The sequence below is a fragment of the Lipophrys pholis genome (genome assembly GCF_963383615.2).
Source record: "Lipophrys pholis genome assembly, chromosome: 15".
Classification (NCBI taxonomy): Eukaryota; Metazoa; Chordata; class Actinopteri; order Blenniiformes; family Blenniidae; genus Lipophrys; species Lipophrys pholis.
In genome coordinates this window covers 16,096,601-16,228,418 of record NC_137642.1, presented here as the reverse complement: position 1 = coordinate 16,228,418, position 131,818 = coordinate 16,096,601, and the positions used below count along the sequence as shown (strand labels likewise).

The 131,818-nt window shown below is 41.7% G+C and overlaps 5 protein-coding genes across 5 annotated transcripts; 3 read left to right on the top strand and 2 right to left on the bottom strand.

Annotated features, from left to right (window-relative positions):
• Nucleotides 1–22,170: 22,170 nt before the first annotated feature.
• unc5b (unc-5 netrin receptor B) lies at nucleotides 22,171–71,974 on the top strand (the record flags this gene model as incomplete). Its single annotated transcript, XM_080482007.1, has 17 exons — nucleotides 22,171–22,261; nucleotides 56,738–56,968; nucleotides 57,339–57,482; nucleotides 57,869–57,972; nucleotides 59,102–59,282; nucleotides 59,862–60,029; nucleotides 60,586–60,750; nucleotides 62,646–62,678; nucleotides 65,545–65,739; nucleotides 66,142–66,510; nucleotides 66,588–66,675; nucleotides 67,279–67,453; nucleotides 67,539–67,778; nucleotides 68,657–68,806; nucleotides 69,554–69,718; nucleotides 71,171–71,349; nucleotides 71,809–71,974. 17 exons carry the CDS (start codon nucleotides 22,171–22,173, stop codon nucleotides 71,972–71,974), a joined length of 2,844 nt encoding a protein of 947 aa, XP_080338133.1.
• A 5,586-nt stretch (nucleotides 71,975–77,560) lies between these two features.
• On the top strand, nucleotides 77,561–89,331 carry fbln7 (fibulin 7). Its single transcript, XM_080482042.1, has 8 exons — nucleotides 77,561–78,078; nucleotides 79,858–80,020; nucleotides 81,535–81,711; nucleotides 84,569–84,694; nucleotides 84,794–84,931; nucleotides 85,409–85,546; nucleotides 85,970–86,108; nucleotides 88,016–89,331. The coding sequence occupies exons 1-8, from the start codon at nucleotides 78,001–78,003 to the stop codon at nucleotides 88,386–88,388; spliced, it is 1,332 nt and encodes a 443-aa protein (XP_080338168.1). The 5' UTR covers nucleotides 77,561–78,000; the 3' UTR covers nucleotides 88,389–89,331.
• A 2,148-nt stretch (nucleotides 89,332–91,479) lies between these two features.
• On the bottom strand, nucleotides 91,480–100,674 carry tmem87b (transmembrane protein 87B). The gene is made up of 19 exons (XM_080480979.1): nucleotides 100,507–100,674; nucleotides 99,568–99,628; nucleotides 99,394–99,485; nucleotides 99,161–99,295; nucleotides 99,014–99,067; nucleotides 98,660–98,798; nucleotides 98,325–98,386; nucleotides 96,942–97,125; nucleotides 96,749–96,848; nucleotides 96,572–96,665; nucleotides 96,208–96,279; nucleotides 95,182–95,290; nucleotides 95,030–95,088; nucleotides 94,713–94,816; nucleotides 94,554–94,627; nucleotides 94,405–94,475; nucleotides 94,059–94,111; nucleotides 93,931–93,961; nucleotides 91,480–93,144 (listed from the first exon to the last, which is right to left on the bottom strand). Exons 1-19 carry the CDS (start codon nucleotides 100,660–100,662, stop codon nucleotides 93,103–93,105), a joined length of 1,692 nt encoding a protein of 563 aa, XP_080337105.1. The 5' UTR covers nucleotides 100,663–100,674; the 3' UTR covers nucleotides 91,480–93,102.
• Nucleotides 100,675–101,114: 440 nt separating this feature from the next.
• mertka (c-mer proto-oncogene tyrosine kinase a) lies at nucleotides 101,115–116,523 on the bottom strand. Its single transcript, XM_080482078.1, has 19 exons — nucleotides 116,240–116,523; nucleotides 114,672–114,987; nucleotides 114,484–114,584; nucleotides 114,228–114,398; nucleotides 110,533–110,619; nucleotides 110,290–110,405; nucleotides 110,023–110,212; nucleotides 109,158–109,303; nucleotides 106,228–106,363; nucleotides 105,479–105,629; nucleotides 104,838–104,926; nucleotides 104,639–104,734; nucleotides 104,463–104,543; nucleotides 104,283–104,375; nucleotides 104,055–104,173; nucleotides 103,855–103,964; nucleotides 103,550–103,709; nucleotides 103,123–103,259; nucleotides 101,115–102,267 (listed from the first exon to the last, which is right to left on the bottom strand). The coding sequence occupies exons 1-19, from the start codon at nucleotides 116,313–116,315 to the stop codon at nucleotides 101,835–101,837; spliced, it is 2,808 nt and encodes a 935-aa protein (XP_080338204.1). The 5' UTR covers nucleotides 116,316–116,523; the 3' UTR covers nucleotides 101,115–101,834.
• A 2,594-nt stretch (nucleotides 116,524–119,117) lies between these two features.
• sft2d1 (SFT2 domain containing 1) lies at nucleotides 119,118–130,679 on the top strand. The gene is made up of 8 exons (XM_080482323.1): nucleotides 119,118–119,467; nucleotides 120,114–120,200; nucleotides 121,724–121,806; nucleotides 124,330–124,411; nucleotides 124,699–124,734; nucleotides 124,826–124,884; nucleotides 127,653–127,682; nucleotides 129,881–130,679. Exons 1-8 carry the CDS (start codon nucleotides 119,402–119,404, stop codon nucleotides 129,918–129,920), a joined length of 483 nt encoding a protein of 160 aa, XP_080338449.1. The 5' UTR covers nucleotides 119,118–119,401; the 3' UTR covers nucleotides 129,921–130,679.
• The last annotated feature ends 1,139 nt before the right edge of the window (nucleotides 130,680–131,818 follow it).

Sequence of the window (131,818 nt, the reverse complement as noted above, 5' to 3'; positions counted from 1 at the left end):
ACAATGGTAACCAACCCAAAAAGCTATTTTCTGTTTTGTTTTGTTTTTTCATTTGAATGAGGAGGATTTGATTTGGTCTAAATACAGTGTGTGATTTGTCACATATACATAACAGATATGTGCACAAAGATTTGACACTGGGTGGCAATCATTTGGAGCACCTCTTCCTTTCAATCTAATCAGAGAGAAGATTTACATCATGCAAATTTAATCAGATTTAGTGTTTAATTACATGTCTTATGTTTCATTAGAAAGCAACTAGTAGTATCTTGTATTTGTATTTGTTTGGCTGTGTATGGACGATGCTACATGATATTCTGCAGTGGTTCCACATCCTCCCACTGATCCAGAGGTGGCAGCAACATTGTTTTGTACAAATAAAGAAAAAAACAGTTTTTAAACAGCTAAACCACCATATGTGGTGTGAATTATCTTAACAAGTTGTAAGGTCAAACATGTCATCATTTTAACATCACATAGAAACATACATGAACATTGCACAGCTTATAGTGACGTCAGAAAAATTGTAACATTTCAAATGAGTACTTATTGCAGGATTAATGAACTACCTAAACATAATTGATTAAGGTTCTTTTTTTATTTTTTAATGTGCTTTAATTATTGTTTAATGATAGTTTTCTCTAAGTTTTTTTTTTTTATCTTCCAGATAATATTTGCATTCATTATTATATCAGTGTGCTAATGAAAGTTTGTTAAATTACAATTTTAGTTAGATAAATTGCTTAAAAATCAAAATAAATGCTATTCAAAGGGAGAGAGTAAGGAATGAAGGAAATTATTGTCCCTTAAAGCACACCTCACACGGGCTGATTAATCCTTGTTGTAAAATCTCTGCCTCACCACCACCAAGTGTCTCGTTCATCTTCTTGCTTCCTTTCATGCATTTCATGCTCTCCCCTGCTCTCTATGTCCTCCTTTCTGCTCATTTACTTTCTCTTCCTCCCCCTCCCTTCTTCTCCTCCCCGTCTGTGCACTCTCTGCTTCTTGGAGTCTCAACAATCCCTCGTGTTGTTTCACACCAGACTGTGTAGAAAATACTAAAAATATATGTGTTTGGTCCTGGCAATCCCAAAAGGCAACTTTATAGAGAACAAAGGAGATAGCGGGGCAGCTCAAATAACTCATGAAGAGAGAGCGGATGCTGCTCCTGGGGCTCTGTTGCCCCACTGAAGAACATTATTACTGGATTATTGATTTATAGCACAAAATGGATGGAACATAAGTAGGGTTAAGCTCATTAATCCCTCTCCCGCCTCTTTTATGAAAATGGACTTGTTATCAGTGATTATTCTAATGGATTGTTGTGACTGAACACTTACCATACTGTACGGCGACTGCCTGAGCAAAAACACAGAGCACAGGGACAGCACAGGGACAGCACAGGTGAGGTTTGGGGATGTGCAGACAAGATGAAAAAGCCATAGAAGGAATGGAGGCATCTGTGAAAATGAATGCACCAAAATAAAAGCTCAAAACACAGACGGTGGAATTGCTGACATTCTGGTGACATTTGGTGTGTCAGTGGCATTTCACAAGACATACGAGCAGGTAGCTCGGTTCACATCACTCCTAGCATGAGATGAGACCACACAGTCCCTTTAGATTTTTCAGCTCCTGCAATTTTTAAAATTGATGGGTTTTGTGAAGTAATTATTCTTCTTTTTCTTGATTTTCTTTTTTTTTTTTGTCTTCTGGAGCTCCATTAATAGATTCATTTACACTAATGAAATTTGTTTGACACCTCAACCTCAATCTATGTATTCCTGACCATTCCTCCCTCCCGATCTTCACCGTTGTCTTTCTTTCCTCTTTCGGTTCCATGGACATCCATCAGGGAGTGCTCCAATGGAGCGCGGCGGGTCCGACGATTGTCCTCATAAATTGTGTGTGTGTCGGGGTGCAGAGGGGCTAAGTGAGCAGTAAATAACAAAGGGTCCTGCCGCCATCCGTTCACCATCCCCACGTTTCCGGCCATGCAAGATTACCCAGGATGCCCCTGGAGGGGTGTCTTCTTCCCCTGTGTGATGAATGGATAGGAGGAGAGAGGAACACGCCTTCGCCACCCAGCATCTGACAGAGAAAAGGTGAGGTCCAGGAGCCCTGCTGATTTAAATTGATGAGTGTCTTTATTTCGCTGTAAGAGAGGGAAAAAGAGGAGAAAGGAGCTGTTTGTCTCCCTCTTTCTGTAATAACAGATCGCTTGGCAGATATCTTTAACTGCCTCCATTCTTCAATGTCATTCTCTTTTCTCTCTGTCCCACTCACTTTCTCTTGCTCCCGTGTGCCCTTTTTCGATTTTTCCTCTTCTGCCTATTCTGTCTTTCCATTGACTGTGCATTCATAACTGCCTCTGGTCACTTATTTCTACAGCGTGTACCTGCGCTTTTCTGCATCTCTGCACTATTTTACAACCAAGGTCCCTCCAGTGATGTTCCTCTGAACTTCTGCTGCGATAATGGTCCACCTAGCTATCAACCACACCATCACATGTGTGCTGCTGATGGCTTTTCTTATTCACCTTATGCTTCTATAGATGTCACTCCTCTTTCTCTCCTTTGGTTGATGCAATCATTCAGGTAAAAGATCAGTTTCTCTATGTTTTCATTCTCACCCATTGAAATGAAGCTTTGTTATATCACAGGTAAACCCTTTTCTTTTCAGCCTTATAGAACTTAACTTTCTCTACCACCTGTTTCTTGGCTCTTTGCTTCACCTAATCATTTTTCTCAGTGCGTACTGCACTGCTCACCTTGATACCATCCTAGCGTTCATCTGTCTTGGTCATCGCACCTATCGTTTCCCCTTATCCCCCATTTTGCAGATTTACACCTGGCAAGCTTGAATTTCCATCCTCAGCGACACATGCTTTTGTTTTTTAATTTCCCCTTTTCCCGGCGAATACAGGTTGTGACAGGTTTATTGTACATTCTGTGATTTTGGTGCAGCTGCTCCATTTAGATGAAAGACATTCAGCTGCTATGTGAAAAAAAGAAGTTAATGCTAGGTTTTGAGATAGTTGAGTTTGATGACAGAGATGCTCTCTCAGCGAGAAGAGTTTTCTCTCTGAACGTTGACAACCGTAAGATAGAAGATGAATGTTTTAAAATGGGATGTTCAGCCTGTTTTCTGAGATATTCTTAACATCACTTATGTAAGAGACGAGTTAAAGGTAGCTCCATTAAATGTTTCCTTCCCTCTTTTTGTTTGTGTGAGAGAACATCATGTCAAACTGCGTGCCAGAAACAAACTGTCAAATTTGGGCGTTCGGCTAGACGGTAGGTTCTCAAAAGAATGAGCAGCAGTCATCAAGGCATTTGGCCAACTGAAAGGAAATAACATTTCTTTTTCTTTTTTTCCCTACACCTGTTTTGCTATGTGAATCAAAATAACGACTGATATTTCTTACTTCTGTGCCACAGGACAGAGCTTACATATCTATAGATTTGCGCATAAGCATTGCATATGGATCAATAAAGTATTTAATAGTTTGACGCGTAACCTTTTTAAGAAAATCGATTTGTGCAGTGTTCTGCATGAAGGCTCAATTTGGAGCATATTGACTGTGGTGTTGTTGTGATATGGTGAGAGAGGGCCTCGGGCTCCGGGCAGACGCTCTCAACGCCACAGTTATTGACCCTCTTGACCTTCTTTTTACAAGGACAATATCGGCTTGTCAAAGCGGCGCAAGAGTATTGTATCCACACCGCAAAGATTTGAACAGAACCAGTTGGTCTACACTTATTAGAACCAAGAACTCCTACATTTCTCTCGCTTAAGATACCCATTAAAGCTGTGTATTGAAGCTATATATGTTTTGAATACTAATACACTTTCCCTGCAGCTCCAGGTACCTAATACTGTCACGTACAATTGCAGAGAACACTTTATCAGTTTCTTCTTTCTTATTGTTTACATATACTTTGATCAAATACAGTCTGGTTTATGCAAATCATGGCCTCGTTTTCTTTGCTGTCTTTCATTTAGATGAAGTACTTTTTGTGCTGTACAGACACAAATCCATAATCCAAATGCAAACTTAAGGATCACTTCAACATAGAAAATGCCATCTTTGCAAAACTTTTCCAGTCTACCAAAGTGAAATTCACTTTTGTAACCTCGTCACAGTGTAATTCAATAGGTCAAGCTTATGTTGTTCCGGTAAATAAATATTTCTTGAGAAAAAACAGAAACAGTACTGAAAATAGTTTTGATGTAAGCAGTCTCTTGTGGTAAGACTTACTGAAAATGTTGCAGCTCTCCCCAGGTCAACCTCCTCCGCCTGTCCTTCAAGAAGTTTTGATTGGATTTATAAAACAGACATCCTGTCATCCTATGAAGCGATTCTGTACTGTGTGTAAATACTCTTTGTTAAAGCTGTATTAGCCTACCAAGACACTGAGAGAAACATTTAGACAATAAATGGCGGTTTTGTACCTCATCTACACTGATATTGTGATATTGAGTGTAAACCTGTCCCACAGTTGGTCTTGGGATTGATACATCACACAACCTTCTAGTGTTCTTTGGCAAGATTTTTATTTCACCACATTTGACCCTTTAAGAAACGAGCGGTATATTTTTTTGAGTATTTTAAAAGCAGGTTAAGAGCCTAAAGACCATTATCAGCTGAAATGGGCTCTATTGGACTGGATGGATGGATGGATGGATGGATGGATGGATGGATGGATGGATGGATGGATGGATGGATGGATGGATGGATGGATATGTGGTCGAAGGGGTACATTTATTCCTCTACCTGCTCAGCATTCCCTGTTTAAACTATTACAGCAGTGAAATCACACAGCAATTACTTCTCAGAGATGACCAGCTGGACGAGGTGGGATGGGTGTGTAAAATCATATCCCTCTAACTCTCCTGTCCCCATTCTGTTCCATCTTTCTCGCTCTGTCCGTCAGCCTCCATCGTCTCATCCACCCTCCCATTACTGACTTGGACATCAGTGCAGAGGTAAGCAGCCTCCCTTGGCTAGAAGTCACCCCCAGACCCTATTAACATCACACTCGTTCTGAGTGGCCAAAACACACTCCCTAAATGAACTCTCGTCTCCCCCTCAGCCACAATCATTGCCAAAGCCCACCGCTGGGTGAATTAGATTGCAAGCTTTTTAATATGGCTTTTAATGGTTTATAAATTGCAGGTAATGATTCCTTCTTTCCTCTCTCTCTTGCAGGGCTTTTTATGGCCCCTTGACTTTCCAAGGGAGTGGGTGGGATTTAATATATGGTGGAGGAGGCAGAATGAGGAGGTGAAACTAGACCTGCATGGCTTTTCTCTTGCCCTTAACGCTTCCCCGGGCAACAGAGCGGGAGACTAGGAAATAATGCTGGACACCAATGCTATCTGGCTGTAGCATGTAACCGCTGGGACATGACAGTAATGCATGATGAAATAGACACCTGAGATGTGCAAATAATCAGGAGTTGTGTCTGGTGGCAGACTGGAAGACAGGGAGCATGATGAAAGGTGTGATTAGAGGGACAGTTCACACCTCAGGGAAAAACAAAAAAGTGCACATCTCAACCAGGTGCAGGACCAAAAAGTGAAAAAGGAACGATTATAATCAGAATGTTACCCTAGCGTGAATGTTAATGTATATTTACACCTGGCCAGCTCAGCCAGCGAATACACCGGGAAGAAAATCCTCAACTTTTACAAAGTAACTTTTGCATGTTCCTTCTTCGTGTCAAATGATGTGTTCCAGCTCCATTTTTATTTGCCATCATTTTCAAATTGTTTTATTTGATTTATTTTTCATGCAATGCATTGGAAAGGTGACTGTGCACTACTGGTATTCCTGTACAATGACATACACCTTACACTCACTGACACTCCTGCACCATCAAGAGATCAGCCATAATTTTAAAAAAAAACCTGCTTTACAAAATATTGGAATCAGAGTACATGCATAAATTCCCTGAAATATATTTAAGTAACTGAAATAATTATCCTGTACACTAAATCAGAAGGCTCGTACTAATTGTTATGTTCATCTCAACACTTCTTTCTTCTGCTGGCCGACATGTGCTTCCCGAACTGTCTGGAGACTGGTAATTAGAACAGAGTGGGTGGTTTCCACTTCCTAATGCAACAATATATGAACAGTGGCCAGCTCAAACCCAGTGCCTCACTTGATGGTTCGTTGGCACCGAGTGAAATTCCAATTAACTGACCCAAATGTCTGTGGGGAGTGTTTGTCTGAGAGTGGTGAGAATGCAATTATTTTCCTTCTTGTGCTTGGATGTCATCTGTTTAGTGAGCTGCAGCAACAGAGTCTTGTAGCCGGTCCGTATTTTGTCGAGTCGGTTTTGTAAAGCTCTACCTTTCACTTCTCCACTCTGCCGCCGTGGAAATGTAAAATGCGGTTCATTATTTGTTTCCAAGGGTCCACTGGACAGCACGACTGAAGGAGCATGAGAGAGAAATCATTTACATTGTGTGCAGCGAAGCCCTTGAGGTAGCAAAGCTCAGTGAGACTTCCTGTTACGCAGCCATTGTCATTGTGAGGTGCAGTGTTTGTAGCAACGGCTTTTTCCCCAGCGAAGTCTCTTAGAAAGCAAAGCACCACTGGTAATGATGACAAAAAATATCAGCGAGCAAACTCCTCCATCCAACTGAGAACAGGTGGAGAAGCAAAGCTCTGTAACTGCCCCATGCTGTGCTTTAAAGAACAGTTCAAACAATTTAGTTTGTCAGAGAGGGACTCCTGCCCTACTTTCTTCAGCTTTCTGTGAATCTGTAGCAAATCCCTGTACAGCATCCAGACCTTTGCTGAGAGAACAGCTCCAGGGATTAAAAAAAAAAAAAAAAAAAAAGGTCTCTATATAAATAAATAGCATGGTGATTAAACACCCTGGATGAGCGTTTAGGTTAAAAAAACAAACAAACACCATACTTGATTACATTAAGTACATTACTGTTGCTGCTACATGGCAAGGAGAATAACAGGAAGCGAAGAAGCACAAGGCAGTGTCAGAGGGCGATATGGTTTGATCACGATAGACAGAGCGGGGAAAGGTTGACAGGAAAACAGAATGACTAAACACTGAGGTACACGCACACACACACACAAACAAACCTACACAGAATCACAAAGGGATAAGGTGTGGTGAAAAGAAAATGCTGATCCATAGTCCCTGTCTGGAAAGGCAAAAACCGAACATTGATTCTGCACGATCCACAAATGAAAAATCCATGGGGTTAGGAGCTCCACGGCCCTGCGGCAGAGACAGGGCACCAGTGGTCAGGCTCTCGTATCGCTAGTGACACCGAGCCTGGGCCTCTCGCTGGGTGGCAGTGGTCAGTGTTGGATGAGCTGGACCTGAGCCAAAACTAACCAAAGCAGCAGGAAGCTCCAGAGAAGACAGAAAGGAAAGAGTTTGGTCTGGAATTTAACAAAAATATGAAAAGTGGAGTGTTTACATGGATTACATAGAAGGAATGTGACTATGAGAAGAAATACTATGTTCAAATTGAAAATGACAAAATAAGGTATTTAGTAAACATTAATAGTCAAATCTGTTATTTTCAGTTTACTTTATTGTCAGTTTTTTTTTATCCTATTATTCCCTGACTTTTCATCTGACTTTTATGCCTCACACTGAAGTAAACATGGTCACTTCCTCTCCCTGTAAAGAGGAGATAAAGATGTCCTGTATCTCTATCTGTGGTTCCATTTGAACTCCCTCTGTTAAGCCAGGGGTTGGGGGAGGGAGGCCCTTTTTTTCTCATTACCACCCTCTGTCAGTACATGTACACACCACAGAAGCACTAATCTGTACCCGATATGTTAATCTCTCAAACCACCACCACCCCCGACTCCTTTTAGATGGCAGTCACTCCAAAAAAAGCACAGCGTGGGGAATGGGAGAGGAAGTCATTAAAGCATGCCCTGCAGGAGGTTGCCTGGGCCTGGCCCGAATGAGATGGGATGGCAGCAGTTCTTTCTGGGGGAAAAGAAAGGAGGACCCCAGGGAGGACCAAACCGGTTTAGTTACTGGCTGTTTTCTGGTTCCCTCTGGGATATTCCTGGTCTCCAACAGACAGGATAGCAATCAGACATGCAGGGAGTAAGAGTATAAAAAAATTGAAGCACAGTGGTGGTGTGGGAGTGTTTGTGTGTGTGCACGTGTACGCATGTGGGGTTTTCTTTTTTTGGGGGGGGGGGGATTAAAGGTGACAGTCATCGCTTTGCTTAGACCTGCTCACCTGCCACAATCTGTCAGTAAGCAAAGCTGCTCGGTGAAGCGTACTGCACCTGTCATTTGTGACTGTGTCATGTGCACACACCCATGTCTCACACTTTGTGCCATTTCACCTTCATTTGTAGTTATGCATACATTTTCACAGAAGAGGGGTCGATGGCGTTCTCGTGCCGCTTTTGGACGCATGATCCTGCATCAGATATGATGATCTTCAGTTTGGCACAAGACATTGCATGCATGCATTAACACATTATGAGTTCAACTGATTCAGTGTTTGGTGCACTTCAAATCTGTAGATTGGCATACCTTTGAAAAACATGTTCTGATTGATAACGTGCACACACGTACGTTTGTATTCTCGTTTAGGCGAGAAAGAAAACAATGGCTTGCATTGTTTGCAGTTTTCTTTTTCTCTCCCAGCTTCAAAACGTGCACACCAACAGAGTCAAAATATATAAATATGTCTATATTTTGTTTTCAGTTAGAGATCAAGAGAATAAAAGAAAGGGAAATAGACTGATAAATAGACAGACAGACAGACAGACAGGCGGACAGCATTTTTCTGCCTGAAGCACCTTAACTGATCATATATGTCTCCTATCAAAAGCTATGAGGTGTTTAATAGGTTGAATATAACCTCTTCATTTGTCACAGGCAATAATCACATTGTAACTTCGCTTTAATGGCAATGTGCAAAGCCATAATGTGAAATCATACTGATTACTGTGTGTGCATGTGAGCGTGCATGCGAGAGTGCCGGCATTTCTGTGAGACAAGGAATTCAGCACATCGCTTATTAAAACTGGATATTATGACAACTCTGTTATTTGACAGATATTAAAGACTGCATCTCATTTTATAACCTCTTTTTTGCTTTTGGCATTCTTTTTCCTGAGAACAAAGTTATCGCTTTTGACAATGCAAGTCTAAGAGAGAATCACGGTGGGTTCAAAACTGCAGTCATGAAAAGAGAAGGAAAATATGTTCTGATGAAAGCTTCGCAGTACATTTTAATGAGCTAACAGGAGATGAGGATTCCATTTATATGCCCTCTGCATTCACATCCCTACCTCGTAACTGGATTTGTTGTAAATAAATATGAGCAATCAGCTAAGAACTGCAATAAAGCCCCCATAAAGAGCAGCAAATAGTGATATGGGAAGAAATCACAATTCAACAGACACAAAGAGAGAGAAGTGGGTAGTGGAAAATACAGAGGAGCAGAACTACGATCCTTCTCTTTGACCTCCATATCTGAGGACTGGAAGGAAGGTCAGGAGAAAACCAAAAGGTCATGGTATTTAGACCATTCAACAGAACCCCAGTAACAAAGAGCTAACAACAGGAAGCAGTGGCAGTCCTGAACGGAGTGGAAAAGAGAGTCAGAGAGGTTAAAAAGAAGTGCTGTACCCTCGGCTCCCTCAGCCCTGCGGCATGGGGTCACCTCACAGACTGGAGACTGAATTACCCAACAGCCCCGGCCGCTCGCACGATCAGGCGGACAAGGAGAGAGGACGAGAAAGTTAATGAAGGGAAGAGACAGTTCAGGTCCCCTGAGGGCCTCGAGGCACCTGGCTGGCAAGCTCCCACTGCCCAGCCTGCTCTGATTGGCTAATTATCTACATGGATTTAGCCCAGAGTCAAATCACTGATTGATTGGAGTGTTTTTAATCTGTAGCTGGTCTCTTGCCATCTCTCCTTCCTGTGTCGCTCGCTTCCTGGGGAAGCTCTTGTTCGCTGTAGTCCCGCTGTGGGCACTCATGCAGCACAGTGGCCACATGAAAACAGCTGGTGACCAAGACTTCTGCACAGTGTTGGTACACGGCCTCAACTGTGGCGATTTCATCTCTCAGCGGACATATAATTAATTTGTTAAGAAAATGATTTGACTTTGCAGACAATTACTAATTACAGCCCAATATGTGGCTGAACATTTTTCAAATGAGAACAAGGCAAAAAGGGCCATGGTCTCACTCATATCGGGTCAACATAATTTCAGTAATAGATGCTATTTGCCATCAGCACGGAGGCTGCGGAGGTGTGATTAAATAAGTGTTGCTATGTTTGCTTATATTCATTCATCAGCAATTAAGTAGCCCCTGGTCAGTAGGAGTCTGGCGTCTAGTTCATTAGACTTTACATTAAAAATCCAAAGGGAATTAAAGCTGTGGGGCTTATGAGTATATTCATCAGTCACAACTTAATGTGACTTTTGTTTTTCCATAACATCCTATTTTCCTTTTTCACAGATCTCACAGAGACAAAGCAGAAAAGGCTAACTTAAGTGTAGTTTTTCTTGATATTGGGTCCATATATAAATTAGTAACTATTCAAGTGTACAGAAGAAATCCTTATCTTTTGTATCCGTCTCTGTCCTCAGTTTAATCTGTGTGCATGAAAGAACAAGAGATGAAAAAGCAGCAAAAACAGGCGGAGCACATGTTGCTTGTGAAAGCATGCAAGAGGGTATGTCTCTATTTTTCCAAACATCAGATCAGTCAGAAGCCGTTCTCCCTGCTCAGAGGGAAGACAAGGCACTGAAGGGGCTGGATGATTCTCACAGTGGGATGGAAAGACTTTGCAAGCTCAAAACTCCAGTGGAGACATTGCAAGGAAGTTACAATCCCGAATCCCAACCAATATGAACAAAAAGAAGAACAAAGAGAAATCTTCTCAGAGAACAGATTTAGCTCTATGGCTACAGTCCGTGCCACTGTTGTGGATGCCTCCTCTCTATGTTGCGGCACTGCATCCTGGGACAGGACATCTATAGCAGTCCCAGGAAGCCCCAGGGGAAGCTGGAGGATTAGCACCGTCCTATCTCTTTAGAGCTGGGAATTAATTAAGTAATTATGAAAGGCAAGCAAGGGGGATGAATTATGTATGAGCCCTGATTGGGACGTTTGTGATTGTGTAATCTAATTTCAACCAGCCAACCGCCCTTGTCAGCCAGGTAGCACTCACAAAACACACACACACACACACACACACACACACACACACACACACACACACACACACACACACACACACACACACACACACACACACACACACACACACACACACACACACACTCGCACGCTAATAATATTGGTATCAGGGTAAACAAAACACAACAAAAGATCATATTCACCATTGACAGAATGGTTATTTTTGAGTATCTTATTATGTTAATTAAAACAAGGTAATCAGTGTGGATTAATCGCTACAGTAATGAGGATTGAACAGCAGATTATGTCTTCCAACCCAATCCATATAATTGTATTTGTAGAAGCATGAGATTAATATGGTAGCATCTAATTAATGATAAAATAATTGATTAAGCATTTTCACTAGGCAGTTGTTTTGCAGTGTGAAAACTGGATTTTTAGTTTTTATATTGTTGCTGTATTTATCTGTTAGAGTCTACTTGGCTTCTACTCCAGTTTTACTGCTGTGTCTCTACTGCACAGATCATGGTCTCTGTGTCTCTTTATTGATGGACTTTAAGGTCTCGTTGCAGCAAGAAGCTTTTCCTGTTGTCCGGAAAAAAATGCTTCCTGTTGAAAACTCAGAGTCGATAGAGAACGAGAACAACAGACACACTGCAAGAAAAACTGTCACAATCTCAATATCTATGTGCAGCAGAAGTGTGTAGTACAGCTTTTAACAATATCCACTAGTGCACACATTAACAGACGCACACACACACAAAGCACAACAGAGCTCCCATTTCCTCTCAGTCACCTGAAAGTCTATCGACCAAGGTGCATCCTCCTTCCTTTCATTTATTTAGCTTTTTTCTTGTATTGATTGGTGCATTGGTGTATTTGGAAAGCTGTGTCCCATAGTGCTGGAATATCATATTCTAGGTTGCACAAGTTTTCTCCTCTTGCAACCGTCTAGCGACTTTCCCAGTCTTGAACAGCCTCATTTTAAACAAGAGAAGATTTGATTATGCATGTAAATGGGTAGCACCTTTAAAAAAGGACAAGGGTGGGGAGGTACCACTTGAGCTCAGCGAAAGCTGGAGCTTTTTATGTTTCAATATGCTCTACTTCACTGAAGCACTGCAGTGGGAACCTCCAGTATTTAAACTGGTCCCCAGTGTTTGAACTCTGCTCAGAAAGCAGAACATAAAGCAGAGAGATGAGACGATGGATACAGAGAGGGGAGCAGAGATGAAAGGCTGCAGCGTGCCCTCCAAAGGGAATGTGAGAGCCCGGGAGCACACTCACTCACGTTGTTAGTTAGTTGTATGATTGTTCTTTTGTCTCTTTTAGTAACCGAAGGAGCCACTTTACCGCCTCAACACAGGAAATGTGACAGCAGAAGGACTGTTTGTTTCATATTTCAACTTCACACCCTTGTTGCTTCCCTCATCATTAGATTACCGCCTATAGCCATTGCAGGCGTTTGGTGAGATTGCATTGTGAGGCAGATCAGAATTTATAGGGAAGGCGTTTATTTTTTATTTTTTTGGTACAGCGAACACCACTGTTTTGCTCAAATGGCAATCATGTTGACGTCGAGAGGAGCAGGTGCGTCTCCAGCATCAAATACTCACCTTTTCAACCTTCGTCTGTCCGCTTTAAGCAGGTGTGATACTTGTTCATTAATCCCCTCTCAGGTTATGACCCGCTTCAGTCTAGCGCCACCCTATTTGTCCGTCTGTCTTCTCCACCAGCATTTTGAGTCTCAAAATGGCACAAAACTACAGTTTGAGCTTCGGTTTTCTGTTAATCAGTGATACGACACAATATGACTGGTATCTGATCATAGATAGCTTCAGTTTGTCCTTCCAATCTGGCATAAAATAACATGGCAAATCACACATTTATCTAAATTTATCTTTTATAATTGTTTGCTGTTAGCATGGTGTGATCAGAGCTTCTTAATTAAGGGTATATGTCAGTCAAACCATAGTTTAAAATGCCGTCATTCTTGCATCCATGCTTTCTTGTTTTGCTATTTGTAAAACACAACCTACTAACACATGACTATGACCTTCTTACTCCTTGCTGCATAAGCTCCACTTCCTGATTTGAGGCTTCTGGGGATTTGACCTCAACTCGCTGCTTTGCATGGATTTGACTGGTAACCACAGAAGGATTTGCATCCCGGGAAAAGGCAAAAAGCATCTCAGCTGCTCAAGCACAAAGGTCAGAATGAAAAACACACTCAGAGACAAGATACACTCTTGATTGTCTTTCTACCCTCTTGTTACTCAGAGATTGTCAATACATTGATTATCCACATTTTCAGATGTCTAATGTTATTTGGCACCGTGCTCAGAGTGCACAACCCTGATGGAGAACCTCTATTAAAAGCCGGGGAATCTATATTTAATTTCACTTAATAACAAGCCTGACATGTATTATCATTGTCAAGTGCAGTCATAATCTGTACATTAGAGATGTTGTAGAGTTTCATGCGAGAAAAGTGCAACTATTTCCCCATCTGCTCATTTTCCCTTTTACTCCCCCTCACCCCCCGCCCCCCGTCGATGTCTGCTCCCACCCCCAGAAAAGAGGTGATATTGGTATGATGGGAGACCATGTGCAGGCAAACAAAGTGCGCCCACACCTGAGCTTTTTATAGGCTAATATGATGACCGTAGGACGGCTGTACTGTGGGGTCAGCTCCTCTGTTATCCATCCTGTCTGCAGAAATCCAACCCGTTATTATCAACTTGATTGGCCGTCTAGTCAGACACCTAATAATAGAGTCCATTCAGCTTGCATGAGAAATGTAGAAAAAAATGGCCCACAGACTTTTTTAATTTTTTTATTTATTATTTTGTCGATGTAAACCGCAGTTTTAAATTCTTTTGACAGGCTGGTGCTGCGTTGTAGCCACGAGGCAACCAACTGTATTGTGCTACATATTGGGATGCCACTGTACCCTGTCTAGGTCTGGCCTGTGGTAACAAAGGGGTTTATTGTGCATTTGTGCATATTTGTGCATATTGTGCACAATTGAATACTGTGAAACAAAAGTTTAGATCTTGTTTTTATTTTCCAAAAGCTTGAAGAGAACATTTTCTTTTGTTTAGCAGGAAAGCTCAGACCCACCAAAATGTTTCAGGAAACAAGTGTTTATTGTCAAAATCGCAATGATCTCTTTAAAAAGCAAAATGCTTTTTGAATTGAAGTTATTACATGCTAAAAATCAAATTGAAAATATGAGAAGTGAATCTTGTCTTTACAGCCAAATACAATCAATGGGTATTATTGTCGCTGCAATACTGAGAATGTCCTGGGATGGAGTAAGGGTTGGGCCAGGGGTACATTTCTGTGCAGAGTTTGACATCCTTCCTGTGCATGCATGGGTTTTCTCTGGATACTCAGGTTTCTAAAGGATGATTGGTGACTTTAAACGCTTTAAAATTTGAATGTGAGTGCGAGCAATTCAGTTTTCTGTGTTTGCCCTGTGGTGAAACTTGTAACCCGTTCAACCTTAAGTTGGATAATGCAGTATAGAGATTTATGTTTTGACAACAAAAAAACAACCGTCTTTTTTAGAAATGTGACACCTGAAAATATAAAATGTCTCTTATGGAACATCACAGCTACTTTTGTACCGTTTCAGTAACAATAGCCAGCTAGTACAACGGTATATATCACAATTAAAGAAAACACAAACAAAAGCCAGTTGTTTTTGCTTCAGTCACCACCCACTCGCAGTGACTGGCGGAGGCGCAGTATAACAGCAACTCTTGAGTATTATTTCCAAGCAGAGCTGTCAGTGTTTCCCACAAGATCAAGGCTCTGATTAATAAAACGGTTCTCTTGGTGCCCTCCAGCCTATTCTCACCTTTTCCTTTTATACTGCTATTGCAGCACATGCTTGTCTTCTAGTGTCTGCACCTCTGTCATCTCCTCTCCTTATTCTCATTTTCTCCTTCTGGATAATGCTATTGCTCCTGTTCAGCCTTCCTACCTGCATGAATAGAGAATTTCTCCCTCTGTCTCCCCTTTCCTCTTTTCTGCTCTCTGCTGCTGCCTCTCCAGAGCCCCTGGTAAATGATGCATGGTACACTCACAGTCGCTGAGCAATCATTAGTGAGGTGGCACAGGTGAACAGGAGCAATGGATGATGAAGAGAGAGAGGGACGGAGGGAGTAACAGAGGACAGCAAAAGTCATGTTTCCACCCCGAGGCTTTTCCCAATATCGTTACAAAACTAGAAGTTGTTTGTGTAAAACACTAGTCGGTAGTGTTTTTTTCTACAGTGGACATTAATCTACACGCACGCGCACGCACGCGCACGCACGCACGCACACACGCACACACGCACGCACACACACACACACACACACACGCATCTATACTGAAATGAAGCCATAATGTTGCTCTCACAGATGAAACCCTGACTTACAGTGTCCTAAAGCCCACTGCTACCATAAAAACAAGTCTGGACTGGACTAGCATAGTGAATGTGCTGAGCAGCCAATATTATGAAGAGTACAAAATGCTTCCCTCATGAAATATCTTCACTGAACAATACCCCGACGCCCCTCATCATAAACAAATTTTAGGTTTATAGTCCATATTAGGACTAATAAACTGAGACATTACCTGACAAAGGCCCACAGTGAGTAAGAAACTCCTACCTATCAAGCTTACTGGGGGCAGAATTCAGCATGCAGGCTGAGTATTTCCCCCTCAGATCAATCAACAAAATGTATTTTGGTTGATATAATATGACAGTAATATTGTGGTTTCTTAGAGCTGATGATTTGATTGTCACCCTGATGGCTGCTGGTGCCTCCACTTCCAACAGATGTTAAGTTTAATTAGTGTTCACACCTTCTCCTCACTGCAGCTGCCAGTCTCACCTCCTCACAACAATACATTTACAACATTTGCACACATCTCTCCACATCTCAATTTCTCAAAATGCGGGGATTATCACCGAAGGGAAGCCACAAGTGTAATTGATTGCATCAAAAACAACCATTTTTTTGTTCAGCCGAGTTCATTTCAAGGTTCTCTATTGCTCAGAGGAAGATTTGTGGTGTAGTATGACCCGACTGAAGGCAGTAGATGAATGAATTTGCTTTACCTACACGTTTCCCCTGCTTGCATGCATGAAGAAGGCCTATGGAGCAGTTAAAATGTGAAAAATAACACATAAAAATTCAAAGAACTAACATGCATCACTCACTTTCTAATGATCTGTCAGCTTTGCCCCTGAAGCTGCACCTCTTATCTTGATCAATTAAACTGCTTCTTCTTGTGTTGTCCATATATTCAGCACAAGTCTGCTGTTTACTAGTGATGCTTGTTTTGAGGTGAGGTAAGCTCTGTTAAAGAATGAGATGAGATATATGCTTACTACATTTCTTTCATATCAACATTTGGACATGAAAGTAAAGCCAGCCTATTAGAATTATTTCTACTAATTCAGCTTAAGTGTAGATAAACAATGGTAAAATGTTTGGAAGCATTAAGCAGAAGGAAAGTTGACCTTTCAGAGGGCCACTGTTGTTTGGTCATGTGCTGTTTTGTTAAAAAGTGATCGAGTCAGAATCTATATTAAAAGCAGCTTGGAGAGAGATTTTCTCATATTTTCACATTGTCCTGTCAGCTTAGTGAGAGCAGAGTTTCTGGGGCAATCAGTATAATTGTCCTAAGTGTGACACATGCAATCTGCTAAAAGCCCCGAAGCCCAACGGCCCAGGTGTAGCCGGGGATTACAGCGGTGGAGGACAGGTGAAGTCAATGCTCACGGACATCAACACACACGCACATGTTCAATCAGTCTTTTTCTCAAAGAGATACACGAATCCTGAAAATGGTATACAGTATGTATACACAAGCACACCAAGAAACTTGGGTTTGACCCTGAAAGAAGCACAGTGGTTCATAAATGAATAAATCAATTAAAATATAATTGGGCTCTTGTCAGTGTTCAGTGAACGGTTGACACATTTCTTGCAATAAAGAAGTTACAATATCAGAATAAAGTCTGGGATTTACCCCGGTCAGAAATATATTTGAATAAAACTAGACAACGACTGAGTGAAAATTAAAATAAAGTCCCAGTTTCAAAAATAAATGTGCAAGCCCAAATTACGCAACACTTACTATCACCATGAAAGGTAAAATAATAAGTCATTTGCATTAAAAATGTGTGAATTAGAAATACAAAAAAAACTCTGTTTCAACAGAAATGTACACAGTCACTTCCCCATTTCATCTAAAGAGTTTAGAAACAACACTCTAGGGAATACCACAAGATGAACCCATGATTATGCTCAAAGCCAATCTTTAATGATGGACATTATTCATTTTTCCACACATACTGTTTTGGCAGTCACCAAGCAGCTTGGAGATTGTCTACTTTATTTTGTTTTATTCATTGATACCAAAATCTATTAAGCAAGTTCTCCTCTGGCCTGCAAGAAATAATTAGTCTACTGGATAGGTCAACTTAATCATTCCTGAAAATAATATTCAATTATCTTCACGGCAACTTCTAGAGCATGTCTCCTATTTTTAGTCCCCCTCTGTTTTACAGAGATAGGCAGTTTGATCCTTTTTATGTCAAGCTTGCAACACAAAGCAACGGAGAGTCAGCGGTCCTAAACAGTCTTCGGCAGATAACCTATTATGCCTTAATAATAGCCCCAGCTTTCTTATTGTCTCTTGCTCTGTATGGCACACTGCATATGAATTCCATCCCACTCCATTATGGGTAACCAAGCTTCCTTTCCCAGTTTTGCATTGGGTGCCCTTGACTAATATCCTCAAATAGTCAAAGCAAAGGGTGGAACCAAATAATGACTTATTGCAAGTTCAACTTTGTCATCATTTCTATAATAACTGGAGGATAATTCAATGGAAAAGAAAATAAACATGGCAAAATTGACTAATTGAAGCTTGCAAACATGCTGCATGAGCTCTTCAATTCAAAAAGAAGTATCATCAAATTCAGACAATAAAAACAGTCAAATAAGCTTCCCACACCAAAGTGCTGCAAGCTAGAGGATGGTGTCATGTAAGTACACACAAAAATACCCATAATGCAGAGGGGGAGATGTCAATGTGGTGCAAAAACAAAATCAGAGACTATGGCATGCACAGACATGTAAACAGAAAATACATTTACAGCTCCACAAGTGGAATCTATCTCAAACCCAACCTGCAAACTCCATTTCACGCATAACCTCTCCTCCTCTCACCATTTCTGTCAGTGTCTCTGTCTTTCTCTGTCTCTCCATCTCTGTCTGTTTCACTCTCTTCACTCTCAGTCTCTCACCAGTCACAATAAAGACTTGGAGAATAAATAAATAATCCAGAGTGTATTCTGTGCTCCAGGAAACTGCATAATTGTCATCAGAGGAAGGAGGCACTGGGAGTCATCACTTGTCCAGACGGATTATGACCTTTGAAGTTGGATTTGAGCAGAGTATAGCAATGCTCTTCGGCTGCCAGCTACTGTCACGTCTTAGAAAATGGCCTTGCTTTAGGCTCAGTGGCATGCGTGAATACATACTGGCTCTTTGTCCTCCTCATCCCATCCCTAATATGCTGAGCTTTACTCTGATACTGTTACGTGTCTTCTTCAAATCTTGTGTGTTTGGTATCTAAGGGTGTGTGTAATCTCAAGGTACAAGTCATGCAAGGATAATACTTCCTATCACTGGCTATCAGTTGAAATACAAGGAAATGACTCAAATTAGCCTCAAGCTCCTCAAACATGCTGCCCATAGAGAGTGATGCTCGGGGAAGGTAACAGTAAAAATATGGCACATTTTGGGAGACATAATAAATTGCTGTTTTCTACTTTCTTTATGTTAAATCCTATAACAGACTGGTGACAAATTAAAAGAACATCAAGTGTCCCAGTGAGCTGTGTTGAGTCTTGCTGTGGATTCTCTGGAGGTCATCTGGGAGGATGAAGACCGCTCTTCCGAAAGAGAGACACTCATCTGATGTTATGATGATGGTGCTGGAGAGAACTGTGTAGCATTCATTCATAAATGTTCAGTTGAATTGAGAAGTGGTGAATGCGAAGGCTGCAGAGTATGAGTCACATCACTTTCACCACCGTCAAACCGCTTAATGAGTCCGACTATGAATGCATCTGGTCTGATTCTGATTCCCTGCTCCTTTGGACTGGTTTCAACCCTCTGTCACCCATTTGAACACCAGATGCGAATTTTGTGTTTTTATTAAGTTGACGCAAAATCCAATGCTGTACCGAAGAGAAAGAAAAGAGAGATTTGTTTTAGTCAGTGTGCGATTCGTGATCAAAGCAGAAGGGTTGATGTTTTCAACAAGGGAGGGAAGTGTTACCAAATGAAGGGACATCAAAGAAAAGAACTATAAATGTAGTCTAAGTATAGCATAGTATCAACACTCGATTTACAACTCCTTTACAACTCCATCTATCTTCCATACCACTTTATTCAATTCAGGGTCACAAAGGGCTGGAGCCAATTCCAACTAACTACGGGTGAAGGCAGGGTGCAGCCTGGACAGGTGCCCAGTGCAATACAAGAGTAAACACTGAAAGAAAAACAGTCCCACACACTCACATTCACACCTACGAGCAACTAAGTCCCACAATTAGCCTCAAATGCATGTTTTTTGGACTGTGGAAGAAAACTGGAGTATGCAAAGAAAACCACCTACACCACCTACAGAGAACATACAAAAAATGTACTCCTTATGAGGAGAGAACTGAAGAATTACACGTTCGACTTCACACTTTCATGTTTTAGTGCAAATAATAAATGCAATGATCTGAAGGAAAGAAAACTATAAGACCATGTGAAATTAGACTTCATCATTAGCTTCAACTGTCATAGAAAAAGGCTCTAAATATGACCCTACCTGTTGGTGATATCTTTTATTTTGAAATATAGCAAGTGTTCAATTCAACCAATGTTGACTTCAAGATGTGCAGTAAACTTGGAGTTGGAGTGGTGGGTTACAGCAGGGATCTGTGCTGGTTGTAACAAATCAGCCCATGAGAAAAATGGGTTGAAAATTCAGAGAGTGGAGGCATATTTCCTCGATAGAATTGAATTCTAGAGGAGCAGTCAAATAGGTGTCTATTCTATGTCTTTGGTTTTTGTATGATGTGAATGTAAGAAACTGGAAGGAATGATCTCAGGTGCACTGAGAAACTTCCCATGTGGGACTGCAAGAATAAAGCATGATTAAGTGCATGACACGTATTTAATGCATTAAGTTTCCTGTAATTCATTTAGTCATTTAAGTCATAGCTCCAGTTCTTTAAATTAATATGTGTGTCATACGATATCGTTTAATTTTGTTATAGCCTCCTTATGATTATGACAGTCAATGACAAGAGAATTAGGCCATTAATGGCGTGAGGTTCGCTCTTAATGCTGCCGGGATAGCGCTTCCTTACTTAGATTATAGGGGGAGAAAAAAAAAAAAAACACATTTATTTGATATGATTTTTTTTTCTGGTCTACTGATGATGTAGCTTTATTCGCTACTAGAGCAGACCATCCATCGCAGGAAAAATCGTACCCTGGATGTATAGTGATTATTATCGCCACAGTGTATCCCACTATATCATATTAGAGAGGATAAATGGCCACCTGAATAAATAATACATCCTAGTTTGATTGGAAAGTCATGCGGTGGATTTTCCTGATCAGTCTTTGCTTTGAAACAAAACCCACATCTGTTTCCAATGCACTCCCCGCCGTTTCACCATTACTAATATAAGATTCATACCTGGCCCTGAAGGCGCCATCCAGTCCTGCTGGACATCCACAATCAAGTGTGGTGCAGCATAACTTCCAACCTGCGCTTAGTGCAGATACACTCATTTATGAAAGGCTGCTCTCTTGTGGCCACCGAGAGTAAATTATGACCCGAGGAAAAGGATGGATTGACAAGAAGTATTATGTTGTCATAAAGCGGGACTGGTACTGCTGGATGTCTGCTGTGGACTCGAGACAGATACAATAAACACACACAGGAGAGGAGATTATCGGCTGTCAGATTTATCGGGATTGATTGGATTTCAGGATAGATAGATAGATAGATAGATAGGCACAGATAGATAGGCACAGATAGATAGTCAAACCTTTGCGCACTGGGAGCGGATCGGTGCGCTCTGGGGTCCAGGTTTTCTATCTCTCCTCTCACATCTATTTCCTCCTCGATCGCTACTAGTTTACCTTCACTTGTTCAGCCTTCACCCTGAGAGGAGGAGGGGGATGATATATGATTGGCCAGACGGGGAATGGTAGTCCAGAGGCTGGCATTGTGAGGCTGGCGCTTCCCACCGGTGTTCATGTTTACACCTTGCGGACCAAGAGGCGCACAACAAACTCGGGGAGTCCAGAATTCGGTGTCCGAGGCTGCCTGACAACACCTCCCCACAAGCTCTTCTATTTTATTTTATTTTTTAACGATTTCAAACCAACTTTTTATTTTTTTTTTCTTTCTTGGGAAACGGGACATTTTGGTTAATTGATCATCTCTGTTACGAGCAGCGATGCGTCAAACTTTGTTGTGGCTGTAGTTTTGCGCCGGAGCTCTCGGCTCACAGTCCAGTCGGCTGCGAGTGGAGCTGGAAATGAAGTCTCTCTGGAATAGACCCGGTAGATTGTTCCTCCGTTTTCACAAGGTGTGATACCTCCGGACCCCTTTCAAACTTTGATTCACGGACGGAAATTACGCCCTTTTTCAATCTCTCTCCGACTCTCGACCTGCTTGGTAAATGGATGTGTTCTGATCGTTTTTCTCTCTTTTTTTTTTTTTTTTTTTATTTGCGTCAACAAAGTCAACTATTTACCAAAAACAACAGCTTCCAACTGAGTCCCTCAGTTTGCTGGGCTGTTTGGGCTTTATTCACGGGTAAAGACTGTTGGACAAAAAGCCTTGTTGGTGTTTCGAAAAGCTGCGTGGACAACCCGGGGCGTTTCTCCACGGCAGAGCCGGAAAAGATGCGCTCTGTTCGGCTTCGGTCTGACCAAGGTGTCGGTCCTCTCGTTCTCCTCCTCCTGCTGTGCGGGGCACACATCGCGTCTGGCACAGGTAAGTTTAGCAATTAAAATCTAGTTTGGAGCGCAGTCATTGTGTTATTTTAAAGCTTCCATTGTAGCTATGTCTTCAATTGAAAATCAATATACAAAGTTTTTTTTTTTTTTTTTTTATGAATTTACTGACACTGTCCATATTCTGGTATATTCATTCATACATTCATTCATTCATTCATTCATTCATTCATTCATTCATTCATTTTAAATCCTTGTGTGGGTTATTGTACAGACCACAGGTGGAACAGCTCAGGGGTTTTGGGGTCGCCTGCTGACAGGCACTTTTTCTTATATACCCACAGCAAAGTCTTGTCTTTCAGTAGAACTGTGCACTGAGCTCTCTTTTCTACTTGGAGCGGAAAAATCAAACTCCCCTGGTGCGCAGGGAGTAATTAAGGTTTTGCTCCATGCCTCCTTGGCCGCTCCAAAAAGACAAAAAAAAAAAAAGAAAAGAAGCGAAGCCTTGTGAAAAGTAAAACAGAACACTTGATGTGCTTCGATGGAAGAGATTTTTTTATTTTCATCTTTCATTAAAAGATACAGCATCTACATTTCCTGGCACTTTCTCTTACGCCATTAGATGCTGAACTCTTCATCACCATAAACCATTTATACCTGTTTCGTCTTTATTTTTTTTTTTAACAAAGCACTGATGTCTGAAGAGAGCAGACTTTTATCAGTGGATTGCCAGCGGCTAATTCCATCAAAGACCTGCCACTTGCTCTCATGGAGATGAAATTTTTTGCCACACAGGAAAAGTCACTGTGGGTGAGCTGATTGGATGGGACCTTAACACCAAGGTGACACTTACCTATATCCAGTATGAGATGAATGGCATATTTCAGTGTGGACATCTCCTCCTCTTGTTTGTGGGATCAGATTGAAACACGAGGCAGATTTCTAGAGGTTTACTGGATTGTGGATTAAGCGCAGTTCACAATGGACCTAAAAGAACAAGGTCGACAGACAAAGTCTTCTCAACACATTACTCTTTGGTAAAGAAGTCAGTTTTTACCTAATGACTGCGGTAATCTTTTGGTGGACACACAGATTGTCTGCCAAGAATGTGACTATTTCTTTGAATGCCAATAATAACCCTCACTGCACCTCCCAAGGTCCTCATGTGTGTTATTCTCTGAACAGGCGGAGCAGAAAAGCAGCTTACGTTTATTAAAATTGTGGAGGGTTCTGAAATCCTTGCATGAGAAATGAGATATGTTAGTATAAACAGTCGAACATTGCAATGAGGTCCTCTTGGAGGAGTAGGACCTTCAAATCGGGAGACAACAGAGCACAGTAGTATGATGTGCTCGGAAAAAGTTTCCGTCTTTGCAGATATATTTAGAGAATGCACAATGGGACAGACAGATTGCATTTATCTTTCATCCTACGGTGTGTAAACCTCTCCTCTGCTGCTTCCCTCCCCAAGATCCCTCCAGTCTCGGTTTTTGCCTCTATCTGGTTGTGCTGAGCTCACAGTTCTGCTTTGGAGCTACTCTTTCTGTGTTGACATACACATTAATTACCCAGCCTGCCAGAACACTTGTTTGGAGTAACTACCCTGCTGTCCACTGCCTCGCTTTAGGTGTTATCATTGACGTTTGGAATTAGAACACAGGCATACACGGAGCGTATTCATGCGGGGTTTGACATGACGAGATAAGCTAAAGTCCAGTAAGCACTTAAGAGGCGGGGGTCAAAGACCACCGTCCAGACTCGGAGGTCAGGAAAGGAAGAGTACAAGAGGAGGTGAATGTGTGTGTGTGTGTGTGTGTGTGTGTGTGTGTGTGTGTGTGTGTGTGTGTGTGTGTGTGTGTGTGTGTGTGTGTGTGTGTGTGTGTGTGTGTGTGTGTGTGTGTGTGTGTGTGTGTGTGTGTGTGTGTGTGTGTGTGTGTGTGTGTGTGAGGACAGCGAAGGAGCACAGGGGCAGTGGAGTGTTCAGAGTTAGGAAGCGTAGCATGTCAGACACTCCCATAGAGGACTGGATGAATAGTGACACTCTTCTACAACACGCTGTCTCATTTGTGTTAAGTGTGGGAATTCTCTTTCTCTTGAATAACAGCACAGTGGCAGCAAAAGGACCCTGGAATAGCAATTGTGGGCGAGTTAAAAGGTTTTGCCTTTTCTAATTCTATAGCTGGGTTTGAAGGACTCTGAAACAGCCTGACAGGTAGAGTATAATTCTTAGATGCATGAAAAGAAAGGAATGTGACAAAACATCTAAACTCAAACAAACACCAAAGCAGATTTGGCTTCAAAGACACTCAACAGATTGAGATGTCAGATTAGATTAAAGTGTCTCTGAAACATGTAGTCATAACAAAAGTGCTGCCAGGCTGTTGCATCTGCAGAGATTTGGGCAGGTGGTTGGGTACTGTGAAAGATAAACAGACAAATCTCTTTGGGCCTAGAAATGAGCCAGACCAGTTCCACAGGCAGGTCCTGCTCGCAGACCAGACCGGGCCACATTCTGTCCCGAGGCAGTGCATTAGTTTTATGGCCGTCAGGCGGCAGGGGATGGGATCGCTGGCCAGCCACTGCCCTTTCTGCTGTATTATTCATATGTGCAAAGTGGTCTTTGTTAATATTTAAAATGTGCTTATGATGCTCAAATTCTTGACATCAGAGACAGCAAAGGAGAAAAAAATGGGAGGGGAACAGCTGCTCAGCTCTCATCGGAGTGTAACTGACCTGGATGGTTACAGGAGGTCGTGAAGGATTTTAGGGTACCAATAGACATTTACACACTAGATAAAAGAGTGTCAGGTTGAGCAAGTGTGCCAATTGCGGGCGGGAGCTGTTACTGATGATGCGTGTGAACCAAACAAGAGAGAGGTTATGCAGGGTAATACTATCCATCTGAAAAGGAAGAAGAAAAGCAGAAAGAAGAGATGGAAGAGAAATGAATCCGGGAGCGACACATTGAGACAGATTGATCTCCGGGCATGGCTTTTAAATATTCTTTATGAGAAAAGAGTGAAGAAGAAAACTCCATAGCAGTGGCATTCAAGCATCATTAAACCTCTGGCACAGGCCAGACAATGAGGTGGTGACTAGGGGGCAAAAAATAAGTGGAAAAAGAGTGAGAGGAAGGCAAGTCTTTTGCAGCACAATCAAGTTAAAGCCAGCAATGCAACAGAAGAAACAGTGGTTAAGACAGAAGGATATTGTCGAGAAGGGAGGTGGAGGATTGAAAGTGAAAAGAGACACACAAATCCACTTGGGGGATGTTTTTATTAAGGCTCTTATCGATGGAGAGAGCTCACAGTATTAAGAGTAGACATGTTTAATGCTTTGCCAATACGGTGCATGTTAGACTGGACCATAAATCTGCAGCAAACAGCGATGGCTCTGTAAGAGGGCAAAGCAGCCAGGTAAATGGAGGAGGGCGCTGACTCTGAGGAATGGAAAGAGGAATTAGCAGCAGTGGGAAGTTTCGAGCAGAAATTGGCAGTCTTGAGATGAATATAGTTTTAAGCACAGGTCATTACTTTCACCGCCAAAGACAATGTGTTCTTAGGATATCTGGACACTCTGGTAATAATCATCTAATCAATGCTGCTGAGCCTGACAACTTCCTCAAATCGGGTGTTATATATAAAAGTTTATTAAAAAATCTGTTCATAATTATCACCAGCTTATGGAATTCACTGTTCATACATTTCATGTGATACCTCTGTGGATTCTGGATATTAAATATCCTGTTTGTCTCACACCAGATGGTCTCGCCTACCTGTCTGACTTCATATAAAACTGTGATAAAATACTGGAATGTTTCAATCTAATCCAAACATTTGAAACTATTGATGTTTGAAATTTAAAAATATCTTTGACCGAGCTGTTTATCCCAAGGTCAAAATATTCCTTTCTTTATCCACCTCAGCAGAAAATAACTGGCATTCATTTTATTCTATCATTGACTTTCAAAAGTTATATTTGCAGAGATAAAATACCAACTTTTGGCACAGGTTTTGAAACGGTCAACAAGTGGAGGAAAGGTTGGAGAGTTTGTAAGAGTTGGATAGATGGATGGATGGATGGATGGATGGATGGATGGATGGGTGACCTGACAGATGGGAGCTGAGTAGCAGCCCTGCCGGTAGGATGGGGTACCCCCTGCCCCTCCATCCTGCCCCTTGGGGGGAGATGGGTGGAGCAGACAGGGAAAAAGGAAGAAAACCTCAGTGGGGTTCCATTGTGCTTTAGATGAATGGGAGACTCCAAAAAGCTTTTTCTGCCCCTTTGTGTGGGGTAAAGGGGGAAAACAAGAGAACCCACACACCCACAAATTCAGAACTTCACCAGGGCTTATATTTGCTCCAGTGTGTGCTTTAGAGGTATGTTAATTTTGTTTAACCTCTCTTTTCACTTCACAATCCCAGACTTGCTCAAGAAATTGATACGTTAACATTTGCTCACTGACATCTCACGTCAAAACAGAGTGCACCCACCCACACACATAGAGACCCACACGCATGCATCCACTTATGCAAAATGGAGCCACATCCTCTGATGAAAAGGTAGCATTTACGTGTATAATAGCACAAGACCAGCAGGGTCACTTGGGAGGATTGAGTGAGCAACTGCAGGAATTTTCATTTAAGATCCCAGCAGCCCTCTGAGAGTCGTGACCAATAGGATCAGGATTCACTACGGGGGGTCATGCCAGATCCAAAGCAACCCCCTTACCCTAAGAGATGCACACACACACACACACACACACACACACACACACACACACACACACACACACACACACACACACACACACACACACACACACACACACACACACACACACACACACACACAGTAAGAGTGGTTGTGCTGTCGTGCTGAGGTATATAGATCAGAGGCAGAGTCAGCATTTGATTGGCTGTGCTGCGGTCCAACACTCTGCGTGTGTCCTCATATAAAAAAGGGAGCTTTTTCAGACCGCGCAGATTCCCCTCATCTTCTTAGCAGAAGCTTTTTTGTCTTCAAAAAGGCAGCCGAGCCAAGTCCACTCAGAGCTTAGACCAGAGCCAATCTGTTAATGCTTGTGTTTGTGTCTGCCTGTATGTCATGTCGACATGGCTAACTGGAGGAAAATTCCTCCTAAAGTGTTGCTATTAACAAACCTTCCCAACAGAAGAGAAAATATCATCTATTAAAGAAGGCAAACAGCGTTACTGTGAGTTTGCCTAATGAATATGTAATACAATGTTAAATTCCTTCACTTAGACATTTATAAATTGTTGTCACTTGTCCCCATTTCTGCTTGCTCTTCCTTCAATTTCTTGATAGTCTCATCAGGGGTATTTATAGCTTTATAGTCTCACATATACTAGCCTCTGTCATCCATATCTTTCTCGCTCAATCATTTTTTTTTTTTCATGGCGGTTCTCTGGCAGAGTTTGGGAATTGCTCTTTAGAAGGCACTGTGAAAAATCCCATTTCTCTGAGTGTAACGCTTATTAGGGTCCCATCTGCCCTGGAGGTACTTATGAATGTGGGGGGGGGGGGGGGGGGGGGGGGGGTGTTTGGGTTGTCAGGGGTGGGTAAAGGAGGGGAGCAAAGGGAGCTTTGTCATGCCTGCGTGTAAGTGGATGTGGGTGCCACTGGGGGCTTGTGCAAGGTGGGTTGAGACTTTTAACAGTGCAGAGCACACACTGAGCAGCTGGTGTGTCTAAAGTAGGGGAATGACACATAGACCTCCCCGGAGAGTAAGGCGCATTGAGCATACGTGTGTATATCTTTGGCTGAGAAAGTGAACGGAAATGATCTCGTGTCCTTCTGTCTTCATGGCAGGCAGCTAGGCAACAGCAGGACTTTCAAACAACTTTGTTTTTTTTTCCCCCTCCTTTTTTGTATTGAATCAAGGCAAATGATGGTTAATGAGTGTGTGTGTGTGCGTGCGTGCGTGTGTGTGTGTGTGTGTGTGTGTGTGTGTGTGTGTGTGTCTCTGTATTTGTTGTGTATGCATGTGAGTTTGTTTGTGTGGGCTTGATGGATTTAAAGTGAATGACTGCATGTCAGCAGCGCACCGCTGTGTTATTTAATGAAGTGACTGTTGTGGAGTTAAAGCATCATGTTTGTCTCGTAAGCTTATTGCCCCTATTAGTATCGAGAGTGTGACTGGTCACTTAATCAAAGGAGAATCAGGGCACATCCACACTTTGCTGTGAATCCCCCATCTTTCATTCCCCTGCCTCCTCACTCTTTTCGCCTCTTAACATCTTTTTTCAGCCTTTTTCTTTATTGCGCCCACCACCTATTAACCCTTTATTGGGCAAGAGATTACATTTAGTAATTTTTCCATTTTATCCTCTTCCGCCCACTTTAACAATGGTCAATCAATGACTGTCACATCATAGTAGTGTTAAACATGAAGTGGAACTTGTGTAATATTTCTGAAATTTGTTCAAGTTCGGCAACACTTCTTTACGTTCAAATTAAAAAACCTTTACTCCATGTTGATTTTAATCCAATGTACATGGAGAAAAATGGCAATGGATAGTATGTCCATCTTTAAACATAATTGGATGTTTTCATAGTAATTGTTCGGGGGGGGGGGGGTCCTGATGCAGGATTGCATACAAAACAGTGCATCAGATGTACTAACTGTAATGTACATGTTTTTCAATTAGTGAATCTTTTAAGCTTTGAATTATTGAGCAGTAGTGTTTATTTATAAACCTGATGCAGCACCAGGGGAAGATAAATAACCGAAAATAGGAAGTAATTATCTTTCAACAACTCATAAGGAATTACATTTACAATTTGTGAGTTCTCTCTAAAGGGTTAATGCGTTTTTAAAGATCTTCACAGAATTGACCATCATATTGAAAGAAAATGCCGGCATATGCAGGCAGAAGAGATGCAATAATAATCCCTATTTCTGCTCAAGCACTGTTGGATTACAACCATAGCAAAGTGAAGAGTGAAAGAATGAGATCTGGCTTCATCCACCCTCTAATTCCTCCACTCGTCTTCAGCTCCAAGACTTAATTCTTACTTCTCCTCTAGAGGCTTTGACTTGGAGCCTCAAAACACACAGTAAAGATTCTGTTCTTGCCTTGGATGCAGGTCTTAATCAAAGGCTGACAGGCACATCTTGGCTCAGTTCGTGTGTTTGAGTGTTTGAGTGCACACTGATGGTGAAACCTACTGCATTACTTAGGTATTACTCCCTTTTCTGCATGGGTCACAGTGAGGTCACACTTCAAGTCCCAATCAGTACACACACACACACACACACACACACACACACACACACACACACACACACACACACACACACACACACACACACACACACACACACACACACCACACACTCTCATTCATATCTCTTGTTCTGGCAGCCATTCTGATTGCACAGGAGGAAACCTGGTTTATTCTCTTGCTACTTTCAGCATTCCAGGTGTTATGTGATGTGATGTACTCTGCGAAGTGCTACCAGGCATCAGCCGCTGAACAGATAGGAATCGTTTTAATCGAGCACCGTGTGTGAAGTAGAAAGACAAGATCTTACGAGGCAGATGTACCTGCATGTAATTAAGTTTAGATTTAAGTGTATGAGCTCACACACGCATCAAGTGTGTCAGCGGGTGTGTGTTCCAAGCCTCTTACCTGCTGCTGACCAGATGGGCTCAACAGCCGACCTCACGCTCACCTCTCTGTGCCACTCTGCTTAGATTAGCTGGTGAGCGACGCCAAGGCACATGGGCATTATAATGGATATATGAAGTCCCCCCACCCCCACTGCAATACCCTACAATCCTCAATCCTACACACACAAAAGCACATGAACAGATCTCATCCTTCATATAGGATATTTAGGATGACAATATGTTGTTTTTGTGTGTGTGCGCGCGCGCGTGTGTGTGTGTGGCTGGTTGAGCAGCACTCGTGGCCTGCTGTTTATAGGGATTATGAAAGCAGATGGACAGCCATGCTGACTGGTGTGGGTTCATTAACTCTGGGTGTCTCTGTTCTGACTCTGCTGCTGCTGTTGCGCAGCTTCACTCGGCTGCAATCCCCTCAGCACCCTGTGTGTGTGTGTGTGTGTGTGTGTGTGTGTGTGTGTGTGTGTGTGTGTGTGTGTGTGTGTGTGTGTGTGTGTGTGTGTGTGTGTGTGTGTGTGTGTGTGTGTGTGTGTGTGTGTGTGTGTGTGTGTGTGTGTGTGACACAGCATATCATACAAACGACGCCCCTCCCAAAAAAAAAACCCAAACCCAACAACAACAAACAAATAAAATGTATTGCTGTTTATCAACGGGTGGCGAATGTTTCTGTTCGATTGCTTGATGTACAACTTCACCGGCTGATGTTATGTTGTCATCATGCGCTGCTCCGTACTGAAGTAATTTGCACTGCATCCTTGCTTGTTGTATTTCAAAGTAACATATTTCTACATGAAGAGACAGCATGAGAAACACATTTCATATAATTACACCAGTGCTGGCTGGGAGGTTATGATTTAGCATGATGCTGTATCTTCAGCGGAGGACTCTTTCTGCTGCATTTCACCGTTCTTCTGGGGGAGATGAATAGCTGTAGTTATAGTGGATCATTAAACACTGAGCAGTGTCTCGCTGGCTCCAGCTTCAACCTTCACGCTGCAGCCAGCTCCTGCCTTCATCTGCTGCGGCTTGATAAAGGAAACATGCATCACGCAGGGACAGACAGACATACCTGTGGAGAGCCAGACAAACAAGACAGGCGGACGGGCAGATTCTTGGACAGATGGACTGTTTGGATTCCCTCAGAGGCCACAGAGCCATTGGAGGGACAGCGAGATGGAGAGAGCATTAGACATATGACCAGGAGAACACAGAGTAAAGAAAACACACACACACACACACACACACACACACACACACACACACACACACACACACACACACACACACACACACACACACACACACACACACACACACACACACACACACACACACACACACACACACACACATGCAATAAATAACAACTGGAAAAAACAGAAATCATTTTATTTAATCATTCTTTCACACAAGTTATTAATGCCACTGTGAGTATGAGGTGTTGAAATTAAATACAGTGGATGAAACGCCCCAAAAAATTCAATTCAATTCAAAAAAATTCAGCACACATAAGACATTAATTAACAAACAAATTTCCATTAATCTACAAAACGTATTGTAATCAGAGGGCTTTAGAATGTTGTTTCGTTTTAGTTTGTAGCAACACCGGCAGCCCAAACAATAACCAAACAAGTACATTTTGTGAAATCATTTTCACAATTATCAATTTAAATGAGGATCCCATTCAATTTTATGTTGACCCATTGAATGAATAGTGAAGTAAAAGTCATATAAAAAGAATGATATGTCTACAGCGAATTTTGGTTTATATCTGGGCCAATGACTTTCTGAATGGATTTTCCATGTTCACCCTGCTATTTGTTTTATTTGCGGGCATGAATACCTAATTAAGTGTCAATGTGTGTCTGGATTGTCTGTCTCGCAGTGTGGATTCTGACGGCCACTAAAAGTTCACAATGACTTTATGGAAAGGACACTAGGACACTTCCTTTTCACCCGTAGAAATATACTGGATGGATGGGGAAAATATAGGAATGAATATTAATATATTTTAGTATTTATGGTAAATACAATGAAACTGTCTTTTGGGACCTACCTGCATCTGTCTTTTCATATTACTCTTGAACGATGAACACCGTTTCCAAACAAGCAAATAATTTGAAACCCTTTGAAACATGAAATCCTCTCGAAACACCACCTCCACTTAACCTCGCAGGCAAAGAGAGATCATTAACAAGTACTGTAGTGTTTGCCCTTGAGAGTAAATAATCCCTGTAATGGAAAAATATCAGTTTTACAGTGAAACTGCAGCAGTTTGTAAGTTCCCTTGTTTGACCCCCCTTGTGTGTGAGTGTGTGTGTGTGTGTGTGTGTGTGTGTGTGTGTGTGTGTGTGTGTGTGTGTGTGTGTGTGTGTGTGTGTGTGTGTGTGTGTGTGTGTGTGTGTGTGTGTGTGTGTGTGTGTGTGTGTGTGTGTGTGTGTCTCTTCATGCACCTGTGTGTGTGTTTGTGAGTGACAGTTATACAGTGGTGTGGAGTGTGTAAATCTCCCTTCCTCTAAGCTCAGCAGAGGACTTTACATTAGCACAACAATTTACACATCTGTCCTGAGGCAGGGAGCAGGCAACTCTGAGAATAATGAAAACCTCAGTGGAGGGGACTGTGTGTGAGAGGGGGAGACTCTGTAAACAAGAGACAGGGGTGGTTTATTAAAACCCCACCACCACTCGCCATCCTTTTGTCCTTCTATTCTCTGTGTCCCTCACCTCCTCTCCCCCTCTTCTCAGTCAGAGGAGCGATTACATGCCTCTGTCTCTCTTGTCTTTCATCTCTGTCTGTGAAGAGAAGAGGAATGAAGGTCTTCTGTGGCATGTAATTACACAGAGACATCCTGGATGAGGGCGTCTGTCTCCACAAACAAAAAAGCAACCCCCTCTCCCTTTAAATACCTCCTGATAGAGGAGAGATCTAAAAAGAGACATTTAACTGCCTTTGATCCACCACAGGGCCCTTGTCTTTACCTGCCACTTATGGAGACCTAATAAGTACTATCACAAGTCTATTTATTTCATTAGGAGCTCTGACACTAACATGTGCATGGCCCGGTTCCAGCTCCATGGGAATGAAATATGCAACTCCTCCATTCATTTTAAGTACAAAGTCATAATCATGACACATTTACAGGCCGGTGTTCCAATCTTACCCATGAGTCATATTGTTGAATGATTATGGAAGGGCGGATTTTTATGGCCTTACATTGGTATTGGCTCAACCTCTAATTGGCCCAAAGCACATTTGCATTCGGTGAAGGTAATCATGGGACTCTTTGAGGCACTTTAAATGAGAAAGTCACTGCACTCTGACTTAATTCTACTCGTAGTAGAGCTGATGCTTCCAGATGGCTTTTTTACTGAGTACGATATGGCCATTTTGAGTGCATGATCATACACTTTTGGGAATAGCTAATGTGCGAGCCTTGCAAGAGGTCTCTTGTCCACTTTAACATTAGAATGCTTTATTGCCCCCTAATACATAAATCTAACAAAAGAGAGAAGAATATAATGCTAAGTAATTTGACAGGCTTGAATGGGTATTGGTTAAATTTGTATTTACTATGCATGCACTGGGCAAGAGTAAAAACAAGTATTTCGGTATTGTCTCTCATTTTCTCCCCAATACATTTCTTTGAGGTTTGAGTGCTGGCGGAAGCAAACTGAGATCATACAGTGTGGTTTCCCATCCTGCAGAGGTCCCTCAGGTCCAGCCGCTCTCTTGTTTGAGAGCGGGACTTGGTCTGAATGTGTTTAACGTGTCTTTTTACTTGTGTAAATCCACCCCCATTCATTGAGACTTAACTGTTTCTCTGAACTCACTGGGAGATGAACTGAGTGTTCTTCTGCTGCACATACAGATTTGGCGTCAGACAATAGACAGAGGTCCTCTATTGCACTTAGCTGATGCTGCTGAATAGGCCTGTAGTGGTGTGGCCATGCAGCTGCCTGACAATAGCCTGCTCAGCAGAAAGGCAGCGTGTGACCTCGAGGCGTGCCCTGGCCCTGTTCGCTGTGATCCCTGAACCCTCTCCACAGAGTCAACACAGGGAAAGCCCCAGAAGAATAAACTGAGCAAATGAACCTAAATCAAGCTGTTCACACTGTTATGCAATATCGCCTGTTGTTGCTGGTATTAAAGGAAAAGACATACACCTTCTTTAGAGAAGAAGAGCCAGCAGGTAATTCGTTCCGAGGTAAAAAAAAAAGAAAAACGTTTTAACACCTTCGGATGTTACCAATTAACACATCTTATCAAGTATGTTCATTTTCTTCACGTAGTCAAATGGAATCATGAGAAGCCATGATGTAACAGTGTTATGTTCTACTGCAAAGTTGTTATTTCGAGTGGGGATTTTTTTCAAGTTTTGCATCTTCTCCACATGGACCTAAAATTTTAGCAACACTGCTGATGTTATCATCTTAAATCTTGCCCTGTTTCAAGGTTTCAAAATTGTTTTGGATCCTACAAGGCAGCACGAGAGGCCTCACATGTCAGTTGCCCAATTGCCCCTTGGGGATAAATAAAGTATTTGATTGATTGATTGATTGATTGATTGATTGATTGATTGATTGATTGATTGATTGTATTATGCATTTCATTCTGGCACCTCTTTATTGTCATTTGATCACACCGGAATGCAAACCTGCCATGTTCCTTTCTCAGCCCACTGTCTTTGTGACACAAGCTGATGTTGGTGACATGTTCCGATGAATCTAAATCCTATCTGGAAATGAATTCACTCAGTTCCACTCCTTGACTTGATGATGACCATCAATCTACAACACTGAGGGAATCAATGCTTGACTGAGCTATGAAACCGGAATCACTTGATTGTACTTTAATAATAGTGTCTCTCTGAGCCTTGAAAACAGGTTTGTGTCCCAAAGTAAAACATCCGCCACTCTTCCAGCCAAAGTCAAGCACAATTGAACACAAATCCCACTGTCAGGAGTGAAAACATCCACACAGAGGAGATGCAGCAACCTCTCCCTGTATTTGATCACTAGCAGCCTCCCCTCCTCCCCGTTTGTGTTTATTCTGGGGATTATTCTGACCTAATCTCTTTAGAGCATAATTCAGATTAGATTTTGTGTTATTATTATTACTATGTCCATTCCCCACTGTCCCACAGGGATTTCCTGACTACCGTAGTGTTCCTGTGTTTGGAAAATTGATTAAAACTGCTGACCACTGCCCTAGATAGTGCGTTCTCCAGACGGTGGATGAAAAAACTAAAACATCACAAATCATACACTGCTGCAGTTTTGCAAAACGCATTCTCTGATACAGCTGGGGGTGTACATGCTATGCGCAGTGGCACCCGATGTTGAAATCCTTCTTTTCTACATCTATCCTGCAGTGATTTAACATAAAAAATAGAACAGAGATATGCTGATTATAAATAATTACAATCTTGAAACACTCTTCTGCTTTACCCAACCAATCACCTGAAGTCTATTTTTAACTTTTGATAGTCATATAGAGAAAAAACAACAAAAAAAACCAACAGAATTTTCTGCTAATTACCCAAAGGAAGGCTGCGTTTGCGCCGTTAATGCTGGCGTTCCATCTGTATTTGAGTTGCCATATTGGCCCGAAAGTTGCTCAACAATTTGATATTCAGATGTCATGTTTAGTCTGCGTTTTTAAGACAGTTTTTAAGCGCCATCTGCCTTTTACCTCTCTCTCCACGCTCAAGAATCTTAACTAGAGAACCCTTGAATAAATTACAGTTTATGCGTAAAATCACAGTGAGTGCAGGAGATATAAATATATTTTCCAGTCTTCATTACGTTTGTAGCACAAACAATATCCTTTTGTATTGTTTTTAAAATATTGCATGCAGCTGACACATATAATATCAGTTAATTTTCCCACAGTGCATTTGGCTGAACCAATTAAATAAATTTTTATACGTTTATTTTGATTTCAGTCTGATGAAATAATAAACCTCATTCACTGTCATGTGAGGGAGAAGAGATATTCTGCAATGCCAAGAACCTGCGTTCACAGGCTCCCCACACTAAACATATCCTCGGTCCCTCAGCCCCAAAATTACATGACCTGCACTTTACATCCCCACAGTACCCCCCCTTTGCTTGCTTGTTTTTGTCAATTAAGATGAATTATAGAATTGCATTGGGGAACAGGGACAAGGAGCGCTTATTGTGATGTTGCCCTCAGGCACTCAGTCAATGAGTTGGAGAGAGAGAAACAGAGTGCTGTGGATATTTTAGTCTCTGTGCCTCACACACCTCAGACTCCTAATGGACCACACGATACGCAACTTTTGCAAAACACATGGGAGCCTCATGCATGTGATAAGGATAGAGAGCGAGAAAGAAAGAAAAAGGGAAGGGGAGGTGAACCTTGGATTCATTGCTCATATGAAGCTGGAGGAGATGGAGGAAGTGAGACATGGGGGCTATGCTTGTGCTGTGTTTGGCACTTGAAGACAGACCAAGCTGCAGTGTACATTTCATCACCGTGTACGGATCCAGAGGCCCAGGTGTGTGTCGCAAGCTTCTTTTGTGGGCATCAGTGCCGCAGATGATTAGATGAACAGCACCTCAGTAAATGGATGCTATTGATCTCCACACCTCGTGATATGGAACACCTCAGAACATGATGAATCTAAAACAAGATGGCATGATGAATCTCACTGTTCAAAATTGCCTCTTGCGCTCTCTCTTTTCCATTTTCACACCCCTTAAGTACAGCGGTAGCCTCACTTTATCCTATGCTCTGTGCGTCCCTCTGTCTTTCTGTCCCTCTTTCTGTCTTTGGTATTTGCTCCACTGATTGCATTCAGTGTCTCCACGGCCATTAAAATGATTGGAGACTGTAATGTATATTAATGTGCTTGTACTTTTAGAGTAATCTAGCTGTGCGCAGTGTAATGTTTCATGGGGTAGGGACAGAAGCGAGCATCTGCGCGGGGTAATTAAATAGAGATTGGGATCTGTTTCTACATACATACACAGAATAGTTGGGAGTGTTGCCACCTTTGAAGAGATGTGTTATGGAGGTGGGAGGTCATCAATAGTCCCAGAAATATGAAGCAGTGGGAAACATCCGGAGGGACCTTCCAAAGGCATTCCTGATTGTTTTTATCTGTTTAGTGTAGGGGTCTTAGTGAAGCGCAGCCCTGAAGGTATTAGAATATCAAGCTCTGAAAGCTGGGATACAGAGTGAACCGAGGGTTGTGACCTTTGACATACAGCCTTGCACCGAGTTTGAAATGTTGACACATTATGAGTGCGCCAGTGTTTGCAATGATAACAGAAAAACGGAAGCCTCTACATGAATATTGAATTTCATTAACTAGCTTGAGATTGCTGCGGAGTTGATAAAGCCTCGGCGTCTGGAATACATTTTTAGCTTCATGCATATTTGCAGAGAGGCTGCACTGACAGCATCTCATTTCATTCACATCAGTCATCCGCTGTTTACTTTTTGGTCTGGCGCTAGCATGTTAACTATTCAAACAGCCATCCCATTGTGCTGCATATGATGCAGTTCAGGAAAATAACAAAGTAGCTTACATATCGCATTTATTTATTTAATCTAATCTGGAACCATACATTCATGTATGTTTTCCCCGCACTTTTTGTCTGTGCAACACACACACACACACACACACACACACACACACACACACTAGAAGCCAGCTCTTTGTCGGAATAAAATGGAGCTTGTGAAGTCAGTCAAGCTGAATAGATTGTAAATTGTGGGAGAAATATAAACACCTTTATGTTTGCAGACGGTCATTGTACTTCACAAATGACCCAGCTGACCACAGCCATATGAGGGTCAAGCTGTTCTATTCTTATGATTTCCAGCACAGTGTGGCTATTGAAGACCTGTCTTGTTGCTCTATGGGCCAGAAGTATTAGAGAGGCTGAAGACATCACAGAGAGGAAATGAAAAAGTTTTGAACTGATACTGCTGTAGTGTTGGTTTTCTTTGAACACCAGTTCATACACTCTCACAATCCATCTATATATAACTGTTCTATTCAGTACTCGTATAAATGTTGGATCAATGACTGTATACAGTATAATGTAAAAGGGATTGCCATGGCAATAAATTTGGCCCCTGGATGGAGGGTGTGATGAAGCCAACATTGAAGGTTGTGGTGGCTTTCTGTTACTCAGGGGACATTGGCGGCGAGAGGCTATGTGCGGCATGTATAGAAAAGTATCCAAACGTTTTCAAAGAAAATATAGCGCACCAAAACACAGATGTCCTCTTCATTTTTGCACTAAGTGTGTGGTAAACAGCTGCTGCTGGGATCTGAGCAACATCAGCAGGAAGTCTACGTGATGCTTTGAGACCTGAGGCTTCCCAGGACTCGAGGACGGTTCACTGCTCATGCACCTTGGTGCACAGAAGATGCATTTGCAAAGCTGTGAATTTTTGTCAGCGCACAGCGTTTTAGCACTACACATTTATGTCTTGGTAGTGTAGCGGTTAGCGCTCCTGCATTACAGCAAGAACTCAACAGTTTGATTTGGGCTTGGAGCCTTTTTTTGCAGTTCGTATGTTTTCCGTGAGCATGTGTGGGTATTTTGGGGAGTTTATTGGTTTCCACCTGCAGTTCAAAGACTACCGGAAATTTGTGAATCTGAAATGCCTGTGGTTGTGAGTGGAAAGCTGTGTAAGAGAGTTTCTACATATTAGCCCTTTGATGGATTGGCAACCCGTTGAGAATGTACATTGTCCTTTGCCTATTGTGAGCTGGGATTAATTTCAGACCCTCTGCTACCCTACATGTTATAAATCAGGTATATAAAATAGATAGGTTGGCAGAGATCTGTCTTGTTTGTTGCCTATATTAGTTTCAATCTAGCTTTTCTCATCAGTACGATTTCTTTTGTTATGCTTGAATTTACATAGATCAAATTTGTTTACAAATCCTCTGACATATTTTCTTTAAAGATGATATGACAAAAATTGTCAGCATTCGGCAGAGTGGCATTTACGGCTTATTTCTATTGACTTTGAGTGGCTTGTTCGCATAATGCATTCTTGCATTCTCTGAAAATGTTTTTATTGTGAGTAAACAGACCGCTCGGTGAATGCATGTTTGTCATAATAATGATTTACTGTCTTCTGACACATTGGCACCACACAACGCGTGTCCTTAAAAGCTTTTGTATTTTCCCAAAGCAGCAACTGTCTTCGACAATGTTTAAACGGACAGAAGCGTAAGAGCAGGTACCATTAGACTCATTTCATTCAGATGCCTACCATGTTTTGTATGTATATATCACTGAATGTTTGGATATGATCGGCTGAGGAAAGCATACATTGGGTTGGGTTTATGTGCTACCTCTGAGTAATTTTATTGTGAGTCTTTGATGCTGCATCTTTGAGTGGCGTCTGTACTTTAATCGTAAAATTCTCAGAAGCGATTATGCAGAGGTAATCTATGTGGAGCACCATAATCCAGTCTCCTAAAGAGAAGATAGGCCTGTCGGTTGTGTATCTGACTGTATGTGTTTGTTTGCTCATGAAACCCGCTTACAGTGTACAAATACACATTCCATAGATTGCCATTAACAACAGAGTAAAATCTCATCAGATCATGTCACATCCCATATGCTGCATGTGTGCTCTTATTTCTCATGCAAATCTAGTCTATACACAAACAGCTCAAGCCTTCTACCTGTCACAGATTTTTATTTTGTTTTTTTTACCCAGCTGTATTATCTGTCATCGAGATGCTTCCATGTTGCTTTCAGGTAAAACAGCTATAATTCTGGATGTGTCCATTCTCTTTGTTGCTTTCACCAGTTCTGGCATCTTGAGCTCATTTATCTACTCTATAAACAGGATTCTTTCATTGGCTTTTCATCCTTAAGTAATCAATACAGCTCCTATGAATCCAGGTCATCTTAACTCCTGTGGCTCATCTGTCTTCACCTCCCTATTCCTCTGCTGTGTCTTTATCAATCTCTGTCTCTCACTCACTCCCTCTTTTCCTTTCTCCCATGTGCTCTCCATCCATTTTTGTCATCTTCTCTGTTCTTTTCTTATCCCCCCCCCCTCTTTTCTCTCCTTACATTCTGTCATCTTCATCTTGCGCTTCCCTCTCCTGAAAAATTGCTGTGCCCATCTGGACAGAGCCCTATGCGGCCGTTACACTATTAGTCCTTGCTTGGCAGTGATTAAAAATAGATCAGAGTACCGAGTCAGAATTAGTCAAGACTTTCCTTCCTCTTCTGCTGTCTCCTCTTGTCTCGCCTTCTCATACAGGATCCCTATTGGCTCCAAATGGATATAAGATTGGAAGTGAAAAGTTTTCGGAAAAGCTCCAGTCTTGGATTTCTTTATTTTTCCTCTCTTCCTCGGAGCCTGTTTGGGTGTGTGTGGTTGTTTGTGTGACCAAGCAGTGAGTGTTTGTCAGTGAGTATGTGTACCGCCCGCAGACCTCTTCGCTTGGTGCTGTCTCATGTCGAGCGCTGTGTTTGAGAGGCTTGTCGAGGTAAAGCTCCTGTCAACGCCCGGCCGGAGGGAGTCTACTGATGAAAGGCCTCTTCATCATCCTAATGGGATACACAAACCTCTTAACCAGCACTGCTACCTTGGCTTGATGAAGCTGAAAAAAGACAGAGAAAAAGAGAGCGAGAGAAACAGAAGAAAAGGAAGACAGGGCACCGAGAGGCTGCCTATGCCACACACACAAGGGACCACACCAAAAACATACACGGGTCAGAAAAAAATGTACAGTGTAAACAAGACAAGGCTGCTGGGAGACCGTGGCAGAGGAGGAGCTGTGACTCCAGGCAGCCGTTGGTTTGTGAGAGGTTCAGTGGGCCAGGGCCATTGGAGTCTGAGACTGAGTTGAGGCCCTGCTGTTCTCTGGAGCTACAGTTTTGTGCCCCTCACTTGACTCCACGAACACAGAAGAAGAAGACGATGACAAAAATATAGCATTGATTCTGTTTTTCTTTTTCTTTTTCAAATGAAGAAAACTGAAGCTGAAAAGAAAAAACATATGTCAATGATTTTTTTTTTTCCTTTTGTAGGTTTAGTTTCAAACTGAAGCTATTTCTTTCCGTGCTTGTCCGACATCTACATGGATACACATCTGGATGCTACTCATTAAAAACCTGATTTGCTGACCAGCATCAATGGAGCAACAAGAGAATAAAGTACTTGTTAAACAGAAAAGGCTTACTTTGTCTTTGCATGGACACCAAAGCCTGCTTCTCTAAAGTCTAAACCAAGGAGGAGCAATCCATTTCTTTTAGGGGCCACACAAAAAAACTTGGATTGTTGTCTAGAGCCAAGACATAAGTTGAACTCATTTGCTCTGTATTATTACATTTACTAATAAAAACCAGTACATTATGTGTTACTTTATTTTATTAAGTTAATGTAGGTGTAAAGCTACACCCACAAGCACGTTGTCTGAAAATAAATAAAGCAGCCACCTTCAAAATGCAAGGCAAAGCAGTTGTAATGCATTAAAAGAAAAAGAAAAAAAGATTGAAGTCATTGGTCTGGTCAGTGACACCCGAAGGACCATATGTGGGCATATAATGCCCAAGTCTGGTCTTGACATTTTTTGCAATGATAATCTGAAAGGGATTATTCTTTCTATTTCATTGAGCATGTTTGCTGGTTATTGCTCTAGACCAGCATGTTTTATGAACAGCTGGATCGATTTAATAATTTTTTCCAGAGTTCATTGTTGCTTGGAGCCTAAATCTCAATGTTGCTGGTGATCCCTTGACTTTTTGTCCAGTTATTCAACAATTTGTACTACTGAATGGATATATGCGAAATGTGGTGCGCATGATCCACAAGTGCTATGCTTTAGAGTTCAAAAAAGTCTTACAGCTTTGGGATAGTTTGTTTTTCTTTAGCTTGGAGTGCATAGTGATTCCTCCTCGGGAAAGTTGTTTTCCTGACCTTTTAGATTTTTACACACTTCGATGACAAAAACGAAAAGTTTTTGGAGATTATTTATGACTTCTCAGGAGTTCCACATGACTCTGTTTTTGCAGGATCATGACACCTTGCTTGCCAATTCGATTTGACCCAAACCAAGATTAGGAGTCATCACCATTGTGTGTATGAAAGCTCTGGCCCGCTGCGGGGGGGCCAGCAGAAGGACTAGCGACTGGCAGGAGAAGTAGCCAGGAAAATGGAGAGAGAGGGAGTCTCTCGTCATTATTGTCACAGTGTCACACACTCTGGCTACTCAGTGTCACCGTCAGTCTGTGCTGGCCCGGGGCGTCTGGCGGGTGACACTGCGCCTCTCTTCCCGACCGACCGTCTCTCTCTGTCTCTCTCTCCCTCTTCCAGTTTACACACACATACACAAGCAAGTTTTCACCCTCATTCTCAACCGCCTACTTTATTTATCCGTGCCAAGGGGATTTTTGTCATGCTTTCTTCATCACTGCCTTCCATCAATGCCATTCCTGCCAGTCCAGTCATACCGGTCCTGGCTTGAGGCTGCGGGATGCCCTCTTTTCTGCTCCAGCCCATTTTCCCCACCCTGTCCTTTGGTCAAGGACGCATCCCCACAGATGCAGCGAAGGACAGCGAAAAAAACTTTGACATCAGGCAGGGACTAAAGCCTCATGAATGATTGATGCACAAATGCTGACTCATCACATCATGGGGAAAGAACCAATATTTTGACCTGAAACATAACAGGATTTACATTTGAAGAGAAGAGCAGACGGACTCCCAGGCTATCCAGTTCTGCAGCGTTCCCTTCATGCAGCACAGAGTTATCAGTTTTCACTGTTTCACAATCTGTTAGCACACACAGATTGTCAGATACAGAAAAGTTGGCCCAGCAAAGAGTGATAGTCGGCGAGATGCTTCTGCTTTAGTTATTACTTTTATGTTTTGGTGCTGCACTGCACTGATATTACCTGGCAGTCAAAGTGTGCTCCTTTTTTCCCTTTCCTGTCTTCAACTGCACATTTCCTTGTGAAGCTGGACTTCCTCTTGTTTCTGTATTTTTTTTCTTTCTTGCTGTTGGATTGGAAAAATGACGAAGCACTGGAATAACCTCAGGGAAACATGGAAAATGTGGCTTTGCGTGAATGTAAGGAATAATGCTTCCATAACAAAATAAGATAACAACATTGCACAAGGGATTTATATCTTGTTCACTAAAAGAAAGAGGTTTGGATAGAAATCTCCTCTCTCTGCTTTTGGCCTGATTTGAGTGACTGTGTCCGAGTCGCGGCTCTGAGTGAAATTTATTTTGAGAGAATGATGAAGTGGGGTATAAAGGGAGTGAAGGAAAAAGATCAAAAGGATAAAACAGCCATTAGCTTCTGCACAGGACTGCTTTTGCTTGCAAGACCCAGACATTCTACAGAGTGAGGAGATTCAATCTCACCTCTATCTTCTGCCTCTCCATTTGTCCTCCCCTGCTATCATCACATCACCTCTCGTCATCTATCTCCTCCAACATGGATTTTCTGCCTATTAGTGCCCTAATCTTTACTGTTCCTTGTCTGCCTTTTGGTCTTTATTCCTTATCTGTCTGTGTCTATCTCTGTCTTTTTTGCTCCATTTTAATATCCTGTGAATGTCAGACTTGTTTTTACAGCGTTCATCTTAATGATGTTATCCAAGCGCTTATCTCATCTACGTTTAATTAGTAATTGGAAATTAGATTTAGGTCTCTAATCTTTGTCAATTCTCAAGTAAGTTTTCAAATGTTTTTTTCCTTGAACCCTGTCTGTTTTTCTTCTTTTTTGGGGGGTGGGGAGGTGCATTAAATCACATTTCACAATTTTATGGGCTAATCTACAAACCTCACAAGTAATAACTGTCCGTCTCTCATACACACACACACACACACACACACACACACACACACACACATGCGCTCGACAGCATGTGGCTTGTTGTCTACTGCACATCTAGGGATTTCTCTGATGCAAGGGGACGCAATGAAGGAACAGAGTGACGCCAACCCCGCAGTGTTTGTGTGGGGTGTGATTATGCTTCTGTGTATGCACATGTTTTTATTTTTCATCTCATTCTGTTGGTCTGTGTGTTGTCAAAGCTGTCACACTTCATAACTAGATATCTGCGAGTGGAGAAGCTTCCACCAGTGTGTCAGCTTCTGTATGCAGTAGTGAGGCCTGTTCATTCACTATTATAGACAAACACGGTAAAAAGAAACGTGTGTGTGTGTGTGTGTGTGTCTGTCTGTCTGTCTGTCTGTCTGTCTGTCTGTCTGTCTGTCTGTCTGTCTGTCTGTGTGTGTGTGAGTGTGTGTGTGTGTGTGTGTGTGTGTGTGTGTGTGTGTGTGTGTGTGTGTGTGTGTGTGTGTGTGTGTGTGTGTGTGTGTGTGTGTGTGTGTGTGTGTGTGTGTGTGTGTGTGTGTGTGTGTGTGTGTGTGTGTGTGTGTGTGTGTGTGTGTGTGTGTGTGTGTGTGTGTGTGTGTGGTCATGCATGTGGCCTGTCGATTCACTGTCAATCCGGCTCATCTCCTCATCTGTTCATTAGCATGACAGAAGAGCTCTCCTGCCAAAGCAGTTAGTCACAAGAATCACCCCCTGTCACAACACATTACAGCAGTAGGCATCTCTAACAGCACTGGCAATCATGGCAACCACAGCCAATGCCCACAGTTGACATGCACACGCATTCACACCAATCAAGAGTTGTACTTGATCTGCACCCAGGGAGTGTTTCTATCAATCTCTTTCTACTTATGCTCTTTCCATACACAAATCCTCCCTTCTTCTTTCCCCTTATGTCTGGCTACCTACTTACATACCTCATTATTAATCTTTCTCCTCCCCCCCTGCTGCTTCTTTTGTCCCTCTATCCATGCCTTACGTTTGGTAGGTTACCTGTACTTGAACACCTCTCTTGTATTTTCTCAGCCTTTTCCAGAAATTCACTCCCTGACTCACTCTATTTCTGTCATCTTTCCTTCTGCTCTCTGTCCTCATAATACTTGAAGAAATTGAGATTTTACATTTATAATCCATCCATCTTCCCCTTATAATGTCTTGGAGCTTTATCTCTCTCCGTCTTTCTGCCCATCACTCTGTCTTTCTCTCTCTCTCTCTCTCTCTGTCTCTCCTTGCCCAGCCCCCCATTCCAGCTCTGTAAGCACACTAACACTCTCCTCTTCCTTCATTATCACCTGCTCAGAGTGTCGTGATGTGATTTGTACGGGAAGTTTGATCTGAGCGTCTTCCCCTCTCCAGGGACATGGGTTGTCATATCAAATAATCAAAAACACATGTGTTGTGATGCATTTTGCCGACTTGTCTTACAATCACAGTTCATGCTTCCTGACTTTCCACATTGTTATGTGACTTTGCCTCAAGCCATAGCCTTAAACATCGTAATCCAAAAACAAAGGAAAAACTTTACATTTTTCAAGCTCTAATGAAAAAAATGTAAACGAGTCCCATGCCGATTATCTACTTACAACAAATGAAAGGGTAGCAGGAACTCAGTCTGTTGGCTAATGCAACAATTTTGCTGAAGGACGTGTAATTTGGCTGTCTGTGTGTCTCCAGTTTTACCGTAATCTCTTACTCGGGTGGACTTACTGGTTTTGTTGAGATTTGTGTATGAGTGAGGTCATGCGCACAAACCCGCCCTTATTCTGTGCCTAAGTGTGTGTGTGAGAGGGACAAAAAGTGGGGTGAGTGAATGAGCGCAGGGATTTAGCTGTAAGGCAGGAGCTGTCTTGTCTCAAGGAGTGGCCATCAGCATTACAGGCATTTAAGAGTATCCCCCTGTACCTACTCGCAATTATACTCTCTTAGAAACATGCCTGAGGTATGGGCAGTACTAGTCACAGTCATACAGAGGTGACCTTTGTGGGTTTTGTTGTGAAGTATGTTTTTCCTTGCGTAATTCTGTATCTTTTAAAAACAATGTAAAAAAAAAAAAGTTTTAAAAAGGGGGCAAAGTTAGGCAAAAAGCACAAAATATTGTCATTTTCTGAAATGTCTATAGGATTGAGAAAAAGTGTGCATGTGAAGAGTCATCAGTTCAAGGAGGTCTGAGAGAGGACATTAGAGTGACCTGGTGAGGTGAAGGAGAGGTGGAGGGTTTCTGAAGTTGGGACAGAGGTGGATTGGGGGGCATTGGGTGGAGAGCTCCTCTAGCCCCCGACAAGGTAGAGCAGAACTGATTCAAGTACAGTGGGACAGAGGGAGAGAAACAGGGTTGGGGAGGGGAGGCAGGATAGGGTGGGTAATTACAGGGGCCCAGAGAGGAGAGGCCTGTAATCAGCCAGCCCTCAGGAAGGAATGTAGCTCATCTTCTCATGTAATTACGGCCATTTAAACGGCCCCAGCTTCCAAACACTCATCCCACTGTACTGCTCACCTATTCACAACACAGACTTCCCACACACACACACACACACACACACACACACACACACACACACACACACACACACACACACACACACACACACACACACTAACTCAGACACAGTCATCGTGAGATAATCAGTGACAGAAAAGGACAGATATTGAACAAGACTTCCAAATGGAGGAAGTGAAGAAGCAAAACAAAGAGCAGTGGAGACAGACTACAGACCGTGCATGCCTGCATGCATGCATGTGTGCGGCTGCACTGTGTGCACCACAGTTAATAACTGTGTAGACTGCAGCCCCCTAGAGGAGACGGCTCCATGTGAATACCTGCCATGGCAACCAGCCACTCTGGGTAGATTTGCGCAACTCTCATCAAGCAGTTGTGCATTGGTGGGGCAGACAAGCAGTGGCGCCTTGCACTCAACACTTATAGTCATGCCTACACAAACACACACACAGGCAAGGAAAGAGTTCATTCTGCCACGTGAGATTGACCTCTAAGTAATAGCTGTAACATTGGTCTGTAATTTCGAGAGGATAACAGCATTGTTTCACCCACTCTGTCTCCTCTGGCTCTTTCTCCCTACGTCCTCACCACCCTCTAGCCATCTCTCTCTCCCTCTCCACTTTTGATAATGATTGATAGTGCTGCTTGTGTATGCCTGTGTTCCCATGCAGTAGGTGGTCGTCAGGGCACATACAAACAGCACAGGGCCACTTTTTGATAGGCTGTGATTAATGAGCTCCATGGGGGGTGGCGCCCCCTAGCTGTGACAAAGTACACTTTCAGCCACCACGTAGCCCCCCATTCTATTCAACGGCTCCAGTAGCGGCAGTGGGCTCACAGCTACAACACAAGCACAAATCCTCTTACTGCTCCCACTCTCACAGTCACACTCACCCACACATTTAAAAACACAGTCACAGAATCTCACTTAGAGTAGGCTGTTTGCTGCATGTACAGAGGGTAAATATAATCCTAGTTTGTTCCAGACACACCCGCCCTGCCTCTTTCACACTTGCAGTCTGAATATAGTGTGGGTTCATTTGAAACGGCCACTAAATCTCCTAGTATTCATCCAGTTATCAGTCAGAAACACCACTGACTGATGGGGGCGTCTGTGGCCCAGTTGGTGGAGTGGTCGTCTCAATAGTAAGGTTGCAGGTTCGATTCCCCATCTCACCCTGTCCGCGTGTAAAACACTCAACACGAAATTGCTCCCAATTGATGGATTGAGCGCCTTGCGTGACAGCCGCCTCCATTGGTGTGTGTGAGTGTGTTTGTGTTGAAAAGAAAGAAGAAAAAAAGCAAAGCACCACTGACTGACACTGACCCTTATTTACCTCCTGTTACCATGTAGTTAGATGTCATGTTTACATCAATGTGTTTATGGGTTTCTCTGCTGATATACCATCAGACAGGGCTGAAGTGTAATTATAACACCAAAAATAAAAGGAAAACAATAAAAGGTGAGCCTTTTGAAAAGGGGCAGGTAACACTTCATGTACAATTACAGGGTGGTAGGGCAACACACCTTGCAACTAGAAGTGTGGGATAACACTTTTATAACAGCTCCTTAAAGGAGGTACAGCAAACCTCTGCATTTACTGTTTGTGTATACATGTGTGTACATGTGTGCCACCATGTCCTCAGGCTTACTGTCTCTCCTCCTGTCACCCGGACGTGCTGGACGGACAAGCGAAGCATTTCTGTCACAGCGCATCTCCATCACCTGCTCGGCCTTCCCCCTCTGCCAATCTGTTTTGCAGCCTGCTGTCACCTAGCTCTGTCTCATGCTCTCTCTCCCTCTGTCACACTCACACAAATACACACATATTTGTGTTGCTACCTTTGTGCAGGCATTCATGGATAAAGTGGATCCCCTAGCACTGACCTTAACCCTAACCTGAGGTCTCCGACGCTATACATTAATGTGTAGAGGAATGCTTGTGGATGCAGCGCATATCAAATATGTGTGACCTTAGTTTGCAGACCCCATATATAGTGAAAAGCAAGGACACACACACACTTAGTATTCCTCTTCCTGCATTTCCATGGCTCACAGAGATATCATCTCCACTAACTTGCTTGCACACATGCTTTGCACAATTAATTACATGCCCGCACTCGTATCTTGATGAAATGGGAGGCTTCACGCCATACAGAAATAGCCACTCTGCAGGTGGCCTCATTACCATGTTGGAACCAATCAAAGGTGTGACATGGCCGCTGATAGGATGACGTTCCAACAAGTTGCATCTCACAAGTTCCCATAACAAACAGCCTGCTCCAATGTTCACAACATGTTTGTGTGGCGTGGTTTTTGAAGTTGCCCAGCAAATTGAGCATGAGTTTAGACTAGTCAACAACAAGGTAGCAACTAACATTTAATGGACCTCACCTGCGTAGAACATTTGACCACTTCAGCTGTCTCCATGTGTTTTACAAGATCAGTGAGTCAACCGTTCATATACACATTTATTCACATACATGAAACCGCTGTTATGAAAGGTCCTTCCATATTATTGGGAGCAAGTCATGGTTCATTGGATTGCACAAGGACTCCACTATCAAGGTGAGATGGGACATCAAACCAGCAACCTTGGGATTAGAAGATGGCCATCTCTACCAGCGGAGTCACAGGCACTGGGGCACTACATGATAAAAAGAAAGATGGCTGCTCAGATGTCTGTGTGTGTAGTAATTTATCTGTACACTTCACTATGTACGGGTTAAAGGTTTACTTAAGCAAAACCTTGCAGACATGCAAATGTGTAGATTTGCCGTTGAATTTTAGCAGAGCAGACTGCAAGTAATCAGCAAAACTGTAATTGCTGTAATTACGCAGATGTATGTGAAATTCTTTGGAAACCGTTGGTATTGATTAGCAGTCTGTTGGTTTTGTTGTTTTTTTTTAGGCGAAACTGTCTCAAGTTCTTAGGTAGTTGGACTGGAAAAATAAAAACATTAAGGCAGAAGAAGCGGGAAAATAAGGCACTAAAAACGTGAAGTGGAATATGTGTGCCTGCTGGCACGAGGGATGAACTCTGTTAGTTATGGAGTCACATGCTGAGTACAAAGAAACGGGCTGCAGAGCCATGTGAAGCTACCTCAGGTGCACATCTCTGTGAGCTTTTCAGGGTCAATGTGTCAAGAGAACACACGGAGTTGCATGTATACCGCTCTTAGCTGGAAGTTCTGCTTCCTGCCTCCAGTTGCTCTTCAGCTGTCAAGATGAAATAAAAAAAGCAGCATCTTTGTAAGTCGCTGATGAATTGATGGCACTTCCTATTAAAAGATGACCACCCCCTCCCCACCCACCCCTGGCTGCTTGAATCGTAAGTGTGTGCATGTGCGTGTTCAGTCAGATGGGTGAGCCGCATGAGTCCTCACACTCCGTCTGCCTTTGTTGATGTGAGAAGTGATGCTGTGTCGCTGCAACCTGCACTCGTGTCGCCTCATGCCCTGACTGATGGCAACAAACGTGCACACTCACGCACACACTGAGCTCGCACCAGTCACACGTGTGGTGATTTTCCATCAACTCACAAGTCTGAAATCCAACAAAAGCTTTTTTTTCACTTCTAGTCTTCACATCGCTTAACGTATTTCCTCTTCCTGCTGGTTTCTCTCCTCTTTTAGGGATTTTTTTTTCAAGGCATGATGAGGCTGAGGTCAGTGTGAATATCAATCACGTAATATAATTGTCCTTTAAGGAAGGCAAGGAGAGACTGTCGCCCTCCATTCATCTCTGTCTCTTTCTAACCTCCTCGGTGTGTGTGGCATGTGTAACTCGTACCTTGGGGCTTCCTTGCAAGAATGAAGATAATGAGGTAGATGGAGTAAGAATGATGTATATGGTCAGCCAGTCAATGTTACATAATGGCTGCCGATCACTATATTAATTGGACTTGTTTTCCCTGTCACCAGCAGAGGGATAATATTTGACTGCCTGTTGTCACAGCTGTTAGTCCTTAGTGAGCTCAGCAAGCCAGTTGTGCTTCATATATAGCTTTAGGGTATAGTTTTATCTTTGTGGATATGTGTTTGCATTTAAGGCTGTAAGATGTGATTTGAAGTCAACTGGAGCTCCACAAAGTGCTTTCAATCCAGCAGGCAGGGGGAAAATGGGAATGGAGTCAGGGGAGGGCAAGAAGAAAAGCACTTCCATGTCGAACACCTAACTAAAAGGCGGTGGGGAGGAGGTGTGACACTATGCTGTTGTTTGTTTTTGACCTTATAGAACCCCACCACCACCCTGCCACCACCCCCAAAAAATGAGAAAAAGTGGAAAAATTCCTGATCTTTCCAAAAACAACTTGACCCCATATCTTTTATGGTGCTTCTGTGTTGTTTGGCTCCTCCAACGTTTTTTTTTCTTCCTGTGCTTTATTCTCTCATGCCTGCTCCCCCCTCCATTTCTGAGTGCAGTGTTGGGATTGTGAGGGCACTGGAGGGGACAGTAATGACTAACTCTGTAAAGGTAATGATAAAGTACAGACGCTTTAGACTCCACTCTGGCTAGAGGCACAGGGGCTAAGAAAATTACAGTCATCGGTGTGTATGTGAGAGAATGAGAGGCAAAAGAAAAGAGGGTGGAGAATGATGGAGGGCAAAAAGAACAACATAGTCAGACTGAGACAAAGACAGACATTGCTGTGATTCATTTTCCTTACCAGTTATAACAGAAGCCGTGTGTGTGTGTGTGTGTGTGTGTGTGTGTGTGTGTGTGTGTGTGTGTGTGTGTGTGTGTGTGTGTGTGTGTGTGTGTGTGTGTGTGTGTGTGTGTGTGTGTGTGTGTGTGTGTGTGTGTGTGTGTGTGTGTGTGTGTGTGTGTGTGCATTGTCTCTTTCTCCTCTGCACTTGTTTTTGAGTGTCTCTTGACCTGTCTTTGGCCAGCCCTCTTGTCTTCCCATCTTGTCACCTCTCCCCAGATCCGCTCTGTCTCTCTCCCACACAGTCCTGCCTTCCAGTGTCGCCCGGCTCCACCACTGTCACTCCGACTCTCAGTTGCAGCGCACTGAAGCTCTGCACTTCACCACACACAAAGGAAGGGGACTCCTTCAGTTACAGTTATGTTTCACATATATGAATAAGAGTGGGTGAGAATGTATCGTATAAGCATAGGTTGTCATCTTGTGCGTGCGTGCGTGCATACGTATGTGTGTGCGTGCGAGCACGCTCTAGAGAAGAATACCCAGAAGCCTGTGTTTGCTGTCTAGCTGTCTGCTGTCTGTCATTAGAGTAATAAAAGACTTGCTGTGCTGCACGGCAAGGAGTTCTTGTCTTTAAGGCTCCTCCATTCCGCACAAATTGCCAGCTGCTGAGCTCTGATGGATGTTTGTATGCTGGTCCAAAAACACAGGTTCCACTTTAAACCCTCAGCTCCATTTTCCCAGAGAGAGAGAGCGAGACGGGGGAGAGAAAGAAGCTGTCTGTCTGTCTCCTACCTCTGTCATCCAAAAGTGTTTTAATTAAACTGCGCCTCTCTGCAGGCCCCAGAACACACACACACACACACACACACACACACACACACACACACACACACACACACACACACACACACACACACACACAATGCACAGAGAGGGAGGTTTATACAAATGCGCAGGGCTCTCCTCCCATTCTGTCTCTGACTGAACCACCGTCTCCCTCTGTTTGTCTTTCTGCTGCCATTTCTTTTTTTCTCTCTCTGTGCCCCCTCTCATCGCGCCTGAAGAGTGACAGCCTGTGTTTTTCAGCCGATGTTTGAACACCGACCGATCAATGCTGGACAAAGGGAAGGAGCGGGGGTGAGGTGTGGGTAGGGGTGACACAATTGGTTATTGACAGAGAATTCAAAGTCTGAAAGACTGGAGGCGACGGCTTAGTAAGGGGAGAGGAGAGGGAAGAATTATGAAAGAAGCACAGTGAAGAATGTGATTCACACTTATAGTAAAGCATCACAATGAAACATGTTAACTTCCAATATTAGTATTGTCTTTGTCTACACACGTACTTTTGCGCTATGTCATTGCACACCTTCAATTGAGTGTAAACATTCACATTTGCCAGAGTGTAACCTCTGGGAGCTAAATGAAGTGTGTGTGTGTGTGTGTGTGTGTGTGTGTGTGTGTGTGTGTGTGTGTGTGTGTGTGTGTGTGTGTGTGTGTGTGTGTGTGTGTGTGTGTGTGTGTGTGTGTGTGTGTGTGTGTGTGTGTGTGTGTGTGTGTGTGTGTGTGTGTGTGTGTGTGTGTGTGTGTGTGTGTGTGTGTGTGTGGAAATACAGTTCACTGTGATACAGTCACTTTGGTAGAACTGAAATAAAAGCTGGTCCTCTCAGGAGAAAATAAACAATATCCATTCTATATGTGAACCTTTACATTTCTGTCTTCCAGTGCCAATGTTTTCATGTTGGTCACACCATACTATTCCTATAATATACAAACGTTGCGAATTTTGATCTCCTGGCTAAAAAGCCTGAAGTGCCTTGGTAGTCTTTTGCTGCTACAGCTCGTTTGGATTGTTATACCTTGAAAGATGAAAGACGATCTTCTGCATACCTGGATTGTCATGAGTTGTCATGTTGAAGGACTGTTGCTTAATGGATATTATCTCTTTTCCAGACCATTTTCAGTAAACCAGGATGCAGTTTTATGTGAAAATCTATGACATCCACAGTTCTTCAAACCCTCAAAGCGAAATGTACCAAGTTCAGTCACTTCAAGCTGTTTTGGTTCCAATTCTGATGCTCAGTTGGATCTTTACGAACTGCATATTCCCAAATACATTGTAGTTTTCCCCCATGTGACCGACTGACTGATTGTATATTTGTTTTAACTTTCAGTATTTGTAGTTTCAGCTGTGTTTCTATCCATTGGCTCTACTCTCATTATTATAACCCGAGGTAATTTCAACCTTACATATTGGCATTATGGTAATTTCACTTGAAGACGTCCAGGGCGATCCTCTAGTTTGGTATGATGATGACAGAAGAAGAAAGCTCTAGAGCAAAGGAGGAGCAAAGGCTCAACAAGTATCATTCATTGAAATAAAGGGAAAAGCGCCAGTGAGGCACATGCCAGTGTTGGGTGGACCCCCAACTGAGAGTTTGAGTGGAGCAGGTGAGGGAGGGAACTGGGCTCATGGTGAGGTGACCTCGGTCAAGACTAAAGTGTGGTAGTGGGGTCAGATAAGGAGTGAAAGAAGCGAGGCAAACAGACGGCTTGACTGCGAGCGACACAACAACCCGGTGATGCATCGCTAGCAACATGTGGTATAAGAGCTCTGAGCTGGATGGGCTGCAGGTGCACCCAGGAGCCGGCAGTGCTTGAGCCCTGCCCCTTGAACCTGAAGAAGAAGAAGTGTCTTGTGTGTCCGGTGGGGTCGATCGGGATCACGACCTGTGTATATGGTTTCTGTCACTCAAGTAGGACTATATTCAGGTTTTGGGAGGGGTCACAGCTTTCCTGAGATCTGCAATGTCTTCTCGCTCCTATACATCTATATACCGATGAATTGTGAGGTTTTTTGTTCTTTTTTCAAGAGAGAGCAGTCTTCACTCAAAAGATTAAACTCATCTGAACATGCATGACTGTTAGATACCACTCTGACGAGTACACATAGTCATAGTCGGTGAGTTTCTTGTACAAGTGATTGGAGGAGAATGTGTTTGCTGAGACACAGAGCAGGGAAAGGCAGAGACATATACAGGATGACAGGTCTGTCCTGGATGGCGGTGAGGCCTGGAGCAGCTGTTGCCCTTTCTGTCTGTCCTGTGGCCACTGCACTGCCCAGCTATGAGCTGTGGGCATCGCTGCTTCAGTGTCTTCTAGCTCAGCCAGTCCTTTGTTTTTTTGAATACAAGAAGAGACCTGAATCAAGAGGTGGCGCCGTCTCTGTGCCCGAAGTTGCCACATTTTTTTCTCCTGCTTCTTTCTCGCTTCATGTTCCTCTTTACTTTCAATATTTTCTCTGACAAAACTCATCGAGGGAAGGTTTGAGATGGGGAGTGGGGAATCGTTCACTTTCCCAATAGGGCTGGTTATCTTTCTAAGTGGCTTCTCTTGTTCCCCGGTTGTAGAATAACTGATCGGAGTGGCCCTGATGCATTTTATGAACTGAACTCAGCATATTTGCCTCATCTGGATCCTACTCTGAGACAGCGATTGGATTTGTTCTCACACCTCTTCCTTGATCGCCTGCTGAATACAGAGGATGTGATTTAAAAACTGAGACAATATTGTAAGAAAATGCAGTTACCCATTTTACCGTGCTGCATGCTTGCACGTGTGTGTGTGTGTGTGTGTGTGTGTGTGTGTGTGTGTGTGTGTGTGTGTGTGTGTGTGTGTGTGTGTGTGTGTGTGTGTGTGTGTGTGTGTGTGTGTGTGTGTGTGTGTGTGTGTGTGTGTGTGTGTGTGTGTGTGTGTGTGTGTGTGTGTGTGCGCGCGCCAGAGAGCAAACCGGACAAAATGCACCAAATTGTATGAGCCTATAGCTTTTTTGGACTCCCCTGACTGGAGTCCACTTTGTCAATCCCCTGCTCTCCACTGTTCATTTAATGCTTATTAAATTTAGATCATTTTCATAAGCGGAACAATCTTTTCTATTGGAAGGCCAAAGCCATTAACATTTTATAAGAACCTGGAGTACCTGAAAAGGTTACTAATGAGAAGAGTTTGGCCGAAGAAACTATATGAAAACACTCTCAAAAAACTTGCAGCTGCTGACTTGTAGAAGCTTTTGTTAAATATCTGTACAAACGGATGGATGGATGGATGGATAGATGGATATTGGAATCCTTTACAGACAAACTGCTGGCCAGTCTTTTACATTCATTATGCAACAAGGTCTCCTCTGATCTGCCTGCGCTTTCCTGCCTTTATAACGTACAACAGGTCATAACCCAGCTGATAGACACATCATTCGTAGAAGAATTTATATTAGAAGTGGAAATATTCACCAAATGCATTCAGCTTTTGACCCAAGTTTGTTTCAACATCAAAATAAGTAAAAACAAATTTAAGCCTAAAAATAAAAAGAAAGAAACATTTTATTGCAATCTCAAAAACATGAACATTACTTGTATATCATTATAATAGTAGAATAACATCCATAAACACTTATTTTGTCAGTTCAAAATAATCATAAAGATCACCTGACTATCCAGGAATACAAAAAATATATATACAATTTGTTTGAAGACAAATCTACATTGCCTCAAAAAAGAGAATTCTGGTTGGTTCATTTTGTCATATATGTTTTTTCCCGTGTGCCTTTTTTATAATTTGTCTTTAACGTAAGCATACACTGCCATATATTTTCAGTAAATATTCACAAAAATACAATAAATAAGTCTTTTGTAATATTTATTCACACTTTATTTGTTTCAGAGGGAACAGGATGCAAGCTTATTTAACTCAGGAAAGTTTCATTTTATCAGGAAAACAACAATATGCAGTTCTTAATTACAATTGAAATAATTACAGTTTTTACAAGACATTCAGATTCCAACAAATATTTGTTTTATGAAACTTTTTATTTTAGAAATTATTATGTGCATTAATTCATTACTGATCATAAATGTAACAGCTATGACAGTTACTGCACTTTAGACTCTAAATAGCACCCTTCTGATCATGTACTTCGTTGGATACCAACAGGCATTAACAACCAATTGTTTTCATGTGAAGTTCCCCATGAAGTTGAACTGAGGTTTGTAAAGAAAGAGGGAGTTTTTATGCTGAAATCCTTTGACCAAGATTCTTTGGCACTCCTATATCATCCTGCCTGCCTGAGCTGAGCCAATAGAACTACTGCAAATTGCCTGTATTTGTTAAACACACTGTAAACAAGCATGGTGACCCTTGTAGTTTTAATGAAAACAAATATGTAAATCTATCTATTGCCATGCAGGCCTGTGGTAGCTAATTAAACTGGAGCCATAATTTGCTGCCTGGAGTCTTTCCATCATTAGGGTAGTAACAAGTCCAACTGAAGAGGTCAGAAATACTGCAGCCTCCCTGCCAGGAGAGGCTCTTGGCGGCATTGCCAGGATGAACGTGTCACATCAGAAATGTCATGGGATAATGTGCGATCAGCAGCACCCATCCACGTAAGGTCAGCTGCTCTCCTCCCCAGCTGAGCAGCGCGGACTCGTCCAGAAACACCAGAGCAGCAGGCACCTGATCACTGGCAAGTCAGGAAGGCAAAAATGTCACTGCTCTCCTCCACATGCTACACAAGACTGTCAGCATCTTAAATTTCTTCTCGAAATACACTAACAAGAGTCGCCTTGATACCCCAGAGCTGGATTGAGACGCACAAGACAAGCTGTCACTGTTCCCCTCAGGCATGCCATCGCTTATTGATCCCTCAGGGACAAGTTTGTCTTTTTGATTATTTCTTACCTCTGAGTGAGATCTGAGGCAGCAACCAGCGCGGGAACCGTCCACATAGACTCACTGCACTGCTCCTTCCACTGAAGGCAGGTCGTTTTAATTGTTTCTGTTTTCTGTGTGTTCAGAGAGCACCGACTACAGCGATGCAGAGGTCCTCCCTGACTCCTTCCCATCAGCCCCGGCAGAGCCGCTCCCAGAGTTCCTGCTGGAACCAGAAGACGCTTTCATCGTGAAGAACCGGCCAGTCCAGCTGCGATGCCGGGCCTCTCCGGCCACACAGATCTACTTTAAATGTAATGGAGAATGGGTCAATCAAAATGATCACGTCACCAGAGAGAGCCTGGACCAGCTCACAGGTGATTTATTTAGACACACAGAGGTGTACTGTAAATCTGTCCACACACACACACGCACACACACACACACATTCACACACACATACTGATGTCACCTTGTATTTTACAGACATAAACATTATACTCAATTACCAGCATAATTTTCAACTACATAATCCATTAGCTTCCACAGAATTTTATGTGCACGTTAACTGCTTTTGGCTTGCCGCCAATGCATTATTTATATGCACCGTGAAAAATATGCTTCACTAATCCCCCCCACCCCTTTCTCTCTCTCTCTCTCTCTCTCTCTCTCTCTCTCTCTCTCTCTCTCTCTCTCTCTCTCTCTCTCTCTCTCTCTCTCTCTCTCTCTCTCACACACACACCACAGGTCTGGTGGTACGAGAGGTGGACATCTCGGTGTCGAGAACCCAGGTGGAGGAGCTGTTTGGCCTTGAGGACTACTGGTGCCAGTGTGTGGCCTGGAGCTCTGCTGGCACCACCAAAAGCAACCGTGCCTATGTTCGCATTGCATGTCAGTATCGTGCGCGTGTGTGTTTGTGTGCGTGAGAGACAAACAGAAGGAAGAAAATAAATGACAGGAAGAGAGGCCATGAAAGGGCAAATGTCTCTCACTTTCTGCTTGTCACATGCATCAGTTTAAGTGTGTATGCAAATAAATTTGCCACGGCGGTGCGTCTAAGTCCTTGTGGTAATGTGTGGCACAGCGTGGTTGGCACGTTACATGTCTACAAAGGCTTGAAGTGAAAGAAAACAACACAGCGATAGAGAATTTTTAGGAATTTGGATACTGTGTGTGACTGTGTGACAGTCAGTGTCACTGAGATGAGCAGGGTGTCACTCTGCTGTCGCGGGGCAACCTTTACTAACTGCTGACTACGTATGTGTTGCCCTCTCTAGACCTAAGAAAGAACTTTGAGCAGGAGCCTCTGGGGCGGGAGGTACGACTAGAGCAGGAAGTGCTGTTGCAGTGTCGCCCCCCAGAGGGGATGCCCGCCGCTGAGGTAAATAACCCTTTTCCCTTTTTCTCAAACTCATCACCTGTTCATTTTATTTATCTGTAATTTCTTTGGGGGGGGTGAGGAAAATTTGTGTACTTGATTTGCTGTTTTGTAGTATAAAACCACTTTTATTGTATTTTCGTGAGAACGCAACTTCAAGCTGTAAACTAAGCAACAGTGTTTCATTCAAATTTATGCATCGCCGTCTACAATAACATAAAACCCAGAGGGAAGGAAGGGCAACTGCTGACATTTTGACTCCATCAATTTAAGGAAAAAAAACCCACGGCAACATCGAAATATCACTGAATATACGATCAGCTATTTAGGAAACAAAGCTCTCAAGGCTTAAATTCTCTTTTTTTGTCTGGCTTAATCACCAAGCTGCTCTAACTGTGTGACCCTGCACCAAAAGCACAAATTTTCCCCATAAAACAACAACACAATAAATTTATAAATAGGAAAACAAATTATTCATGAATGTGGATTTTATTACCCAAGTAATATTTTTTTTAACAGCATTTTAATAACATTGTTTGACATAAAAAGCACATGAAAGCATACTAAAAGAAAGCATATGTTATGGGATCACATGAGAGCTTAAAACTGGATTTATAAAATGCGTTTAATAATGAATACCGGTTGTTTTGGGTGTTGTATGATATTATACCCATTAGTAAGGAGGTTGTGTTAAAAATAAATGTGAGCGAAAGGGAAACAACAAATTAGTATTTGTTCCCAGGGAAAAATTTGATGATGTTTTGACTGTGTTTGATCAATACCGTGTTGTGACGACTTAATACTCTGCAGGTTGTTTACCGAATGGCTCTGCATGTGGTGCGCTGACTCATGTTTATGCATACGCACCTGCTGATTTGTACGATTTCTGTGAAGAATTATCAGCCCCAAAATTTTTAAAACTGAAGAAAGTCTAAATTGAAACAGCACAGGGGGCTGAGTGTGCTCAAGCCTCCTTGGATTCCTGCTCGGTTTAAAGGAGTAGCATAAACACTTTTTTAAATTATAATGGTGGTACCTATATTTCATCGATAATTTATTTCTCTGATAAAGTTCCTGGGTTTTGTTTTTTGTGTGTGTGTGTGTGAATTAATATTTTCTCTCTTCGCTTCAGGTGGACTGGCTGAAGAATGAGGACATCATAGATCCATCACAGGACTCCAATTTCCTGATCACAATCGATCACGACCTGATCATCAAACAGGCCAGACTCCTGGACACCGCTAATTACACCTGTGTGGCCCGGAACGTTGTGGCCAAGAGACGCAGCAGCACAGCTACTCTTATTGTTTATGGTACAGCACATGCATTCTCTCCTTCTTCTTTCTTTTTTAATACTCACGCATTGCAATGATACTGCACCGGCTAATCATTGATTTTTAGCTTCTATACCGAACTGTAAAATGTTGGTTAATTCACAATAAGATAGATTAGTGCTGTTGTAGCAAAGCGCTGAGTTAACTAATGGAAATCTGACTTTTCACATCAGCTGAGTGCCTAAACGTAAACCTTAAATTATTAAAAGAACTTTAATTATCAAGCAACTGTTTTCTATGTGCATATAAATGTTGTAGTGGAGTATGAAGATGAAGATTCATATTGGTAATATTCTACATTACTATATATATATATATATATATATATATATTTGGTAAGCCAGATTGATTTAGAAGTTATTCATTATTGTTCAGATTCTCATTAAGTTCCAGTATAGAATCAAACATTTTTCTTAACCTAATATCACTCCTGCTAAAAGATATTGGGGTCTTCAGGTTGTTTAGAGGGGCTATATTCTTAGCACTGTTGAAGGTGATGATGGTAATAACTTTCCGACGGGCATGTCTTTGCTTGTCTGTGTGTGGTCTCTCTGTCAGTGAGCGGAGGTTGGTCTTCTTGGACTGAATGGTCTGAGTGTAATGCTCGGTGCGGGCGGGGCTGGCAGCGTCGAACACGCAGCTGCACCAATCCTGCCCCCCTCAATGGAGGAGCCTTTTGTGAGGGCCCACCTGTTCAGAGAGTAACTTGCACTACCCTGTGTCCAGGTGAAAATTACATCATTTATCTGTAACGTACTTAGGTCAAATTAGCATGCGCTGGAAATTTCCCAAAAATGATCCTCTGTAAATGGGAGCTGATGAATTGACGCTGACTCGCTCGAAATTTCTCAAATGGGTCATTTTCCTTAAAATGTAATAAAATGTGCATAATTTTAATGTTTTTTTAAAGTCATGTTGCTCCACAGAAAGTTCAGCTTTACAGGAAATCAGACTGTTTATACTAAAAAACTGAAAAACAGCTTTATCCAATTACGACAGATCAGCATTTGCTCTGGTTACTGTTCTGATTTCATCGTTAAAAGGAATCTGCGTTCTGGCTATTTTTGCTTTGCCCTGTGTGTCAGACCACCCTGACTCCAAAGGCGTTTCAAACCAACCACAGACCGCATTTTTGCAATTTTCAAAATTATGCACTTGAAGCCATTACATATGCATCATATTGCATTATAGCGTCATGCCCAGTTTCACTTATCTGGAGTCCTGGAAGTAGCTTGTTGATGGTTAGTTTTTAAAATGACTCACATCTCTGCTGTCGTTCTAGTGGATGGTGGCTGGACAGAGTGGGCAAAGTGGTCCGCCTGTGGGACAGAGTGCACCCACTGGCGCAGCCGCGAGTGTCAGGCCCCGCCACCCATCAATGGAGGAAAACACTGCAGCGGCAGCATGATGGAGAGCAAGAACTGCACGGAGGGGTTGTGTGCTAGAAGTACGTTCTTTTCTTTGTTTGAACTAATATGGTTTGAAAATGTGAATACATTTAACAATGTGCTTTGTTATAGTTTGTCTCCTCACATTTGAAAAAAAAGTTTGAGGTGGTAGTGCTCCAACTGTCTACTATCTGAAAAAAATGAGCGGTTACAAACGCTCTGCAATGGTCAATACCGAGACAGAACATTTTCTGCTTCAGGTGATTGTTGGATTGATAATATAAAATCCTGCCAGTGATTCTGTTGCTCATACCTGGTGATTTTATGCGGTGTGTTGCATTTTCAAGCTATTTTGTGTGAGACTGTATTCCCACAGCAGCATGGTGAGACAGTGCAGTGACATAAAAGTTAAAAAAAGAAACGAAAAAAGCTAAATCGTAGACAGATGTTTCATGAGCGGAAACTTGGGTTCACAAAGAGAGAGGGCAACTGATCCACATCTAAAATGCACAGATGGAAGGAGAGGGAGATAAAAACAAGTGCAGGCTAAAAAAGCGCGTGGAGTGGGAAGCGAGCATGACATGGCCAAGTTGAAAAATTAGCACAGGGAAGAGCATATGAGAGTGAGTCAGACTCACACTGACACCCAATGTGCAGCCCGTGATGAGCTGGGAGAAATCCAGCTGACAGCACATTAGAGTCTTGGAGATGCACATCCACACAGGCAGTGAGATATACTCAAGGACACACTTAATAAAGCACACAGACACACGCGACGCAAACCAACACACCCAAGTGTGTAGGCAAACCCTTTAAATGCACGTGCAGGGGGATCATACTCACACTGAGAGCAAAGCTGAGCTTCAACTCTGTCAGACGTACACGCGAGGCCTGACATAAACAGACTTCCAGTGAGCAGCCAGATTAGACAAATACGCTGTCTGATTTATCCACACGTCGACGAGCGTTCTCAGGAGTCCATCGTGAAAACAAGCACTCAAGTGACTCTGCCAGAGGAGAGAAGACGGGGTGCACTGTGCTGTGGAAAATCTGCAAATGTGTTGCTTGCAAACTGCAGGTTACCGACTGACTTATTTATTTTCCAGCACGATAATATGATTACTCTGTGGTCACAAACTGTCCTGATGATATTAGGGCTCTTTGTATTCCTTACACACTCCAGACAATCAAATAGGAGAAGCTCACTCATGCTAATGTCTCACTCATTGTTAATCCCTCTGAGGATCGGCTAAATACCCGAGTCATAAATTTAAAATGCTCTGAGACACCACAAACCATCCTCTTCATTGCATCCTGGTAGATTGTAATTGTTATTGGACAAATGGCAAAGTCCATTTGTTGTTTTGATGATGCCTGGGAGAGAGGGTTATTGTATTTGAGATCTAAGAAGTGGCACAGACCTGAAAGATGGTTTTCATATTCATCAGATCGCTCAGAGATGATGCACATTGTGAAAATTACTGCCCCTGTCAAAAAGCGACACACAACAGTAATTCGATTAATGCAATGAAGGTGATAGCATGCTCTGCAGGATGTACAAAGACAGGACTTATATATATTGTAATATATATTGTTGCCTACTTGTCCACTCAGTCTGAAAATAGCCTTTAACTTTGCATATCTCATTGTTTCACAGTCATTTCAGATAAACTAGCTTTTCCCCATTTTACATTAGATAAACACTAATGCGGGACTTTACTCCACAATGCATTACAATGTCACACATTTCTGGTTGAGGTTATTAATTTTTCAGGCATGAATTGTGTTTTCTTTGTTTGCAATATGCATTTTATGTTTACATTTCTATTTTCATGCTGATGTGCTTTGTATTATGTTTCTGTATAATAATTTGCATACAAGTAGTTCATTCATTTTTATGTTTTGCATTTTTTCTTTTCTGTTTCTCTTGTTTTTTTTTCTCCTGATCAAACAGATAAAAAGATTTCTATTGAACATGCAAGCCATCGTAAGTTCATTTTCCCATCACTTTGCTCTCTCATTGCTTCATGCTGTTTGTCTTTGTGCTGTATGTGTGTGTGTGTGTGTGTGTGTGTGTGTGTGTGTGTGTGTGTGTGTGTGTGTGTGTGTGTGTGTGTGTGTGTGTGTGTGTGTGTGTGTGTGTGTGTGTGTGTGTGTGTGTGTGTGTGTGTGTGTGTGTGTGTGTGTGTGTGTGTTTGTGTGTGTGTGTGTGTTTGTGTCTGTGCTCATTCAGGTTCAGAGTCCAAACATCTGTGTTAGCACATGGAGTTGTGGGCGTGCAGCAGCGCTTTGTGTTGAGCTTTTCCATCCGCACTTTCATGTCGTCTCAGATCACACTCAGTGGAGATACGCCTCACCTTCTTGTCCAGCCAGCTTATGAGGGCCGTTATTGTCTCTTGTCTTGCGTGTTGACTGAGTGTAACGTCGGTGTCTGAGCCGAGGTGACTCAGTGTTACCACAGTGCATCATTTGCATAACAGTCTGCTACAATCGCAGGTTTGTTTGGTTTTTTTTTACAAACGTGATGACGTCAAAGCAATCATTAATAGTCGTTTAATAAAATTCACTGTATGTGTTGGGACAACTCAGCTGTGGGAAACATGACATTTATTTAATTTAAAATGGATCCATAAAATGTGATTGGGGAAAGCAACGCACTTGCCAAAGATAAACACTTGATTGTTGACCTTCATTTAATCTGTGATCTAGTTTAGATTTAAAGTGATGGTAATTTCTTTAGTTCAATGTGATGTAGACTCGGGAGGGAACAGCCGCGGTAATGCACCTAATTTGCTATTGTTCCGTTTCTGGTAATAAGTGCGGACGGCTGTCTGATTCGGTTCCATCCTGCCACGTGAGCACGGGAGCTCTCCTCTGCCAGCCTGTCTGCCTCTGGCTCTCCTCTCCTCCACCCTTTCTTCTACTCTCACTGCTGCTGTGTAGTGTCTGTGGTTCCCTTCTTTCCTCAAGCTCTGCTATCCTTATCTCCTCTCCTCTCCTCAACACACTAATAATCCCTCTGTCCTCTCAACAAATCACAACCTTATCTAACTCCATCCAATCCCTTTTGCTAAATTGCCTCTCATCTCGCTGACTTCTCCACTGTGTTTCCAAACTGTATACTCCTGCACTTTTTTTTTTTTTTTTGTCTCCCGCCAACCTCACTCCCAGTCTTCTCTTCTGTCTCCTACTGTGGTGTGACTGGCTCACGTGTCCGGATTAGGTCTGGCTCTGCCAGCACTGGTGTCCGGGCTAAGCAGGCTGTGATGAGCCTGCTGACCAGTCACAACCAATCACCCAGCAGGAGAGGAAGGAGGGAGCTCGATGGGGAGCAGGTGAATTTAGGGCCAACCACCCACTCACCTCACTTCCTTCCAGGCTGACGTCTGGTGTCAGATGCGCCTGTGCAGGATAGGATGAAGTATTCACTAACGAGGGGTGGCCTCGCTTTAGACTGAACACTCGATAAGACTTAGCAGGATTCATTTTTAAAAGTCCATGGACTGGATAACATATTTTGGACCCCGTCGAAGCGATAATAGCAAGCACACAAATAGTTGTCGGTTTTTTCAGAACAGTCCAGACTTTAATGAACCTCATGGAGAATACAGTCTAAAACATTGTTTAAACTTTCAGTCGACGTTGAAGTGTGGGTGGAGCTGCCTCAATTTCAAAGGATGAGAAAAAGATTTTTTTTCTCTTGTCCATGCCAATACTTCACCTCGTGCTATCTGTAGAATCAGGCAGGCCAGAGCTCTCCTTTTTTTCCTTCTTATTGCATGAAACTAATCTTCAGCATTTTTACATGTGAAAACCTGATTTTCAGTGAAAAGCAGTGTGTGACTCGGTGTGCCTGAATTCCCGTCAGTCATGGCAGAAACAGAGTTATGTGGCATTGACAGCGACACTGTATTTAATGTGGATTGGTCACGTCGTAACTGATATATGATCCACTTAAGTGAGCATTAGTATCGCTGCCAATACTGATTTACTGAATCGGATTTGCGTAGTATTGTCTGAAGTTCCCTTGATTTAAATGCTCATCGCCTCTTTATGTTTCTGGCTGCAATGCAATGTGTTGGGGGGGGGGTGGATTAAGCACCAGGTAAGGTATATTGGCTGTTTCGGCTCAACAGAGGACCTGCATATAAGTACATTTTCAGGAGTATATTTTTGTTTTTTATTTGAACGTTCTGATGAAAGAAAGATGGATAATGTGGGAAGAAGATGCAGGAAAAAAAGACCAGGCTGTGGCCTGGCTCATACAATATGCACCCTAACCATTTGGCCATTGTGTCACCCTGAGGATTGTGGAGTTTATCCCCATCTGTTACATTGTAATCGTAGAGAGCACATCTTTTCACGTCCAGTGCTCTCAAGTGGAGCAGCTTCAATGACTGCATCCATAAAGTAATTTTCTAATGTGTGGGAAAAAGGCTTCAAACAAATGTTTTATAATGATTTAATTTGTTGATTGACTGTTTTTACAGGAAAATAAAATGTAGTTTGAATTGACAAATCTACCATAGTCTTGGAAAAAATCCTTAAGACCCATATTTTGCATTCGCTTGATCAATGGTCCCACTTCCAACTATACAAAATGGGACCTTAAAATAAAAGGAAGGAATTTTTTGTCATCTTTCATTTTTATTTTTTTTTTAATTTTCCATGACTTCTATAACGTATAATAATGAATTAAGCAGACGTTACTGCACAAACCTATAACAACTAATCTATTTACATTGTGGCGAGTCAGAATTTGCCCGAGGCCGTTTCTCCCCACTGGTGTTTCTTCTTTTTTCACGTGTCTTTTTGATCTCTCAGTTGTACTTCTTTCTCACCTTGTGTTTTAGCTCTGGCCCCAGGTATGGGTGTAGCCGTCTACACTGGTCTGATTGTGGCCCTGCTGCTGAGTGTCATCATGGTGCTGTGTGTGGGCGTGCTCGCATATCGCCGCAGATGCCGCCATCTCCACGGAGACATCACCGATTCTTCGTCTGCTCTCACCGCCGCCTTCCACCCTGGCAACTACAAGCCTCCCAGACAGGGTGACTGCACACTCCGATACGCACCGATACGCACCTAACCGCACACGATTCGCTACATATTTGCATGTTTTTTGTCATTGTTTATTTAAGTTAAATAAGTTTGTTTCTCATTCTGAAAGTATTTTGTCATTTTATGTCATTATCACATTTCTATTTATATCATCCCATAAATGACTTCTCATGTACCATTATCTCCTCTCAGTCAGTTCTCCATTCTTTTTCTTCTTTCTATTTTTTCCATTTTAAGCATTTGTCATGGTGTCCTTTCTCTTGCTCTTGCCATCAAATATTAATTAACAACATTAATCCATTTCACTCGCGTCACATTTAGCTCTCTCAGCCGTGCCCGGTGTCATTTCTTGGTGATAAGGGAACAGCCACTCTCTTCTTCTGTGTCCACAGATAACCCCCATCCTCTGCATCCTTCAGCCCCTCCAGATCTCACAGCCACAGCGGGAGCTTTCCGTGGGCCGCTCTTCTCCCTGCAGCAAGGGGTCAACGACAGCCCTCACAAAATCCCCATGACCACCTCTCCCTTGCTGGACCCCCTGCCCAGTCTAAAAATCAAGGTGTATAATGCCTCCACGCTTTCATCTCTGGAACTCCCTGCTGACATGTGCTCAAGTGACGGCGAAATCCTCAGCTTGAAGTCGGTGGGTACTGTGGGTAGAGAGCGAGAATACCACAGCCACACTTTGTCCAGAGAGCCTGGGCTCAGTACCAGTGCAACCCTGGGAAATCTGGGAGGACGCCTTACCATTCCCAATACAGGTATTACTGCAATACCGCTGTATTGAAGTTATGATACGTTTATTCAATATGAGACGACATTGCACTCTCTCCCCCAGGTGTGAGTTTGCTGGTTCCCCCTGGCACAATCCCCCAGGGGAAATTCTACGAGATGTACCTCATTATCAACAAGTGGGACAAAACAACGTGGGTCTTCTTCATTCTTACTCTTTCATTTCCATCAATCTATTGTTTATACCGCCATATACAACAAAAGTGTTTTGGCACTCGAGCCGATCCAAGATGACTGGTCAAGGGCAGGGCAGATAGTCAGTCACACACACTCACATTCATACATACAGGCAATTTGGGCTCACTAATTACCAAGTTTTTTAATTCTGGAAGGAAACGAGAATACTCAGAAAACCAACTGAAGCACGTAGAGGCAGAATATGCAAACATCACAGAGAAATGCCCTCAAGCCTCAGCCAGACTGGAAGTGGGGACGTCCTCGCTATGAGGCAAGAGTGCTCACCTCCACACTACTGAGTGGCCCTAGTCTGATCTTCAATTCAGCACCCTCATTCTGATCTCAATCTGTACGTTTTCTAATGCAGGGTTCATCTACTGTGTAACACCAGGTACCGCCTTTAACATAAAGCAGAAACAGAGTCATTCCTGGTCAATTTCATGGTCAATTTCATTTTCAGTTTGCATAAAATACATTAATATCAGCCTGTTGCAAGTAGTGTGATGGCTGTGAATGAAGCGTGATGTTTTGTTTTGCAAACACATGTGTGATATTTGCAGGTTACCTTCAGAGGGGAGTCAGACTGTGCTAAGTCCTGTGGTGAGCTGTGGTCCATCTGGCATGCTGCTGAATCGTCCTGTGGTCCTCACTTTGCCTCACTGTGCCCAGCTCGACACACCCACACCTGACTGGACCCTCACCCTAAAAACACAAACACACCAGGGGGCCTGGGAGGTGAGGCAGCCTCAAAATGCTGTTAAACGACAGATTTTCTTCCGAAGGAAAATGAGGAATCACTGAACATGTCTTTAATTGCCAGGAGGTGTTGACTGTAGGGGAGGAGACGCTCTCGTCTCCGTGCTACCTGCAGCTGGAAGAAGAGTGTTGTCACATTCTCATGGAGCAGCTGGGAACGTACGGCCTTGTGGGTCAGTCCTGCCCTCCACAACCTGCCTGCAAACGCCTGCAGCTGGCTCTATTTGCCCCCAGGGCTCCTTGCCTCTCCCTGGACTATAGCCTTCGGATCTACTGTATCCATGATACGCCACATGCACTCAAGGTGCTGATTGTGTTTTTTCATCTTTACACGTCCACGACTTTATCAAATTGCTGTTTCTGATTTTCATTTAAATCTGTGCACCTTCTTGTTTCATACAAGTGAAATGTTTCAACCTAGTTATTTGAGAGCAATAATAATTATATAAAAAAAAAAGAGTAATTTATGTTTATGTATTGATTCAGCATTAAAGTGTTTTAACATAGTCTGATTCCACAATGGATCAATATCAATTCAGCACATCCACAGTTATCTAAAATGTCAAAATGTAGGGCCTGTTTTTTTCCCACACACCATAACACTACTTCTGAAGACCTATAAAATGATTTATTAGGCGGAGTGAGGAATCACTTTAACAGTGTCTGGTTTGAATACATCCTGTAATGATCACAATTTCAACATGGCATATATGTCTCAACAGTCGCAAAGCAAACAGCAGGAAATGAAATCGACGACCATCTTACTTCCTGTAGAAGAGTTGGAAGTGCATAGCCAAAGAACATTTCAGGAAATCAAAATAACTGTTATTAGAGTGCAACGCGGATATTGTGGTTGCATCATGATGTCTTAAAGTAATAAATGGAAGGTTATATTGCTTATTTCCATAGTGTTTCTGGACTGTACCTTCAGCATGATTGCACTCTTAAACACTTCATCCAGTGAAAACTGCACTCTTTGATGTTTCAAAAAGTCTCCACGGACCAGTCAGGATAGCAAACTTGGGCGTACTCTGTGCAGTTTGCACGACTGCTAAAGTTCAAACAGCTGAGGTCTCATTTGGGGACCTTTCACAATTGGAGATTGTATCTTTGTTTTCATTACATGTTTGTGAAATGTAGAACCAATGGTAATCCCATTATAAAATGTTGTCAATTGTGCAGGAGGTGCTGGATTTGGAGAGAAGTCTCGGAGGAGTTTTGCTGGAAGATTCCAAGCCGCTGCTCTTCAAAGATAGCTACCACAATCTACGTCTGTCCATCCATGACATTCCTCACACGCATTGGAGAAGCAAACTTCTGGCCAAGTACCAGGTGACACACACTAATGCTGCTTGCGCTTTACAGTAGCTGATTCAGGGATACATTGTGCTTTCAGTTCGCATTACCAGCAGAGCAGAGGTGGCAAACTACAGCTCCATGAATGACACATATGGAAGTTCATTGTATTGCATGACAGGAAGTCATGTTTGTGACCATCTCAGTGTTTACATGTCACTCTGTTGAATAACGTGTCTGTTACATTAATCCAATATGTTGTATTGTAGTGAGTTTCTTGATTTAAACTGAAATGTGGTTAAAAAAATCAGCCCAAGCTCACACAATGAAAGTTTTGAAAGTTTCTCAGGATTGCTTTGAATCTAATGAGCTGAGCTGCATTAGTGAACACTAATAAAATGGCTATCTTCTCTTCAAGTTTACAGCCGGTAGACTTTATACCATCCACTGCTGTTGTAAACATTGAAACTCTCTCCTGCATCCTCTTGGCAGCAGGAATGAGATTGCAGTCTGAACTCCTTCAGAAGAAACAAACAGAAAATCTGATCGTGGCCCTAATTTATAGACAATGCTTCGTGGAAGTAAATTGTGCTTTGACACTGGTGAGACCCAGTTGGTGGAGACGCCCACTATCAAAACAAAGTGCTTTGCAAACCCCCTGAATGGATGCTGCATTCTAGATGTTTCCAGATTGTGCCGCTCAGGACAAGGCTACATTAAAACACTTGTGTCGAGGCTTCTTTCTTAAGCTCTCTTCCTCATTGCTCTTTCTTCTCGTGACAGGAGATACCGTTTTACCACATTTGGAGCGGCAGTCAGAGACCCCTGCACTGCACCTTCAGCCTGGAGAGAGGCAGCCTGGCTGTGTCGCAGCTCGCCTGTAAGATCTGCGTCCGACAGGTGGAAGGGGAGGGACAGATATTCCAGCTGCACACAGACATCCAGGAGGTAATGCTGTCAGCCGAGATAATACTGGAGAAGACAGATAAAGTTGTGAAGGCTACACACCTTCTCTAAGGCACACAGAAGTTAATCTTAATACTTTATGCCAGGGGTGACAAACAAGAGATGTAATCTCCTTGTCATTTCTAAATTACAAGAGTTACATTATGCAAGCTTAAGTGAAAAGTAGTGAACTGTTAAATCTACTTTGTCTAGTCTGGTGCTCTTTTCTTACAAGCATAAGAACATAACAGAAATACAATATATTGCATTTTCACTTTGCATGTGCTTTGTGGTGCTCAACTACAAGTAATACCAAGAGTGATATCACCTGTAAACAGGAGTATTCAAATAAGGGTTTTGAGTACATCCCACAGTGTTTACACGAGAATAATCTGCTGGAAATCGTGAGTTGGAATAGTGAAGTGCTTGTTTGCTTGCGTTGGAGTGGAGTGATGGGATGGAGCGCTGAGTACCCATAAGCACAAAATGAAATGTGATATCGTAGTGTTTGACGCGTCGGTGGGGGAAGGTACCAAACACGTTGGAGCCTCACAGCAAATAAAACAGAACTTGACAAAAAAAAAAGAAGTTGGAAAAGATTACAACAGAAAGGATTCTTGAAAAATACCAAAAATATCTCATTATAAGATCCTCAAACAAAAGTCATGCTTCTCACCACAATAACAGCAGAGTCTCTGCTAAAGGCTGCGTCAATTAGCACATAATTTTCAAACGCAATAAAAAGAAACGCCGTCACAAGCAACAAAAACATCTTCAAACATTTCGAATCAAATTGCACATTTTACATTAATCTTTGAGAACAAACTCATCTCGGTAGCTGGTGCGATCTCAAACACAACCCCCCCCCCCCTTTTTCAACTGTGACTGTGTGTTGTTATACGTGTTTCTCAGTGCGTCTCATTAGTGGATCAGCTTTCACATTTGTGTGGGCGCAGCATTACATTTGCACACGCTTGTATACGCACAAACCTTTAAGACCTAAAAATACACAGCTAATTCCAGTAACATGTTGCAGTAAAAGCGAGCTACCTTCTTGTTAGTGAAATATCATTGGCTTTAAATCTATACTGGGAGGATGATTTGGTGAAATTCAAGACGTGACAGGCTGTTGACAACATTAGTCAGAAGAGAACCACAGTCCTACACAGGATTACGGATTGCTCTTTTTTAAAAAGACATGTGAAGGTTGTTTGTAAAAGGTTTTGTAAAAAGTGCATCGATTGTGAACATTTTCTGAATTTATTCGTATTGGATTTGCTCTAAAAGGCAAAAAAATTGAGTTGTCATTATTTATCTGCTTTTTTTTGTTTGTTTCATTTAGTTTTTTGTCTGATTTTACTGCTCTAGCCTACTTGAGATCTCATGGGCTGCATGTGGCCCCTGAATCAAACTGAATTTGACACCCTTGATTTACACTTTCTCTGTCCATCACAGACTCTACCGCCACACTCGCCCCTCCCTTCGGGAGGTACCTGCCTCCCTTCCTCTCAGGTGGGACCTTATGCCTTTCGCTTGCCTGACTCCATCCGTCAGAAGATTTGTGCCAGTTTGGATGTCCCAAGTGCTCGAGGGTGTGACTGGAGACTACTGGCTCGCAGTCTGGGCTTTGACAGGTCAGATCAGTCTCACAGGTTCTTGATAACCAATCAGCTCAGTCATGATGTTTCTTTGGTAGTTAATACTGTCATAACTTCATGTTATGTCATATGTATATATACACAGTTTGATTATATTAAATTCACCTGCACCCAAACACAAGGCCTATACTTTGATCAGACAGCTGTGCGGACCAAAAAAAAAGAATTTCTTTTGTCATGTTAAATCTGGTCTGTATAGCTTGGAAATAAATCCAAGAATATGATTCAACCATGCATGATATACAATGCTGAAAAATAGATAGAGTTCATCTGGTGAATTAGCATGCATTGTGAAATATAATTGTTAATGAAACATCAGTAATATACTGACGAAGTTAAGTTTTTCTTCTGCAGTAATTGGAAATTCTTTGCTCGCGCAACTTGTCTGTTCCTTTTATGCCTCACAACTTGGCTCGTCTTTTTTCTTGCTTTCAGGTATTTGAACTATTTTGCCACAAAGCCCAGCCCCACAGGTGTTTTGCTGGACTTATGGGAAGCCTGTCACCAAGGTGACGCCGACCTGGTCTCTCTGGCGACCGCACTAGAAGAGATGGGCAAAAGTGAGGTGCTTGTTGTCATGACGACAGATGGGGATTGTTGATTGGTCGAGGAGCAAGAGAGCAAGCAAGACTTTTCTTTTCGCACCATCGTGATGGAAATACAGTACCTGCTTATGAATATGCACATGCTGGAGCAGGTCATAATTATTTTGGACCTTTTGGTTGATTCACTTGCCACATCTCACTTTAACTGGCCCATGGTTTGCCACTGTAGAGACGGAGCCACCGTAACTTGTCTTCATGCGGCTATCTGACCACCAACCTGATTCAGCTTGAATCCTGCAAAGTAATGCAAGTGGTGTATTCAATTTGTGGGTGTAGCGGCATAAAAATGGATGTAAAGTCGTCTTTCAGGTGTGTTGTTGACTGTCTTCAAATGCTGGGACTGACTTGTATATAAATAACAGTGCTTTAGGTCAAACAAATCCATGTATTCAGAGTGCTAAGGCACACACAATAACGAAAAGAACGAAAACGCTAACACAGGATTACCCATGTTTCAGTAGCAGCATGAAAGTGCATGATTTAACATCATCTCACCTCATGGCAGGGGCTTTTTGTTTTCTCCATATTTATTCTGGGTGTGCAGTGAAAGACAGGCAACTTTAACCTGCCTGCAGCCTCCCCAGGTTACACACACACACACACACACACACACACACACACACAAACACACACACACACACACACACACACTCCAGGACACACACGGACAAAGTGGTCATTAATCGACTCTGAATCAGACAGGCTAGGGTTTCTTGTCTAACCGCTTTGACTGTCGACAAATCTCCTACAGACCGAACCCTCAAGGTTTGAGTCACCATCACTTTGGGGATGAAAAGAAGCTGCCTCTTCTTTGTGGAAAGTGGGTGAATTGCAAAGTTTGTGTGACAATTGGCGGATAACTAGACTGACTCTCTATATTGTACCAACAAATGCCTCAAAGCCTTGGCATATCATTTCGACTCACAGGGGTGTTTCTCTTTCATCTCACCCAGCACTCCTCTGTCGCTCTGCCACACTCAAATCCATTGTGAGTTCGCTGCAGGAGAGCTTTATGGCCATCCCTTAAAAGTTTCCCTTGGGGAACGCTCTTTAATTTATTATCCATATTTGTGGATTGTTTGTTTTTCAGATCTTTTTTTTTTTTTTTTCTTTCATTGATGTTCTGATCATATAGAGCCACTTTTGTCATGTATTGCTTTGTATTGTTTTTTTTGTACCTGGTAGAGCAGGCCAAATTGGGAGCGTCAGGTGCATAGTGGACATCTCTGGTGTGAATAACAAAACCACATTTATGTTATTTCAAATATTGTGCATCAATTGAAAATGTAAAAATATTGCCTGTAAGACATAATTAGAGTTGGTCAGACGTTCCGATGACTTTGCTGTCGTGTTGGAGGCATTTTGCTTTGTTTTAACTGAAGGCAGTTTATTAGAGAATAGATTAGCCTTGCATTCAATCAACTGGGCAGCAAGGGACCATAAAATTTACCTCGACACTAACTGAAATATTTTATAATCAGTTCCTCTGCTTATCTTTGTGTCCATATGTCTACACATCGCTCTGTAGCTCATTATGTTCCCCTTCTCTCAATTTAATTACATATTGTTTATTTAATTTTTTTTATTTTATTTTATTAAGCTGCCTGCTTTGTGGTCAGGGTCCTTAAAGCTGTTTGCATTATCAATATTGTTCTGTCAGACTTTGTGTGGCGGGAATTGAAATGCTGTCATCTGTAACATTGTCACCACTTTAAGTTATGTATTATTGAGTCTTTTTCTCCCTACAAGCAAAAAAAAAAAGTATTCATATATCTTTGAAACCACAAGAAAAAAAAAACAACAAACCAAAACACAGGCAGTATTCCTCCTCTTCAGCAGTGAGTCATGTCACTGTTTTGTGTGAATGAACTGAGAGCGTGCGTTCGAGTGTGCGAGTGTGGGGATGTGTGGGCACATGGGTGTGCGCATACAGTATCTGCACATTTTTAAGATCTGTCATTTCTCTTTGTAAGTGCTATGCAAGTACAAAAGGAAAGTGAAGCATTTCGACTTCTTTTGTTTCCTGGAAGAGTAACTCTATTTTTTCAGATCAGGACATTGACAGGGTTTTGATTTTGTATCCTGGAGTGGTTTTAAGAGTGACGTCTTTCGGGGAGCCTCGTCCGTGCGGGGGGGGGGGGGGGGATTCTCCATCCGGATTGGAAGAATCGAACCGCCGACCTGGGAGCTACTCCTGAAACGATCACAACTGGGAATGTGAAAGAAAGTGGTTCAATGGCGACAATAAAACGTTGTGACTAAAACAATAAACTTGTGCCCTGCAGGTGTTCGCTATGAAGAAATACCTGAACACAAGCAGTTCAGTACTTTAGGCCAATGAACACTGCAGGACCGTTTTTTTTTTTTTTTTTTTTTCCTTGATTCTTGTCGCAGAGACTGGCAAGCTGTACACTACAGTGTTTCTTGTTCCAGATTTCTCAAGTATCTGCTGGATCTTCGGCCATATCTCTGGATGAGTGATGCTTTTGAATCCACACGTGCTCCTAATGAAGAGAAAACTTTAGCCTTTGTTCGAGAAGTCAGACATTTTTATTACAGAAAAAACCTAAATGGATTCAGTGACATTATTTTATCTCTGTAAAGTACCAATTGTAAATAAATGTCTAGCCTTCTTACCTGTAACTAAATATAATTTTTATGCAATAAATTATATTTCTTAGTTTAACAATGGTATGTGTGTCTTTTGTACATCCAGGTAATCTTTGCTCCATTTTATTTTGTTTTTTTAATACTTTTTTTTTTCAGCAAAACAAATACAAAGACCAAATTAGACGTCGCTTTAGCCAATACAACAAAATTACTTTTAAATGGGATCTGTGGTTTTGGCAATTAGACCCCATTTTCAGAGAAGAGCTACTCAACCTGTCCCTCTTTACCTCGCACCTCACTGAAAAATTCCCTTTAGGTCCATTTAGCTTTGAAAGCTTTTAACTGGCAAGCTGTCTGGCCTTCACATTAACAAGGTCTCAGGGACACTAATAGTGGCCTTCAAGAATTGGCTGGGGTGATCGAGGATTCTAACCTCAGTTTTTTTTAAATGTGTGCCGGGTGTGTGGGAAATCGACAGATGAGGCACATCCCAGTGACTCATCCGTCGTGAGCGTGCACCTCGGCATGCTCTTAATGCCATGCAGTACATTGCCCGTGCTTTAATGAATGCATTGCTAATTAAGCAATAATGTGCCACCTTTCACTAGATGAGTTCACTGAGCCCTTTGTAATTAACGGAACTGTACTTTCACAATAGAAATTCACTTGTTTTTGTTAGCTTTTATCTAATGAGCCCACTTAGAATAATAGGCAAGAGACATGTGTTAAACACACCTTATGTGGATGCAACACACGCATGCAATAGTAAGTTCCTTGGTGTTGTCACGACCCCCCCAGCTGGATGCAACAATACCTCAAGTGGACTAATTTCTAGTTTGATTATGGAATATTATACTAGTATAATGAGTGAATGGTACAACGTTTTGCACAAGTATTAAAAATAGCATGTGTTTGGTTTTAGGGTTCAACACCGAGTTCACAGTCCATTGATGCATACCGTTCCTGCTGTAGTTTCAACCTTTAGTTAGTAACTGTTAAACAGAAATTGAGTTGAACATTCGGGAAGTGATTCGTTTCATAGAGAGAGGCTGTTTTCAAGAGAAGGTCTTTTTTTGTTCTTTTGTTTTGGAGTTACAATAACTGTAGTTTTTAATTTAGAAATTAAAAACATTGACAAATTGATTGTCCTGTAGCGCCCTCATCTGGTCAATTGTGCACAATGGCCATTCCAAAATGTACCGCCTGCGTACCTTATAACAAGATCCTCAATTTCTTTGCAAAACATAAAATTGACCTCAACCCACGCTTGAATTATTTCAGCAGTCATGGTCACACAGAAGCTTTCAATATCACTGCCTTCAGTTCATGAAGTGATGTAATGATCATGATATCTTTAGGTGCACTTTACAAATGAGGTCTGAAAGGGCATGAAACTATAATTTGTCATTTCCATCAAGCGAGGGCTATAAATAACATTTGTCGCAGTTCCCCATTCCTTATATCTCTTTCTTTTTCATCATTAACTGAGCAGTGGACGTTACTCAGAAGATTTTCTTATTAACCATCTCCAACAGCGCAATTATTTACTTTATATGTGAAACCATTTTGTGCTACTTTTACTTTATGTAGATTCGTTGACTGTCTCATAAGACAAGTAATCAGAAATGTCAACGTTATTTGAGGTTGATAAAAAAAAAACAGTACATCTTCCAGACAGAAAGGTTGCAATGAAACACATCAGACTGTGACACTAACATGGCACACCAACACAGGCACTCCTCTTTAGGTGTGGGATTCAGGATGTGTTCACACAAAAATGTAAGTTAAGGATTGTTAAAGTTTTTTTTTTAAAAACAGCAAGTGTACCGAAATGCACCAATCATTGTCAATGATGACCTCTGGTGGCCTCAAATCAAACTCACCTGTGTTTAACTCTGTTCCCATAACCAAAATGATCATTTTACTGCATCTAAAAGAGTTGTGTCCGTTTTTTTTTTTCTTTATAGCCAGTTCAACAACATGTGTCCATACAAATGTATGACCCGATTCATTTGGTGGTAAAAGCTCTTCTGCAAACTTGTTTTTGTGTTTGCTTTTGTGTTTCAATATTTGGTTGCATAATGGTGTAATGATTAGTACTCTCCTCACAGTTAAAAAGTCTCCAGTTTGACGCCTGGATTTGGAGCCTTTCTGTGTGGCATTTGCATGTTTTCTCTGTGTGTGCCTGAGTTTTTCTCTCACAGTCCAAAAACATGTGTTTGAGGTTAAATGGTTACACCAAATTACCCATAGGAGTGACTGTGAGCGGCTGGGTTTTTCCTTTGTCCATAATCAGCCTGGACTGACTTCAACCAACTGTAACCCATAAGTTGAATAAAGGGATATAAAAGATGTTACTGAGTGAAATCGTGTGTTATTCCCAGCCATGCAAGTAATACATTACAAATTATTACATTACTTGAATTAAATTGCAGTATTTCTACTGACTTTGGCTTTTTTTCCTCACCAAGTATGGAATCTCACTCATATCGAACTCCAATGTCCACCATATGATCTATTTGGCCAATTTCAAAATTATAATTATAATCACACCACAACTTGTATTAATATATTCGGATTGACCCTTTAATCTAAATTTTGCTGCCAATACGTTTCTTTTTTTGTTTTGTTTTGTTTTGTCATCTTAACTTTGAAAATTCTATTTGATATCTAAATAGTATTTGCTTACAAGACAAATTTCTATTGTTTAACTTTATATAAATATTCTGAGGATGTGCTTTGAACGTGAATATTTTCTGCACAGATTACCGTGGAACTCTTACATATTGTATGTCCTCAAGTACAACATCCAACAGTTGAAAATTTATTGTGTAGAGTACCGTGTATTTCAAGTAGTTTAATACATGTTTTTAATTGCAACAGAGTACAATTCCATAGCAGTAGTTGTACTTGAGTACAATATTTAGTCCCCCGCCCCTCACCCATACTATGAGGAGCAAGTGAAATCACATGAAGAAAGTTTTAGCTGTAAACTTTCAGGGAAATGGTGTGTTTTGATTTTAAACTGGTTCATGATGGTTCTCAAAACATTTTGACATCGGGCTTTGCTTTGCTTTGTTTTGAAGGTATTTCTTCACTCCATTACCGTAATGCCTCCTGTACTCGCGTACAGCAAAACTTCACGGGGCAAATTTGATTGTTTTCCAAAGTGGAGGCAGGCTTTGCTTGGCTGCAGTGAAGCGCTGCTAGAGTGCAGATAGAGAGAGTCTAAACTTTCCAAGAGGCCACTGAGTTTAAAAGCAGGACTGCGTCTTAGTCCCAGCACCTGATGAGCAACTTCAATACTCCTGAAAAGCGTAAAAGCAACTTAATTTGGAGATAGTTCCACGAGGAGCCATAAGGAGGAGGCTTCTAAATACTTGAGAACATCAGGGACTGCTGGACATCAGAGATGGCTCTATCTTTTTCACGCAGGTGTTTGCTGTTGCTGTGTTTGACAGCTGTGCAAAGTGGCCATGCCACCGTGCAGGTAGGAGCACCTTTTTACGCACGAATATATATGACATTTTGAACAAACTGGCTCATGCATTAATGTTTCTCAATTTGTCAGTTTGTCAGTGCAAACCATATTCCGCAGTATTACTTTTACCAGAACTGTAACGCTATCTGTTTTCATTAGTTTATCCGGCATCCATTCAGCATCATTTGAGTATATGCGCACGAAATGTGCCATTTTATGTTTTTCTCCAGTTTTGTGATCACAATCTCAAGTTTCAACTGGAAAAATCTGATACCGCATGATTTCATTTCAAAGCATTATTGCGTGAGGATTTGAATCCTCTCCTGTCTTTTCACCAGATGGTTTTTCCACTTTCCCTGAGGGGGGAGCAGGTAAAAAGACAGGACCTGTTTCTCACTTGTGCACAGGTCCAAACTGCGTGCTCAATGAAGTTTAATGTACCGAAGGTAGTTGTTATTGAACAAAGCCCCCCAAATACCAGTGCAAGAATTTAAGGTATGCTGCTCAGGGAAAGTGTTCCAATGAGCATGTGATTAATAAACCCTCCTGAAAGGATTAGAGCCACTTTCTCTGAGGAACTTTGTAATGGCTTGACACAGGAGTTCTCCTCAAAGCAACTCCCTGTGGCACCCATGCTATTTTGAGTTTCCCCATTCAGGATTACCCAATGAGATTGTTCCTTCCTACCGCCATGCAAAATATACAGAGGAACAGCATTTTGGACTTAGGTCCCACTGACATCTGCCAGACAGCTTTTGTCCAGCTGTGCTTGTGGTAGTAAGAAGTGAAGGAGGCAAGGAGAGAGCTGAGGGCAAAGAATGTATCAAGTGTGTGCAAGCAGGTCTGATGGAAAGCAATACTTTTAAAGAGGAGTTCAGGCATTTTTCGGTGCAATAAAGACAGCTCACTGATGAGTCTTGTCACATAAAAGTGTTACATAACCAGCAGTGTTACCTATAGCGGTCAATGGTTTTGTAACCCCGAGGTCTATGTGCCCACTGCTAACATGCATTTGGCTGTAATGACATAATTCCCTACAGCTGCACAATAATATTTATTCACAGCTTACTGGAAGTCAGTGGATCTCAAAGTATGTGGTCGGGGGCACCAGGGGGTCTTGGAAGAGTGTGTGTGTGGGGGGGGGGGGGGGGGGGGGGGGGGGGGGGGCGTTAGGGTGCAGCAGCAGGAGAAATGTTGGGGTCAGTGAAATATTGTTTCCCAAGTGGATTTTTTTTCCCCTTTATTTATTTGAGGTAGCTCTGGAAGGTTGGTATTTCAATCTCCACATGTCAAAGTGCCTTAGAGCAAGACACTGAGCCAATGGATAGACTGAGGACACCTCAAATTGGTGTGTGTGAATGGGTGAATGCGATTAACAGTGTTAAGTGCCTTGGGGGCTGCTCAAGCACTGGATAAGCACTATTTATTTAAGCCAAATAAACAATTTGCTTTTTGAGTAGAGAGAAGAGAAATAAAGCTGATGAACAATCAACAGGTCAAACTCAGATTCATTTTTATCAAAACAAATTTTCATTACTGAATATGTGGGAGGCATGGCGAAAATTAATCAAAAATCATAAAACATAATTCTAAAGCTATTATTCTAACAGTCGCAGACTATACATAAAGACTCCAACTTGTGTTTCCTTATTGATCATAGATCTCAACAGCTGTCGAATCATTTCAAGGTTCAAAGTAAAGCAATCTTAAGACCTGCTCTTTGGAAAGTCATTATTAAATGCTTTACCGAGATTGTTTCACAGCTCTTAATTGTGTTTATTATAACAGACGTGCATGGACAAGCACCAGGTGGTCGGGGTGCTGCGTCAAATGGAGAAGTTTCTGAAAGGCCAGGAGATACGATTCACAGAGGGCCTCCGGATCATGAAATCAAAGCTGGCGACACTTCAGAACTCCGTCTCCAAGTTACCGCAAGCGGACCAGTCAGCTGGTGAGTCAGAGACAGAAAACAAACACAAACCCACCGCCATCACCACAGTTACCCTCTCCATCCTCATAATACTCATTAGTCATCTTTATGAGCTTTTCGCTGCACCCATTGCAGCTGATTTGAGTGGGAAAAGCAAAGAGTCCTGGTCAGTAATAAAAGTCATATTTATTAGTCATCAGTGTGTTTTATGAAAAAAATATCTTCAAAAAGACTTTCTCTCTCATTTATTATCCTTATTGCCTTCTTTCATTAGCATCTTCATTCCAACAAGAGTAAGATGATGTGTAAACATTTAAATAAAACTGGCATACAAAGATTTATATTGAAAATAAGCACATAAGAAAAAATGGTTGTGATTAATTTTTTCTTCAATCCACTCAAAATGAGCCAAAATGTGTTTTCCACCATTACTATTATTCAATAAACAGGCAAAAATAATCAAAATAAGTATACACATGGATTAGTCAGGAGAGATTGTTTTAGGTTTATGCTGTGAAATCAAAAGACCTGATCAGTTTTTTTAAAAGCTGCATAATTGTTATAATAAGATCCAGCAGTCGTGTAAACACAGGGTGTTCATTCCACTTTAATAGTTTCTTTTTTTTCCACAGTTACTTAGAAGGTTTTATATGCACCGATAGTCTTACTGATGTTTGTTCAGTGACTTAGTGAAGGACTGGTAACGGATTTACAGTATTTTAGAAGCATTCACTTGATTGAAACGGAAGTTTAAACCACTTATACCATCGCATATCATGGGATTAGATATTTATCCGTCAATGCACAGCCATCTCACTAACGGAACAGCATACTTGACAGGGGGAAGTGGATTTGGGAAAGTGTATCGCTTGGCAGCAGATGCTGAGACCAATTTGTTCGTGATGGACTGGTGCGGTTCATAATTCTGTGGAAGAATACTTGGCAGGACAAGAGAAAGCTGATATTTAACTTCAACACCAATAAAGGCTTAAGAAAATATAAAAAGACAAGTGAAGAGGCTTACAATACTGCCTTTTATTGCCCAGATCATTTTCAAACCCAAGAATCCACATATAAAAATGTCGATTGTTGGAGTTTATTGTTTTAAATGAACAATTATTTGTCTCTTTAAAAACGCACAATGAGACAGAATTGGTTGCAGGACAGCATCTGAAATGTTCTGTTTTCTCTGGAGGTTAAAACAAGAACACCTCCAGTTTGGAGGAAGTATAAAAATCTCATAAAACCATATGTGTAATTCATTATCTAATGTAATTACGCACATTTCAGACATTCTAAAAGTAACTTTCCAGAACTCACAACACACATAACAATTGACTGCTGTTCTGACCCCCAAAAAATGGCCTGTCTTCTCCCGGCTGACTGTAAATGAGGCATTTGAACCGGCCTTTCCCATGAAAGCTCTGGTGACACGTGTATATCCTCAGGCGGAGAATGCCAGAGGATGTCGGGAGGCTTATTTCACATGTGACCAGGCTTCCTCTCATGCTCTCCTTTCTTTCTTTCTCCCACAGCCCCCATCACCTGCCCCTCCCTGGAAGCCCCAGCTCATGGAACCAAGTTTGGCTCGAAATATTTCGTCGGACATGAGGTTCACTTTACTTGCACCCAGGGCTACTACCTTGTCGGCGCCGCCACGCGTGTTTGCCGTGACAATGGCACCTGGACCGGTACTAGTGCCGCCTGTAAAGGTGAGCCTCACTGTGGGTTTGTAAGTTGGCAAGAGAGAAATAGCATTCTGAAATCCTCAGTTTTGACAAAATGTGAGACCGGAGTTCCGTCGGGTTCAGGTGAGGAATGCCATCTGCTAGTGCTTGTGAAGAATGTTTTGAGGCTGAACTCCTATATTACTCGTTCCTGAGCAAAAATCCCCACACCTATTTAGGGTGACCTTGGCTCAATGGTGCCTGAATGCCAGGCTGCGAGAGACAGCATCTCAGAAGGCAAACTGAGCTCTGCGCACACAGATAAGAGGCAAAGAAAAGAGCCATTCTTTGGAGTGTCTGGAGCTGCTCGGTGCCCTGAATGAAACCCTCGTTAAAATGGCATTAAATGTCTCCGAACACAGAAAAACACCTGTACTGCATTCCACTGTGGGGTGCTTTCCCCTGCAGGTTTCTACTCCTCATTAACAACATTGGCCTGACTACTGTAAGATAAATCCCTGCTCCTTGCTCATGTTTCTCTGCTTCCTTGACAGCAGTCCCACCGGACAGGGTTAGATCCAGGCATTATACCCACACTCCGGTCTGATAGCACAGAAGTATGCTAAGCACGCTATTGATAGCTTCTTCAGACTTCGCTGGTGGCGCTCTTCCAAAAATTCCTAGCGGCATACTCAGTCGAACATGTGCACACGTTTATTGACATTCATGCTTAAAACAACATGAGAGGGCTCGACTCCGCACAGTATTATCACTGTTCGTGTTTCTCAGCCCAGCATAAGCGCTCTAAATTTAGGTATGTTCAAAAAAACAGCATTGACAGAGCGTGAGCAACTTTAAAGCTAAAGAGAGTTTAAAAATATCTAGCAGAGTGAACTGGGCCTTTTCATGTTATGGTCCAGTGGTGGCCTCTGGGGAAACCGAATGAAAATCAAAGGAGCTGGTTATCATCCAGTATACTGTGGCTTCAGCTCAAAGAGCAGAATCTACTTTATAAGTTATTTCACTACACAACAGACAAAGCTACAGTCTTAAGGCACGATATACTGCTTGTTCACAAACTTTAAGAGATAAAACAAATAGGAATATTATCATGAGATCACAGTCCTCATCATCCTGCCCTCTGCTGTTGTCAACATTTTTACTATTCCACTGCCAAAAATCACACAATAAACAGAATATTTGTTGGTAGAGGAATGTATCTGTGCTTAACCTCACTTCTAGGGTAAACCTTATGCATCCAGTAGGCACAAGTATGTGTATTAATAAGTATTATTCTCATGTTCAAACGGATTCACAGTTTAAACCTTTTTTAAACCACTGGTATAATTGGAGATTCATACTTCATTTCACACTTAAATATGTGTGGAATTTGCCTAAAATGGAAGTCACTTCTGTTTATTTCACAATGCCAGGAACACAAACTGTTGATATTTGTAGAATATGATGGGACTAATAATCCCTTTTAGATCTATGGTAAGACATCTACCACAATTCCAAAAACAGAAAAAAATCAAAATAAAAAGGCCCTAGCTAGTACACTGTACTCATAATGACAATACCAGTACTCAGCCTTCAATATAAGTTATGAAAATAGGCCTTTCATACTTCACCAAAAAAAGCTTCAAGCAGGACGTGGCAGCAGGAGCAAAATTGGTCTCTATTATTCAACAAAAACTTTAAAGCCTTAAAGAATATGTTTTTGTTCCATTTGGATAACTTCCCAGACTTTCTCAATCCACATATTGTATGTTGGTGGCTCCAGTTTTTGCCGTTAAATTGCGATACATTTGATCGCCGCTGGAGTCAGAATTTGGAAAAGATATTTCTGAGCTCTATTATTAATAACCATTGGTGTAAACCCAAATAGTGCCACTTTTGGATCTTTTGTAATATTTTGTTGAACTATTGCTCTCAATGCCTTAAAGATATTTTTCTCAAAATGTTTGTAATTTAGGGGAGGTCCAGAATATATGAGTGTGATTCCAATCTCCGTGCTACAGTTCCTCCAGCAGGTGTCTGGGTACTGTGGGCCTATCTCTGCCATCAGTTCAGGTGTGCGGAAATATCTCTTGAGTATTTTCCATTTGAATTCTCCTCACGTATTGGAGTTGGTTACTTTATGGGCTTTAGCGCACATTTCATCCCATTCATCTCCTTGTATATTGGTGTTGGTTTCTACTTCCCATCGTCATTTTGTCTTTGTTTACTGTTTGTTTTTAATGGTACTGCGAAATTCCTGTCACGAGCGTGTGACACGTTGGCGAATCTAGTCTCTGATTGACAATCATACTGCAGAAGTTCCACAATGATCCACAAAGCTGTGTTCCTCTGGCATTTTGGTAATTGTATAGATTTCATAAACATCCTGGGAGTTACGGTTTATGAGAGGTAAACATGCCAAACTGGTTATCTGCAAAACAATGGGACTAAAGAAATTATAATACCTTATGTTAAAGTTTTCATCGCCTACCCAGCAGTATATACAACATAAATGAAAACATCTTGACAATTGCAGGCTATATATCAAGATTTACCCGTTCAAATCAAATGCGCCCAACAGCAGATGAGTTCTGCTTTTTCAGTGCTGATTGATCATTACAGTTAACACAGACTGATGAAAAGAAAAACATTTTGAAGTCCGACATTCAACCCAAAATTACTATTATGGCTTGAGAGTCTCTGGCAGCATGGTGTGATGGTGATTTTCATGATGTAAATCCCTGATGTAAGAGATTATCAGGTATATACCAAACTTAGCTCCATATAGCAATGGAAGTGGTTTTTTTGTCTTTGTGCTTTTTTGTATAGGTATGGTTCAGATGAATAAAAACAGACAAGTGAAATTTTTTTTATTTCAAGTGATTCTCTCATCCACATCCAGATATAAGTGAATGTGAAAGTAATCCCTGCCAAAACGGAGGTACCTGTGTGGAAGGAGTCAACCAGTACAAATGCACCTGCCCCCAGAATTGGAGTGGCTCTCACTGCCAACACCAAACCCAGACGGGTCAGTCGTCGACAAGTATTTTTCTTAATTCTTTGCTTTTTTAGTCACGACTTTGCTTGAGGTCAAATCCAAAATTCATGTTTTTCTTCCCACGTTCAGCACCACCTGAGTGGAGCGTAATGAATGACCCAGCGTTCAGCAGGAGACCTCGCTGTGCCCAAGTGAACCAGGCCCAGCACTGCAGCTGTGATGCAGGATTTCACATGAGTGGCACTTCCGACAACAGCATCTGTCAGGGTGAGCTGTAATTATGTGTCAACTTAATTGATCCCCTGTGGGGAGAACTCTCCAAGGTAAGGTCAGCCTCAGAGCAGGCTCTTCGTGCTTGAGCCCGGCTTCAGTACTTCTCTGCAGGGAAAACCAGAGAAGTCGGGAGGATTTTGGAGCTGAAGGTATACCTGGATCTTATACCACGCCGGTAATTAATATGGCTGAAAATGAGAGTAATCAGAGGGGCCAGTATGTGACAAACAAAATAATCCTCTTGAGAGGTCACAAGCTGATTAGCACCAATGTATGTCATAGTTCAGTCGGAACGGCTTGAGCAACATTTCAAAAATAAGTCTAAACAGTTTTATAAGGCTCCTGGGAAAAACCAACATCAATACCAAACCTCGCTTTCTCAAATTATGTCAACTACTACTTGTCTACTTTTTTATGCACGGTGCATTTGCTGAGTTTCAGTATGCATGCTATTGTTTTATTTCTTGACAGATGTAAACGAGTGTGAAGTGTACCGACTCGACCAAGGAGGGAAACTGTGCATCCACGAGTGTGTGAACGTCCCCGGCTCGTACCACTGCTCCTGCCCCAGCGGTTACAAGTTGCTCCCAGATGGGCGGAACTGCGAGGGTGAGTGACAAGGGGGGAACAGAGGACAAAGGCTTATTCACGGAGCCCGGCTGCAGATCTGGCAGGGTATGTGGCTGCAGAGAGAAATACCTGTGATTTAGGAAGATGAAGAGCTTTTAGCACGCAGAGATTTCAGCTTCTGCAGGGGATGCCTCTAAAACTCAAACCTTGCTCCCATTTTCATTTTTCGCCCCTGTAGCTTTCACTGCTTGCCAGTGGAATGAATGACCTCACCTTTTCCGAGCTGAAAGGATCTTTGGGACATGAAGCGTTTGTAGGAGACTAAACTAAAAAAGCCAAAGTAAAGAGCTGTGCACCCCCTCGCTCATACACCCACTGTGGTAACTAGGAAGCAGGGAGTCAGTCTGGCAAGTGTCTCTCCTTGCTTCTCATTCTTGCATGCCTCTGCTGTTTGTCTTCCAGATGTGGATGAATGTTTAAGCCAACAGCACAACTGTAGCCGAGGGACAACTTGTATCAACACAGGGGGAGGTTTTCAGTGTGTCAACCCAGAGTGTCCCCGTTCCCATGGCAACATAAGCTACGTCAAGACATCTCCCTTGTAAGTAGTTAAACCGCAGTGTTTTATTGGCAAACAGCTGAGGAACTTTTGAATTAGGATTACGTCTTTCACATTTCAGTAAGAAAGTTAGGAAAATAAGTGAGATCAGTGAAGCACGAAAGGACAATTTTGGCGGAGTGTAAAAGGATTTCTGTGCTCAGGTGTGACACGAGTCAAAGTCGGTCTCCATATTCAACAACTTAAAATATGTGCAGTGAGCAAGGTCTGTCATTGTGTACATCTGAGAATAGCGTGACAGCCTCAGAGTTCTTCACCCAAACATTTTAAAGGTACACTCAGCTTCCATCCAAGCTGGGACTTATTTAGGGTGTTTGGCCAATCTTCGCAGTTGGTAGAAATAACATTTAACCCAGGCCTGGCCATGCAGAAGAGGGGAAGAAGGAAAAAAAAAAAATCACCCACTGCCAAGTTAATTGAGTTTTTCTGAAGCACTGGAAAGCAACCATCAGTTCCAGGTTGTATTTCAGGAGTGTTGCTATGAAGAGAGCTGAACATGCACAGATATTTCGGTGCATTTACTTTCAATATTAATCTCAAAAAAGGTGATTGAAGTGTTACTTTTGTTGTAAATAGTTAACCATAATCAACAGAAGTGATTGAATGATTACTATTGAACTTACGAGAAATCATCACAGTAATCAAATTAAAAACTTCCTCAGACAATTAATATTTCTGTTGCAAGACAAATAACCTGAAAATCTTCTGAAACCTTACAATCCGTCTCTCTGTACGTCTCTCATCAGCAAGCTGAGAGCATGGGACAAGGTCTTCCTGTTTCTAATAAATCATCACTGTGGTGAATTAAAGCCCTGATTCCAACAGGCAGCCACATAATTTTTTAAGAAAATACTTGTAACAAAGGAGAAACCAAGAGATTGACTTTAACCGTGTCCTTAAAAACAAGACCAAACACACATTGGGACCAGAGGCTGCAACTGACTTTCTTGTTTTGTGTTATTTTTTTTAACTTCTCCCCATAATCTGTTCTATTGAAATGACAGACAGCCTTCCAAGTATTTATGGGTTTGTAAATAAAAAGTATGTCTTTTTAAAGGGAAATATTCAGAATACATAATCTATATGGTCACACTAACAAATGTGTAAATGAAGTGTACATGCATATGTTATTGTCATTGATATAAATAGAAATTTGTCCAGACTGTGATCGGATCAAATCTTTCTCTCCCTCCCACAGTGAACTACTTCACCAACAGCCTGGACAAAACACATTAATTAAATTCATATCATAATTTTCAGTGATCAAGAATGAAAATCATCAATGAATCATCATCTATTACTTTCTACAGTTTTGTTTTGTTTTCTTGTCAAAAAATACAAGAAATAATGCATCCTGAATAAGGGACCCTCTCAGAAAATGAAGAAAAAATAAAAGTTTTATACACTTTTATATACTTGAAACCCATGTTGCAGTGGTTAGCAACAACGTCATGAGCTGGAGTCCAGACCTCTCCGTGTGGAGTTTGCATGTTGCCTCTCCGTGGGTTTTCTCTGGATACTCTGTTTTCATCCCGCAGTTCAAAAACATGCATGTGAAGTTAAATGGGTGAGCAGTATAGAAGATGGATCGCTTCCTGCAAATCATCATTGGTGCCTTCATTGTTTGTTTGTCTCTGTGAGTCTTTTATCATTATGTCTTTTTTTTTTTCCTCATTTAATCTCTGAAGAGAAGTGTGGAGCTTCTGTGAAGTGTGTGTGCATGCACCCTCTCCTCAGTCACACAGAAACGATTATGAACACTTTCCCACGGGGATATATTTGTTCCGTAATCGTTGTCTCTGTTTCAGTAAGTCTGTATGAGCTGCGAATGGTCAAAAACAGCAAAAATGGGATACATTTTGGTTAATATTTGCATTTCTATCCTGCAGCCAGTGTGAGAGAAACCCCTGCCCCATGGACAGCCGTTCCTGCCACCTGGCTCCTAAAACCGTCTCCTTCCATTACCTGTCACTGCCCTCGAACCTGCAGACCCCCGCCACGCTGTTCCGCATGGCGACTGCTACTGCCCCGGGCCGCACGGGGCCCGACAGCCTGCGCTTTGGCATAGTGGGCGGAAACTCCCGGGGCATCTTCGTCATGCAGCGATCAGACAGGCAGACCGGGGAGCTGATACTGGTCCAGCAGCTGCGCGGGCCGCAGGAGATCAGCGTTGACGTCGACATGTCCGAGTACAGCGAACGCACCTTTCAGGCCAAGCATGTTGCCAGGGTGCACATTCTGGTGTCACCCTACAACTTCTGAGGGCTCCGGGAAGGGAGAGGACTGAAAACTGAAGAGAGATGGCAACTTGTTCACTGAAACTGTTTCTTCATCCCCTTTCAGAAATGAATCTGTCTCAGTCGGCAGTTGCCAGCTGGTGTTCGTTTATGGCCAATCACCACAAGAGAGAGAAAGTGACATGTCAATGTTTAATAGCTATGATATTATGAATCCAAAATACGGCTAAAACCCATCCTGAATAAATGCTGCCTGTCACCATGAAAGATGATATCTAACTATGTGTTTGAATACATCAATCTTAGCCATTGATAAATGGGCTTCGATGGATGAATAAGTATCAGCTACTGTCATATAATGTTGCTTTTTGCAGTTTTGATGTCCATTATAGATAATATCTGTGTAGCTCAGGGTCAAGCCCCCGGGCTGATGCACTGCCTCTGCTTTCCTTATGATAAATCCCTTTATGACATTAGTGCTCCTGCAGCTCTAATTTATTGGAAATATTGTTGCTTTTTCTTTTGGGTTTTTTCACAATGTGACATACTGTACGCCACATGTTTTTCTCTGATTATATACTGTATATTTGTCTTTTTTTTTTTTTTTTTAACTAACTTGCTTTCTTAGAAGCACCATTCACAATACTAAGGGATTTTTTTTTTCATTAGTAGACACAGTACTTTCCCTGATATGTTACCCAGAAATTGTCTCATATTATTTGAAATCAATGATGATTTGGCAATGTACTTACAGAAGTTATCTGGGATTTGAATCATTTGCTTTCTGAAATAAAGACAGTCCAACATTCGATCAGTATTCGTTGGGACTGCCTCTCTTGATGCTGAACAGTGAGGTATTGAATTATGTCATGAGTGATATTTAATGACTGAAACGCAAACCTGTGCATGGCTGATAAATGAACACTGGACGGCAATAAAAGATTCTCTGGATGAAGGAATGAATGATCAGAAGAGAAGTATATTCTCTAATATATCCCCCGGAGAGCAGGTTTACAAGTCAAAGCATTTCCCTTCAAAACAGAAAGTCTTGCAGTGTTTTTCTTTAATTTTCCTTCAGCCAGCTGTAACTGTAACATTAAAAAAAAAACATACCTCAGTGTATCAGAGTATTAGAGGGGGGGGGGGGGGGGGGGAAAGAGACTAATGCTCACCACATGTGTTCTCTTACCTTCCTCGACTCCGTCCTCTTCATCCAGGGGTTTACGTTGCAATAAAAAGGGGTCAAAGGAGCTACATGCTTCCAGTGCGGGGCTGATGGTGAGAATCAAAACACGTGCCCCCGATGGTTCTCACAGCTTTGGAATGACAGACGTGCGTTAACGAGAGACGTAAGTTCACTGTGCAACAACACCAAGGGGTTGCTCACATTGCAGCCTTTGTCTCGGGCTGTTTGATGTTCACATGTTTCATCCATTCACAGGCAGAAGGATATTGCCACAGACAACTGGAGCTAACAAACACAAACCACTTGCTGCAGAGTAATGGTGAAAATATTCAGTGAGGACCGCCTCTAAGTCGAAGCAGCGCAGAGTGTTTGCACTTGTTTGACATCAAAGCCACAGAAAGAAGCGAGTTTTGGTGCTTCACATCTTAGTGCACCAGTTGAGGACTGGGACAACGCTTACAGAGGATTTTAAATACTGGAAAGGTACTAATCACGTACACTGTGTATAGGGGCTTCCTGACCACACTGTTCTCTCTTAAATTCTACCCACGTAATAAATCTAAGCAAAAAGCAGAATCACCAAAACCACATTGACGTTTTTTTAATTAACAGAATTACCCACCTCCTGCAGTTGAAAAATAAAGCATATCGAAGAGAAAATAAGCCCAACTTGAAAACTTATTTAAACTCCACTGAAGTCAAAAGGTGAGTACAGCATGTACAGAACATTCTAAGAAATCCCTTCACTTTGTTTGGAAGAACAAAGTCATACGCTGTTTTGACGTGAAATGGCTCAGACACCTTTATGGAGTACCATCCCAACAGAAAACAGGCATGAGGGATAAATATCTGGAACTTATCCACACATATGTGCTGAAGGTCCCTGTGCTTTTTCTCCATCAATACAACAAGCAGACTTTAATTGACATTACGATTCCAACGTGATTGTGACGAGAGGATAAACTCAAAATAGCACACTGTTGGGAAATGATCAGTCTTATTTTATCACTCGTACTTTGGGGCCTTTTTCTGTGCGCCGTTTGCATGTTTCCATTGTGTTTTTTCCAGGTATGAGTGTGTACTCTTTTTTTTCACTCAATGTCATTTTGCATCTACTCAAGCCCTGTGCAAACCTGAGTTGGATGTATAATTGGTATATCGTTTGCTTTAGCAGTACTCATTACATTTGCGGTTTGTTGGATTTTAGTTTTGTATTGTAACCCCAGAATTGAAGCACACACTCTTGATCGTTTTAAATTGGCTGCATACTCTAAACACGTTATCCATCTCAATAGGAGCAGAAAAAAAAGAAGCAAATATCTTGTCTTTGGAGACCTAAATGAAGCCCAGTATGCTCACAAATCAACAGAGAATCCAGTCAATCAGGGCTCTCCACACACCATAAATCTATTTGTAATGCTGTGGGTTTGATCTCCTAAACGCAGCGGTTTCAGATGAACCGGTACCAGAAATAGACAAGCTGGTTTTAGGGAGTTCACTTATGTTTGGATACTGGATGTCTTGAGCAACAGAGCACAGTGGCTCTGAGGCTGTGCAGAGGACAACAGGAAGGACATGCAGCAGGTGGTGAGGATGTCAAGAGCAAATCATGGACAATATCCAACCCCAAGACATTTACATTAAGGGATTATTATTATAATAGGTTTTAGGTTTTTTTTAAATTTGCACAACCAGTTAAATATATTAAAAGTGTTTGTAATGTTTCTAAAACTAATAAAACAGCTGTATGAAGGGTACTGAAGAAAACTGGACGTCACTCACTTTGTCTAAACTGTCTTCAAATATATAATATATTTTAACCGGTCTTTTTTTTTTTTTTTTAACAGTTGATGTTAACCCTTAAATTTAGGATTTTTCATACGTCTTTCAAGAGACACATCTTAGATGACACAAATAAATCACAAGCATAATAAAATATGTATTTTTATTGCCAAATTAATACTGAAAGTATCAGACAAAAGAACCAAGAGGTCTCAGAAATTAAAACTATTTTTCCATCTTTGTGTGGACACTTCCTGAGAAGGAAGAGTAGAAATCAAGCCCGGTTCCTCTTGACAACCATGGAAAAAAATATAAGACAACTCACATTATCCAGACACCTCCTCACCTGTGGACTTATAAAATAACAGGAATCAGCCAAAACCCATCTGTACAAATAATCTAGGTCCACTGCAGATGCTTTTATATAACAGGAACAGCTTGCCATCATAAGCACAATTATTCCAGTTTTCCGACGAACACAAAAAAAAAAGAGCAGTGACATATTAAATTCACTCAGGTGAGAGGCTTGTGCTGACCACACTGCTCATCTGGAACGTTATTGGATGGTCTCAACAGTCAACATGACGAATCTCAGGACAGCACACACACGGAAACAAAGACGACTTTCAAAAAGACCCACAAAAAACATCAAACTTATTAAGGTGTCTTGAGTCAAACAGAACGACTTTAACATGGCAAAGAAAACAAAATCCAAGCTTCAATGTAAGACTGTGCAGAGTTCAAACCTTTAAGAAAAATAAAATAAACGTTGTAAACACACTTCAACATATTAAGTACACTTCAAACAGAAATAAATAATGAAATTACCTAACGCCATATCAACATACATTTCACAACTTGTCTACCCGCACCCATACAGTAGATTCGAAACGTGAATGCAAACTCTAAATCTACACTAACTCTTTTACATTACACTTGGACAACAGACTTGTTTGCGCTCCGTCACTCTCACACTTGATGTCGGGCAGCTTCCATCCGAGACAAGAGCGACACAGCATACACGTTGTTCTCTGTTACCTGAACAGATTAGGCCTCATACAAGAACTACATGTAGGCACAGCTTTGATCTTGAAAGTGCATAAGAGTGAATAACCTATTAAAAATGACAGTGTTCGAGTTTCGCTCTCCTCGTCACAGATTCCAATGCTCGTAGCACAAATCTGTATTGGTTGGAGACTCGTGAACATGAAAACAACATCTTCATTGTATATTTACACACGACACGCAGCCAATCTCCCAACCTCATCCACTTCAATAGATAATAGTCATGTTAATTACTGAAGAAAAAAAGCCTTTTAATTATTTCCCCCCATCATATACATTTTTCTTATCATAAACTACAATTAATAACTAGACTTCAAAATTACATGAAACATGTAATTGGTAGTATACTCATGTGTGAGGCCCACTGTTTACGCTCTAATAACGCAAAAAGTAAAAGAAAGAAATATAGCACTTGATAGGAAATGAAACATTCTCTTTGGAAATATCATATCAAGAATATGGAGAGCCTGTTGGCCGATGAAAAGAAGTCTGGTCAAGTCTTTAAAGTTGAGGGAAGTCAGCAGAGGTCCCGCTGAAACTGTGTCCTGCACCACTCCGCAGAGGAGCAGCCAATCAGGAGACACCTCACAAAAGAAACGGCTCGGCAGCGGCGCTCGATGACGGCGCCTGGAGAAAGGTCTTCCTCAGAGACAGGGACAGCTGCTGTTCGTCCGCCATGTCGGCAGACGGATGGAAATGTTTTGTCTCACTCCAGCTTTGACATCTCGTACTTGGTCGTCATGATTTCCTGGGAAATATTATGTGTAATTTGAAATGCACACTTTCTCTCTCGGACAGAAACATTCAGACTGCAGCGGGTATAATTCACCATTCGCCGCGCTGCACTTCCATAATTACTGTCGCTTTGCTTGTCAGGCTTTTCATTGGACTGCATCGCTCAAACTTCACGGTACAATTTTCAAATTACTATTCCATTTAAGATAAAGACAAAAAGAGATTTCTCATTTATACCCAGCAGTCAGTGACTTTATCAGCTCCAAGTACTTTTTAATCAATTGTATGATGCTATAACTTATACCAGCCTGCTCTTCCACAATGTGACGCAATACAGTAAATCGATTTATACAACAATGCTACACAGGAAGTGGAAGATTTATACTATTCACAATAGTTCAGCCAGGTGAAGCTAAAATGCAATGTATTGCCGTCTTTGTTTGGACTGTGAATGTAAATTCTCAAGCACACTCACAAATTAATACTGATCAAATACTCATATATCTGGGTATAGAAGCGCACTTTATCAGGGCAGCGCTTCTAAGACGTAAAGAGGGAACAGAGGTTCACAAATCTTCACCAAATTAAACCCCCCCCCTAAAAAAACCCTGTGGCACTCCCTTAAAACAGTAAAGCCAAATGTAGACGCCCACATTATCAGACAAAGTTCTCTTGTAGTGTTTTCTGTAAAATCAGATGTCACACCTTAAAACCAGAGATAAATCCTTAGTGAGATTAATAGAGAGTGTGTTTTGTGCGAGTCTTGACAATGGCAGTGTGACGACGACCTGATTCTCACCTCGTCTGAGTCGAGCAGGACCGGTAGAGCTCTGCGGGGACAAACAAGAATCAAGTGTGACGATCACAGACGCCTTGAGAGATGACTTTATGAGATGAGAAGGGAAATATATGACAAGAGAAACTCACACATCACTTAGAGAGCTGGGGATGTTATCCTCCACCCATTTCAAGTCGTCATCCTTGACAAGTGGAGAAAAAAGGACAAACAAAGTGAACACTGCCATCTGCTGAAATGTGATGTGTGCAATTTGTTGTTCAACTGCAGTGAGTCACCCTACATACACATGCATGCGGCTTACAGAGATGTAATTCATCAAAAAAAGGTACAGTATGGGACTTTTTCAAATTTGCAACTTCCCCCCCAAAAAAACGGTCATGATATTGTTTTGATGTCTTCTGTCGAGATGCGGATGCTGCAATCCTCAAAGTTCACATACGGCACCTTTAACGGGAACGAAGCTGTGCTACTCACCGGGCTGGTTTCTGACGGCTTCGCTGTGCCGTTAGTCTCACTTTTGGGCACTCGCAACTTTATACCATCGCCTGTGGTTGAAGAGAAGAGTTCATCAAATCAACAATACTGTGACATTCAAATGTAAAGGCTCTGTCGTGTTTCTGTACCGAGGTTTGCAGATGAAATGAACTCCTCAATCTCCTCGTCATCAGAATCGTCGATGAGCGGTGTGAAGGCGTACCTGTGACAAATCAAATCAAGTCACTGATTCAGACTCAAATTCAGCTCATTTCGGCTAGTTAAAGAATGCGTACTATAGAAGTAACCTTTGGTTGTTGGCCGATGGTCTCCAGAGGAACATTATAACGAGCAGAATAAGGGAGAACAAGAACCTCCAGAAGGCATCTTCTACCCACAGCTCGATCCAGTCCTACACGCAACACAGGGAATAAGGAAACATAACTTTTTTTTTGCCTTTATTTAGTCAGGAGAACCACACTGAGATTAATAATCTCTTTTGCAAGTGTGTCCTGAGGAGCTGAGGGGCCGAGTGCCTTGCTCAGGGACCCCCGGTGCATGTTTTCTTTTGGGGGGGGGGACTTGTCAATGTCACTAGTAAAAGAATACACACACGTTTACTTACAGACTGACACTCTGCTAATCGAAACTTTTTAGCCATCCAACCCATGAAAATAATGGAAGCTGAAAGAGAGAAATCCAGAACACAAAGCAACTTAGAACAATGAAAGAAAAAAGAAACGCGCGAAAAAAGTCTTCTTTTTTTTCTCCACTTACCAATAACAGCAAATATTAAAGTATTTGTAAAGTGCCTGTAGAGAGACAACTTGACGGGGTTTCTCCTCAGCTTCAAAGTCTTGATAGTTTGTGCGAGGCTGACAAAAATGTTAGCGGCAGTCAAGGTAAACACAGACATTACTGTGAAAACTATGAGAAACATTCAATAACGTGTTCATGCTGCAGGCTTAAGTGTCCCAGATCTGACTTCTTTGTCCGATTTTTTCCCCCTAATCAGCTCTGGGCCACCTTTAGATTTGATCCTAAACTCAACACAACACCGTCCCTGACCTGTAGTTGAGAAAGAGTTGTAACGCAGCGACTGTGCCAGGGGAGGAGACGCGAAATGTGTGGGATTTGATTCACGGTGTAAGAGAGGAAGCAGAAGAACGAAATTAAAATGACCAACCACAAACAGAAGAGCTCATACAAATTGTAGCGCAGATTGAGTGGTGAAAGCAGGGTGGCTGTCTCTGGAATGCGGCACGTCTTTCCTGCGGATTTGTATTTCAAATGCTAATCATTAGAGAAAGGAAGAGACGAGAGGCGCAGGTCAACATCTCCTGCTTTGCATAGGCTCATGTGTAAGAGGTGAGGAGCAGAGGAGAACCACACAGGGAAAGGTTGTAGGTGCACAAAAGGATATCCACCAGCATAAGGAAGAGTCAAGCAGAGCCAGGGGAATGTTGGCCAGCAGGGCCAAGTCAGAGTCTTTTGCCTGGAAGGGATGACAGGACAGGGCCAGAGGACACAAGGAGGATCAAAAGATGGGGATATATCATAGATATGAGTGGCGATTATCTAAAAAACAAAAACAAAAAAAGCAGCGCCGCAAATAAAATGTAGACCCACGCATCCAAAGTGCAGAGAGATAAATGATCCAACCCAAAAAAGCAAGAATAACACTCAAACAGGCTTGGAAGAGAATAAAAACAAACAAAAAAAAAACATCCACTTTTTGTTGCTTGGCAGCATAACAATAAGCAGCGACTATTGGTGCTGCTGAGGTTTACGCTGGAAGGATATGAACCAGATGGCGCCGGAGTCGAGCACAGCCAGAACAATTGCTGTAATGAGAGCGGGGCCGTTGTCTCGACCCTTCATTTTGTGGGGGTGCCCCAGCATGGTAAGAAAACACAAACTCGGATGTCAACTTCAAAACAACAAACAGACCGCAAGCTCCAGAGCGTAAAGCCTGGTTTGTTTACAAAACAAGTAGAAAATTAAACGGTGAGTCGTCTCAGAGTTTTCTTTGAAAACTCATCATTTAGTTGTTTTTTTTTTATCAATTCTTGTCAGATTGACCATGAAATTATCACTTGTTGCACTTAAATACTTATCATACGAGGGAAACTGACCTCGCAGCAGATAACCAAAGGAAACCACTCACCCCTGTGATCCTCAGCACGCCCTCTATGCTGGCAAAGGCAAAGTAGAGAATGCCGAGCCCCACGACTCGGTGCATCACAGTGCCAAGGCGAGGCCTACAAAAGCAAGAGTGTGTAGAGGGAGATTCATTGTCTTTTTCTGCATTAATTTACAGAACATCATATTAGTTGGTACATACTTCACAATGCCATAACCGAGGCTCACGATGATGACAAGCAGCCGAGCCAAAGTCCTCTTCATGGCTGAGACTAATTCAGCAAAAATCAACAAGCCCGGCGCTAAAAAGTACAAGACATGCTGTTACGACGTGAACATGTCACTGCCTCACATGTAAAAAGTACAAATATTTGTAGCCACTTATGGACACTCACAGGGAGAGCCGGCAGTGTTGGTGTTCTCATATTCGGCGCAGAAGACGGCCTTCTCCACCATGCCGAGAAATATAACCCCGGCTATCCAGAACTGGATCCTCAGCAGGTCTTTCCAGTAGCAGGCTGCCCAGATAAACCACAGCAGGGCGTACAAGATGTACACTATGCACATTACCATGTAGAACTACAAAGAGACAGCGAGGGATTAGTGTATAAACAAGTCACATGTGGAAGCACTTCTTTATTAACCGGAGACCAATTTCCAGAAACAGGTTCAAACACTTCTCTTTCTCTTTCTCTCTCTCTCTGTCTCTCTCTCTGTCTTCTATTCGGAGCTCTGATTGAGGTTTGGATCTCTCAGCTGAGGCTCTGATTGCATTAAAACTGGTATGGATTAGGTTTTTATATGTGGATTTTAATCACTTGTGAAGAGCCAGGATGAAGTTCTCTTCCCACATAACACAGCTGCACATAATAACGAAACGTTACAAAACTCTTGAGCTATTGCATTGTGAAGGAAAAATGATTATTGGAACATTAATACGGAGAGTTGTGTTCTGATTCCTGAACACAATGTCTTGATTATTACTTAGCTACATATATGTTAGTGATTGTTTTCTAATTCAGCGAGCAGGAGCTATTTAGCCAGATGTGCCCATACAGCTTTGTTCGCAGTCTACTGAACTTTTACTCTGGATACAATGTCTGAAGCTGTAAAACAAGTGCCAAAGACACATTAAAAGGCTGCTAAGTTGAATAAGTGAGCACTTTTATTTTCCCTTTAATTAGGGCGGCTGGTTTCGTTTGGTTGCACAAAACAGGCCACTGTACAATGTTTACATTGAGGAGTGAAGTGGACTGTGAAAAAGGCTGATCCTCTTTGTGTTCATTGCAAAAAAATTTAATTTCAAAGAGTTTCCAACAATTACATTGGGACAAAAATCAAATCATAACTAAATGTATAGTACGTCTAGATTCTTGACAGAGCACAGCCGTAAACTGTACCAAATCATCACAAAAGTCACGGGTATTTTCAAATCATTATTGTAGTTTAAGAGACACAAAGTCCTAAAAGTATCAAATACACCGTTCAGTCCTGTATGGAGTGTAACAAGCGTGTAACAGCAGAATTTAACCTTCTCGTCTGAGCCAGGAAACAACTGATTACGTAATAACAATGATAATATGTAGTGCAGTTAAAAACTACTTTTGTGAAATGGGAATTAATACAAGAGAAATCTCAATCACCAGCACTCATATTGCCTAGCTTCATTTCACAACTGCCTAAAAATTCCCGTATCACTGCATGTACAATGGAGGAAAACACTTGATGATCATTTCCATCCCAAATTACAGAGATGACGTCTGATATCAAGTACTTACAATCATGAGGGGCCATTCTGTGACAGAAATGAAGCCGTGGGTGCCTTTCATCACCACCTTCACTGTGGAAATAAAACACTCACTTTCAACAGTGGTATGGAGCACACGGACAGTTTGTGGTCGTGCTAAAAGCTGAAATGTGACACTTCGGTATCGATTGGAAAATTAGCTGCAGAGTAAAGACGGCGTATCATGTCAGTGTGGTATGATGACAGTATTAACAATCAGGTCATGTAGGATAAAGTAACAGGAATAGTGGCGATCGCCTTCCTCTGTGCCGGTCACGCAGCTTAACAGTTGTTTATGATGTAAATACATGTTCAGAGAAGAATTACCTGTTACATTCCAGTTGGCGTTTGGTTTGCTTGATATAATCTTAACAACCAGTATGTAGGGGCCATCCTTCCACGTGGTGGCTATAACGTCGCCCCCGCTGTGATACTCCTCAGTGAGCCATCGGGTGTAATTTTTATCCTGCAGGGGGACACAAGCATCGAGATGTATAAATGTTTCTAACTACAGGTACATATCCGAAAAATAGAGTGCCAAGGCTCAAGGTAAATTTTTTCCCCCAAGTCAAACTGTAAAACGCTTGAAGGTTGTTCTTCAATATTTGCAAACCTCCACTTTTTATTTATTTATTTTTTTTAACCACCCAATGGGTTCAAAAAGAATGTGAGTTTCCTTACTGGCACTTCTTCCTGGCCGGGCGGTTTGGCTGGATGTGATTCAGCCTTGGCTTTCTGGAAAACACAAGAAGAGAGTGTTAAAACACAACGAATACCTTCATGTCAACTGTGTATTTATGCTGATGACAGTTAATAATGGAAGCCTACATTGAGCATGGGAAAGAAGCGTAGCGCATCGCTACACTTTACAGGACTGTGTCTGTGTTCAATGTACTCTCCATGTCCGAAAGGGTTGGGGTCCATTCCCTCGCCTCGACTCAGAGGTGTTTTCTCATACATCTCCTACACACAACAACAGGTACAAGTCAACTTGCATCAAAGACAAGCAAATTTGGAGCGTATACGTGACAATCGACATGCAAGAGGTAATTGGCACTCACGTCAATATTGTTGAATTCATTGTGACAGGGGTAGTATTTCAAAAACCAGTGAATAGTGATGTCCATCTCCTCAGGACAGCCAAACAACACAACTACAAGATGAAGATTTGACAATAATAAACAGAAATCGCAAAAAGTTGGAAACAGTCCATGAGCACATTTTTATTGTCTTACCTTCCAATCGAATATCAGTATTTGTATACATAGATTTCCTAAGCAGCAATGGTCTTGAGGTCTGTGGAGGAGCAAATAGGGAGGTTTTGAGATGGACTGCAAACAATTATTAATATACATATTGATTAATATATAAACAGAATTCTTAGGACCATCCAAACACATGCAATTGGTGTAATTAGTGGTTCTAAATCGCTCATAGATGTGAATATGATTGTTGTTGGGGGTTTTGTTTTGCACTGTGATATACTGGATTGGATAAAGCAGTATAAATGAGTGGATGAATGGATAGTGGAGCAAAGCGATTAATCATTCAGGAGCAAGCGGTGAAGCCAGCAGGCTGGACTCTGTCTGTGCTTGTGATGAGGAGGAAGACCTGTTAGTGAGACGAACTGGAGACCTAACTGTTGATTATTCTGTGTTGAAAAACTGTGACAGTCTCAGATTGTTTTGATAGCACTCTTCTCCCAAACACACCTAACACTGCCACGAGCAGCAGCAGAGGGAAACTGAAACGTCTCACCAACCTAAATTATTGACAAGACTTTCCACTTCTCCTTGCACTAAAACTGTGCCCAAACTCAACTCTGTGAGCAGTTTACGGACTGCAGATCGACTTTGAGGAGGAGTTTAATGATCTTAGGAGCTACTTATGGGACAGCTAGTTAGCCGACTGCGAACCTTCAAGTACATGTCACATATTCACCACAACGCCTCGAGCCACTTAGCTCAAACACACTCTGCTCTTTCAGGGGACACGACTGCCCAATAGAGACGGCAAGTCACACAGAAGAGTGGTGAATGGAATGCTGTTAGACCAACACAAGTTGCACAGCAGCTGTCACGGCACTCAGGTGATGGCTACCAAAACAAGGCTAATGCGGCTAACGCTAGCTAATTAGGATCTGCAGTGAGAAGTGTTTCCCGTCACATACTCACATTAAAAACTGTGATATTCCAAAGCCCTGGTTCCGGCGCTGCTTCACCTCCGTTTACGACGTTAAATAAAACTGCAAAACAAACCACCCACCGACAGAAAACTCCTTTGGTCGGACGGCTCCACGTCCCCATTCTGACTGCAGCAGCCATGTTCATTCCCGGTGCCGCTCTGCTGTCTGAGGCGCCGTGAACGCATCAGCGTGGTGAGTTCATGGACCTGTAAGAACGGTTGTCATGTATGAGCAGTATTTTCCTAAAAGGGAGAGATTTATCTGAAAATAATGGCATTTATGCCTGTTGTGTCTTAAACTGCATATGTGCTAGGATTACAGCTGTTTTTCTTGATACGCAAAATATAAAGCTGCACAAATGAAGTTTCAAATATTATTAAATTTATAAAGTTACAATCACAAATGTTAAGAAAACTTTCAGTCTTCATGCCCTGCTTGGCAAGATTATAATAGTGAGATTCCGCAATAGAGCTTTTTTGTGGATGAATTGTTACTATTACTATAACTAGTACCTAAGAATTACAGCTTCTTCTTTTGAAGACACCCTTTGTGATATTAGCATGACTGTTGTAAAAAACAAAGCAAACCTGTCTGTTTGAGTTATGTTTTTTATTGAATTCTATTTCCTTTCTGCATATCCTCTTCACATTTGGAATACCTGTTTTTCTTAGTTACTATGGCCTTCTTTATTCTATATGCCATGCTTTTTAAATTGTTCTACTCAAATTAGATGAGAATTACATCACCCCAACTCATTTTCTGTTCTTTCTTGCTGGCGTAAGAGGCATTGGATGAGTGAGTTGGTGTTTATCAGTGTCTAGTGGCTTTGTGTCCATGGGACTCCACGGAATGAATGGTTTCAGTTCAAGGAACAGTTTAAGTACAGGGACCTTTCCTTAACAAAGAATATACCGTAATCCTTTCTCACCCTATAACAACAAATCACCTGTAATTTCCATGAGTTTTTGGTTAAATCTACCACAGGTTAAAATACAAGATTTAACACACTCAATGAATCATATATATTTGACAGAAATAATTAATTTCATCCATTTCTGTACATTACAATATTTACAGAGGGAAAATGACTTCAGTACAGTAAACAACTTCACAGTTCAGTGTATCTCAAGCTTATAGAACAGGTGCATGAACATGAAATATTTCTAACACTGATATTCAAACTGGCCATGTAACAATACTAAGGAGAGTCCACAACAGTAGATGCAAAGGTGCCCCCAGTGCAATGAGGCAAAACGATTAATACTGCTAAACCATGGCGAGGGTTTTCTCGTAGTATTATTTGCTGGTTACCGGTGGCTATAGCAGGAATGAAGTGTCATTTGAGCAGTGATCCACTGTCGACGCATTTGTGTCCTCATTTGCTTGACCTAAAGAATCACTTGATAAGAGAGGAGTGTCCACTCGGGCAGATCTCGAGGAAGCATCAGAAGAGATGACAACCACGTAACGATCATTGTCCTCATTATCGTCTTCTTCCAGGCTCCCGTGAACGTCTGCAACAACTATTGTGTTATCTGTGGCCTGGTGGCTGCAGGAAGGGGAGGAGCCACACACAGGTTTATCACCATCAGGGTCCTCTTCAGGAAAGCTGGTGTTGATATAAATGATGTCGTCCTTGCTAGATGACTCCGGAAGCTTTTCTGAGAGCTTTTCCAACATTTCACGTAGTTGGGGAAATAAAGGTCGGTCCAATGGATCTGCCCTCCAACAGCTGTACATGATCTCATACCTAGAAACAGGTCACGAAGAACATAACTTAATTTCCAAACCATGCTCACTTTATTCTTGCTTCGAAATAACACTTGACTATGTGACTGTATAGATTACAGCATTTCTTCAGCTTCTCATTGATTAATTATTCCAAATGTTCCTGTTAAGGGTCGCAGGTCCCCTGGAGCCAATCCCAGCATACTATGGCCAAAGGACCTGGATAGGTCGCCAGTCTATCACAGGGCACACACAAACAACTACACACGCTCACATTCACACTTAAGGCCAATTTAGTGTCACCAATTGACCTCACAGGCATGTTTTTGGACTGTGGGAGGAAACCAGAGAAACCCAGGCACACACGGGAAGAGCATGCACTCAGAAAGGCTCCGGGCTGTACTTGAAACCACAACCTTCCTGCCGTGAGGCAGAGCACTAACCACTGCGCCACCGTGTGGCCAGCATGGTAATCATATGAAATATAATTGAATAGGTATGCTAAATATTGATTTAAGGAATTTATGTGCCCCCCCCCCCCCTTTTTGTGTCAGTTTATTATTGCTATTGAATTAACCTCTTAATATAAATAGCACATACAGGTTTGTTCATACTTTAAAGTATTCAAAATGTAGATTTCCAACTATTCTGAAGACTGTAAGCTACCCAAAGCACATCTCCAAGCAGTATTTTGTTTTTCCTATGTTTACTGCAGATACATACATTCATAGGGAGTTTCTATTATATTGAATTAACACCCAGTTTTTGGAGTTGTGGACAAAAAATGGTTTAACTGAATTTTTTAACAGCCTGTCTTGACTTCCATATCTACCAAACAGTCAAACAATTGTCCGAAGAAGAAAGAAATAACACTCACAGTTCATCCAAACAGTCCGTGGGCTGCTTGAGTCTGTGTCCTTCAACAAGGTGGTCATAAATCTCATGGTTTTGCACTCCTGGGTAAGGCGTCATGCCTCGTGTAGCTATTTCCCACATGGTGACGCCAAATGCCCACTGCATGACACAGAATAACAACTTCAAGTTTTTCTTGTGAAAAACAAGCAACTCGTACTGCAGACTGGTATAACTTCTGCTATCAAACACGAGAAAACTTGGATGGCAGAAAATGTATTCGTTCTAAAACTTTGTAGCTTCATTAATATGTGCCTAATATGCTAAGACATATAAAACAGTGATAGATAATAGGGTTATTAGTGAAAAAAATAGGAATAACTGTGTCTTGTTCTTTTAAAAAAGGCCGCATAGTGAGTGTCACTACACATTAAATACATGTTTTTACTTACCACATCACTTTTCACAGTAAAAACTCGGTCAGCCAGACTTTCTACCGCAATCCATTTGACAGGCATTTTGGCTATTCTGCCTTGCCGGTAATAATCTCCACTGTAGATCTTTTTAGATAAGCCAAAGTCTGCGACACACACGGTCATGTCATCACGCAGCCTGTAGAAGACCACAAAATGCAAATAAAATAAATACGCAAGTCTATCAGTTTTGTGTATTGAAGAAAATGAAAGTAAAGAAATTACAAACTTGAATCCTTCTACATCAGCTACAATTTCCATATGAATCAAATGAAGCCACCTACATGCAGTTGCGTGCTGCAAGGTCACGATGCAGAAAATTACGACCACTGAGATATTCCATTCCCAACGCAATATCAACCATGAATTTTAGGAGTGTCTGAGTGGGCAAGAACTGTATAAAGCAAAAACACAACAATAGTGTTAATGAAAACCTAAGCATTCAGTGTAATTATATTTTGTTGTGTACATTGCTAAATCTTACCAGAGGACTCTCTCCCAGGCGCGAGCGTAGCAGGAAGCTGTGTAGATCTCCATATTTCATGAACGGTAGGATGACCATGGGCTTAGGAAAATGCCCTGAGCCGACCTCCAAACATACACCTAAAGTGGACGAGCCAGCATAATTAAGTAATGCAAGGATGATGAAATGAAAACTTGACAAGAACTAAGAGATGACCAAAACTGAAAAGCGGTCCAACATTTCTCTTACCGAGCAGGCGAATGACATTTGGATGGTTGAAGTCTTTCATGCACGCCGCCTCATTCAGAAACTCCTCAATCTCCCTTTGAGAGAAGCTGTCCACTGTTTAACAAGAGTTAACATAAGCATATCAGCTCCGCTCTTATTGAAGTGTATGAAAGTTTTAAGCTTTCAAAACCCAAGACTCACATTTCATTGTCTTTACAGCAACTTTTTCTGTCGTGCCATCCACTTGTCGCAGATGTCCCTCCACCACTGAGCCAAACTCACCTGGTAAAACACAATAATAACCCTAAAAATACACTCTTTCAATTTTGACTGATGTGTTTTTATGGAATTACGTAGCTGCGCAAGTGTTCACGTACCCTCTCCAAGAACTTTTCCTATTGAGAGCAGGATCCTCATGACCATCACATCCTGAAGTTTGGCTTGGAGCTCATCACTAATACCGAGGTTTCCAACTGCACAAGTCACAGCAGGTGTTTGAAACGTACTCATACAACACGGCTACATAAATTCTTTCATGCATTTTATTGTTTTCAAAAAGTTCTAGTGAAAACATACGTGTGACTCCGATGGCTGATCGGTTGTAGGATCTCTGGGGCGTATACTGTACGACAGGTTGCAGCTTTTCTGCATCTCCCAATATCCACCTGCAGGGGGAGACAGAGGAAAGGGGATAAAAAAATGCTGAAAAATAAGCTCATGCTGTCATTGATGTAAGTTTGGCGATACAAATGAAGGAGCTGAGATTTAGCTGCAGTGCTGGTGGTCACAGTGAGGAAGCCCACTGAGCTGTTCCTTTCCTGAGTTTGAGGTCAGATTGTGTTTTCTTATCTGACCGGCAGCGTGTGACACATTCCTATCCATATCCTTACTGGCAAGAGTGACTCACACATGCCATCATAAAGTAGTTCAGAAAATTAACAGCTGCTTCATCTCTATCTCTCCAGCTGCAGAGTTATTACAGGTCTGCGGCAAAGGCAACAGTGATTAAGAGGAAGTGAAGCCAGTTTATGAACAGAGTCCGGAAGTTTTTAGCTTGTTCAGTCCTACTAAAGAAAACATTCAACCAGGTAAGTGCCAATGTGAATTCTTAGGCTTCTAGGTCAAGGTAAGCACTATCGGATCACACATAAACTTCATCAATAACTGTTTAAAGAAGAATCTAATCAATCTCGAGTCATTGTTAACTCTCAGCATACCCAAACAAAGAGCCATAAGTCCTGTTGCGTATACAGATAGCACCCCAGAGGAGAAGCAGCAGGAGACAGAAGGCACATGCCACAGCCAGTACAATGTAGACAGACTGCGGAGCCCCAGTGTCTGGACTGGATGAAGGCGAGACACTGGATTCTGGGACAAGAAAGAAAAGATAACAGTGATTAAAGAGATAAAACATTCAGAAAATTCACTTATCAAAATGTTGCATCCTATCAATATCATTGACGCCATTTGATTACGTTATTCTGCACAAATATGTTTGTAGCAACATTTACCGTTAATACATTGATTGATTGTGAACCAATAGGAATGCATTTTGATCTAAATATAGAAATTCTCAGCAGTACCTTATGCAATTACAAATAATGACAATATCAAAATGTTTGCATATATACAGCATATTTGGCATGTAACTACTTTGTGAACGTATTGAGTGAACCAGTTTAAAATTTGACATAATGGTTCTGCATGAAAGGTCAGATAATCAATACTGTCTGTGCCATAAAAACTTTTTTTTTTTTTTTTTTTAATCTCATTCAAGAGTTGTTAAGCTTTAAACCAATCATAGAGTTGGACTATACTGTTACTTTTCCTGAAAATACTTAAAGCCTGTGTTTTACATATCGATAACACAGTGACGTTAATCTGGATACGTCAGCTGAACTGTTGATGAGTTTATCCAGTTTCCGGCTCCAAGATGATAAAGAAGTAAATCAGTAGAGTAGCTTACTGTCTTCTGGCACAAAGAACCAGACTCGTGGGCTGACCATGCCGCTCCCTGCCTGCGTGCATGCAGCCACCTCCACGCTGTAGGTTGTGTTAAATTCCTGCAAGGCTACAAAGGCCGTGGTGGTGTAACTGTGGACCTGAAACATCATAACACAAAAGAGATAATGTGAATTGTGTGTGGAGTCATAGAATTCATGTGTTGAGATTAATCATTGCTTGTGTGGAGGAAAACTGTTCAACCTGACAACAGAAAATATACCAGAGGCTACGCCGAGGTTAATGTTGCTTTAAAGTTTGCCAAGAAAGCTTGAAATGAGGCAGATTTTGAATCGACTTATTTTATGGTCATTCTGTTTTGAGAGCATGCTGAGAAACATCATGTGCATTTGTGCAACACCTTGTGTCCAGCTCTGAAATGTTCCTTCCTCTCATTTTCTCACCTCCTCACTTGTTTTGCTTTCTTCAAGATGCATTATAACAAACCAAAATTACAAAACTGTCTTCCATCCAATCGCTTTCAGTAATAAACCTTTTAGGAAGTCTTGGGAGACTGCCGAGCAGGGATTGCCCTATGCAATTAAAATCACAACTAAAAAGGGAAGGGGACAACGTTTCTGGGTAAGCTCGTGCACAAAGCAACGGAACATGTGACATACATAGCCCTGTATTTCACAACACAGCATGGTGGCATCCAGTGCTGTTGTGCTTCACCAAAGTGCTGACAGGGAATGCTGACCTTATGATTAATGTCTTATTGTCTGTGTGACATCCTGCTACTTCAATGTCTCAGCAACTTTGGGAATCAACATTTAAAAGACAAATGATTAAAATAAGATGTCAGAACTAAAGCACCACAAGGCATCTGCACATAACAGTTGTCAGTTATTCCTTGAAAATAAAGGTGATTCCAACTATCGCCACCTTCCACTTTAAGAATCTTTACATAAACAGACGCAGCCTTTGTACGTATTTCCAGTTGCTCCCACTGTGATGACGTCAACATCTGACTGGACAATGAATGAGGGTTTTGGGGCTTAAGGTACACGTCCCATTGTATTCATACTCCATTCACCATGTGATGACTCAAAGCCACGTGTGAAAAAAATACCAATGACTAATTTTCATACTATCAGCTTCCTTTAACTACAACATGGGACAGGATGAACGGGAAACCCACTATTGTGTTCGAGAGTACTCAACACAAGCATGACTGATGGAAATAAAGAGACTGGTATTTAAGTCAACACGGATGTTTGTTTTTACAGAGTTTATATGAAATAAACTTCTTAAAAAAAAAAAGTCAGTTATGTGGATTCTTGAGAAATGAGGGGGAAAAAAATGCTCTTCACAGATAATGACAGAAGATGACCCTTGGTTCAGAAGGAAGGAGATAGGGAGGACTAAATACTTCCGCTCTGAGGACTGACCCTTCACATAGTTATCATACTTCAGTCAGTGTTGACATGAGATTTACAAAAGAAACAAAAGCATTAAACATATAATCAGGATACCAAGCCACCGTTTATATTTCAGTTGTCCTTTAAAGTGGTAGATATGCATATTTTGATTTCCACGAAAGAGGACACTTGGCCCAGCCTTGAGATACTTTAATCATATTCGAAGTTTACATAAAAAGTTTCCACTTAACTTTATTTTATGCCTCCTCAGTATGTACAGAAAATGTAGCTTTATAACAAAATAACATTTCTCTATAACAAGAGTCATGTAGGTCTCACAGAGGTTAGTCAACATGACCACAATAATCCCATAACATAACAATTATCAATTGCTATGTAATAATAACAAATTGTTGTCATAAAAATATAATCTCTGGTATAAAATTATGACATAAATAATGTTTCTTCATGTTTGTTACGGGCTATTGAAATACTAATGACACTTTTAGTTTTAGGCGTGGAGCCTGTGCTCCCATCGATTATCTCCCAAAATCAGATATAGCTTATCCAATAAATACTTTTTTGAACGTATTAAAAGGATTAATCTCCTATGGAGTGGCCAACATATTTAAAAATGAGGGATAGTATTGTCACTCATTACACCCTGTATTGTATATACACTCATCAGACAGAATATTAGTTGTACCTGTTCATCAACACAATCATTGAATCACATGGCAGTGAGCCAGCACCGAATAAAATGGTCAAACTGGTTGCAGATTACAGAAAGGCAACATTAACTCAAACAATATAGCTTCAACCATGTACACAGGAGATCATAGATGTCACTATTATCCATTTAAACAACTTGCTAATGTTCTAGTGTGAAAGATTTATATGAATAACATTGAAACTTCTGTTTGTGTAACTATCTAAATATGGGAATGTGTAACCTCATGAAGACTGTGATCTAATCCTCTGATCCTTGACACACAAGAGATTTACAGAAAGTTTTAAATGCATGCATGATATAATTCAATCACAATTAGTTAGATTACATACAGTTCTATAATATATCAAAGTTTAAATGAGTTGCTGGTATTCAAAACTGAGTATTATGTTCTGTTTGGTTCAGGGTGAACCAGTGAAGAAAAGCGTTTGAATAATTAGTATTATGTAAGGAGTCTGTTCACACTGTGGAGGTCTGTTAACTTTGTTAAAGCTCATATAGTGGAAACAACCTTTTTTCATTGGCTGTTGGCATTGATGGCAAATTTAAATATAGATGAATGGGAGGGTAAATAAATCCTTAAACGGCTTTAAAATATCTTAATTAATAAAATAACTTGTGGTTACCAGAAGTAACCACAAGTTACTTGCGCATGTGCAATTCATTTTCAGTTAATATCCTTATAGTTGTGGCGACCAGATAAGCAAGAAAATTTTTAATTTTTTTTAAATGGTGGAAAATGATTACATCAAAATCAAAACGCTAAATACTGTATTTAATGGCCCATTTTGCAGAAAAGCTCACCTTCCTCTCATGTGCGCCATATCTCACAATGACATCATAACCTTGTAGGATGCCATTTATTTTATCTTCTGGCGGAGGCTTCCATCTAATCACCAGCCACGACTCATTCAGCTGTACGGTGACATTGCGAGGATAAACAGAAGGCACTGAGAACACAAGAAATTGTAAAAAGGTATTATAACATCAGTGAAAATTATGAGGAAGTCAAGCTTTTTCACATGAAACGATAAAGGAAAATGAAACAAGACCGCATCGCCACTGAAATCTTTGATTACAGTTCCCTATGTGGTCATTTCCTAGCAGAGTAAATAAAATCTTCCAACTAAAATATCCCCTGCGGTGGCTTTCGGAAGGAAATTCGGGGCAGCTCCACCCAGCAAGAACTTTGTGTTTTTTCAGAGACCACTCCTATTTCCTATTTGACTCTCCAGGAAAACAACAAAGATTTGGTGAATGCAATATTTTCCTAAAGATGCATTGCTTAAAGGAGGTGATTACGCAAACTCCTGAAAATTCTAGGTGTTGCAAAGTAGAACTGCAAAGAGGTTTACAGAAAGCTGACTGTGGATGGGAAAATAGTAGGTTCATGACACAGTGCTGCAATTCTGAGATCATAACAAGAATGATGAATGGAAAGAAGCAACACAAGACATATCCGAGTTTATATAACAAATCTGGGTTTGTGTCTCTGTGTTTGCGCTGTGATGGACAGGCGACCTTTGTTAAAGTGGTATAGGAGATGCACAGCTTTATCCTCCCCATTACATCCACGGGTCTGCTGCAACGGCACCTAAAATGTGCTGGCTCGTCAGAAAACAACATTCCGCATGCAAATACTCCCATAAGTGCTCCCACATCAACACACCTCCCTCCGTGGTGTTGCTCTGGATCCACATGGTGACAGGAGAGGCCCCCACCTCATTGAGGCACGAAACGCTCATGTTGTACCACGTCAGAGCCTGGAGTCCAGGGACTTCACAGTGGAAAGGAGGCACAGTGACGTTGACAAACCTGGTGGTCATCACTTCCCCTTTCCTCCGACTCACTTCTTTCACCTTCCAAGGAACAGAGAACATGTGAACAACCTGAACATGTAGAATAACCGCGATGTTTACTTAGACGTGGCGCTCACCCTGATGTGACATTTCGTTAAAGGGGAGAAGCCGTCGTGTCCGGGGCTCCAACTTAACATCAGCTTATTGGGCTGCCTTTCTGTCACAGTTACATTGAACACTGGACTGGGAAGAGCTACACAACACCAGAAAGAGGAAGAAAACAAAACAAAACTGCATTACCCACAAAACAAGGAGCAACTTGTGGGGAATGTAAAACCTTTGGAATGTGGTTTGACCATCAAAACTGAGGTTTTTTTTACCTTTGATGATAACGAGTGCTTCTCTGGATGTGGTGACACCCTTCGAGTTGTAAGCTTCACAGCTGAACTGTGTGAATTTGTCCACACCTGCAAATAAAACGTCGGAGCATCAATGCAGCACTTCAGTACACCAGGAACTGAAAACAGTCTGGCCTCAAGGTCATGACTGCACCGAGTTCACACACATCTAAAACCTTCACTGTGGTGATACTGGACAACTCAATTCAGAGGAATGAAAGACAAACCAACAAGAGACACGGTCACTATTCCTCATATTCTGTAAACAACGATGTTTATTTTCTCTATGTCAAGGTAAATTTTTGTAAAAAAATAAATAAATAAATAAAAATAGTAGAAGTGAGAGTGACACCAGGCTGAAATTGACAAAACAAAAAAAACCACATTTAAGGATGATACACCCATTTCTTCAGGTCATACTAAGTTTACACAGCAGTGCCTCATGCAGAAGGCTCAAATTGAGCCTCTCCAACATGATGTACTGTGCTAACAATCCTGTTCCTGGGTCTCTCTTCCTGGATATACAATTTGTGTCTTTCAACAGATCACAGATCTGCCCAGATAGAATAGGACTGGTACATCTGTGAAATAATGTCCCCTTTGTGCGCTGTTTTCCACAGTCTCAGTCTCGGAAACCTTCACACAAAGCTCATCACTGTGAGATGACAGCAGCCAGCTTGGGATGTTTTGTTTGTGCAGCACTTGACAATAGCCGGGCAATTCAAAAGAGATGTAAACATGAATATCAACAAATGCAGAAAAATAACTGGACGTAAGAATAAAAACATTTAAAGTCATAAATTGTGAGACAGGCGGTGTAAATGTAATCACAACTTTCACTGCAAACACTTTGAACACGTTGGGAACTGAGAAAAGTTTGACTGTCACAGTAGAAAGTTTAGTAAAGAGAAACAGGACAGTAAGCAGAAGCAGTGAAGCTTCACCTTAGTTTAGGTTTCACATGCAAGTTCCCACAAATTACTGGTAAAGTTTCAGGCAAAACTTCGCAATAACATAGAGTTTGTCTGGGCTCACAGCAGAAGTCATTTGAAAGTCATGAAGAGGGAAATGAAGATAAGTCAAGAAGTGTTGTTTCTGCTTTCACTCTACCTGGAATGTAAACCAAAACAAAAATAAAGAACACAGGATAAATGTGAAATGCGTTATCTACTAAAACTAAAACTGTGCTGGAGTAACCAACCGCACCATGTGTAAGTCCTGCAGTGGGGATCCAGCAACCTCTAATTATAAGGTTCCAGTTGCTCCTGCTAACTGAGCTGCCAGAAATGCACGTTATTTTTTCCATTTTCTATTCACGGAGGAAACACAGCAATAAGCCGCTCTGCACCTTCACAACATGGTGTGCTTTCTTGCGATTACAAAAAAAATGCATTTATGAAATACTTAAAATATCTGCCAGGATTTCTTTTCCTCCTATTTCGAGAACACACTAAAACTTATAATCAGCAAGGCTATTTTAAAAAGTGCATGTTGAAGATAATCTTAAGCAACAAAGAACAATAATTAACCACACCAGCAAAAGGAACTACACTAATCCCATAAATGTCCCACATTTAGTTAATCGGGGGGCTCGAGACTCAAAGTGTGCACTAGGTGATTGGTGAAAAGTGGGTTTACACTGGTCTGTTGTGTTAATATTTGGTCCAGCACAGAGCAGCCTGCCGGCCTCTGTGTTCAGCTCCTCCCTGCTCGGTAGTGGGCTGTTTGGTGAATGTGGTCTTTGTCCCCCCAGAGCCAACCCCCGCACAGACTCCCCGTGCAGCCCCCCCATCCCCTTGCACATGCTGGACCAAAGCACAGTTCTGAACCTTTAACCCCCTCAGCTTCTGCCAGTTTGAGCGCCCGCTGGCTGCAGCAGCAATGCTTAGCCTGCGGTGGACTGGAAATGAAAGGTTAGAACAGACGGAGCAAAGGCTACGCTTCTCATAATGTTTGCTTTAGAGGGAAGGGAGACTATTGAGGGAGAGTCTGCTTTAAAATTAGAGAGTAATATGTAACGTAACAACACTCACAGCTGGACTCAGCATCTTGGATTGACTTTTGCAAATTGTGGGAAAACTGATAGTTTACTATAATATAAGCTGCACTGTATTGTACAGATGAATAATTGATAAAGCACCCAAACATTGAACCCAGTGTTTACCAACTCTTTATTTTTGGAAGCAAAAATATCACCAATGTATTTTCTGCTTTTGAAAAAGGATAATTTCACTAATTCTGTTAGATTTTCTGGCACAAGTCATTCTTATTATATCCGCCAAGACGTAATAAAATCATCGGCGTATATTTATCTGTGTGTCTGTTGGCAAGATTACGTGAAGACCAATGCATGGAGTTTGTCAAAATTTTCACCACAGATAGATATTAGGATCCGAATCAGGAGCCGATATCTGGATCAGGATTTCATTTTATAGGCTTTTAAGGATTAAGTTAAATATACAACAACAGACATCTCGTAGTTCATCTAAGATTTTCATTATTACGACTGGAGTGAAAGAGAGAAATATCCAGCCCTGGTCTGCTCACAAGTTACTAAATCCACACATTGGCAGTTCTTAAGTTTACCAATGAACATTTTCTAAATCTGTGCAAAAGCTGAAGTCCAGGAACTATAATGACCTTATGATTAAAGCGGCATTTACACCAAATATAACATCAATCTGCAGAAACCTCCATCTTTATAAGTATGAAGCAAAAATAATACTGTTGCATTTCCATGATGAAGAACCATCGATGTTCATGTCGGACTATACTTTTCTTGAAGTATTTTCCATAAGTACACACATCTCCCACCCTGCTTGAAATAATGCCTCAATATGATTTACAGGAAATGTTGAATTCTATTTGTATCCCACCATATTTCTCCACTCTATACGTACAGCTTGCTAAGCAGATGTTAGAGCACGAGAGCATGTCGTGAATGACCGCAGTTAACCGTTCGGCGGTGCAGCACGCAGCCCGGGCGACACAGGACATGGTGACAAATCTCACTGTGGTAAGCAAGGTGCGAATGCTGAGGCAGCAGACACGAGGCAGAATAGAAACCACCGACAAAACCAAGATAGCTGAGTAGGACCAACTCCAACCACTGTTACCGTGAACTGAACACCTCTTTAGTTTAATGGAGTGACGTTTCTGTACAGACTCCCAAGAATCAAAACGGTAATTGTCTTAACAAGCTGCAGTGCTATTTTTTCTGCTACGCCTTTAAAAACAAACAAAAATAAATAAATAAAAAACAGACGTCCTTCTGGTAAAACAGTTCTTATTTATGTGCCTCCAAAAAACGACCCGCAAGAGTTTAATCAAGAGGCGCTTTAAATAAATCTTCAGTAATAAATTACACTTTAAAGAACTTTAAAAGTATGTCTACCATCGGAAACTTCTCCGTGTCTCTCACACAAGTCTGGCTAATAAAGGAACAAAGCGTAAAAGTGATAACCACAAACTGCACGTTCAGCAACTTTCAAGCTCATTCAAGGTGCTATTGACGCACGTCATAGTCCCATAACTTAGCAGACAACGTGTGAGAAAAGCATCTCACCACTCAAGAGGAACAGTTCAAGAGAAGGAACTTTTATGAAGTAAATCATTGTGAAATACACATCCGCTGTATGAGAGACAAAGAAGCAGAAGCTGGGTGGTGTTTGTCTCACCTGATACGTGGTAGGTGCTGGGAGAGTTGTGAAAGTCACTATTAGGTAATCCATCACGGAGCCAGCGTATCTGAACGGGGTCCGGAGGTCCTACTGCCTCACACAGGAGAGTGAAAGGTGCACCTCTCGTTATGTTCTTGTCTTCTGGCTGCTTGAGGAACGTTGGCAGGCCTGCAGACAAATCAAACAGCGTGATGACTGAATCCCATCAATGTGGCGAATAAGGCTTCAACTTTGGTTTCATGTTTACGCTCACCTTCGACCTCCATAGTGATCAGCTGAGACTGCACCGTCAGAGTGTTGATACTCAGCCTACAGCGGTACACTCCTGCATCCGCTCTTTGCACGTGGTTGATACTGTAAAATAGCATGCAACAACACATCACGACATGCCTTCAGCCTTCACATACGCTTTCAGGCATCTTAATTTTGAGTGACACGTACATGACGGTGGAGAGCAGAGTCGTGACTCCATCTGTGATGGTCCGGAGCTCGTTCACCACAACCTGACTGTTGGTGGCCAGCTCCTGGCCGTTCTTCACCCAGATGATCATGGGATCCAGTCGGGCATCGGGGATGTCGATGGAGCAGTTCAGTTTGGCTTCATGACCCTCCGAGAGCTGGATGGAGCCAATGGTGGGCTTGAAATGCAGCTGCCTGAGCTGATCCGGGGTCAGATAAACCCGAGAAACACGAACCGGGACTACAAGAGTCTCTGGGGTCCTGGGTGGTCTTTGGAAGTGTCTCCTATGCTGCTGGGCTGTTTTAAAAAAAGGAAATGGTATGTTGTACTGAAATATAGAAGAGTGGTTGGCGTCCTCTGAGAGGTGCAGAGAAATCAAATGGACAGGGGGATTTTTCATGATTGATTATTTAATTTTATTTGTTCCTTTCAGATAAGGCAAAAACCTGTGTGCAAGCACATACGCACAGTGATTCACATATATACATACACCCACATAGACATAGACATATAAAATCCCTTTGTTGAATATCTATGTAAATAAATAAATTCATATTTTAGGAACATATATTCCCACTAATCTAAATACAACAATGCCCTCACCTATGCGTACATGAGTCATTTTTCTAGTCATTTTGTCTCGTCTGAATTTATTGTAACTGTGACGGAGGCTCATTAAAACGATAAAATACGTTTTTGTGTAAAAGCATAGTTGTAAGAGTTGCAGACTATAAACAAAGTCTTAAAACTATTCCAAGTTGAAAGCATTAACTAACAGAAGGGGAGTTATTAATTTTATTGTCCAACAATAGTATCATATAATGTGAAAAACATTATGAACCTAGTTTATACAAAACATTGTGTGAAATAGCATTATTCCATACATCATTCAACAGGTAACCTGACATTTGAGAGAAACTATCCGGCATGCACGCGTAATTAATTACTTATAAGACTCTAAACAGTGAACCTGCAGTATCTTTTTAGTAGTAATAAATAATACCAAACAACATCAAAATGAGATCTCATAAACACATTTCAAATTGTGTTCGTTACGTTAATTAATAAAATACACTTTTGTCAGAAAGATAAGAAGTAAAATGTTTTAATATACTCAAATGTTTACTGAATATTATACATAACATGTTTATTAATATTCAGAAACGGATCATTCAACGCGTTCTACTTGTAACAATGACTACTGTTTTCCTACAAAACAAGCCACGTTGAGCATCCTTTAGTGATTTGATTTGAATGGAGTTATTCAGTGGGAATATTCAGTGGAAACGTTTAAAACCTTCGGATGTTCTCTCGTCTACAGAGTAATGCTTTGACCTTTCCAAAGACACATACAGAGCTATTCCAGGTATGTAAATCTCTTCCAGCTGCAGTCTGTCATCCAGACGTCTAAATACTCTGTATGTGGCATTTGAGGGGACATCAGATCACTTTCACACTTTGAGGGAATCGCGAGATTCATGCAGGGGGAAAAAAAAACTACAATTAAAACCTCCAGAAAAAGAAAGAAAACAACAACAAATAAACTCACCGCTGACCGGAGTCCCCACAAGAACGGCAATAGCGATCACCGTAGTGAGGAAAACTCCCGCTGACTTCTGATCCATGATCGTGCAGCTTGAAGTCCAACAACAGCGTTGAAAACCTCTCGGCTTTAAACGGATTTCGCCGCAAAGAGCAAAGAGCCTCCGATCATGAGCCACATCACCAGGGAGAGGAAGAGGAGCTGCGTCCACTCGGCGAGGGCGAGCAGAGAGTTGTTGACCAGAAGAAGAGCGAGAGGGAGAAAAGTTCAGGACGTCACACAAGAGATCCCGCGTGAAGGCGGGACTGTGCGTGAAAACACTGGAAAACAAACCAGTAAAACCGCACGTGCAAAACCACCTTTAATTGAATCAATCTGCTTATTTGCGTGTGTGTTTGCTATGTTTATATACATGTCCGCTTATTATACATAGATATATAGATATAGATATAGATATAGATATAGATATAGATATACAGGTATATGAGAGTTTTCCTTTGAATGTTTTATAAATCATTTGTGAAACATTTCAGGTGCGACACAAATACTGATTGATTGTAACCTGTATATAATCTGTTGTCTTTTCACTGACACGACCTTTAAAAAATGTACTCTCAATCAAGTTTGATAAAAGTAGCAATAATTAAAAACAGAAAATGGAGTTACATGTTAAACTACACCACCACGTGGCTCATTGTGGACACTGCACCAAACACAACCAGGGATCTAGGTCAGTTTATCATAAATAGAAGAACTCATATATTACACGTGTACAATTCACACCATGCAATCCATTTGGCATCTTTCAAATCATAAGATGCTCTTTTGACTGGAACTGGATTGATATGCTCTTTGTATCTAACTGTTTTTAATCAAGAACAAATTTTCTCTGCAATTGTGTAGAACAGTTTGTTCAAATGAAACGTTTTCTACAAACATGCTTTTAATCTACTTTATTCAGGGAAATTGAGTCATTTTTTTTAAAGAAAGAAAGTAAATTTTTTAATATGCTTTTATTTCTCCACAATCATCTCATCTTCATAGTTTACCTTGCCTGCACATACTATGAAGTGCTCAGGCGACCCACTGTGATTTCAGTGGGATTTAAACCTGCAAACTTCTACAACTGAGCCTGCTCCTATCACCTCAAGGCACAACTCAGTAAAATTGTAAAACGCGAAAAGAAAACTATCGCCACAAAAATTGTACTTTGAAGGTAACATTTATGGGAGTACTTTTTAATCAACAGTACTTTTACGTGGTTTTCCCTGATTACAAGTTTACAGTACTCTGTTCGACTCTGAGGTAGCTCAGAGGTTCAAAGTCTTTTTCAGTTCAGTGGCCATGTTTCAGCTCAATATAAGTATGATATAAGCTGTTTGGCACTGACTCAGGAAATTTGCCAAACTTTTTCTCTGGTTTTTAATCCCACAAACTGGTGTTCCTTAAAAAAGTGGTGTCATTTACCATAAAGGGGGAAGAGTCAGGCTTTCTCAATGGATAAGATTTATTGCAACATGGAGATAATGCACCAATAATACATTTCTTTAACTTGTTTTGCATACACCCGGATGCAGTCACACATGCTTCCATGAACTCTTTATACTACTATTTATCACAATTGATAAAACTCCACTTGTAACAAAATTCTGCAAAATTCTCAAAATTCTTGAAACAGATAGGAAGTGAAGACAAATCTGGTATTTTTATTTCACCCATATGGGAACCAGACACACGCCGCACTCTGCCGCTCAACTCTGCTGAGGATTTACCCAGACCTACCACTCTCAAGATGAACTGAAACCGCAGACACAGCAACATACGTTAAATTTCAATTTGCTCAAACTGGAGTTCACGCAGTGTCTTCTCAAAACATACATACCGGGTGACACATTTGAAGATAAAAATATATGCGACTTGAAAACAAGGTTACGGAGTTCCCCTTACTTGACCACCTAATCACACTTTTTTTTAAATTGGGTTTGAAGTTATTTTTAATTCTGTTGTTATCTTGTATTTCTTTCTATTTAAAATAGAGAGGAATCGTTCCATCCACCTTTTCTCCCATCATTTCAGGGTTTTTGGATGCTGGAGCCAATCCCAGGTAACAATGGGTGATGGCAGTGTACACCATGGCAGGACGCCAGCCCTCTCCGACAATAACACACATTCATGCCTTGGGGCACCAATTAACGTAACATGTATGTATTTGCACTTTAGTACACATTTGTAATTTAGTTATTATTTAAATCTTTTTATTCAGTTTATTCATTTTTATCATTTTTTTTTTTGTATCTGTTTACCTTTTTTGTCATCTCTGTTATTATTCTGCATTTGTCATTGCTTCATATAAATACTTTGAATTGCCTTGTTACTAAAATGTGCTGTACAAAAATAGATCTCGAGGTTAGTGGGAATGGTTAGACTGTAAAAACCCAGGCCAATGTGCCAGTGTAGTAAATGTGAAGTGTAAAAACAAACTGTTGAAAGAGTTAAGAGTTTCGTAAACACTGCTGTATTGTAATACTTCTATATTACCACTTGGTGGCGACAAATCCACAGAAAGCATCAAGATATAAAAGATTAATATGAGATGGGTGCGCCGTTTATCTTGTAAAAAAAAGAAAAGGAAAATCACCCTGTGCCACAAGGGCGATTTAGTCAGAGTCGTACAGATTAGGGATTTGATAATCAAAAACGCCACATTAAAAACTAATAACATCACTTCACATGTTGAAAAAGCGCTCTCTCTCTCTCTCTCTCTCTCTCTCTCTCTCTCTCTCTCTCTCTCTCTCTCTCTCTCTCTCTCTCTCTCTCTCCATAGATAGGAAGTATATCACAATTTTCTACAGAGCCCTCAACTTAAACTCACCTCTGACACCACAGCCCACTTGACATTTTGAAGTACAAAGTCATAGTTGTTTTTTTTAGCAGAAATGCCATCGCACCAATAAAAAAATAAAAAAAACCACCGGAAAGGTTACGTTGTGTAACTTCCTAATTTCCCACAGCACGCGAAGGCAGCACGGACGGAACGCATCTTACCGGAAGTCAAACTTCAGGACTTCGGGAATCTTGTTGACATCGACGGCACACGTACACGTCGGACACAAGTATTTGTGGACGTTTCTTGCTGAACAGTTCCCCAGCTGGTAGCACTTTGTAGCAATGGACAAGCTTCGTCGTGTGCTCAGCGGCCGAGAGGAGAACGAAGAGCTGGGCCTGACTGCACAGGTAGCGGAATACTGCAGGACAGGGCGCCGTTAGTGCTAACGCTTTATGGAGATCTCAGATTTGTCAATATATCCGGATTAAGAAACACTTTTATGCTGCTTGTTTCAATCGGCCGCAGCGGGGTTCTTTAGATACGAGTGGTCATGTGGTGTGAAGTTACTGTCAACACAAGCGTGGTCGTTCACGTTCGCCCTGGAACTACTAGCGTTTCCATTCTGATCAGTTGTTTGATGGCGTTTCTGCGCCATTCGTGTATGTTTAGGTTCCGTTTATAGACAGCAAAAGTGTTCCTCTGTTAACATTCACCTGTACTGATTTACCTGTTTTACTCACGATTTTTACACGCTTCTCTACAATAAGGAGGAAATTAGGTAAGTTGGAATACAGGAACTCGAAGTGCTGATGTGCTGTTTTTTTTTTTCTTCTTCTTCCATTTACTTACACGTTGTCACTTGTTGATAAGTTACTCTCTTAAATATGTGCAGCTCTGATCGTGCAGATTTCACGTTGTAGGCATGCATGGTTCCTTCCTTCCATCCAGTGCTGTGTGCTGTTTGTGGTTGACACTGTGGCTGCTTGTTATCTTCAGTGGGTCTCTGCAGGTCATTGGACATGTGTTGTGACATCCTGCCATTGTTCCCACCAGGTCCTCGATGCCAGCACTCTCAGCTACAGCACCAGGGTGAAATGGTTCGTCATCTGCTTCGCTTCAGGCATCCTGTGCTCAATACTTGTGAGTAGGAAAAGGCAGATCTCATGTTGCGTCTGGCTTCGTGCTCCAAAGAGAAATGTGGAAAAATGCAGAGCAAATGTAACTCTGCTGACGACCATTAGATGTGGACCGTGATAATTTCCCCCACCATGCCATTCCTTTACTGTGTTGCGCTGTCGTATTTATAAATCAAAAACGTTCTTCATAAGGACACACCCAAAGATAATCTCTTTTTTTTTCTTTTTTTTTTGCATTTAAGTTAAGAAGAAGTCTTTTTCACAGCAGCTCACATTACTTCAGGACAAACAATGCAACACTTTGTAGCTTCCACAGCTATTTTCACACACTTCTCTCAAACACAACGTCTGTGTTCATGTGATACAAACAAAATACTTTAACCTCCACTGTTGCCACTGCAAAGAAAAGAAAAAAAAACAAATATACACTTAAATACTTGGTCATGAAAAGATGACCTTTCTACGAAATGTGGCTATTCGTTGCTGGTTTCAATGCTCTTCCAGACTCTTCCATTCATCTATGTGACCCGGTGTCACGGGGAGGGAGTCACACCAGCTGACAATAGAGAAAGTCCATCAAAGAGCAAGCATAAAGAACGGACCCACAGCAAATTTGGAGAGGCCAATTCAATAAATGCACATGTCTTTAGATGCAGCAGAAAAACCCACACACATACAAGGAAGAGCCTGCAGACTCCATTTGAGACAACCGTGTTGCTGTGCGCTCCTTACACATCCATCTGCATGTCATTGTCTGTGTTGTTTTCTTTGTGCAGTGTAAACTGTTCCTGCACAAGCTCTTTGGATAATAAAGCACAGTTGAACTTGAAGGTTTAACTAAATATCCATATTCAATTCTTGTTATGAAGATGTGTAGATTTGCATGAACTGATGGAGAGTTTCTGATGAGGGGAAACATCTTCAAAAAAACCTCTAAAAGGATTGTATATAGTGATATATAGACTGAAGGTTATCCCCTATCAGCAGCGCACTGAAAAGTGTTTCGGCTGGGTTACGATCATAGATCATTCAGTCCTTCTCAACTGTGCTCCAAAATGTATATTACCTGTTTTACACATTCTCTAAAAATCTTTATTATAGTTAGTTTGTAATATTTTCTTATATTTCTTCATTAATAAATGATTGGTTTCCGTCTGAATGGGATTTTTCACAATTTAGTTGTACTTGTGGTATGACAACAATGAATATTATATCTTTAGTCCTATGTAAAGATGATTAGATATAGGATAAGTTTGTTGTATTTTGTATTATCATTTACTTAAGCCTTTATTTACAGCCTAGAGCTCCAAAATTCTGCACTTAAAGTGACAAAAAAGTAAGTTATTCAATAACGTGAGATACAAAACAACCAAGGCGGTTGGTAACAAGTTGTGCCACTAGGGGGAGCCAAAATATGTACTTTTATACTTGGACAACCATTGGAGATATACGGATTCAGGCCCTCAATTCTGATAAATTGCTGGACTGTTTTACCGGCTTTTAAAAAGTGTTTTGCTTCCCCACCAGGGCACAGCGCTGCTGTTCCTCCCCAAAGGTCTCCACCTGTTTGCTGTCTTTTACACTCTAGGCAATGTTGCAGCACTTTCCAGGTAAGAACTATAATCAAATTTACCGACTAAACATATAGTAATGTGCCGCTTGTACAATATCCTGCCACCTTGCTTCCAAGTAAATAACAGATGATTGACGTTCACACACATTTTGAAACTTTTGAAACGGAATACTTTAATACTTTTAAGTAGCTTTAGATTATGCTCTTTGAATGCTTTGCATGTGGATCCCAACCAAGCCTTTAAAACAATATAATTTACTGTTAAAAACACTAGCAAGTCTTGCATCCAACCATAAATTCCCACTTGATTTTAGACACTATCCTTGCAATGTACAAGTTGTGGGTTTTGGGGTGGCCACAATGTGGTTCAAGTTGAGGGGACCACACTTTGAAAACCCACTCACTGAAGCTTTAAATGGACATTAAATCCAGGTAATGCATTTATTTTTAGAATAGTATATTATATTCATCCAGCCAACTCTTTTTCACCTGTGTTATCATTAGTTAAATCACGACTATGGTCAGTCTTTCGCTTAATTTCCACCATCTTGACTTTATAGTGAAATAATGATAATTATTTAATTATTATTGCAGAACCAAAATTCGACAGTGATTCAGTAAAATAATCTAGCGAAGCCGGCATTCTAACAGTGAACGTTAGAATGGCTCTGATAAAGGTGCAGTGTGATGTTATTTACTGAACTAACTTTGCAGCGCTTCATATTAATGTGGTGTGATTTGATGAGATCAGTAATAATTAGACATTGATTGAGAAGTCAGTGGCGGCAGACTGTCTGCCTGCGTGTTTTACTATCAGACCGTAACAACTGTGTGTGTTGACATCACAGCCCTCTTACAAATCAACCTAAATACAATATATAAATAGTTTTGGTTTTTTTTGTAAATGTAGATAACCCAAGGTCTAAATCTGGTAATTGTGCCTTTGACAGACAGGAAACCATAGAGGAGGGGTTTGTTGTCAGACAGGGCAGTCTCTATTTGTAGGTATCCTATGTCTAGAAGGGTTTTAGATGTGTCATGAAACTGGGTCACCTTCTTCATAAGCTACGTTAACAATCCAGTGCAAGAGAGTATCGTATTTTAAGAAGCTTAAACTTCTTATTGTCTGCAGAAGACAGAAACAAGACGTGTGAAGTAACAGTCGGAGTCACAGTTGTGATGATGGGTCACATCCAATATGGTGTGATGACCTAATGTAGTTTAGTTGTTTTCCGGTTGCCCCGTGATTGTCAGTTTGATTTGATAATTTATCACTATTTATTTGCCTCCTTTGAATTTATTCATTAAAAAAAAAAATAATAATTTTAAATTCCAAAAGGTTATTGGACCAACTGTCTAAAGAAAAAAAAACCCTGATCCACCAAAACTGTGTAGCTGACAGATTTTCTTCCCCCTGATCAAAAAGAGAACCGTGTGTGGATAGTCTTGGTGTCTCTGTCACATCGAGCATCAGATGAAGAAAATATCTACCACTCTCAGCAGGCTGGCAGGAAGAGCCTGCGTCAACGCGGAGTACTCTCGTGTGTCTCATCTAACAGATGTGACGCTCCAGCAGACTCCCTCTGCCCACTCAGCTCCGCCGTGCATAGAGCCGCATGCTCCGTCAGTGGGGAAAGCCTTTGTGCTGTTAAATTTACTGACGTAATACATGCATCATGTAGGAGGATCTAAATGTGTCTTGGTGGTGTTGGGCATGAAATATTCAACTCTCTTAAAGTTGTAGGGGGGGAATCCGATTGGGTTGCTCACACAGTTCTGATAAAACCTGACAGATCGTCATTTTGATGTAAAAATTATGGAATAAACGTGGGGTTTTTTTTCTAAAGAAAATATATGAAATATTGAGGAATCACCATTTGTGCACCATGGAAGTTGTTTAATCGCCTGTGTCTTCAAAGTCAGTTACTAGAAATCAGTAAAACTGAAAGTATTAGGTACTCTTTAACTGTATTTAATTGCCTAAGCAGATGTTTGATTTAATTCACTTGTTAAAAAAAAATTCGTACACACATTTTGAAGACAATACTTACATAAAATGTAAATAATGGCAATTTTGTATTGAACAAAAAACAAAATAAAGGCTATGAAATTTGAATACTCTTTGTATTCAGTAGATTGTGAAAGTAGTGACGTCGACTGCATGGTGTTAATTGTGTTTGGGATCTGAGTTTAATTCCACGCTAAACATAAAACTCAATTTCTCCCAAAATAGTACGTAGTTAATGTAATGCGAATAATTGTATTTTGTTACTTCCGCTCCAGTAAATCAGACATTGGGAGTCGGCATTGGAAGTATTCAGGCTGCTAATGAGGGAGAGGATTTGAGTGTCCTTTAAAGAATCTGAATCCTTAAAAGAAACCATTTTGTCCAGTGTGGAGTTTGGTAGGTGGCCACTGGAAACGGTGAAATTGTAGAGTTGAGATAAATCCTTCAACCCCGACAGGACTCCTCAAGTTCATCCCAATAATGTGCTGGATACATTTCAGTCCTTCGTTGAGCTGTTGAAACAAATAACCTGTCCTGTTTTTGTTTCTAAAGCACCTGCTTCCTAATGGGACCTCTAAAACAGCTGAAGCGCATGTTTGAACCAACCAGACTGATAGCCACCATTGTTATGCTGGTAATTGCTGCATGATTTGTTCTTTTCAATGTGTGAACTGTCATATTGATCATACAGGAACCCGGTCAGTTGTTTCAGTAATTGTTTGAATGTTTCTGACTTTGTGTTCTTTGGCCTGGTTCGCTTAAAGAGTTGATATTTCTCACCTTGTAATCGTGAAGGGCTGAAGTAGCACCTATCTGTTTCCTGGTGGTAGATTTCACAGCTTGTCTGGGTATGATCAGATAAAGAAGGTTTTCCGGTTCGCACACAGCAAAAATAATGGTTTCCTCTTTCTTCGCCTGCAGCTCTGCCTTGTTTTAACACTTTGCGCAGTGTTTTGGGTAAGTTTGACACTTTTTAAAAATTTCTCAGCCATTTGCTGTCCCAACTGTTCAACTCATGCAATAATTGCTCTTGTTTTTAACGCTACAGTGGAATAAAAAGGGACTGGCAATCATCTTCTGTATTCTGCAGTTTTTGGCAATGACATGGTAAGTGTGGCTTTCCAGGCTCGGGCCGTTTCTCAGCGACTGTGCGAATGGCTATGAGCTCATCATTCACACTTACTCAGAGGAAACCTGCGTGTGTCGGTGAAGGGAGAGGTGTGCTTCAGTTGCTCTGACTTGTGTTTAGTGTTGGTGAGTCGAGAGGTAATTCTGTGGCAGGTGGCTTCGAGCTTACTTAGTGATGTGCTAACTACCTATGAGAGAACCTTTTTAAACCTTGATGCTTCATCCCTTCATTTTAAACAGACACACTAACATCCGACTTGAGACTGATAATAGTTGAGAGGGTAAATTAGTTGATTAAATGGATTCGGCCTAGTTCGCCGTGGCAGATGGCGACATCTGTTTGGAGTAAGAAGTGACTCAGCGGCGTTGTTCTGGCGCTGGTCGGCAGCCCGCCAGGCCTCACAGTAGGTCAGTATATTTATGGCCGGTAAAGAAAGAGGAGGTGCCAGGATCAGAGTCAGACTACCTGTCTGGACCTACATGTGCAAGTTTGGCACAGAGATACTGTGAGGTATTTCCACCTGTTCAAAACTGATGTCACAGGTGAATGCTCAGATGAGAACGCAGAATGGCTCCCGAGCATGACACTGTCCATTTAAATTAAAGGCGGCTGCCTTTCTTGTTCCGTTCCCACATTTAGAGTGTGTTATCTCCGGGCTTCATGCTGTTGTGTGGCTGGAACATCCCCTGTATCTTTAATCGCCGATGGATGTTTCTCGCTGGTCTGCTCACCATTGTTCTCGTTAATGCTTGATCTCTGGAATAAGTTGAAGGGATTTCTTCAGATGTGGCTCTCGTGTCTCTGCCTCGCACTCAAATATGAACTGATTAGATCTCGAACTTCATTACTGAAGCCAATAGTCAAAGAAATATCCGGGGGATATTTTGCCCATAAGTGCTACAAATGTTGACATGCACCGCATGATTGAGTCATCAGATTATTGCAGTCAAACATCACGGTCACTGTGAGCTATCTGATTCCCATCCAGAGGAACATCCTTGACACACCTGGTCACTCCGAGTCAGAAATTACCTGGTTAAGTTTTGGAGGCTAAATGGAATAATGACACATAGTGCCACCCCGTTGGTTTGTAATAAAGCCACAATCTCTGGAAATTGAATACCGCTTACATTTCAAACATCTCTCAACCATCTTCACTGTATGTTCTATTATAGTCTGTGCAGAAATTTATTTCCATTGTGACTTTGTTAATCAGTAGGTGCATGCAACCAGGAGGCTATAATTCTAGTAACCGTCACTTCAATTTATGTTCTAAGTAATAGTTTCTTGCAGGCTTTGTGCTCAGACTGATATTTAGTCTTAAATGTGGCCCTGCAGATCACAAGCAGCCTCTCGCATTGAGAAAAGCACAGTAGCTCCAATAATGAGGCCAGGTGCCTTTATAATTTGACCACTTCAAGGTCAGCGGGGTTAAGTCTCACCACTGCTTTGGTGAAGCTTAACCCCATTACACGTTCTGCGCGACGGTGAACCCTGCGCGGGATTCGTATTGCCGGGACAACGTTCTGTGCGTTCATCAGTTTCAACATATTTGCACGGTGCTAACAAAAGCTTTTCAGTGTGTGACTGCATGGAAACGCGGAGCCACAGCCTCTCGAGGGAAAAGTTTCAGTGCATCACTGAGCAGAACTGTGTCAGCCTCGCCGCCGTGCTGCTTTTCGCACCTACGTTTAGCGCATTCATTTCCGCTCTGCCTGCGTTCTCAAAGGCATCGCCATGGCAACCACAAGTCACACATCCCATGCTCATTCTTAAAAGACCGGGGGCATGGCGCGGCTCCCACGCAGGCAGTCAGACGTCTGTGCGAGGGAGGTTCTGTAATAAGACGTTGGCAGTGACCCGCGCGGAGGCGGGCGAAGTCCAGTCTTCTGGCTGCGGCGTGCGACGTGACCATATGATGCTGAACCGCGGCGGGGACAGCCAACAGACGGAAGTGTAATAGCAAAACGGCACTTATAGTTATTCTTTAACTTCCTTATGGAGTTCATAAGCTCCATGCATTCATTCCACAATCTGCTACTTTACTGGCTTTGTCCAACAAGGCAGAAGGGGATTTCTCATCACGCTCAGCGCCGCGCTCCCGTTAATCATTCACAAGCTGGACACATTCCTCACATCCTCCAAATATTTTCAGGGGCATTTTGAGAGGAACTTTGACTGTAATTATTTACATGCGTTTGCTAATTTTGGTGTTTGCTCTCTCAGTCTGTCCAGAATTACAAGTGTAAACATGATGATTAACCTCTTGAATTACACGTAGTTTGCTAATCCTGTCTGAGTAAATACAAAATCGCATCAATACTCATGTTAATTAATCATTTGAGCGATTTCTTTTTTTGAATTTTTCTACAGATTTCACATCTTGGCCTGTTGCTCATCAAATGACTGTGGTTTATCTTATGCTGGTCGTGTGATATGTGGGGTTGGCTTTAATGGTTTAATCCCTAGAAATCTTAAAGATCGTGATTTTAGAAAGGATTGGTGTACCGACAAATATGTTCAAAGTTACTACTAACGGTTCAGTTAAAGGGAAGACGATGCTCTCCTCATTATTCTGTTTTTCTGTAGTTGCAGTGCATTGAGTAAGATTTCAGCTGAAACTATTTGAGACGATTTAAACATCCCCTTCATTACATAAAAGACATTGATGTTTATCGGAACTCCTGTTTATACCAATCGTAACTTGTTATTCTCACTCATAGATTCCCCTATTTTTCTCTTTCAGGTATAGCATTTCTTACATTCCATTCGCCAGGTAAGACATCAGACTTTTATCTCCAGTCTACGAAAAGCCCATTTATTTTTTTGTTTTGTTCAGCTGGATGTGTCTGTTGAAATGAAGCTTTCACTTGATTAACCTCTGCTTGTGTGCTCTCGGCCAAAATGAGACTTAAATCCATTCTCAGCTCTCTATTCGGTCTAAATGCGCTCAGCAATGGGCATTATCCTGCACATGACAAAGCAGCAGGGGCGCAATGGGCAACTTTTCAGTGAAAACATGTTTTTTTATTTACCCCTCGACACTGTTTTCCTCCATATGGCTGTAATCCCCCACTACGCCGAGTGTGAGCCCTCGCCGTCAATCAAGTGGCAGCTTGTTGTTTCACACTCCTCTGTGCTTTAGCCCCGCGATGTCATCTGCTTTGTGCATATTATCAAACTAAAACGACTTCTTATGGACTAATGCGCGTTGAGGCAGATTGATCAAAATATTCCATCCCCAATAAGACTTTTACATTGATTGTAATGAGCTTACGTTAAGCTGTTGTAGGGGTTAAAGCACAATGTTAAATGTTTATTAGATTGAGAGGGGTTCAATGAAAATCTAGTAGCCACACAACCTCGCATAGGTTACCTGCGTGGTCCTCATTTGTGATGTTACGTAGGTTAAAGCCTAATAATTGTGAAGTCTTTTGTTCTTCAGGCTGTTTAGTAATTTTTCCACATTCCTTCCCAGAATGGAGGTAAAAATCAAAACAAAACAAAACAAAAATAAAATTTTCAGTTCTCTATTATTGGACTCCACCACAATATTTTGCCTCAGTCTGTGATGTTGTTTTGACAGTCCAGCTGTAAGTAGGGGTGGATCTCATTTGGTGAGCAGTCCGGAGCGCCCCCCCCCCCCCCATTGAGGGGCTTGTGTGTTTGGGCAACCCTATAATCCATCCTGACAGCTGAGAGACGCCCTGTTGAAACCCCCGACTCTCCCTCCCCCACCTCTATTGCTAAAAGTGCAAAGCGGAGACAAAGGACATTTTCTGTGCCCCCTCCCAAAAACCACATTCCTGGGGAGAAATACAAATTTGACAGCTGTTTTTTTTTTTTTTTTTTTTTGCTGGGGGGGGGGGGATTCTCAATTTAATTTCATATAATTATTTTATGTTGTTCATTGGTTCCTTGTAATTTGTGTCTACATGTTATTCCAGTGCCTTCTTAAGCTTCTTACTTTAATCCATTTTTCATTTAATTTAGATTAGATTTCTTTTAGTGACGCATATTAAAAACATTAGAGTGTACTCCTTCCTATCCCTGTCTGCAGTCCAGTGAACTCTGATACCTGGCCAGCCACAACGCCACATGGCAGACAAGCTTGATCCTTTAATGTATTTTACCTTGTTTCCTATTTATAACCTCTCCTGCCTGGAGAGCAAGATACAAAAAAAAAAACCTGCTGCATGTGCACTTCCCACAGTGCTTTAAGGCTGCTGCTGCTCGCATATCTAATCAAGAGAAGAGAAAAACTCCTGAGACTGATATTTCAGTGATACAAAAATAGATGCAAGCCTCTCTTTATACAAGAAAAAAAATAAACCCACATAGCGGCAAAATTATGGCACTTATCACTTTGATTCATTTTGATTAGATCAGAGGGTTGAACCAGAGCATTAGACGGAGCGAGTCTCCTCCATGCCTGTCCACCTCCTGCTCCTCCTCCCTCCTAGACTCCTCATGACCCCCCCCCCCCCCCCCCCCCCACCCAACCACCCACCCACCCCCAATCCTTCTCCTTTTAACCTTGATGGGTTTCACACCTACTCCATCAAATTTTGACTGTGGCTGCAGGCAGTCTGCATAGCAACACACTGATGGAGCGCAAAGCAGACCGTGTGAGGGGAAATGGAGTAGGCAGCCGTCCGCCGTTGCCATGGCAATGGCTTGTGTTGCATCATCTTTCAACACAGCGTACCTGGAGGAAGGGAGCCCCCTTCTCTCTAAACGTGGTGCTTCCCCGTCAAAACACTCACTTATTCATGACGAGCCCCACCCAGATCGCTGGAACAAAGACTGGACGGGCCCTTTTTGGTCACTTTTGATTCCATGTGCATGAGCGGATTCAGTCTGTGTTTTCTTTTTGGAAACCAACATTTATTAATTTATTAATATGACTTTATTCTTTCTTTCTTTCTTGTAAATAATGATGACTGCTTCTTATAAATCTTTTCTTGCTTACAGGGATGCTGTGTTGAAGTGCTTCACAACCTGTCTGAGTTAGGTCTGATGGCTCCATAATTTCCTTCGAAGACTGGTCCTAATACACAAACTGCCAGAGTGGGGATAAACATCAATACAGTTTTTGCCCCGGATCTCCAAATATTATAGTATGGCTCTTTCATACTGTGAATTCTTGCTTATCAGGTATAGCTAAAAGAGCTATGTCTGCTGTGTTCCGATCACAACACTTCTCAGTCTTTTGCTTTTAATTTCAGAATGACGTGTGCCTTTGATACCTAATATATTTAAAGATATTCCTATATTTTCCTGAAGTGTTTAAAACCATTTAATTGCAGGGATTCAACTTTGGTATATGTGCCTTTACACACACACACACACACACACACGCACACACACACACACAAAACCATGTATCTTAAAGAAAACAAATAACAGTTTTTTTCTACAAATTGTGGTTTTTGCTTTTGTGTTTCTGATGGTCTGGTTTCTTACACTCCAACATCATTATGGCTTTGTTTCTATTTTCTCTCTGTTCATGAGGCACTGATGTATAAAAACTATTTCCAGATGCTATTCCATGTTTTTATGTGATTATTTTCCCTTTGGCAAGTTACTGCTTCACTGATATTGCACTGGGATACATGTTGTCCACAGCTTCTTCTTTTTTCATTGAAGATATTTAATATGGAAAAAAAAAGAAGAAAAAAAAAGCAGCTCCTCTCTTATGTGTGCCAATGTTCAGTGTGTATTTGAAATTACCTGTCCCTTCCCTCAAACAATTAAATTTTTCTCAAAGTTTGCATCTCCTTTACAGTATCAGATTTTCTGCCAGATGAAGCGCGGACCCAGTTAATTACGCTCCTCTGAGCGTCGTGATTTTGACTTGACCTAATAACCCAGTATAGCTTGCGTTGTGTTCTCTATATTGCTTCCGCATGACGCCATAGCCTTTGAGGATGCGGTTGTCATGACAACCCCCTCTGGAAGATTCGTAACCTGCGCCGTCCCCCATCTGTGGTGCAGATGTTCACCTTCTCCTGCTGAGAAAACGTGTTTAATTAGTTTTTCAACCCCTCGAACCAACATAGTGTGTTCTTCAACACACTATGTGGTAGCAGAAGAACATGCGTCAAGGGTATTTCTCCTTTTGGCGTGACTGAATGAGTGTATTTATTCTTGTTTTGCAGCACCCACAGAGTTATTAGACTCTTGTATAATGTGGTGGATTAGCATGGACAAAATCTCCCCCCAAGCACTACTTGTTCGACTTGACAGAGGTCCAGCAAATCCCTCTCAAAGTAATCTTCGGGATACAATAATTCTTTGAAACGAGAGGAGGGTGGTTGTTTTTGTGAATCGTTCCATTTGTCCGCCATTTTTGGATTACACCAAAGTTTGAGGATGAAGAGGAAGTATCCTGACCCTCGCAATCTGTTAAGAGTGTCCCAACTGCTTCCTCTTCATTACAACTAATCTGTAGTTATGTCAGTGGAGGAATCCCACGCCACAAATTAAACAAGTCTACACATCCGCTTCAGTTTAATATGCAGACCATCTCGCAAAGATGTGTGTAAAGCTTGATGTGTGTTGCCATGGGTCATCGTCATGTCATTCATTCCAACACTCTTTTGTTTGTAATGTTCAAAAACACATTGGAAAACAATAACTGTAAATTATCTATAACTACCATCCACTAAACAGTCCAAAAACCTCCGATTTTTCAGAGGGTATTGATCTCTTCTAGTCGCAGTAGGAGTATCGCATTGAGTCCCCGGTGAGACTGTCTGACCTAAAGTGTACACGACCGCAGAAACAAACAAAATCAATATTACAGACAATTTGTATTTTTTATTGGATATCTTTTGTAGGCCAAGCCGTGCGTACAACAGTCGCCATCAATTCACATCAGATAATTGACATTTGAGACAGTATTGACTA

Coding starts and splice junctions, on each gene's coding strand:
- sft2d1 (XM_080482323.1), top strand. CDS start 119,402: ATGGACAAGCTTCGTCGTGTGCTCAGCGGCCGAGAGGAGAACGAAGAG. Junction 119,468..120,113: donor AGCTGGGCCTGACTGCACAG/GTAGCGGAATAC, acceptor TGTTCCCACCAG/GTCCTCGATGCCAGCACTCT. Junction 124,412..124,698: donor TAGCCACCATTGTTATGCTG/GTAATTGCTGCA, acceptor CTTCGCCTGCAG/CTCTGCCTTGTTTTAACACT.
- tmem87b (XM_080480979.1), bottom strand. CDS start 100,662: ATGAACATGGCTGCTGCAGTCAGAATGGGGACGTGGAGCCGTCCGACC. Junction 99,068..99,160: donor GCTTCTTTCCCATGCTCAAT/GTAGGCTTCCAT, acceptor TGTGTTTTCCAG/AAAGCCAAGGCTGAATCACA. Junction 96,280..96,571: donor GCGTGCTGAGGATCACAGGG/GTGAGTGGTTTC, acceptor CACAAAATGAAG/GGTCGAGACAACGGCCCCGC.
- mertka (XM_080482078.1), bottom strand. CDS start 116,315: ATGGATCAGAAGTCAGCGGGAGTTTTCCTCACTACGGTGATCGCTATT. Junction 110,406..110,532: donor AGCACTCGTTATCATCAAAG/GTAAAAAAAACC, acceptor GGTGTTGTGTAG/CTCTTCCCAGTCCAGTGTTC. Junction 104,376..104,462: donor TGCTGTAAAGACAATGAAAT/GTGAGTCTTGGG, acceptor CTTGTTAAACAG/TGGACAGCTTCTCTCAAAGG.
- fbln7 (XM_080482042.1), top strand. CDS start 78,001: ATGGCTCTATCTTTTTCACGCAGGTGTTTGCTGTTGCTGTGTTTGACA. Junction 81,712..84,568: donor TACTAGTGCCGCCTGTAAAG/GTGAGCCTCACT, acceptor ATCCACATCCAG/ATATAAGTGAATGTGAAAGT. Junction 86,109..88,015: donor TACGTCAAGACATCTCCCTT/GTAAGTAGTTAA, acceptor TCTATCCTGCAG/CCAGTGTGAGAGAAACCCCT.